Source organism: Gorilla gorilla, chromosome 21, assembly GCF_029281585.2.
Source record: "Gorilla gorilla gorilla isolate KB3781 chromosome 21, NHGRI_mGorGor1-v2.1_pri, whole genome shotgun sequence".
In the NCBI taxonomy this organism is placed as follows: domain Eukaryota; kingdom Metazoa; phylum Chordata; class Mammalia; order Primates; family Hominidae; genus Gorilla; species Gorilla gorilla.
The window spans coordinates 14,532,340-14,676,518 of NC_073245.2; the positions used below are offsets into that span (position 1 = coordinate 14,532,340).

General features: G+C 43.7%; 2 protein-coding genes, 1 long non-coding RNA gene and 2 pseudogenes across 5 annotated transcripts; 2 read left to right on the forward strand and 3 right to left on the reverse strand.

The window, feature by feature from the left end:
• Window positions 1-11,441: 11,441 nt before the first annotated feature.
• On the reverse strand, window positions 11,442-12,234 carry LOC101134940 (small ribosomal subunit protein eS4-like; annotated as a pseudogene).
• Window positions 12,235-67,821: 55,587 nt separating this feature from the next.
• PRNP (prion protein (Kanno blood group)) lies at window positions 67,822-83,173 on the forward strand. Of its 3 annotated transcripts, none has more exons than XM_055372511.2 (2): window positions 67,822-68,081; window positions 80,801-83,173. In XM_055372511.2, exon 2 carries the CDS (start codon window positions 80,806-80,808, stop codon window positions 81,565-81,567), a length of 762 nt encoding a protein of 253 aa, XP_055228486.1. In that variant the 5' UTR covers window positions 67,822-68,081; window positions 80,801-80,805; the 3' UTR covers window positions 81,568-83,173. The 3 variants fall into 3 exon arrangements, with proteins under 3 accessions (XP_055228486.1, XP_018872663.1, XP_018872664.1); XM_019017118.4 differs by having other exon boundaries at window positions 67,899-68,081; window positions 80,796-83,173; XM_019017119.4 differs by having other exon boundaries at window positions 67,937-68,077; window positions 80,796-83,173.
• Window positions 83,174-96,151: 12,978 nt separating this feature from the next.
• PRND (prion like protein doppel) lies at window positions 96,152-102,755 on the forward strand. The gene is made up of 2 exons (XM_004061771.5): window positions 96,152-96,253; window positions 98,833-102,755. Exon 2 carries the CDS (start codon window positions 98,844-98,846, stop codon window positions 99,372-99,374), a length of 531 nt encoding a protein of 176 aa, XP_004061819.2. The 5' UTR covers window positions 96,152-96,253; window positions 98,833-98,843; the 3' UTR covers window positions 99,375-102,755.
• Window positions 102,756-105,587: 2,832 nt separating this feature from the next.
• On the reverse strand, window positions 105,588-114,976 carry LOC134757810 (uncharacterized). Its single transcript, XR_010132308.1, has 2 exons — window positions 114,448-114,976; window positions 105,588-107,391 (listed from the first exon to the last, which is right to left on the reverse strand). It is a non-coding gene; the product is annotated as an uncharacterized lncRNA (long non-coding RNA).
• LOC109024297 (isopentenyl-diphosphate Delta-isomerase 1-like) lies at window positions 110,101-114,244 on the reverse strand (annotated as a pseudogene).
• Window positions 114,977-144,179: the final 29,203 nt, after the last annotated feature.

Consider the following 144,179-nt stretch of genomic DNA (forward strand, 5'->3'; position numbering starts at 1 on the left):
AGGCCGAGGTGGGTGGATCACCTGAGGTCAGGAGTTCGAGACCAGCCTGGGCAACATGGTGAAACCCCGTCTCTACTAAAAATACAAAATTAGCCGAGCATGGTGGCACCTGCCTGTAGTCTCAGCTATCTGGGAGGTTGAGTCAGGAGAATTGCTTGAACCTGGGAGGCGGAGGTTGCAGTGAGCTGAGATTATGCCATTGCACTCCAGCCTGGGCAACAAGAGCAAAAAACCCTGTCTCAAAAAACAAAAAAATTTAAAACAACAAAAAACAAAAAAAGAGTCTCCTGACAGAAGAATCAAAATGTCCAGGATGCAGTAAAAAACTGCACCGTATCCAGAACTCAGAATGTTTTTCCTACTCTCTACTCTCACACACTCCTCAACACAATGCTTCTGACACTAGATGTGTGAGGGTTTCTCCTCACACACCAAGCAAGCAATTCTCCACTGGACACCAGCTGGATGTCCCCTAATTTAATTCAATTCTGACACTTTCTACTTGGAGATAGCATCAGATCCCACAGGTTGGTAACTCTACCAGGTTCGTTGCCCGATGCACTGAGACACAGGGTTGCAGCAGAGAAAGAGGTTTAATCATAAGGCAGCCAAATGAGGGGGAGGAAACCTCAAATCCACCACCCAGAGGAGTTTGGGGCCAGAGGTTTTTAGGGGTTTGGAGTGGGCTGAGGTCTGGGGAATCACTGATTGGTCGAAGGGCGCAGGGTAAAGCCAGGAGACAGGGAGATGAAGAAACTGTATTCTCAAGCTGATCTGGTTCCTTGTTGTGGGGCGTCTTCAGACTGGTGGGTGTCAGCCGTTGCTGCTGGAATTCAGGATCTGAAAAACATCTTAAGCAATTCATAAAAGCCTTATGATTCTAACATCAGAAGTTCCGTCTATAGGAACAGTGGGGATGAAAATAGTCTAGTGCGCGACTTTCAGTTAGCAAGCAGCCCCAAGGGAGTGGGCCAGAGCGCAGCCTGACCAATGCTTACCTATAACTATATTTCTTTTTATTTATTTATTTGTTTGTTTTTTAATTATACCTTAAGTTCTAAGATACATGTGCAGAACGTGCAGGTTTGTTGTATATGTATACATGTGCCATGGTAGTTGGCTGCACTCATCAACCCACCATCTACATTAGGTATTTCTCCTGATGCTATCCTTCCCCTTGCCCCTCATCCCGACAGGCTGTGGTGTGTGATGTTCCCCTCCCCATTATCATGTGTTCTCATTGTTCAACTCCCACTTATAAGTGAGAACATGCAGTGTTTGCTTGTCTGTTCCTGTGTTAGTTTGCTGAGAATGATGGTTTCCAGCTTCATCCATGTCCCTGCAAAGGACATGAACTCATCCTTTTTCCTAGCTGCATAGTACTCCATGGTGTATATGTGCCACATTTTCTTTATCTAGTCTATCATTGATGGGCATTTGGGTTGGTTCCAAGTCTTTGCTATTGTGAACAGTGCCGCAGTAAACATACGTGTGCATGTGTCTTTATAGTAGAATGATTTATAATCCTTTGGATGTGTACCCAGTAATGGGAGGGTATTTCAGGATCTACAACCTTGGGGAATTGCCACACTGTCTTCCACAATGGTTGAACTACTTTACACTCCCACCAACGATGTAAAAGCGTTCTTATTTCTCCACATCCTCTCCAGCCTCTGTTGTTTCCTGACTTTTTAATGATCACCATTCTAACTGGTGTGCGATGGCATCTCATTGTGGTTTTGATTTGCATTACTTTAATGACCAGTGATGATGAGCTTTTTTTCATATATTTCCTGGCCACATAAATGACTTCTTTCGAGAAGTGTCTGTTCATATCCTTTGCCCACTTTTTGATGGCATTGTTTTTTCTTGTAAATTTGTTTAAGTTCTTTGTAGATTCTGGATATTAGCCCTTTGTCAGAAGGAGAGATTGCAAAAATTTTCTCCTATTCTGTAGGTTGCCTTTTCACCCTGATGATAGTTTCTTTTGCTGTGCAGAAGCTCTTTAGTTTAATTAGATCCCATTTGTCAATTTTGACTTTTGTTGCCATTGCTTTTGGTGTTTTAGTCATGAAGTCTTTGCCCATGCCTGTGTCCTGAATGGTATTGCCTAGGTTTTCTTCTAGGGTTTTTATGATTTTAGGTCTTACGTTTAAGTCTTTAATCCATCTTGAGTTAATTTTTGTATAAGGTGTAAGGAAGGGGTCTAGTTCCAGTTTTCTGCATATGGCTAGCCAGTTTTCCCAACACCATGTATTAAATAGGGAATTCTTTCCCCATGGCTTGTTTTTGTGAGGTTTGTCAAAGATCAGATGGTTGTAGATGTGTGGCATTATTTCTGAGGCCTCTGTTCTGTTCCATTGGTCTATATCTCTGTTTTGGTACCAGTACCGTGCTGTTTTGGTTACTGTAACCTTGTAGTATAGTTTGAAGTCAGGTAGTGTGGTGCCTCCAGCTTTGTCCTTTTTGCTTAGGATTGTCTTGGCTATACAGGCTCTTTTTTGGTTTCATATGAAATTTGAAGTAGTTTTTTCTAATTCTGTGAAGAAAGTCAGTGGTAGCTTATAGCATTACTTTGGGCAGTATGCCCATTTTCACAATATTGATTCTTCCTATCTATGAGCATGGAATGTTTTTCCATTTGTTTGTGTCCTGTCTTATTTCCTTGTGCAGTGGTTTGTAGTTCTACTTGAAGAGGTCCTTCACATCCCTTGTAAGTTATATTCCTAGGTATTTTATTCTTTTTGTAGCAATTCTGAATGGGAGTTCACTCATGATTTGGCTCTCTGTTTGTCTGTTATTGGTGTATAGGAATGCTTGTGACTTTTGCACATTGATTTTGTATCCTGAGACTTTGCTGAAGTTGCTTATCAGATTAAGGCGATTTTAGGCTGAGATGATGGGGTTTTCTAAATATACAGTCATGTCATCTGCAAACAGAGACAATTTGACTTCCTCTTTTCCTATTTGAATACCCTTTCTTTCTTTCTTTCTCTTGCCTGATTGCCCTGGTGAGAACTTCCAATACATGTTGAATAGGAGTGGTGAGAGAGGGCATCCTTGTCTTGTGCTGGTTTTCAAAGGGAGTGCTTCCAGCTTTTGCCCATTCAGTATGATATTGGCTATGGGTTTGTCATAAATAACGCTTATTATTTTGAGATATGTTCTATCAATATCTAGTTTATTGAGGGTTTTCAGCATGAAGGGGTGTTGAATTTTATCAAAGGCATTTTCTGCATCTATTGAGATACTCATGTGGTTTTTGTCTTTGGTTTTGTTTATGTGATGGATTATGTTTATTGATTTGCATGTGTTGAACCAGCCTTGCATCCCAGGGATAAAGCCGACTTGATCATGGTGGATAAGCTTTTTGATGTGCTGCTGAATTCAGTTTGCCAGTATTTTATTGAGGATTTTCACATCGGTGTTCATCAGGGATATTGGCCTGAAATTTTCTTTTTTTGTTGTGTCTCTGCCAAGTTTTGGTATCAGGATGATGCTGGCCTCATAAAATGAGTTAGGGAGGAGTCCCTCTTTTTCTATTGTTTGGAATAGTTTCAGAAGGAATGGTACCAGCTCTTCTTTCTACCTCTGGTAGAATTCGGCTGTGAATCTGTCTGGTCCTGGGCTTCTTTTGGTTGGTAAGCTATTAATTATTGCCTCAATTTCAGAACTTGTTATTGGTCTATTCAGCGATTCAACTTCTTCCTGGTTTAGTCTTGGGAGGGTGTATGTGTCCAGGAATATATCCATTTCTTCTAGATTTTCTAGTTTATTTGAGTGGAGGTGTTTATAGTATTCTCTGATGGTAGTTTGTATTTCTGTGGATCAATGGTGATATCCCCTTTATCATGTTTTATTGTGTCTGTTTGATTCTTCTCTCTTCTTTATTAGTCTGGCTAGCAGTCTATTTTGTTAATTTTTTCAAAAAACCAGCTCCTGGATTCATCGATTTTTTGAAGGGTTTTTTTGTGTCTCTATCTCCTCCAGTTCTGCTCTGATCTTAGTTATTTCTTGCCTTCTGCTAGCTTTTGAATTTGTTTGCTCTTGCTTCTCTAGTTCTTTTAATTGTGATGTTAGGGTGTCAATTTTAGATCTTTCCTGCTTTCTCCTGTGGGCATTTGGTGCTATAAATTTCCCTCTAAATACTGCTTTAGCTGTGTCCCAGAGATTCTGGTACATTGCGTCTTTGTTCCCATTGGTTTCAAAAAACTTATTATTTCTCCCTTAATTTTGTTATTTACCCAGTAGCAATTCAGGAGCAGGTTGTTCTGTTTCCATGTAGTTGCACAGTTTTGAGGGAGTTTCTTAATCCTGGGTTCTAATTTGATTGCATTGTGGGCTGAGACACTGTTTGTTATGATTTCTGTTCTTTTTTGTTTGCTGAGGAGTGTTTTACTTTCAATTATGTGGTCAATTCTAGAATAAGTGTGATGTGGTGCTGAGAAGAATGTATATTCTATTGATTTGGGGTGGAGAGTTCTGTAGATTTCTATTAGGTCTGCTTGGTCCAGGGTTGAGTTCAAGTCCTGAATATCCTTGCTAATTTTCTGTCTTGTTGATTTGTCTAATATTGAAAGTGGCATGTTAAAGTCTCCCACTATTATTGTATGGGAGTCTAGGTTTCTTTGTAGGTCTCTAAGAACTTGCTTTATGAATCTGGGTGCTCCTATATTGGGTGCATATATATTTAGGATAGTTAGCTCTTCTTGTTGCTTTGATCCCTTTACCATTATGTAATGGCCTTCTCTGTCTTTTTCAATCTTTGTTAAAGTCTGTTTTATCAGAGACTAGGATTGCAACCGCTGCTTTTTTATATTTATTTTTATTTTTTATTTTTTGCTTTCTATTTGCTTGGTAAATATTCCTCCATCCTTTTAGTTTGAGCCTATGTGTGTCTTTGCATGTGAGATGGGTCTCCTGAATACAGCACACTGATGGTCTTGACTCTCTATCCAATTTGCCAGTCTGTGTCTTTTCATTAGGGCATTTAGCCCATTTACATTTAAGGTTAATATTGTTATGTGTGAATTTGATCCTGTCATTGTGATGCTAGCTGGTTATTTTGCCTGTTAGTTGATGCAGTTTCTTTTTTTTTTCTTTTTTTTCTTTCTTTTTTTTTTTTTTTTTTTTTTTTTGAGATGGAGGCTCACTCTGTCACCCAGGCTGGAGTGCAGTGGCGTGATCTCTGCTCACTGCAAGCTCTGCCTCCCGGATTCAGGCCATTCTCCTGCCTCAGCCTCCCGAGTAGCTGGGACTACAGGCGCCTGCAACAATGCCCGGCTAAATTTATTTTGTATTTTTAGTAGAGACGGGGTTTCACCATGTTAGACAGGACGATCTCGATCTCCTGACCTCGTGATCTGCCCACCTCAGCCTCCCAAAGTGCTGGGATTACAGGCGTGAGCCACCGCGCCCAGCTGATGCAGTTTCTTCATAGTGTCAATGGTCTTTACAATTTAGTGTGTTTTTGTAAGGGCTGGTACCGGTTTTTCCTTTCCATACTTAGTGCTTCCTTCAGGAGCTCTTGTAAGGCAGGCCTGGTGGTGACAAAATCTCTCAGTATTTCTTGTCTGTAAAGGATTTTATTTCTCCTTTGCTTATGAAGCTTAGTTTGGTGGGATATGAAATTCTAGGTTGAAAATTGTTTTCTTTAAGAATGTTGAATATTGGCCACCACTCTCTTCTGGCTTGTAGGGTTTCTGCAGAATGATCCACTGTTAGTCTGATGGGCTTCCCTTTGGGGGTAACCCGACCTTTCTCTCTGGCTGCCCTTGACATTATTTCGTTTATTTCAACTTTGGTGAATCTGACGATTATGTGTCTTGGGGTTGCTCTTCTTGAGGATTATCTTTGTGGTGTTCTCTGTACTTCCTGAATTTGAATCTTGGCCTGTCTTGCTAGGTTGGGGAAATTCTCCTGGATAATATCCTGAAGAGTGTTTTCCAACTTGGTTCCATTCTCCCCATCACTTTCAGGCACACCAATCAAACATAGGTTTGGTTTTTTCCACATAGTCCCATGTTTCTTGGAGGTTTTGTTCATTCCTTTTCATTCTTTTTTCTCTAATCTTGTCTTAACACTTTATTCCATTAAGTTGATCTTCAATCTCTGATATCCTTTCTTCTGCTTGATCAATTCAGCTATTGATACTTCTGTATGCTTCAAGAAGTTCTTGTGCTATGTTTTTCAGCTCCATTAGGTCATTTGTGTTCTTCTCCAAACTGATTATTCTAGTTAGCAATTCCTCTAGCCTTTTTTCAAGGTTCTTAGCTTCCTTGCATTGGGTTATAACATGCTCCTTTAACTCAGAGGAGTTTGTTATTACCCACCTTCTGAAGCCTACTTCTGTCAATTCGTCAGACTCTTTCGCTGTCCAGTTTTGTTTTTTTTTTCCCTTGCTGGCGAGGAGTTGTGATCCTTTGGAGGAGAAGAGGCATTCTGGTTTTTGGAATTTTCAGCCTTTTTGCACTGGATTTTCCTCATCTTCATGGATTTATCTACCTTTGGTCTTTGATGTTGGTGACCTTCAGATGGGGTTTCTGTGTGGACATACTTTTTGTTGATATTGATGCTATTTCTTTCTGTTTGTTAGTTTTCCTTTTAACAGTCAGGCACCTCTGCTGCAGGTCTGCTGGAGTTTGCTGGAGGTTCACTCCAGACCCTGTTTGCCTGGGTATCACCAGCAAAGGCTGCAGAACAGCAAAGATTGTTGCCTGTTCCTTCCTCTGGAAGCTTTGTCCCAGAGGGGCACTCACCAGATGCCAGCCGGAGCTCTCCTGTATGAGCTGTCTGTCAACCCCTGCTGGGTGGTGTCTCCCAGTCAGGAGGCACGGGGGTCAGGGACCCACTTGAGGAGGCAGTCTGTCCCTCAGCAGAGCTCAAGTGCTGTGCTGGGAGATCCACTGCTCTCCTCAGAGCCAGCAGGCAGGAACGTTTAAGTCTGCTGAAGCTGCACCCACAGCCGCTCCTTCCCCCAGGTGCTCTGCCCCAGGGAGATGGGAGTTTTGTCTATAAGCCCCTGACTGGGGCTGCTACCTTTCTTTCAGAGATGTCCTGCCCAGAGAGGAGGAATCTAGAAAAGCAGTCTGGCTACAGCAGCTTTGATGAGCTGCAGTGGGCTCTGCCCAGTTCGAACTTCCCAGTGGCTTTGTTTACACTGTGAGGGAAAAACCCCTACTCAAGCCTCAGTAATGGCAGGCACCCCTCCCCCCACTAAGCTCCAGCATCCCAGGTCCACTTCAGACTGCTGTGCTGGCAGCAAGAATTTCAAGCCAGTGGATCTTAGCTTACTGGGCTCTGTGGGGGTGGGATCTGCTAATCTAGACCGCTTGGCTCTCTAGCTTCAGCCCCCTCTCCAGGGGAGTGAATGGTTCTATCTTGCTGGCATTCCAGGTGCCACTGGGGTATGAAAAAAAGCTCCTGCAGCTAGCTCGGTGTCTGCCCAAACAGCTGCCCAGTTTTGTCCTTGAAACCCAGGGCCCTGGTGGTGTAGGCACCTGAGGAATCTCCTGGTCTGCAGGTTGCGAAGACCATGGGAAAAGTGTAGTATCTGGGCTAGAGGGCACCATCCCTCACGGCACAGTCCTTCACGGCTTCCCTCGGCTAGGGAAGGGAGTTCCTTGACCCCTTGTGCTTCCTGGGTGAGGCGACACCCCAGCCTGCTTGGGCTCACTCCCCATGGGCTGCACCCATTGTCTAACCAGTCCCAGTGAGATGAGCCAGGTACCTCAGTTGGAAATGGAGAAATCACCCACCTGCGTTGATCTCGCTGGGAGCTGCAGACCGGAGCTGTTCCTTTTCAGCCATCTTGCCCACGACCCCAGAAACATTTTAATCATAACTATATTTCTATTCCAGAACCCAGCATGTAACTCTTGTTAGCCCTGTGAGGACAGTTTCAGGCTGAGGGCCCAATCCCATAGGACTGCCCCCTGCATTTCACATGCCAGTCACAAGTATTAATAGTATGTTGTCACTTATACTTCTGACCAACTGGCTCTTAGTCACGGATTCCCATGATCTCCGTCTGGAGTTTGATTAATTTGCTAGGGTGGCTCACAGAACTCAGGTAAACACTTTACTTATAGTTCCCCATTTATTATAAAGGATTTTACAAAGGATCCAGATGGACAGCCAGGTGGAAGGGGCATGTAGCTTCCACGTCCTTTCCTGGCGTGCCACTCACCAGGAACCTCCACGTGTTCAGCTTCTGTAAGCTCTCCAAACCCTGTCCTTTTGAGTTTTTACAGAGGTTTCATAATGTAGCCATAATTAAATCATTGGCCACTGGTGATCAACTCAAACTTCACGCCCTCTCCTGTCCCCCGAAGTGGAGGATGGGGCTGTGAGTGCCAACCCATTAATCACATGGTTGGGTCCCCTGGCAACCAGTCACCCATCCAGTGGTTATCTAGGGACTCTCCAAAAACCACCTCATTAACAAACTCAAGTGTGGTCAAAAGGGGATTGTTATAAATAACAAAAGACATGTTCACCTTACAACTCTGGAGCTATTCTAAAACTATTTCAGATCCGAGGACAAAAGGTCAAATATTTTAACAAAAGATAATCCTACTGCTCTAGTCACTCAGGAAATTACAAGAGTTATGAGCCAGGAACTGTGGACAAAATCAAAATATATATTCCATAATATTATACCTTGAAACAAATGAAAACATAGAGAATCTCAGCAAAAAATAGAACCAAACAGCAATTATAGAACTTAGAAATACTACAATCAAAATAAAAACTCACTGGATGGGTTCAACAGTAGAGTAGAGATGACAGGAATAGAATCTGTGAACTTGAGGGTAAGTCAGTAGCATATACACAATCTGAACAATGAAGAGAAAATAGACTGAAAAAAAAGAACAGAGCCTCAGATATCTCTGAGACAATCACAAAAGATCCAACATTCATATCATTAAAGTCCAGAAAATAAGGGAGAAAGAACATGGACAGAAAAAGTATGCAAAGAAATAATGCTGAAAATTTCCCATAGGCCAAGCATGGTGGCTCACGCCTATAATCCCAGCACGATGGGAGGCCAAGGCTGGCTGATCACTTAAGGCCAGGAGTTCAAGACCAGACTGAGCAACATGGCAAAACCTTATCTCTACAAAAACTCACCTGGCATGGTGGTGTGTGCATGTAGTCCTAGCTACTTGGGGGGCTGAGGCAGAAGGATTGCTTGAAACTGGTAGGTCAAGGCTCCAGTGAGCCAAGATCAAACCACTGCATTCCAGCCTGGGTGACAAAGTAAGACCCTGTCTCAAAAAACAAAAAAAAAAAAAAAAAAAAAAAAAAGAAAATTTTCAGCTGGGCACAGTGGCTCACGTCTGTAATCCCAGCACTTTGGGAGGCCGAGGGAGGTGGATCACCTGAGGTCAGGAGTTTGAGACCAGCCTGGCCAACATAGTGAAACCTGTCTCTACTGAAAATACATAAATTAGCCAGGCATGGTGGCATGTGCCTGCAGTCCCAGCTACTTGGGAGGCTGAGTCAGGAGAATCGCTTGAACCCAGGAGGCAGAGATTGCAGTGAGCCGAGATCGTACCACTGCACTCCAGCCTGGGCGACAGAGTGAGATTCCCTCTCAAAAAAAAAAAAAAAAAAGAAAAGAAAGAAAGAAAAAGAAAATTTTCCAAAGGTGTCAAAAAACATAAAATTGCAGATCCAAGCAGCTCAGCATACTTCAAATAAAATCCACCTAGCATAACCTACACCAAGACATATCATAATTAAATTTCTGAACACTGAAGACAGAGGTCACAGCTGGAGAGAAGCAACACATGGCCTGTAAAGGAACCCCAATGTGAAGAACAGGTTCCTCATCAGAAACTGTGGACTCCAGAAGGAAGTGGCATATCTTCCAAATGCTGCAAGAAAGACCTCCCAATCATAAATCTTATATAGATGGTGAAACTATTCTTCAGGAATGTAAGGGGAAAAAAGACAGTCTCAGGCATAGAGAAACTAAGAGAAGTTGTTGATAGCAGACCTACCTTTAAAGAATTGCTAACAAAATCCCTCAAAACAGAAAGACAATGATAATAAAAGGCTGGGATTTTCAGCCTTTTATTATTCCATTTCAGTAAAAATAGAAGTAAATATTCAACATCCATTCATTAGTTTCTTTGATCGTATTTATGGTTGAAGCAAAAGTTATACATTTTCTGATATGTATGTAGAGGTTATACCTAGGACAATTATATTTTTGTAGGTGTGGAGGATAAAGGAATTAAAAGGAAGTAAGCTTTCTACCCTTCAGTGGAAATGGTAAGACATTGACACCAGTAAGCTGTGATAACTTACATATGAATAGAATAGTAGCTAGAACGACCACTACAAAAACTATACAAAGTGGTATACTAAAAATATATATAAATAAATAAAAGTGGAACTCTAAAAAACATTCAAGTAACCCACAAGAAGGCAGAAGGAAGATAACCAGGTAACAAGAAACAGGGAACAAATGGTAAACAAATTAAACTCTAACATGTCAATAATTACTTTAAATGTAAATGGACTAAATACATTAATTAAGAGACAGGATTGCAATGGGTACAAAGTTATAATTAGAAAGGAAGAATAAGTTCTGATGTCCTATTGCACAGTAGAGTATCTCAAAATAGCTAGAAAAGAGGATTTTGTATGTGCCTGTAACAAATAAATAATAAATGAGGTGATAGATATGCTAATTACCCTGATTTGATCATCACACAATATATTTATGTATCAAAACATCACATTGTACTCCATAAATACATACAATTATTATGTGTAAAAATTTTTTAAATTAAAAATGAGACAAGATTAGCTGAGTAGATTTAAAAACATTACCCAATGATATGCTGTCTATAAAAAACTCAATTCAAACATAATGATATAGCTAAGTAAAAAGTAAAAGCATAGAAAAAGATGTATCACATAAGTATTAAATTTTAAAAAGGAAGAGTGGCTATATGAATATCAAGGTAGACTTCAGAGCAAATAAATTACCAGACACGGAGAGGAATTTTACATGATGATAAAAGACCAAGATCAATCTACCAACAAGAGATAGCAAACCTAAGTGTGTATGCACCAAAAACAGATCTTTCAAATACATGAAGCAAAAACTGATACAGCCAAAGGAAGAAATTGACAAATCTGCTATTACAGTTGGAGACTTCAACACTCTTTTCTCAGTAATTGATAGAACTACTAGATAGAAAATCCACAAGGAGCCAGGCGTGATAGCTCATGCCTGTAATCCCAGCACTTTGGGAGGCCAAGGCAGGAGAATTACCTGAGGCCTGGAGTCTGAGACCAGCCTGGGAAACTTAATGAGACCCTGTCTTTACAAAATAATAATAATTATTTTATTTTTGGCTATCAATCATGCCACATTATTTTTGATTACATACAAAGATCTAACATGCCATCCAGGGACCATTTTACCCACTGCTTTGATTGGTTGCCAATCTCTTGTCTCTCTCTTCAGCAATGGTGAGGCAGATACCTTTTCCTTGGGGAAGAGAAATCCATGGTATGTTGCCCTTGCAAACAACAAAAATGTTGGAAAGTCAAGTGGCAAAGCTGTTGCCATTGGCATCTTTCATGTGAACCACGTCAAGAGATCCAGGGTGCCTCTCTCTGTTGGTGATCACACCAATTCTTCCCAGGTTGGCACCTCCAGTCACCATACACAGGTTACCAGTGTCAAACTTGATGAAGTCAGTAATCTTGCCAGTCTCCAAATCAATCTGAATGGTGTCATTCACCTTGATGAGGGGATCAGGGTAGCAGATGGTACGAGCATCATGAGTCACCAGATGAGGGATTCCTTTTGTGCCCACAAATATTTTTTCTCACTTTTCACAACTTGTACTTGGCCTCCTCAGGTGTAATACGATGTACAGCAAAGTGACCCTTGGTGTCACAGATCAGACAGAAATTCTCTCCCATCTTGTCAATGCTGATGACATCCATGAATCCAGCAGGGTAGGTTATATCAGTTCGGACCTTGCCATTGATCTTAATGAACCGCTGCGTGCAAATCTTCTTTACTTCCTCTCCTGTCAGGGCATACTTAAGTCTGTTCCTTATGAAAGTGATGAGGGGGAGACACTCTCTCAACTTGTGGGGACTGGTGGATGGATGAGGAGCAAACACACCAGTCAATTTATCCAGCATCCAATGCTTTGGAGCTGCTACCTGCTTTAGATGCTTCTTGGGACCACGAGTCATGGCTACGTTAGGCACAGAAAGAGAAAAAATAATAATTTTAAAAATTAGCCAGGCATGGTGGCACAAGCCTGTAGTCCTAACTACTCAGGAGGCTGAGGCAGGAGGATTACTTGAACCCAGGAGTTTGAGGTTGTAGTGAGCTATGACTGCACCACTGCACTCCAGCCTGGACAACAGAGATAGACCCTGTCTCTAAAAAAATAAAAAAGAAAATAATGAGGATATAGAAGAATTGAACAACACCTTCAACCAACAGGATCTAACAGAACAAACAACCCTATAACAGCCGAATACATGTGCTTTTCAAGTGCCTAGGGAGCATTCACCAAGATTAACCATGTCCTGGATTTTAAACCAATCTCAACAAACGCTAAAAAAAAATAATAAAACTAGAAATCCCTAATCACTTCCCTCTTTTCCAAGCTGCCTGTGACTCTTACCCAGATGTTCTCAATACATAAGCTTTCAACAGGGGAGAATGATAGAAATTACTGGAGAACCCCCATTCCAGGTCACTGAGGCACATGACCTTCTACTAAAGAAATAATTTCCAGTAAAAGGATACAATAAAGGGAATAGATGTTCCCACTAGGCCTGGATTAATGAGTACTCTATCTTGGAGAAAAGTGATTATTTCCAGAGCTGCCTCTGGCATTCTTCCTCCACCCAGAAGTGATGCTGTGAGAAGTGAAATTACTTATAAATCAGTAGTGCCCAAAGCACTTTATAAAGGAGGTCCCACATGTAAGCTCCACTAAGTATAAATAATAACACTAATAACACCTCCCTCATCTTGTCTTTATATCTGGGTCTTGGAGGATCAAAGCCATCCGAGAGGTACAGCTTCAAAGGCGTCTCCTTCCCAGATCCAGGAGTGGGCGCACTCCAACAGGCCCCTACATCCTTGGCTTCCACATTTCACAACTGTTAGAGGCTCCAAAGCATTTACAGTGGTTGATAGAGTCTTTCTGAATATGATACCTCTTTTATAAAATTAATGGCACTATTTCCAGTGGTGGCATCAGCAAAGAAACTCCTTTTCAAGGGCAGCGTGTCCCTCCCATTGTTTGATTTTCTGCCATCCCTTTAAGTGCCTTAATGGAATGCTTGTACAAATTAAGTTGACTGCCAACAAATTTTGCTTTGAATATCTTTTACATTTCAAGGCACCCCTGGAAATAATCGGAGACTATGGGAGACATGGAATTAGGGAGCTGTGGGAAAGCAGGGTTGACAGTGTCATCTCAAGATTTGGTGGACTTCATTATTCAATGGCCAGAAGTAGGGAGGAGGGGAGTCTGGGGCCTGAGAAGAGGGTTGTCCTGATGGGCTGGACTGGCTCTGGAGTCACTGATTGTGCCAGGGACCAGATGCCTGCAGAAGCATGGTTCAGCGTTATACCTGCAGGGAGACGAATCACTCAAGAGTGTCTAAAACCATCCTCATAGGGATTTGTGGAACTTCAAACTTGAGAGAGATGATTTACGGTATCTGGTGGAAGAAATTTCTAAGCAGCAAAGCATTCAAGAGGAAGCAGAGCATGGAAATTTGGAAAATTTGCAGCCTGAACATGGAATAGAAAAGAAAAACCCATTTTCTGGGGAGAAATTTAAGCCTGCTGCAGAAATTTGCATAAGTAACGAGGAGCCAAATTTTAACCTCCAAAACAATGGGGTAAGGTCTCCACGGTATGTCAAAAACCTTCATGGCAGCCCCTCCCATCACAGGTCCAGAGGCCTAGGAGGGAGAAATGGTTTCCTGGGCTGGGCTCAGGGACCCCTGCTGTGTGCAAAATAGGGACTTGGTGCCCTGCATCCCAGCTGCTTCAGCTGTGGCTAAAAGGGGCCAGAGTACAGCTCAGGCTGTAGCTTTAGAGGGTGTAAGCCCAAGCCTTGGCAGCTTCCACATAGTGTTGAGCCTGCAGGTACACAGAAGTCAAGAATTGAGGTTTGGGAACCTCTGCCTAGATTTCAGAGGATGTATGGAAATGCCAGGATGTTCAGGCAGAAGTTTGCTGCAGTGGTGGAGTCCTCATGGAGAACCTCTGCTAGGGTAGTGAGGAAGGGAAATGTGGGGTCAGAGCCTCCACACGGAGTCCTTAATAGGGCACTGTCTAGTGGAGCTGTGAGAAGAGAACCACCATCATCCAGACTCCAGAATGGTAGATCCACCAACAGCTTGCACCATGTACCTGGAAAAGCCACAGACACGCAGCGCCAGTCTGTGAAAACAGCCAGGAGTAGGGGGCAGTACCCTGCAAAGCCACACAGGTGGAGCTGCCCAAGGCTGTGGGAACTTACCTCTTGCATCAGTGTGACCTGGATGTGAGACATGGAGTCAAAGGAGATCATTTGGGAACTTTAAGGTTTAATGACTGCCCTATTGGATTTCAGATTTGCATGGTGTCTGTAGCCCCTTTGTTTTGGCCAATTCCTCTCATTTGGAATAGGTATATTTACCCAGTGCCTGTACCCCCATTGTATCTAGGATGTAACTAACTTGTTTTGATTTTACAGGCTCATAGGAGGAAGAAACTTGCCTTGTCTCAGATGAGACTTTGGATTTGGACTTTTGGGTTAATTCTGGAAAAAGCTAAGACTTTAGGGTACTGTTGGAAAGGCATGATTGTGTTTTAAAATGTGAGGACATGAGGTTTGGGAGGGGCCAGGGGTGGAATGATATGGTTTGGCTTTGTCCCCACTCAAATCTCATCTTGAATTGTAGTTCCCATAATCCTCATGTGTTGTGGGAGGGATGCAGTGAGAGGTAATCGAATCATCGGGGTGGTTTCTCCCATGCTGTTCTTGTGATAGTAAGTGAGTTCTCACAAGATCTAGTGGTTTTATAAGGACCATCCCTTGTAAGGGTTTTCCCCCTTTGTTCAGCACTTCTCCTTCATGCCGCATGTGAAGAAGGATATGTTTGCTTCCCCATCCACCATGATCGTAAGCTTCCTGAGGTTTCCCCAGCCCTGCAGAGCCATGAGACAATTAAACCTCTTTCTTTTATAAAAATAATAATAATATTAATAATAAAACCATCCTCACAGGGTTAACAAGAATTTAGATGCCAGGTTTGGGGCAGAAATATAGTTATAATTAAGCATTAATCAGGCTGCCCTCTGGCCCACTTCCTTAAACTGAAAGTCGTGCAGCTCAAGATACTGACTGTTTAAATCCCCATTTTCCCCATAGATAGGACTTCTGATGTTAGAATCATTAGGCTTTTGTTTAAGAATTGCTCAAGATATTCTTCATATCCTGAATTCCAGCAGGAAAGGCTGATGCCAACGAGTTTGAAGACCCCACGAGGAACCAAATCAGCATGAGAATGCAGTTTCTTCATCTCCCTGTCCTATGACTTCACCCTGCACTCTTCCACCAATCAACAATCCCCACATCTCAGCCCTTTCCAAAGCCCTTAATATCTGTAGCTCCAAATTCCTTAGTTTGGTGGATTTGAGGTTTCTTCCCACCTCCTCATTTAGCTCTCCTATGATTATTACTTTTTCTCTGCAGCAATCCCCCTTGTCTTGTTATATTGACTTGCCAGGCATTGGGCAAACGATCCTGTTACATATCCACTGAGCCATATGTGGAAGCCTCGGCCAGTGCCAGTCAATATCAAGGAATTTGGTCCATTTCTAGATAAGAATTTGGGGTTGTTGATTAGTTGGGGTAAGGGGAAAGAAATCATTGGGATGTGAAAACTGCATTCTTTGGTGACTCAGCTCCTGTGAGGTCCTTAAGACCAGCTGGCATTAGTAGTTTCATTGGTATGCAGAAACTGAAAGAGTATCTCAAATGGAAAATTTAATGTTTTATAATGTTGAAGTTGTTATCTATAGAGCAGCTAAGGAGAAGGATCATCTCGTAACAGGGTTCATGTAATCCTGAGTCAATAGGCCCCAGACAGCTGTGAGGAAGTGGATCAGAGAGCAAGCGGACCTCATGGTCAATGCTGAGTGTGCTGCAAGCTTGGTTTATCTTCATTTCTCCCCCTTACTTCTTCCCTGATTAATTTTATAAAGTCTATAGGGACAGTTTCACCACTTAGATGTTCCCATCCCTCCTCTGCTGTCATCTCTCTAGGCTGGAACCCAAGTGTGCATGGGCTCAGCATTGGCCAGATAATGGGAATAGTGGTCTGTTCCCACCTGCTCCCACCTCTGTAGCGACTTTTCTCTAGCAATTAACCCCTCTCTTTCCTGTGCCATCAACTGTCCCCATAAACCAACTCCTCCCCAGCATTCAAACATCTCCCCCATCTTAAAAAAACAAAATTGATCTTGATTCCCATTCTGGAAGCGACCCCTTCCCCTCCTCCACAAATAACTAAACTTACTTAAGAGTGCCCTGCATCCAGCCTGCATTCCCTCCTCACCCAGCAGAGCTGCACCTGTGGAAAGCAGGCTGCAGCCCTCGTGTTCCACCGCACCCTGCTGCGGCCCTGTCCACAGACCATCTGATTGGCACCCGACAGTGGGCATACCCCAGGACTCATTACCCTCCTCCTTGAAACTTCCTCTGCTGCATTCATTGCTACCATGTTTTGTGTTCTTCCTGCCTCTCTGGTTTCTTCTTCAGATGCATGGCTGGTTTCCTCTCTGCGCATGAGCTTCAGTCCTGCTCTCTCTCTCTTTTCTTTTGCTCCTTAGCAGTACTTTATCCCTGGGTTCCAAGTGTCAGCAATGTGCTGACAACCACTGGGCTTAAATTTCCAGTGCAGCCAATCCCCTGAGCTCTGAACGCATCCTCCCGACTGCCTGCCCCTCATCTTCCACTGGAAAATGGCACTTCTCTCCACGTGAGTGTGAACCTACACTCCTACCTTCCCTCACCCCTGCACCCAAACCCTCAGCAACCCCTGCGCCTGCTCCCTCTGAAATCTCCTCTGCCAGCGGCTTCTCCTTACATCCACTGTCACTACTCATGTCCAGAGCACTGGCATCTCTCCCTCGACCTCCACAAGCCTCCCAGCTTCCACTCCTGCCTTCTCCAAACCCCACACAGCCCTTGAGCCACCCAAGGTCATGATGTCTCTTTCTTGCCCAAAGTCTTCAGTGGATTTCCACTGGCTTTCATTGAGAGCTGTAAGTCCTGAACATGACCTCCGAGGCCTGGCATCTGCTGCCATGGGCCCCCTTTCTTGCTGTTCTCATGTCCTTACCCCTCTGTCACTGTGTCCAGCCACACTGACCTCCTTTCAATTCCCTGAACTCACAGAGCCCTTTCTCCTTGTCAGGACGGTGCTCCCTCTGCTCCCTCTGCTTGGAGCAGCCTCCCTCCCATTCTCTGGCCAGCTCGCACCAACTCCTCTCTAGGTCAGTGCCATAAATACCCATCCCCAGGGAGGCCTTCCCTCCACCCCAGCATGCATCTCACCTTCCATTGTGATCTCTTGTCACACCTCAGCTTCTCCCTCTCAGCATGTATTACATTTTGCATTCTGAAATGTTCATCTGTGTGAATCATTGTTTAATATCTATTTCTTCCACTTAACAACAACCTAAGGGCAGGGTTGATCCCATCTGTTTTCACCATAACTATAACCCCCTAGCTTTCAGAATAGAAATAGGCACAGAGTAGGGGTTCAATAAATTTTTTTGAATGAGTACTAAGTATTCTGCAGTAACAGATAAACACACAGACACACAGATGCTTATTAAATACAAAAGCCCGATTGCCTGTTGTAGCTGTTGGTGACCCACCCAATCTCTTTCACTGTTCTGGAGTCCGCATCCTCCCAGCTGCTGTGTGTGTCGGCTTCGAATGTCTCACAGCTGCCCTGCTTCTTTGGGGAGCTGCCCTCAGCAGAGGAGAGCTGCCTGGCCGGCAACCCTCAGCGCCATGGATGGCAGGCCTGCCCCTTGCCTCCCGGTAGGGTCAGCAGGACAGGGAAGGGGAAGGCAATCCTGCAGTGCTGTTCATGCTCCAGGGTGCCCTATCAGTAGGCTGATGCTAGACATGCCTAAGCCCACTTCTCTCCCTCTCCTGCTCCCATAACCAGTATTTCTTGAGAGTTCTCCCACCGTAAGCCACTTGAACAAGAAACTCTGAAGCAGGGCATGGTGGCTCATGCCTGTAATCCCAGCAATTTGGGAGGCTGAGATCATCTGAGTGGATCGTTTGAGCCCAAGAGTTGGAGACCAGCCTAGGCAACATAGTGAGACCCCTGTCTCTACAAAAAAAATTTTAAAAATTAGCTGGGCATAGTGGCACATGCTTGTAGTCCCAGCTACTTGGGAGGTTGAGGTGGGGGATCACTTAAGCCCAGAAGGTCAAAGCTGCAGTGAACCATGATCATGCCACTGTACTTCAGCCTGCAACAGAGTGAGACTCTTTATTAAAAGAAAGAGAGAGAAGAGAGAGAGAGAGAGAATCAAGAAAGCAAGAGAGAAAGAAAGAAGAGAAGAGAAGAGAAAAGAAGGGATGGAGAGAGGGAGGAAGGAAGGAAGGAAAAAGAAACTATGTCCCAGGTTCTGCTTCTAGGAAGTCCAATAAAAAGCACTTATAATGGGGAAGAAAATATATGTGGCATCAGGGATGAGAGGGGGAAATTAAATGAAACAAAATGAGAGAAAAGTCTTGTACCAGTGCATGTGCCTAAGAATTGAGGTGAATGAGTCAAATCTCGAATCTTTTATCCTTCCTTGGAATTATTGAATTAATAAATGGGAGAAGAGAAAGAAGGAGTGGAAGAGAGGAGAGCAGAGTGGAGGACAGCAGAGGATTTCTCTTTTAGTGCCCCTAGGAGGTCGTGATGTGTCCCATGAAGCCAGAAGGGGTCTGCTGCTCCCCAATCCCTTAATGGAATCTCAGCCGCTTCTAAAGGAGGAAAAATGAACATTAGTTCCCTAAGCCTCCTTTGCCTTGGAGCCAACCAGCATGCCCTGTGTTCTACAACATAATCCTTTGTTAATCACTAGCTAGGGCACTAGGTAAAGCAGTTTTTCAAATCCTGGCTGGAGCTCATGGCATTTGAGATACACAAATATGTTGCCATGGTGACACACTGACAGATCAATTACTAAAACCTCCAGGAGTAAAGCTGCTTTAATGGTGTAACCTTAGTGGATAGGAGCTTTTGGGGGGGTGGGGGGGGTGTAGTGATTCACAGCCCTCTCAGCACAAAGTTGGGGCCAGCAGATCTGGGGCTAGAGGTAGGTGGAGCAGCCACAACCCTTACCTCACACCAACATTTCCTGGAGCCCTGGGCTTCCTGAGTCTGTCCTGCCTCTAGAAATGGAATCTCTAACCCCAAAGCTTGTCCTTGAAAAATACCTGCATCATCCTTTTATCCACACCTTTGCCAGTCATTATGCAGCCTGCATCTCTGCATGATTAATGAGCAAATCCTCACAGCCACTCCCCACTTCCCCCACCACTAAGCTCTTCTTAGCTGGAAAATCTCCTGAAGCTAGTGGCTAGCAGGGCTCTGCCCAACAAGAGTATTAATGTTAGGCATGTGATTCCTCAAAGGAAGAGAGAAGAAAAATATTCGGGGACAAACACAATGGATGCAGATCTCATCAGGGAACCCAAGGTAGAATCTAGCCCACATTTTTAAGTTAACAAGATTAGAAAGTTATGTAATTCTCACAAATAAGCTTATCCCTTAAAATCCACGATAGACTTTTACAAATTCAGGTGGGTTCTTTGGCCCAGGCTGGAGTGAAATGGCACAATCTTGGCTCACTGCAACCTCCACCCACTGGGTTCGAACGATTCTCCTGCCTCAGCCTCCTGAGTAGCTGTGATTACAGGCATGCACCACCATGCCCAGCTAATTTTTGTATTTTTAGTAGAGATGGGGTTTTGCCATGTTGGCCAGACTGGTCTCTAACACCTGACCTCAGGTGATCCGCCTGCCTTGGCCTCCTGAAGTGCTGGGATTACAGGCATGAGCCACCTTGCCTGGCCTCAGGTGGGTTCTTATATGAGCCTTGGTGGCTCTCATTTCTCCCAAATGATGAGCTGAGATGAAGGCTTACATATCTTTGACTGGTTATGGAGTTGAGATATTCACAGTAAGTTTGCAATAATAACAGAAGCGACTATTACCACACCTCAGTGGAAACGGAGTTTTCCAAAAAGCCACAATTTCAGATAAACCTGACTCTAAGTGGGAAAAGAAATAAGACATTAAAGGAGATATTTCGAAGCTTTAGAAAGGCATTCGAAAAGTTTTTGAGCCCATCTAACAACCATCTCTTTGTGTTTTGTCTCCTTTCTCTAATATTTAAATGTAATTTTGATGTCTGCCAGATTAAATTATCCATTGACCAATTTATGCCATTAAACTTAAATGCTATAATTATCCTTAGTAAGTATAACTACTAGCCTGTTTTTGCTTAATGGTTGTAAAGTTTTATGCCTTTTAATAATCCTCCTACAGGTTTGAAGTTTGTTTTTTTCAGATAGCTGAAATTCTGCTCTGCATAGTGTCAAACCAGATCAAAGAGTCTCGCTTTGTTCACTAGAACAATACAAGCTTGAAAATGCAGGGTTGGAAGAAAAAACACACCAGAAAATGATGTTCTTTCCAGAAAACTGGCAAACCAAGAAAATCCTACACAAATTTTGCAAAAAGAAGGCTAATCTAGAATACGTTTTTCTCTACATACACAGTTCAAGTGCAATTAAAAAAAGAATTTTTTTCAGCATTAAGTTTATATAAAATGGGCCCTCTTTTTATTCCATGTGCTTCATAATCTTCTTTCTCAGGGATATTTAGAGTTGGATTTTTGCAGATGATGCCCTGTTCTCTTTATGTCACAGCATGCGTTTTTTGCTTTTTGTTTTGAGAGCCGGGGTCTGGCCAGGCGCGGTGACTCATGTCTGTAATCCCAGCACTTTGGGAGTCCAAGGTGGGTGGATTGCTTAAGCTCAGGAGTTCAAGACCAGCCTGGGCAACATGGCAAAACCTCATCTCTACTAAAAATCCAAAAATTAGCCAGGCATGGTGGTGCACGCCTCCCAGCTACTCTGGTGGCTGAGGCAGGAGAATTGTTTGAATCCGGGAGGTGGAGGCTACAGTGAGCCAAGATCGTACCATTTCACCCCAGCCTGAGCAAAAGAGTGAGACCCTGTCTCAAAAAATAAATAAAATAAAATAGAGAGTTGGGGTCTGGCTCTGTCACCCAGGCCAGAGTACAGTAATGCAATCATAGCTCACAGCAGCCTCAAATTCCTGGGCTCAAGCAATGTTCCTGCCTCAGCCTCTCCTGTAGCTTGGATTACAGGCATGAGCCATCTCACCCAGAAAACAACATACACTTTTCATTCCAGATTTTACATCTCTCCACTCTGGGTTATTTTTTTTGCTTTGGTTCTATCTATTGAGGTGTCTTATTTTCAACTAAGTGTTGTGTTTAGGAACTTCTTTTTGTGGGTGAATGTTTATACTAACTCCCATCCTTAACCCAGAGTGGGATTAAGACTTTTTTCTTCTTTTTTTCCCCCCTTACTTATATGGCATCAAAAACAAAAGCAAAAATAAATCTTGGAGTAGTACAGAGAAACCTGATTCCAAAAGGTCATCATACCAGCCTGGGTAACACAGCAAAGCTCCGCCTCCATGACAAATACAAAAATTAGCTAGGTGTGGAGGTGCACACCTGTAGTCCTAGCTCTCTGGGAGGCTGAGGTGGGAGAATCGTTTGAGTCTAGGAGTTTGAGGGTGCAGTGAGCTATGATCAGACCACTGCACTCCAGCCTAGGCAACAGAGTAAGACCCTGTCTCATACAAAAACAAAAAAGATTATTGTAAAGGTGAAGGAAACTGGCTTATTACAATAGGGAGAACTCTCTAACCATAAGATCTGCAAATGTCTCAAGAGTTAAGCAAAAAGGGGTTTTCTTTTATAGGGAGGAGAAAATGAGGCTAGAAAGTGGGGTAAATGGAAGTGTCATGATCAGAAAACAGATCATCAGCTGGGCGCAGTGGGTGGCTCACGCTCATAACCCAGCACTTTGGGAGGCCAAGGCAGGCAGATCACTTGAGGCCAGGAGTTTGAGACTAGCCTGACCAACATGGTGAAACCCTGTCTCTACTAAGAATACAAAAAAATTAGCCAGGCATGGTGATGGGCCCCTGTAATCCCAGCTACTTCAGAGGCTGAGGCAGGAGAATCGCTTGAATCCGGGAAGTGGAGGCTGCAGTGAGCCAAGATCATGCCACTGCACTCCAGCCTGGGCAACACAGTGAGACTCCATCTCAAAAAAAAAAAAAAAAAAAAAGAGAAAAAGAAAAGAAAAAAGAGAGTAGATCAGAGAACGTTGCACCCTAGGTGGGCCTAGGCTCAGGAGGGGCTGCTGAGGAAGAGCTTGTTCTGGCCCAGGCTGAGAGTGGGCCAAGTTCAGGGCCCTGGGGAAAGGAGATTTTTATTAAGAAGGGTTTTGTTTTGTTTGATCAATAGGGACCTGCTGCTCAGCTAATCATTTATGAGGTAAAGAACAGGAATTTGGCAGGTTCGTATCTGGCTTTTTCTAGGTAAACGAGGGCAGGGGTCCCAAGCCCCTGGGCCACGGACCAGTACCGGTCTGTGGCCTGTTAGGAACTGGGCCACACAGCAGGAGGTGAGCAGCGGGCCAGCCAGCACTACCACCGAGCTCCACCTCCTGTCAGGACTTTAACTTCTCACAGGACCACGAGCCCTATTGTGAACTGTGCATGTGAGGGATCTAGATTGCACACTCCTTATGAGAATCTAACTAAAGCCTGATGACCTGAGGTAGAGCAGTTTCATCTCGGAACCACTGCCCCCACCTGTCTGTGGAAAAGTTTTCTTCCATGAAACTGGTCCCTGGTGCCAAAAAGGTTGAGAACTGTTGAACTAAGGGGCATCCATGACTCTTATCTATGTTCTATGTGGAAGGGGCGGGGAGCGTCTTTGCAGTACATGCCTTTTGTTTCCCAGAACACAAAAGTAGGGGGATTTCTTAACCCTCACTGTTTTCCAAGAGTTACAGGGTACTCTTAGGTAAGGTTTAGTGTTGTCAGTGACCACATTCAAGACCAGACTTCAAGAGGCCCAGAACACATTATGTGATGGTTTGCTGGTCTAGAAGCAAAAGAGAGCATCTATGTTGGCAGAAAGAGTGAACAGGGTTGTCCTATCTGGGATATCAGCCTTTACTCATGCCTCTTCTGCCTCCTCCGTAGTTCCACAGAAGCAGCAATGAGCTACCTGTGAACTGGAGAAAACTGACAATCTAGATTCTTTCCATTCTGCAGCCTACTTTCTATAACCTTATTAGTTCATAACACAATAATCTCATTTTAGAATTTCATTTATCTCTCACTAGTCACTGCTTTCAGAAAATAGCAATTTACCTGTCTATAAAAATAATGCATTTTTATCATTGACTATGTAGACATCATGGGAAGGACAACATCAGCAAGATGGCCAAGTAGGAAGCCCTGGACTCTCCTTCTCCCAGTGGACACAGCTCAACAATGGTGCATGGACAAATTCCCTTTGTGAGGAATTCAGAAACTAATCGAGAAGCTCCTGCGCCCTGCATGGACATGAAACCAGCCGCATTGAAGCCAGTAGGAAAACTGAAAACACACTCTCATTGTAATCCCTACCCCAACACATCACCATACCATCAGAAGGAAACCATCTGTTCCCAGCTTCTCCCTAGGAGAAGAGTTGAAGCAGGTACCCAGCCTTCCAACTTTTCCAGGGGCTGCTCAAGGGATTGATTTCTGTCTCTTCTGTCTGAGAGCACTGATGAGACCTAGTAAAATCAAGATGCCTTGGGGGCCTCTGAGAACAAAGCACAAAGGTTTGAGAGGCCCCCAAAATATCTGGGCAGACTGACTGATGAGGATTTCCTCCTGCATAAGTTCAGCCGTGAAGGTAGGGAAAGGTGGCTGCATTTTCTAATGCATAGACACTGACACAAAAACTCAAGGAAAATGAAGAAACAGGGAAATACATTCGGAACAAAGCAACAGGATAAATCTCCGGAAACAGTCTCAATACGATGGAGATTCAAGCACGCCTCATTTTATTGCACTTCATTGCATTTTGCAGACACTGTGTGTGTTTTTTGTTTGTTCGTTTGTTTATAAATTGAAAAAAAAAAGACTGCATTAAGCAAGTCTAGCAATGCCATTTTCCCAACAGCAGGTGCTCACATAAAGTCTCTGTGTCACATTTTGGTAATTCTTGCACTATTTCAAACATTGTCATTATTCTTGTGTTTTTCATGGTGATCTGTCAGTGATAATCTTTGATGTTACCGTTGTAATTGTTTTGGGGTACCACAAACCATACCCACATAAGATGGCAAGTTTAATTGATAAATATTGTGTGTGTTCTGACTGCTCCACTGACCAGCCATTCTCCCATCTATCTCCCTCTACTGGGGCATCCCTACTCCCTGAGACACAGCAATATTGAAATTAGGCCAATTAATAATCCTACAATGGCCTCTAAATGTCCAAGTGAAAGGAAGAGTCCCACATTTCTCACTTTAAGTCAAAAGCTGGAAATGATCAAGCTTAGTGAGGAAAGGATGACAAAAACCAAGACAGGCTGAAAGCTAGGCCTCTTGTGCCAAACAGTCAGCCAAGTTGTGAATGCACAGGAAAAGTTCTTAAAGCATATTAAAAGTGCTACTCCAGTAAATATATAAATGATAATAAAGCAAAGCAGCCTTATTGCTGATATGGAGAACGTTTGAGTGGTCCAGATAGAGGATCAAAGCAGGAAAAATATTCCCTTAAGCCACAGCCTAATCTAGAGCAAAATCCAAACTCTCTTGAATTCTTTGCAGGTTCAGAGAGGTAAGGAAATTGCAGAAGAAAAGTTGGAAGCTAACAGAGGTTGGTTAATGAGGTTTAAGTAGGAAAACTGTCTCTGTAACATAGAAGTGCAAGGTGAAACAGTAAGTGTTGATGTAGAAGCTGCCTCAAGTTATCCAGAAGATAATTAAGATAATTGATGAAGATGGCTACACTAAACAACAGATTTTCAATGTAGATGAAAAAGCTTTCTATTGGAAGAAGATACCATCTAGGACTTTAACAGCTAAAGAGGAGAAAGCCAATGCCTGGCTTCAAAGTTTCAAAGGATGGGCTGGACTCTTGTTATGGACTAATGCAGCTAGCGACTATAAGTTGAAAGCAATGCTTATTTACTATTCTGAAACTCCTAGAGCCCTTAAGAATTATGCCAAATCTACTCTGCCTGTGCTCTAAAAATGCAACAGCAAAGACTGGATGACAGCACGTCTGTTTACAGCATGGTTTACTGAATATTTAAGCCCACAGTTGAGACGTACTACTCAGAAAAAGAGATTGTTTTGTTTTAAGTATTACTCCTCAGTGGCAATGTTGCTGGTCAACCAAGAGCTCTGATACAGATGTACAAAGAAAGTAATGTTGTTTTCATCCTGCTAACACGACATTCATTCTTCAGCCCATGGATCAAGGAGCAATTTCAACTTCCAAGACTTATTATTTAAGAAACATATTTTGTAAGACCATAGCTGCCATAGATATTGATTCCTCTAATGGATCTGTGTGAACTAAATAGAAAATCTTCTGGAAAGAATTCACCATTCTAGATGCCATTAAGAAGACTTGTGATTTATGGGAGAAAATCAAAATAGCAACATTAACTGAAGTTTGGTAGGATTTGATTCCAACCCTCATGGATGACTTTGAGTGTATATCAGTCCTTTCCCACATTGCCGTAAAGAAATACCTGAGACTGGGTAGTTTATAAAGAGATTTAATTGGCTCATGATTCTAAAGGCTGTACAGGAAGCATAGTGGCTTCTGCTTCTTCAGGAGGACTCAGGAAGCTTCCAATCATGGTGGAAGGCAAAGGGAGAGTGAGGCAGTTCATATGGCTGGAGTAGGAGGAAGAGAGAAAGTGGGGAGGTGCCACATGCTTTTAAACAACCAGATCTCATGAGAACTCTATCATGAGGACAGTACTAGGGGGATGGTGCTAAACCATTAGAAACCATCCCCATGATTCAATCACCTCCCATGAGTCCCCACCTCCCATCAGGCCTCACCTCCAGCATTTGGAGATTATATTTCAATATGAAATTTGGGTGGGGACACAGATTCAAACTGTATCATTCTGCTCCTGGCCCCTCCCAAATCTTATGTCCTTTTCACATTTCAAAACACAATCATCTCTTCTCAACAGTCCCCTAAAGTCTTAACTCATTCCAGCATTAACTCAAAAGTCCATAGTCCAAAGTCTCGTCTGAGACAAGGCTAGCCTCTTCCACCTATGAGCCTGTAAAATAAAAACAAGTTAGTTACTTCCAAGATACAGTGGTGATATAGTCACTGGGTAAATACTCCATTCCAAAAGACTTGCCCCATGATTCAGTTACCTCCCACCAGGTCCCTCCCACAACATGTGGGAATTCAAGATGAGATTTGGGTAGGGACACAGCCAAACCATATTGTTCACCCCTGGCCCCTCCCAAATCTCATGCCCTCACATTTCAAAACTAATCATGCCTTCCCAACAGTCCCCCCAAATCTTAACTCATTTCAGCATTAACTCAAAAGTCCACAGACCAAAGTCTCATCCGAGACAAGGCAACTCCCTTCTGCCTATGAGCTTGTAAAATTGAAGCAAGTTAGTTACTTCCTAGATGCAATGAGGTTACAGGCATTGGGTAAATACAGCCATTCCAAATAAAAGAAAATGGCCCAAAGCCCCCATACAAGCCCAAAACCCAGCAGGGTAGTCATAAAATCTTAAAGCTCCAAAATAATCTCCTTTTACTCCATGTCTCATGTCCAGAGCACTCTGATGCAAGGGGTGGGTTCTCAAGGCCTTGGGAAGCTCCACCCCTCTGGATTTCTAGGGGTCAGCTCCTGTGACTGCTCTCATGGGCTGGCGTTGCATGCCTGTGGCTTTTTCAGGTGCAGGGTGTAAGCTAAGATTGGATCTACCATTCTGGGGTCTGGAGGATAGTGGCCCTCTTCTCACAGCTCCACTAGGCAGTGCCCCAGTGGGGACTTTGTGTGGAAGCTCCAACCCCACATTTCCCCTCTGCACTGCCCTAGCAGATGTTATCCATGAGGGCTCCACCCCTGCAGCAGGCTTCTGCTTGGACATCCAGGCTTTTCCATACATCCTCTGAAGTCTAGGTGGAGGCTCCCAAGCCTCAACTCTTGCACTCTGAGCACCCACAGGCTTAACACCACATGGAAGGTGCCAAGACTTATGGCTTGCACTCTCTGAAGCAGCAGCCCAAGCTGTACCTGGGCCGCTTTAAGCCATGGTTAGAGGTGGGGCAATTGGGACACAGGGAGCAGTGTCCCAAGGCTGCAAGGGGTGGCAGAGCCCAGGCTTGGCTCACAAAACCATTCTTCCCTTCTAGAACTCTGGGCCTGTGATGGGAGCAGCTGCACAAAGTTCTCTGAAATGCCTTGGAGGACTTTTTTTAATTGTGTTGGATATTAGCACTTGGATCCTCTTTACTTATGCAAATTTCTGCAGCCTGCTTGAATTCCTTCCCTGAAAAAAATGGGCTTTTCTTTTCTACCACACGGCCAGGCTGCAAATTTTCCAAATTTTTATGCTCTGGTTTCCCTTTTAAATACACACGTGGTCGCGCATGCCTGTAATCCCAGCTATGCAGGAGCCTAAGGCAGGAGAATCACGTGAACCCGGGAGGTGGTGGTTGCAGTGAACCGAGATCATGCCACTGCACTCCAGCCTGGCAACAGAATGAGACCCCATCTCAAAAAAAGACAAAAAAAAGAAGAAGAAGTGTAGCCTGAAAATGTGACTAAATTGCTGCAACCTCACGATCAAACTTGAATAGATGAGGAGTTGCTTCTTACAGATAAGCAAAGAAAGCAGTCAATCCACACTAAGACATATTATATAGATGCTCATTGAGTTATGATGGGGTTACATCCTGATAAATCCATCAGAAGTTGAAAATATCATCAGTCAAAAATGCATTTATTGCTGGAAACACTGCAGACAGTCTTTGATTATGATGGTTCAACTTATGATTTTTTGATGAGCCAGAGCAATTACTTAGTCAAGAAAAAGAAACAAAAGGCACCCAAAACTATCTCTGAAAATAATATGACCTTTTTTTTTCTTTAGATAGAGTCTTGCTCTGTCATCCAGGCTGGAGTGCAGTGGTGTGATCTTGGCTCATTGCAACCTCTGCCTCCCAGGTTCAAGCGATTCTGCTGCCTCAGCCTCCTGAGTAGCTGGGATTACTGGTGCATGCCACCAAGCTCAGATAATTTTTGTATTTCTAGTAGAGACAGGGTTTGGCCGAGTTGGCCAGTCTGGTCTTGAACTCCTGACTTCAGATGATTCGCCCACCTTGGCCTCCCAAAGTGCTGGGATTACAGGCATGAGCTACCACACCTGGCAACATGATCTTATATATAGAAAACTCTAATGCGTCCATGAAAAAAACTCTTAGAATAAACCAATTCAGTAAAGTTGCAGGGTATAAAATCAACATGTAAAAATCAATTGTATTTCTATACACTAACAATAAACTACCTGAAAAGGAAACCAAAAAAAATCCCATTTATAGTAGCATCAAAAAGATAAATTACTTATGAATAACCTTAAGAAAAGAGGTGAAAGACTTGTACACTGACTATTGCAATACACTGATGAAATAAATTAATGAAGACACAAATAGATGAAAAGACATTCTGTGTTTATAAAGTGAAAGAATTAATATTGTTCAGATTCCCGCAGTACACAAATGATCTACAGATTCAATGCATATTCTTTCAAAATCCCAATGGCATTTTTTATAGTTGAAGAAAAAAAAAATCCTGAAATTTGTATGGAACCACAAAGGACCGCAAATAGCCAGTACAATCTTGAGCAAAAAGAAAAGAGCTAGAGACATCACAGCCTCCTGGTTTCAAAATACATTACAAAGCTACAGTAATTAAAACAGTATGGTACTGGCATAAAGACAGACATATAGATCAATAGAACAGAATACAGAACCCAGAAATAAATGCAGGCATATATGGTCAACTGATCTTTGACAGGGTGCCAAGAATACACAGTAGAGAAAGAATAGTCAGTTCAACAAATGGTATTGTGAAAACCAGATATCCTTATGCAAAAAAAAAAAGAAACTGGACCCTTATCTTACACCACACACAAAATCAGCTAAAATGAATTAAATACCTGAAATTTTAAAATTTCTAGAATAAAACATATAGAAAAAGATTTATGATATAGTTCTGGCAATGATTTATTGGTTATGACATCAAAGGTGCAGGCAACAAAAGCAAAAATAGATAATTGGGACTATATCAAACTAAAAAGCTTTTGCGAAGCAAAGGAAATAACTGGGTGAAAAGACAACCTATGGGATAAGAGAAAATATTTGCAAACCATATCTGATAAGGAGTTTAAAACTATAATACAATTGGCCCTTGAAAAATATGGCTTTGAACTGTGTGGGTCCACTTATACGCAGATTTTTTTCAACCAAATGTGGATAAAAAATACAATATTTGGGGGAAGCAAAACCTGTGTATACAGACGGATGACTTTTCATATACATGGGTTCCACAGGGCCAAATGCAGAACTTGAGTATGCATGAATTTTAGTATACACAGGGGATCCTAGAGCCAGCTCCCTGCACATACCAATGACAACCATACATAAGGAATTTCTACAATTCAATAGCAAAAAAAAAAAAAAAGACATGATTTAAAAATGGGCAAAGGACTTGAATAGACATTTCTCCAAAGAAGACATAGAGATGCCAGGTATATGAAAAGATGCTCAACATTACTTTAGGGAATCTTTAGGAAAATGCAAATCAAAACCACAATGAGGTATCACCTCACACCTGTTAGAATGGCTACGATCAAAAAGTCAAAAGATCGCAAGTGTTGGTGAGGATGTAGAGAAATTGGAACCCTTGTACTCTGTTGACAGGAATGTAAATTGGTACAGTCATTATGGAAAACAGTTTGGAGATTCTTCAAAAAATTAAAAATAGAACTGCTTCTAAGTATACATCCAATCAATTGAAAACCGGATCGCAAAGAGATATCTGCACTCCCCTGTATTATTCATAATAGCCAAGAGAGAGAAACAATGTAAGTATCCATTAGCAGATGAATGGATAAAGAAAATGTGATATATACAGTACCTACAATGGAATATTATTCAGCCTTTAAAAAGGAGGAAATTGGGCCTGGCGCAGTGGCTCATGCCTGTAATCCCAGCACTTTGGGAGGCCAAGGTGGGTGGATCACTTGAGGTCAGGAGTTTGAGACCAGCCTGGCCAACACGGTGAAACCCCATCTCTACTAAAAATCCCCCCCAAAAAAAAAGAAAAAATTAGCTGTGCCTGGTGGTGGGCGCCTGTAATCCCAGCTACTCAGGGGTAATGTGGTGTTGCTATTCAACGGGTATAAAGTTCAGTTATGCAAGATGAATAAGTTTTAGAGATCTGCTGTACAACATTGTGCATATAGTTAACAATACTGTATTGTACACTAAGAATCTGTTAAGAGGGTAGACCTCATGTTAAACATTCTAACTACAATAAAAAGAAAAAAGAATTTAGAAGTTCAAAAAAGTAATCTAAGTTCCACAAAGTAGAAGGTAACCAAAGTTAACATTTAGATACCTTTTCTCTTAAGACTTTTTCAAATGCACAAATCTGTATGTGTACTTTTTTCATTGTATATTTCTTACTGGTTATCACAGTATATTTTATTGATGTTTTATTGTTGTTGCTACTGTTGCTACTATTTGCATATGTGGTTTTTGCTTCTGTTTTTGTTTTTTGAGACAAGATCTCACTCTGTCACCCAGGCTGAAGTGCAGTGGTGCCATCTCAGCTCACTGCAGCCTCGAGCTCCTGGGCTCAACTGGTTCTCCTGTTTCAACCCTCCGAGTAGCTGGGACTACAGGGACACACTACCATGCTCAGCTAATTTTTGTAGAGACAGGGTCTCACTATGTTGCCCAGGCTGGTCTCAAACTCCTGGGCTCAAGTGATCCACTTGCCTTGGCCTCCCAAAGTGTTGGGATTGGAGGCATGAGCCACTGTGCCCAGCTGCGAATGTGTTTCTTAATAGCCACCTGTCAATGCCTATCAGTTAAAGACCTCCAAGGAGTTGAACAAATTGGGTTTGCTGCTCATTGTAATCAAGAAAAATACACACCTCAGGGAACCCTAGGGTGTCTTAGTAGGAGGATGTTATAAAAGAATTAGAGGATTGGGGCTTGTATTAGCTGATTTTGAGAAGGGTTCCAGGGAGCAAGGCTGTGCTCTGAATTGGCTACTGTCTGGAAACAGGGGCAGCTCTATGATTGGGTATCTGAATCGCTGGTATTTAGAATTAGAAGGCAGGAAGAATAAAGTGAAGTAAAGAAGCAGAATCACAACTCAGCCTGGACAAGGCATGTTTGGTCATTTTTAATGTCTTCTTTTGGGTTCAGACATGATTACAGAGAAATTTGGGTTTTGTCTTGATCCATCAATGAGATAAAGTGGCCTTGATTGATGTTTGTGTTCTGCTTAAGTGTTTATGTTCAACAGGAGATGACAGCAGCCCGGTGGTAATGCCTGTTCTCAGCTGTCAGGGGCCACTTCTCATGCCTTACTGAACTCTCTTAGTTTGTAATTGATCCTCTTGGACTTCTAGTTATGATTTTTTAAAAATATGTCACAAATTTTATATAATTTCTCTCTTTTCTCTACTCCTTTTATTCTTTTATAATTTTATACTGGAATTTCTAGAACACTATCAAAGTATAAAAATGGTAGAAGGCCTTGATCCTATTTCTTACTTTAATTGGAATGCCTGTAGTATTTTTATCATTAAATATCAGATTGGCTGTTTGGGATGATAATGATGTCTGAAGAGGCTTTTCTTCAGTATACTAAATAAAGATCCTTCCTGTTAGTGTATTCAGAAATGACCGTTCAATTTTTTTCAAATGTTGTTTTGTATCTATGAAGATAATCATATGCTTTTCTCCTTTTCTATTCTGATGTGATGAACCATACTAATGGATTTCCTATTATTCAAATATCCTTGCACTTTCGGAATGCCAATTTGAATTTTTCCTGAATGAGCATCTGAGTCTGAAGTACTGCATCTATTCACAAGTGAGACTTGTTTCTAAATTTTGTGATGTCAACTTGGCTGTGTTTTAGCATCAGTGCACCTCTAGTTTCACAAAACAAATTGGGAGATTCACAGCATTTTTATGCACCTGGAAACAAGTTACACAGAATAAGAACTGCCTATCCCTTTAAAGCAACACTGACTCATAGAACTTTCTGAAGTGACAGAAATGCTCTATATCTCTCTTCTCCAATATGGCAACCACGAGCCATATGTGGTTACTGAGCACTTCAAAAGTGGCTAGTGAAACTGAAGAAGAGAATTTTCCATTTTATTTAATTTTAATTAATGCAATAACCTATGAAACCATGTGTCCAACACCTTTCTTGATGTAATTTCCTAACAACTGTTTCCATTTCTCCTATGGTTATTATTCTGACTTTCTTTTTCTTTTCTTTTCTTTTTCAGACAAGGTCTTGCTCTGTTGCCCAGGCTGGAGTGCAGTGGCATGATCTTGGATCACTGCAACCTCCACCTCCCAGGCTCAAGCAATCCTCCCACCTCAGCCTCCAGAGTAGCTGGGACTACAGGTGCGCACCACGCCGCTACTTTTTGTATTTTTAGTAAAATGAGGTTTCACTATGTTGCCCAGGCTGGTCTCAAACTCCTGGGCTCAAGTGATCTGCTCACCTTGGCCTCCCAAAGTGCTGAGATTACAGATGTGAGCCACCGTGACCGGCCTCTGTTTCTTTTGAAACAATTTTGGCAATTGATAATTGTCTTAGGGAAAAAATTTCCTCTGAATTTTCAAATTCTTAAGCTTAGAGTTGTGTATCATTTTTCTTACATGGTTTTAATCTCATTCTCCATAATATCCTCTTTCTTATTAATGTTACATAATTGCATTTTCTCAAGTAAGCTTATCAGAGGCTTGTCTCTCTTGAGGGATCTCAGACTTAAATGCCTACATTGCCAGGCAACTAAGCATTTGATTTTGAGACCCTCAAAAAGTTCCCCTGCTCCTTCTGAAGGCCAATCCCTATACCTACCTACCCCTGGATACCACCCCTACCCACCTTCTCAGGAGCCTCATGTGATTACATAGCCCCTTCTCCTTGCTGTACCTCCAACCTTTCTCTTTGTCTATTGAATTCTTCCACTAGCATTTAAACATGCCCTAATCTCTAGATTTCCCCTGTTTTTCCAGCTACTCCCTAATCTCCTTTCTAGTTCCTTCTACTTCATGACTGTATTAGTTATCTATTGCTCCATAACAAATTACCTCAAAATTCAGCACTTTAAAGCAACAAATATTGATGATCTCTCTAGGAATCCAGGAGTGGCTTAGCTGAATAGGTCTGGCTCAGGGCATCTCACTATGTCAGCTGAGGCTAGAGTCATATGAAGGCTTGCTGTGGTGGGAGGTCGGAGGGCTCAGTTCCTCCCCACATGGACCTCTCCAAAGAGCTACTCATGACATGGTGACTTCATTCCTCCAGAAAAAGTAATCCAAGAGAAAGAACCACCAAGACAGAGCTACAGCGTCTTTACAACCTAATCTCAAAAGTGATAGACTATTGCTTCTGCCATATGCTATTAGTCACACAGACCTACCCTAATCCAGTGTGAATACCTGCAAGTGGGGACCTTGGGAGCCATCTTGGAGGGTGGGCACATTTTAAAAATTATTTTTCCCTGGTGCTACGTTTTTCTTCAGGTCAAGAAAAGTTTCTTCTACTTTACCCCCCGATTTCTCTGAATGTTGCATCCCATCGCTATCACCAGTTATCTGATGTTGGGCCTCCTTCCTCTCTTCTCAATGTTTACTACTTTTTCCTGTCTTGCATTTCATCCTGTACCTTTTTCGCTCTATTCTGGGAAGCTTTCTCAAGTTTTCTCTCCACATCACTAATCTAATTTTAAACAGGTTTTATTCAGCTTCATTATTTTTTGAAGATTTAAATTCCATAACTAAACTCTGCCTATTTTTTAACCCCCATTTAAGATAGCTCATCAGCCACCTACCTTGTCACTTCTGCTGTATTATCATTCACCATTAGTCTCATTTCAAGATCATATCCTAAGAATATTGAGAACACTTCACAGGCACTTTCTAAAACTTCCTCCTTCTTTTAAAAAAATTTTTATATATCAATAGCTTTAGGGGTATAAGTGGTTTTGGTTACAAGGATGAATTGTATATAACGGTGAAGTCTAGAATTTTAGTGCGCTTGTCATCCGAGTAGTGTACAGTGTACCCAATAGGTAGTTTTTCATCCCTCACCCCCTTGACCCTCCCCACTTCTGAGTCTCCATTGTCCGTTATACTATTCTGCATGCCTTTGCATACCCATAGCTTAGCTTCCACTTATAAGTGAGAACATGCAGTATTTGGTTTTTGATTCCTGAGTTACTTCATTTAGAATAATGGCTTCCAGTTCCATCCAATTTGCTGCAAAAGACATTATTTTCTTCCTTTTTAAGGCTGAATTGTATTCCATGGTGCATATATAAACACACACACAAATATATATATAACATTTTCTTTATCCACTCATCAGTTGATGGGCACTTAGATTGATTCCATATCTTTACAATTGTGAATTGTGCTGCCATAAACACATGTGCAGATATCTTTTTGACATAAGGACTTATTTTCCTTGGGTAGATACCCAGTGGTGGGATGGCTGGATCAAATGGTAGATCTACTTTTAGTTGTTTGAGAAGTATCTGTACTGTTTTCCACAGAGGCTGTATTCATCTGCATTCCCACCAGCAGCGTATAAGTTTTCTTTTCTCCCCACATCCACACCAACATCTTTTTTTTTTTTTTTTAACTTTTTAATAATGACCATTCTGGCTGGGGTAAGGTAGTATCTCATCGTGGTCTTAATTTGCATTTCCAACATGATTAGTGATGTGGGGCATTTTTTCTTACATTTTTTGGCCATTTTTATATTTTCTTTTGAGAAATATCTATTCATGTCCTTTGCCCACCTTTTAATGGGATTATCTGGTGAGGTTTTTGCTGATTTGTTTGATTCCTTGTAGGCTTCGGATATTGGTCCTTTGTCAGATGCATAATTTGCAAATGTTGTCTCCCATTCTATAGGTTGTCTGTTTACTCTGATGATTATTTCTTTTGCTGTGCAGAAGCTTTTTAGTTTAATTAGGTCCCATTTATTTATTTTTGTTTTTGTTGTATTTGCTTTTGGGGTCTTAGCCATAAGTTCTTTACCTAGGCTAATCTCCTTCTTGAATAAATTTTTTTTCCAAATAATTCTCCCCTTCTATATCTCAATTCTCCATCTTTTAACTATAAATTATTTTCTTAGCTGCCATATTAGTATTTTCTTTTTACTAATTTTTGAACAAAGAAAAGTCAATCCAATCCAGGTGTTTAGGATGTGGTTAAGTAAAACGTTTTTCCTCACTGTGAGCCTCTCTGTTATTAGTATCCTCCTCTTACTTCTTAGGCTGGAGGCCCAGTTGATATAAACTTGCAGTTCTAGTTGTACAATCCAACAACCTGCCAAGGGAGAAGAGGGAAGAAGATTCATGCACTCCCCTGCAAGGGAGCTTTATTTTTGCTCTTCTCTGTTGGGCAAAACCACTATCCCATGAATTAACTCTGTTTCCAACTTACCGTGTAGCTGTGTAGTGAAGAGTTTGGTCCTGCCCCACTTGACATCTGGCCTTTGCCTTAGGCTTCTAGGAGGTAAGCTATGCCATATCTAATAGGAGAGCCTTGTTTAAGGATGGGGCTGGCCACACTGGGTTAAAGGCTTAGGATAGAAGCTGGCCATGACAGAAAGCCTAATCATGTGACTTAGCATGGGGGCTTTGGAGCATGAAGTATCAATTGACCTGAAGACTAAGTTCAGCAACAAGGCAATCAATTGATCAATCATGAGCACATAACAAAGCCCCAAATAAGAACTCTAGATACTGAAGCTTTGGTGAGCGTCTCTGATTAGCAATACTTTGTGAGTATTGTCACATATCTATACCAGGAGGGTGACATGTCCTGATTCCACGGGGAAGGAACAGAAGCCTCACGTTTGGAGCACTCCCAGACTCTGCCCTATGTATCTCTTCCTTTGGCTGATTTTATTATGTTATTAGTTACTTAGTTTAGTTAATTAGTTGAACAGCCTCCCTCTGTCACCCAAGCTGGAGTGCAGTAGCACAATCACAGCTCACTGTAGCCTCAAATTCCTGGGCTCAAGTGATCCTCCTGCCTCAGCCTCCCAAAACAATGGGATTACAGGTAACAGTCACTGTACCTAGTCTTTTGGCTGATTTTAATCTGTATCGTTTCCCTTAATAAACCATAACAGTGAGTATAATAGCTTTCAGTGAGTCCTGTGAGGTTTCTAGTGAATTATCAAAACTAAAAGCGTTTTGGGGAAGCCCTCAAACTTATAGTTGGCATCAGAACAGAGGGTGTTCTTGTGTGGAAACTGTGTCCTCAAAGTTTACAGTTTGGCTAATGCCAGGTACTGAACTATGCCAAGGTCCAGCCAAGACCGTACACTACCTCTTACCTAAGGCTGCTGTTTTATGTTGGCTGAAGCCAACCCTGTAAATGCTGGGCAAAAGGCAGTCCAAGTATTGAAAGTCTCCCACGTGTCCCTAGCTCCCTTACCTCCGTACCTCATCACTTAAGTTAGAGGGTCCCATCTGAGTCCCATCTACTTACTGAGAGAGAGACCAGAAAGCCTACTGTCAACCTCTTCTTCAGTGTTGTCCTGTATATGCCACATTCAGTACATACTCCTTGAAATCCCTGACATGGATTATTTTTCTCCACTTATCATATTCAGTTGGTCTTTTTTTTTTTTTTTTTGAGACGAAGTCTCATTCTATTGCCCAGGCTGGAGTGCAATGGCACAATCTTGGCTTGCTGCAACCTCCGCCTCCTGGGTTCAAGCGATTCTCCTGCCTCAGCCTCCCAAGTAGCTGGGATTACAGGTGCGCTCCCACGCCAAGCTAATTTTTGTATTTTTAGTAGAGATGGGGTTTTGCCATGTTGGCTAGGCTGGTCTTGAACTCCTGACCTCGGGTGATGATCCACCAGCCTCAGCCTCCCAAAGTGCTGGGATTATAGGCGTGAGCCACCGTGCCAGTGGTGAGTTGGTCATTTTAAGAGATACCGTGGATTGTGAGGTGGTGAGAAGGGAGTCAGTTGGTGGAGTGAGTTATATTGCTCTCTTAACAGGAAAAGATGAAATAGACCTAAAACAAGATTTGAGCTAACTTAACATGTAATATTTTGTTGGGGAGGGAAACCATTGGAAAAGTACGTATTTATTTTAATCTTTACCCCATCTATCTCTCCTTGCCATACCTGCCTGATATGGTTTGAGTATATCCCTCAAAAAGTTCATGTGTTGGGACCTTAATTCCTAAATGTAGCAGTGTTGGGAGGGGGTGCCTAATGGGAAGTGTTTGGGTCATGGGGCTCCACCCTCATGAAGGGATTAATGCAGTTCTTTATGTGTGTGTGTGTGTGTATATATATATATATATATATATATATATATATATATATATATATATTTGTTTTATTTATATTTATATTTATATTACATATATATTTGTTTTATTATACTTTAAGTTCTAGGGTACATGTGCACAACGTGCAGGTTTGTTACATATGTATACATGTGCCATGTTGGTGTGCTGCACCCATTAACTCGTCATTAGGTATATCTCCTAATGCTATCCCTCCCCCCTCCCCCTACCTCACAACAGGCCCCAGTGTGTGATGTTCCCCTTCCTGTGTCCAAGTGTTCTCATTGTTCAATTCCCAATGCAGTTCTTAAGAAACTGGGTTAGTTCTCCAGAGAGTAGGTTGTTATAAAGTGGGTCAGCCCACTTCATTTCTCTTCTTCTCACAGGCACTGGCTTCACCTTCCACTTTTCCACCATGCTGTGACACACCATGAGGTTCTCACCATATGTGGCCATCTGATCTTGGACTTCCTAGCCTCCAGAATTGTAAACGAAATAAATCTCTCTTCTTTATAAATTACGCAGTCTTGAGTATTCTGTTCTAGAAGCAGAAAACCAACGAAGACAGTGCCCTCCACCTTCATTGAAATATTAAGTAAGCCACTGCCAATCTTGTTTTTTGCCTTTATAAAGTTCTAGCTTTAATTGTGAGCTCACCATAGATACCAGAGTTATGAACAATAGAAAATATCATATCCATGACAACCAGGAAGCCCAAGGCAGTGGCTGATTTCAACCATCTGGTTCTAACCTCCTTCTTTATGTTTCTCTTTTCCTCGTGGGCTTCCCTTACTTACATAAAGGGCAGGCACTGCTACACAGACAGGCAGGAAAATGTCCACGGTGTCCGCTGGAGGACGTGATCCAAGTATCTGCATATGGTAGATACCATGTGAACAATTGAGAAGAGAGGAAACAACTACTGCTAAAGATATTAGAAAGGCTTCCTGGTTTCATCATTTGAGCTCAGCCTTCAGGATGGCAAGTGAGTTTTGCTGGAGGAGGTCATACAGGTGAGCATTCTAGGAAGAACATTACCAGCATGCAAAAGGTGCAGACAAGGGAAAAAGGAAAACTATGCTTATAAAATGATGATGGACTCACGATGGATTTGTTTAGGGAAGTAAGGGAGATAAGAACAAAAAATGGCTTAGCATCACATTGTGGAAAGTTTTGAGTGGTCAACTGAAGATACTAGACTCTTTTCAGAATCTTTTGCTTTTTAGTATAGTACTTGGAATACTTTGTCTCCTTGAACTGCATGCTTACCTCTCCTGAATGGCACAGATGGTCTTTTTTTGTGCTACATCATTTAACACAGTGCCTTGCCTAGTGATGGTCCCAAAACAGTTGTTGATTTCTATTGAAAGTGCTGACTAGGTAATAAGAGTCATTACTATCTAACTATATAAAAGAAACCAGAACCTACAACAGTTCCTATTGCCTTTTCACCGTCCCTCCTTTCTCTACTTTTCAGGCTTAAATTTTATGATTCACGTATATAATCACTCACTTAACATGCACCCTCAACTCTCTGGTCCTCACTCACCTGGCTAAACCCCAACCCTGGTTTAATGCAACTCTAAGCTGCTGATTAACATTTCAGTGCTTACATGAGAGGAGGCAGAAGACAGAGCCTTTGCCTAAAAAAATAGGTTAGGGCTTGGGCACTAACTCGTTCACCACCCACTGGGGTTCAACCTGAGGAGCAGACACACAGATTTCTCTAGTCTTACGGTAAACAGTTATTCATCCATTCAAGCACCTTTAAAAAAACACACAAACAAGCTCCTAGACGAAAAGAGCTACTAAGTCATCATACCTATGTATACCAGAAAAAGCTGGACAAATTGAAGATAATAGACTCTTCTTGGAACCATCAGAGACTGAGGTCACAGGGCAAACCACTACCCCGAGCTCTGGAGAGACAGATGCATCCACAGAGCTATTGCTCCTGAGATCTACTTACCTAGAATAAAAGCCATTAGAATCAGTAAGCTGGTGGGAACACTTAAATTATTACTTCGGTGAACTGCAGGAGGCTGAGTGCAGACTTGTATGAGAGTGAGAAACTCTGGTGAGGGCCTGCAGCCATGAGAGGGGCTTGACACTTACATGGACTGTCACTCCAGAAGCCCCACTAGGTTCCCATGGGGATAATCTGAGAAAGAGCCCCTTCTGGTCAAGATGGGAGAAGAGAAGAGTAGGCGTCTTAAAACCTGCCCAGACTATCATTCCTAGCAAAGGCTTAGTCCCCAGGTAGAAAGAACACCTGGCCTGCAGAGGAATAGAATTACAGTGAACTTCTCGTCAGAAACCATGCAAGCAAGAAGAAAGTGCAGCAAAACCCTTAAAGTGTTAAAAGAAATTGCCAATCTAAAATTTTATATCCAGAGAAATTATCCTTCAGAAAAGGAGGAGAAATAAACACTTTCTCAGACAAAAACTGAGGGAATTCATTATCAGCATGGAATGTTAAAGTTCTTCAGGCAGAAAGAAAATTATTTAGGTCAGAAACCTTGATCTACGTAAAGAAAGGAACACCATCAAAGGCTAAACAAAGATAATACACAATTGTTTAAAATTCTTAATTGTTCTAAAAGAAAACTTGAAAATGGTAATTAACAGTGTATTGTAAGCTTGGACTTCCCAGCCTCCAGAACTGCAAGCTATTAGATATTTAAAAATATCTAATATGGATAAGTGAAATAAATGATAGTAATGTCACAAGGGATGGGAAAAAGAAGTTGGGAATGCTGTATTATGAGGTACCTATACTAGATATGAAGTGGTATAGTATTATTTGAATGCGGGCTTAGGTTATTTTTAAGTGCAGATTGTAAAAACTCTAAAACAACCACTAAAAAGGTTTTAATAGTATAAATGATACTCCAGGATAAAAGATAAAACGGAATCATATGAAATAATTAAAACAAGAGAATGCAGAAGGAAGGAGTGAAAAGAAACAAAAAACAAATGAAAACAAAAATAGTTATGAAGATGGTGAAGATGGTAGTTTTTCATTCAACTATATCCATAATCACTTTAAATAAGATGTAAATACTCCAGTTAAAAGACAGAGATAATCAAGTTGAATGAAATTTAAAAAAGAAAAAAGCAAGACCTAACCATATTATAGAAACCACTTTAGATATAGAGGCCCAGGTAGAAAGTGAGGAAATGTACTGCTAACATAAGGATAAATACATAGGTCAATGGAATAGAATTGAGAGTCCAGAAATAAACCCTCACATTTATGGTCAATCGGTTTTCAAAAAGAGCGTAAGACAATTCAGTGGGGAAAACTGGCTTTTTAATAAGTGGTACGTACTTGGGCAACTGTATATACACACGCTAAAGAATGATTTGGACCCCTACTTCAAATTATACACACAAAAAAAACTGAAAATGGATCATAGACCTAACTTCAAGAGCTAAATTGCATAAAGTTTCTAGAAGAACATATTGGAGAAATCTTTGTGACATCGGGTTAGGCACTGGTTGTCTGGATACAACACAAAATACGCACACACAGAAAAAATAGGTAAGTTGACTTCATCAAAATTTAAAACTTTTGTGCTTTAAAGGACATCATCAAAAAAGTAAAAAGACAACCCACAGAGTGTGAGAAAATATTTGAAAATCATATATCTGATAAGGGGCTGGTATTCAGAATATATAAATAAATCTTACAATTCAACAACAAAAAGATAAATAACTCAATCAAAAGTGGGCAAAGCCTTTGAACAGACATTTCTCCAAAGAAGAAATACAAATGGCCAACAAACAAAGGAAAAGACGTTCAACATCATAAGTCACTAGGGAAATACAGATGAAAACTACAATGATTGCTGTCAGGCCTCTGAGCCCAAGCCAAGCCATCGCATCCCCTGTGACTTGCACGTATACATCCAGATGGCCTGAAGTAACTGAAGATCCACAAAAGAAGTAAAAATAGCCTTAACTGATGACATTCCACCATTGTGATTTGTTTCTGCCCCACCCTAACTGATCAATGTACTTTGTAATCTCCCCCACCCTTAAGAAGGTTCTTTGTAATTCTCCTCACCCTTGAGAATGTACTTTGTGAGATCCACCCCTGCCCGCAAAACGTTGCTCTTAACTTCACCGCCTATCCCAAAACCTATAAGAACTAATGATAATCCACCACCCTTCGCTGACTCTTTTTTCGGACTCAGCCCGCCTGCACCCAGGTGAAATAAACAGCCATGTTGCTCACACAAAGCCTGTTTGGTGGTCTCTTCACACAGACGCGCATGAAAATTGCCACTTCACATTCACTAGGAGGGCTGAAATTAAAAAGACAGACAATAACAAGTGCTTGCGAGGCCATGGATAAATTAGAATCCTCATACATTGCTGATCCTAATGTAAAATGGTACAATCACTTTGGAAAACAGTCCTGCAGTTCCTCAAAATGTTAAACATGGAGTTATCATGTGATTCAGCAATCGCACTTTTAAATGTAATGAAAGAGAAATAAAAACACATGCCTACACAAAAACTTGTACATGAATATTCATAACAGCATTATTAGTATTAGCCAAAAAGTGAAAACATGTCCATGAGCTGGTGAAGAAATAAGATGTGGGTATCCACACAATGGAATATTATCCAGCAATAATAAAGAACGAAGTGGGCCAGGCACAGTGGTTCATGCCTGTAATCACAGAACTTTGGGAGGCCGAGGGGGGCAGATTGGTTGAGCCCAGGAGTTTGAGACCAGCTGGGCAATATGGCAAAACCTTGTCTCTACAAAAATACACAGGTTAGCTGGGCATGGTGACGCATGCCTGTGGTCCCAGCTACTCAGGAGGCTGAGGCTGGAGGATCACCTGAGCCTGAGAGGCAGAGGCTGCAGTGAGCCCAGATCATGCCACTGTACTCCAAGCTAGGAGACAGAACAAGATCCTGTCTCAAAAAAAAAAAAGTGCTGAGACGTACCAACCGTGGACGAACCTTGACTTATTATGCTAAGTGAAAGAAGCTAGTGTCAACGAAGAGTCAAACTCTGTAAAATATTTGAAGGAATTTATTCTGAGCCAAATATGAGTGACTGTGGTCTGTGACAAAGCCCTCAGGAGGTCCTGAGCACGTGTGCACAAGGTGGTTGCGGTGCAGATTTGTTTTATACATTTTAGGGAGGCATGAGACATCAATCAAATACATTTAAGAAATACATTGGTTTGGTCCAGAAAGGTGAGACAACTCAGGGGGACTGGGGAGGGAGGGAGGGCAGGGGAGGGGGTTGCTTCCGGCTGAAAGTTTCTCTCCGGGGCCTGCAAGCTTAAGGGAATGAATAACTCCTCCCTCCTCAGGCCCAGTCCCAAGGTGCAAGGACACTTGCGCCAGCAACCTGCATCAGTAAGATAGCAGAGGCAGGAAGAGAGCTGGCCGGAAGACACGTACTCCCTGAAGACCGAGAGAGGCCACCGGGGTACCGCGTAGCCGTTACATCAGACTGAGACACTTGCTGTTTACAGGAGACTATAAAACCCCTGCCCCGTCCTCATTTGGTGCTGACACTATTTTAGGTCTCAGCCCACCTGCACCCAGGTGCTCATTAAAACAACGTGTTGCTCCAAACCACCTTGTGGTGTTTGTCGGCGCGCTCTCGGGTTTCGAACCAATACAAGAGCCTTGCACCTGCAGGCTGTAGGTAATATAGGTAAATTTATACATTTTCTGGTTGACAATTGGTTGAGTTTAAGACCTGGGATCTCTAGAAAGGAAAATGTTCAGGTTAGATCAAGTTTCTTTTTTGTTGTTATTTTTTATTTATTTATTTATTTATTTTTTGAGACGGAGTCTCCCTCTGTCGCCCAGGCTGGAGTGCAGTGGCGCGATCTCGGCTCACTGCAAGCTCCGCCTTCCGGGTTCACGCCATTCTCCTTCCTCAGCCTCCCGAGTAGCTGGGACTACAGGCGCCCACCACCAGGCCCAGCTAATTTTTTGTATCAGCTAATTTTTTGTATTTTTAGTAGAGACGGGGTTTCACCATGGTCTTGATCTCCTGACCTCTTGATCCGCCCACCTCCGCCTCCCAAAGTGCTGGGATTACAGGCGTGAGCCACCGCGGCTGGCCCAAGTTTCTTTTGAAGTCTTATAGTGACTACCCTTGGAGACAATAGATGAGAAATGTTTCCTATTCAGATCTTTAAAAGGCACTAGACTCTTAATTAATCTCTTTAGGATTGGGAGGGCCTGGAAGACAAAGATCTAGCTTTGCAAATAGAGATTCTTTACAGGTGCACATTTTCCCCCACAAAGGACAGCTTTGTAGGGCCGTTTCCAGAAACATGTTTTGGGATAAAATATTTTTATTTTCTTTCTTGCCTCATAATGTTTTCCAACTTGCCAGAGTCAGTTTGGAAAGTAAGTCACGATATATAGGGCTAAATAAAACCCATCTGATGAAAATTTATGGTTTGTAGGGCATGACTCCCCAGACCCCTTAGATAGGAATTTGGGCAAGATAAAAAATCAAAGCTTAGTCCTCACCAGTCGCAAAAGACTACGCACTGGATGATTTGATTTATATTAAATGTCTATAAAAGGCAAATCCACAGAGACAGAAGGCAGGTTAGCGGTTGCCTGGGGATGGGGTGGAGCAAGGGATAGCATGAATAAGGAATGGCTGCTCATGTGCAAGGGGTTTCTTCCTGGGGTGGTCAAGTGTTCTCAAATTAAATGTGGTGATAGCTTCACAACTCTATGAATATACTAAAACCACTAAGACAGACACTGTAAAGGGGTAAATCTTACAGTGCATGAAATATATACCTCAGTAAAACTATGTTTAAAAGTGAGGGGTAACTATATTAATAAAACCATGGGTGTCCAATCTTCTGGCTTCCCTGGGCCACATTGGAAGAAGAAGAATTGCCTTGAGCCACACATAAAATACACTAACACTAACAATAGCTGATGAGCTAAAACTACACACGAAAAAGAGTTTCATAATGTTTTAAGAAAGTTTATGAATTTGTGTTGAGCCTCATTCAAAGCCATCCTGGGCTGGTCTCAAACTCTTGAGCTCAAGCAGTCCTCCAGCTTCGTCCTCCCAAGGTGCTGGGATGACAGATGTGAGCCACTGCGTCTGGCCACCTGGACTTCTATGGAGTGCAGAAGTCCATGGTAATGACCTGAACTTAGCATTTCATCAGACTTGGTGATGAAGCCAGGAAACAGGGCAAGCACTGGGCCCTGACAGACAGCTTCCCATGGTAAGGGCAGAGGAGGAATATACTCAGCAGGACGGTGCATGCTGCAGGGAGCAGTGGCTCCTGTCACTGTGAGACTGTGCTGGGAAAGCCTCTGTAAATCAGCCCCATGGGGCATCACACACCCTGGGAGAGAGATCCATGTCGTAAAACCAAAGGGTTGTAGCCCCAAGGCCCAAACCTCACAGTGCTCCAGGAAGGCTGGCTAGTACAACCAAAATAATGGAATCATTAGAGGCCCAGGTGGCTCTGATGGGAGCCCAACTTTGGTGACAAAAAGAAAATAACATTTAAAAAAATATTTATAAATGTAGTGCATTTTTGTTACATGAATATGTTGCATAGCGATGAAGCCTGGACTTTTAGTGTAACCATCACCCGAATAATGTAAATGGTATCCAATAGGTACTTTTTCATCCCTCATCCCCCTTCCACCCTCCCACCTTGTGGAGTCTCCAGTGTCTATTATTCCACTCTGTATGTCCATGTGTACACATTGTTTAGCTCCCACTTATAAGTGAGAATGTGGTATTTGACTCTCTGTTTCTGAGTTATTTTAGGTAGGATCATGGCCTCCAGTTCCATCCATATTGGTGCAAAAGACATTCTTTCTTTCTTTTTTATGGTTGAGTAGTATTCCATGGTGTATGTATACCACATTTTCTTTACCCAATCATCTGTTGATGGACACTTAGGTTAATTCCATGACTTTGTTATTGTAAATAACGCTGCAATAAACATACGAGTGCAGGTATCTTTGTCATATAATGATTTATTTCCCTTTGGGTAGATACCCAGTAGTGGGAGTGCTAGGTCAAATGGTAACTCTAGTTTTAGTTCTTTCGGAAATCTCCATACTGTTTTCCATGGAGGTTGTACCAATTTACATTCCCACCAATAGCGTATGTGTTCCCTTTTCTCTGCATCCTCACCAACATCTGTTGCTTTTTGACTTTTTAATAATACATTGACCTAGGGAAATAATTTATGACAAAGACCTCAAAAGCAATGCAACAGACAGGGTGCAGTGGCTCATGCCTGTAGTCCCAGCACTTTGGGAGGCAGAGGCGGGTGGATCGCTTAAGGCCAGGAGTTCAAGACCAGCCTGGTCAATGTGGTGAAATCTTGTCTCTACTAAAAATACAAAAATTAGCCGGGCGTGGTGGCACACATCTGTAGTCCCAGCTACTCAGGAGGCTGAGGCACTGAGGTGAAATTTTTCCCTTGACCCCCTTCATGGGCAGGAACTGGAGTCACTCATCTCATTCACCCTGCAGTTCATGGATGGCTAAGTGTTAACAACTTGGTGAAGGGTCAGGGTGACAGCCTCCTGCACCTGCCCTTTCTGACACCCAAGTTCTTGTTTGGTGTCCAGGAAGAATCAGGTCATATGAACTATTTGAAGGGTAGTATGTGAAGGATTTTACTGGGCAGTAAAAGTGGCTCTCAGCGGGACAGGGAATTGGAAGGGAGATGGTGCGGGAAGGTGATCTTTCCCTGAAGCCACACCGTCTGAAGTTAACTATGTCTGTCCATAGTCACCGACGCTCAGCCGCATGTATCTCTGATACTCAGCAGCTTGCATCCCTGACCACTTGCATCAGCCGCTTGTGTTGTTCTTTCAGCTGAAGTCTTTTTATGGGCACAGCATAGGGGCGTGGCAGGCCAAAAAGGCAATCATTTGGGCAGAAAAATGGGGTCAGCTGTTTTCACTTAGGGCCGAGGTTCCAGGCTTGAGGGTGGAGTTTAGCTGGGAACCCAGACCTGCAGGGTCAGCTGCTTTCACTTAGGGCCAAGGTTCCAGGCTTGAGGGTAGGGTTTAGCTGGAACCCAGCCATTCTGTATCAGCAGGAGAATCACTTGAACCTAGGAGGTGGAGGTTGCAGTAAGCCAAGATGAAGCCACTGCACTCCAGCCTGGGCAACAGAGCAAGACTCTTTCTCAAAAAAGAGCTCCTCCTGGAGGGAGGAGCTGTGGTGCTGGAACTCTGGAAACAACTCTTTCTGTGTGTATTAGCATCTGTGTATCAGGGCTGGTCCCAGCAGATCCGTCCTGTGACTCTCTTTCCCCTGTGGCCTCCCCTCCCTAGGAGGGAGATGGGGTTCCCAGCTGGCTCCTGGGCCCTCGTGTTGGCCTGTCCTGCCACGATATCCTAACTGGTCAGGCCCATGGTTTGAGTTCAAGCAGCAATCCCAGACACATGCTCCCAGGGTTCTTGGATGTCACTAACAACCCTCACTTCTTTTACATCATTCAGTTGGGCTGCATTCACAGACTGTTTCTCAATTTCTCCTCTAAACAGGTATGAGTTTCTTATAATCCCATTTCCAGGATGAGGGAGGCTGTTCTTTGGGCACTGATGTGGAGGATAAACTTGCAAAGCTCTCCCAGATGAAGAGAAAAATGATAAAGTGATGAAAAATGAGAGAGAAGATGGTAGATATAAAAGTATAGAGACCAGAGATCAAACCGAAGAATAGAGGGTGTTCCTGAGTAAGAAGCAACAACCATTAGACTAGAACAAATAATCAAAGGCATAATTAAGAAAAACCGAAACTGCCATTGCAAAATTATAACTGAAACAGTGACAGAGTTCTGAGCTAACCCACTCCATCTTGCTTCTAACCTCCAAGTTGTCCTTGTTCATTCCTGGGTGTAGGCTGAGCTAACTTTGGGAGGAATTTAGTTTATAGTTTATTGTTTGAAACAAAGATAGCATCCCTTTCAAAACAAACCCCCTTCTTGCCTGGGGACTAGACTGCCTTTGTATTATAGGACTAACAAATTAGTCAAAAAATTAGAAATTATGGTTTAAGAGTCATGCAGCTGGAGACAGATTCTGACCCTCCCCAAATTGCTCCTGGGGATAATATCACTATTGTAAAACCTAAGATCAGTGCTTAGGATATTTCGCAGTTCCTGCACTTGGTGAATCAGCTGGCACCACCCAGATTGGTAACTGGCTCGTCTGATCTTGTGGCCCCCACTCAGGAACTGACTCAGCGCAAGAAGACATCTTCGACTTCCTATGATTTTATCTCTGACCCAACCAATGAGCACTCCTAACTCATTGCCCCCCACCACCAAATTATCCTTAAAAACTCTGACCCCAGAATACTTGAGGAGACTGATTTGAGAAATGATAAAACTCGGGTCTCCCGTACAGCCAGTTCTGCGTGAATTACTCTTTCTCTATTGCAATTCCCCTATCTTGACGAATCATCTCTGTCTAGGCAGTGGGCAAGGTGAACCCTATTGGGCAGTTACAAAACTGTCCCAAGAATGAAAAGATTAAATCTGAATATTTAAATTCAAAGAACTCTTTACATTGCAGGAAACATCTGTGAAAAGAAGAGCTCTGTACCCAGGACATCCTGGCAGAATTCGATTTACTTTATTAAAAAAGAGAATTAACTTGTCCATTATGAAAAGAATAAAGAATATACAAATATATTCTAAGAAAATACAGATTAGCAAAAGGAAGGAATAAAAATCATCCTTTGCACTACCACCCAGAAAAATACTCTGTTAATGTTTTGGCACATCTCTTTTAGTCCTATTAACATACATATTATTTTTTACATAATTGCAATTTACACAATATAAAAAATGTAAATTTTCTATCATTTAAAAACACTTTTAAAATTATAAAATTAATACATGCTAATGAAAAGGTTTAAAATTGGAGGGAAAATACGAAGAAAAAAGCTGCCCAGAACCCACTTACCCAGAATTAACCACAGTTAATACTGGGGTACATTTCTTCATAGCCTTATCTGCACTTTTGTACATAATCTAATCTAATTCTTTTTTTTTTTTTTTTTTTTTTTTGAGACAGAGTTTCACTCTTGTTGCGTAGGCTGGAGTGCAGTTGCACAATCTCGGCTCACTGCAACCTCTGCCTCCCTGGTTCAAGCAATTCTCCTGCCTCAGCCTGCCCACTAGCTGGGATTACAGGCGTGCACCAGCACGCCTGGCTAATTTTTGTATTTTTAGTAGAGACAGGGTTTTACCATGTTGGCCAGGCTGGTCTCGAACTCCTGACCTCAGGTGATCCACTGCCTCGGCCTCCCAAAGTGCTGGTATTACAGGCGTGGGCCAGCGTGCCCGACTAATCTAATCTAATTCTTAAACATTGTTAATATGGAGCATTTCAGAGACTCCAGACAGTAAATGATGTAAAGGCTTATGCAGGGGATAAAAGGTTAGCCACAAGGTGATTCAACAGTCTTTCATTTTAAATAAAGCCTAAATACTCAAGATAATTCAAAATGAGTTTCAAACATGCAAAAACCCATACAAAACATGTAGTAACTCTTCTATTAATCCCTGAGGTTTAAATGGCTTAGCCACGATAAGCAGCATTGGAATGTGACAGCACACACTTGTTTAAGTTCCGTGAAGTAGTGAAGCTTTCATGACAAGCCTGTTTTCTGGTTCTAGGAGAGCCATACAAGTAGCAAAGGAGGAAGCAGAAGGGCCAGGCCTCATTACTACCACAGACCCCACGTCATCCCATTAGAATTTGGACTTTGGGGTCCAAGCTGAATAAATTCTTTTGTACTGCAACAGTTTCATGGGGGAAGAGAGGCAAGAGCTGTGCTCAAAGGGAAACACATCTCCTTAAATGCTCTCATTGTGACATGAGGAGAAATGGAAAAATTAACCCAGCACTCAACACAGTAACATAAAGAAGACTGAAAGAAGAATGTAATAAAAATAGCAACTAATGAGGGGAAAATGAAAAATCTGTAAATTGATCAATCCACCCAAGAGCCGGTTTCTGGGCTGTGGGTCAATTCACCAGAAAACAATTTGCTGACAGTCAAATGCTCCCTCTCCCTCTGCCTTTGCACACTAGGGCCATCTTCTCATTGTGTCCTCACATGGCCTTTCCTGGGTGCACACATGTGGAAAGAGAGTCCTCTGTCTTCCTGCTCTTTTTTTTTTTTTGAGATGGAGTTTCCCTCTTGTTGCCCAGGCTGGAGTGCAGTGGCGCCATCTCAGCTCACTGTGACCTCCGCCTCCTGGGTTCAAGCGATTCTCCAGCCTCAGCCTCCCGAGTAGCTGGGATTACAAGCACCTGCCACCACACTCGGCCAATTTTTGTATTTTTAGTAGAGACGGGCTTTCGCCCTCTTGGCCAGGCTGGTCTCGAATTCCTGAGCTCGTGATCTGCCCACCTCAGCCTCCCAAAGTGCTGTGATTACAGCCATGAGCCACCGCACCCGGCCTGTCTTCCTCTTCTTATAAGGGCACTAGTCCCATCAGGGGTTCTAGTTACTTCCCAAAGTCCCCACCTCCAAATACCATCATATTGGGGGTTAGGGCTTCAACATATGAAGGGGCGGCAGTCAGGGGCAGTGGAGGGAGAACACAAACATTCAGTCCATAGAAGATACAATTCTAAAAGACTGAATTTATCATTTGATGAATTGACTGGGCCTGCATGGGTGCATTTTTAAAATAAGCTAGGAAGGGGGAAAGCCTTCTTAAGCATGAACATGAAACCTGGAAGCCACAAAGGACATGATAAATGAATGTGACTAACAATATTAAATTTATTAATTTTTTTTTCTTTGAGACAGTCTCACTCTGTCACCCAGGCTGGTGTGTAGCGGCACAATCTTGGCTCACTGCAACCTCTCCCTCTGGGGTTCAAGCGATTATCCCGCCTCAGCCTCCTGAGTAGCTGGTACTATGGGCATGTACCACCACACCTTCCTAATTTTTTTAATTTTTAGTAGAGAGGGGTTTTGCCATGTTGCCCAGGCTGGTCTGAAACTCCTGACCTCAAGTGATCTGCCCACCTTGGCCTCCCAAAGTGCTGGGATTTACAGGCATAAGCGCCTGGCCACAATTTTACATTTCTACACTGTAAAGGTATGTTTGTGCTTGTGTGTGTGTGTGTGTATGTGTCTTAAATGAAATCAAAAGAAAATATCTGTAACGAAAAAGACCAAAATTAATTTCCCACTTATCAAAAAGTTTGCATAAATCAGTAATGAGAAAAACCACCTTATTAAAAAAATTAGAGAAGTATGTGAACAGACTTATTACAGGGCAAAAAATACAAATGATCAATACACATGAAAAGATGTCCAACCTTCCAATAACGTAAATTTGAATCACTAAATATAACTTTTTAATGTATCCAAGTACCAAAATGTAAAAGATTGATAATAAGTTATGTTGGCAACAGCGTGGAGAACACATGTGTTCTGATACCAGGAATGCAAATGGGTGTCCTTTTTCATTGAGAAATCTGGCAATATCTATGAAAATTTTAAGTGTGCCCACTTATGGAATGTGTCTTACATAAATCACTTGCACAAGGAGGCAAAGATAATGTACAAAGATATTGTATATAGAAGCATAAATTCTTGGTGTTGGAAAGGAACCTGTGGGGTTCCCAGTCCAAGCTTTGAGGTCCACTCCAGTGCCAGGATGCCCTGGGCTACATCCCTGACTCTCTCTGCCTGGGTGTCCCTTAGATCTTATATGGTTGGTGACTGTATAATCTAGTAACATATAGGCCTTTCAAACCATGAGCAGAATATCTTCAGGAACTTGTGTGAGCATCAGACACCTGCTCTCCTCCGAGTGCCCAATGGTCCTTCACTAGGAACACTTAAGGCAGCGTTTCTCAAACTTCAAGGTACAAACAAATTATCTGAGGCTCTTGCCAAAATGCAAATACTGATTTGGTCTGGGATGGGCCTGAGATTCTGCCTTTCTAACCAGCTCCCAGGTGATGCGGATGCTGCTGGTCCAGGGACCACAGTCTGAGTAGCAAGGTCATAAGACGTACTCTATTTTCTACCTTTGGTCTTCTTGTTTTCACACCTGGCTTTTCCATCAAGTATGTAGGCATCAGTCCCGTGACTCTCACGTCCTACATAGGCCCCATGACTTGGTCATGCCCTCAGCATTGACCTCGTACACTCATGCTCCACTCCACTATTTTCACCATCTGTTCTCCTGTAGAGCAGGGTAGTAGGTGATGGCTGTGGCCACCGTGGACTCCTAACTCAGACACCAGACCATATGTCCTTCCTGCTCAAGGTCATCCCAGCTGCTCCTCAATATGCCAGGCAGACCGCATCTCTGGCACCAGCACTTGTTGCCCCCTGTGCCCAGAATTCCACTCTCCCAGACATCCACGGAGCTTGACTCTCATTTCCTTCTAGTATCTATTCAAATAGGAGAAAGCAGGGCTAGAGATGCAAATTTGGGTGTCACCAGCAAACAGATATTGTTTAAAACCATGAGACCAGATGAGATCACTCGGAGAGTACAGACAGAGGCAAATGGGAGCCTTGGCTGAAGTCCTGTGGCAGCACCCACGTACAGGATGAGGAGGAGGAAGAGGGGGAGGCAGCAACAAGAGGAGTGCCAGTGGGAGACAAGGGAACCAGGTACGGGGCACTCAAGAAGCCAAGAGAAGAGCATGGCTGGAGAAGGATGGCGTGATCAGCACTCCTGTGTAAAAGCAGCAGCTTGAACACTCATGAAAATACCGTGGGCGGTGAGCACAGGGAGAATGGGGGAGGAGACGCAGCAAGGGCACTTTGGAGAGGTCACTAAGGTCGCTGATCCCTGGAGTCGAATGCTGGGTTGGCAGTGAGGAAGCCAAAGGCCTGCCCTATTTTTACCATTGAATCCCCAAAAGGCTGATTAATTGGTGACACCTGGGCCCTCTGGGCATGAAGATGGAGGAAAAGGCTGAAGTAATGAGAATTGGAAAAAAGCTGTTTAAGGAATTGTCAGATCCCCAGATCTCCCCAACTCTGTTTAGCCAGATCACTGACTTTCTGCCCTCCCCTGCAGAAAGCCAGAGATTCATTTCAAGAGGGTGAATACAGGATCTGGTTAGGAGACACTGAACTCAGTGGAAAGCAAGGTGTCACACTGAGAACAGGAGAACTACATGAGTGTGGGCACTGTGGATGCTGGGGCAGCCCTATCCCCTCCCCCGGCCTCATTCCTCATGCAGTTCCCAGAACGCCAGCCACCATCCCAACAGGAAGCAGAGAGGTTTCCAGTCAAAGGGCCCAGACAGTTGAAGCTGCCAAGCCCCACCTGTGCACTCGGAGCATCCAATCAGCTGTGAAGGGCTCACCCTTCCACACGAGCAGATTGCCAGATGGCTGAGGAAGAAAGGTACAGGAAAGATAAATCCCAAACCAATACAAAATAATCAACTGGAAGACACTGAAACTATACAAGGAGAAGAAAACTTCAAAAAAAATCATGAACACTTTTAGAGCCAAGAAATACTATCCAGGAAATTAGATAATGGAGCAGTGCCTACTAACTCTGAGTTACATTGTATGACACTTAGTTGATGTCTACCAGAGAATTGGGGTTTTTTTTGGTGGGAAGAAATCCCCACACATGTCAGTGACCAGAGGTGAAGTATTGTATAGTGAGTGTGAGTAGAAAATTTGTTTAAAGTTTGGGTGTTTTTTAAAAAATATTTCTTACAACTATATTTAGATGGTAGAAGAAAACAAATCCAGGAAGATTGCACAGCAGATGTGATATTTGAATGTGGAGCTGGAAGTATACCAAGGATTTCACCCAGGTGGACAAAGATAGGGAGAATATTCAAAGCAGAGAGAACAATTTATACAAAAAAAAAGATCAAAGGGGCCAGGCGTGGTGGCCTGTAATCCCAGCACTTTGGGAGGCTGAGGTGGGCAGATCACCTGAGGTCAGGAGTTTGAGACCAGCCTGGCCAATGTGGTGAAACCCCATCTCTATTAAAAATACAAAAATTAGCCAGGTGTGGTGGTGGGCACCTGTAACCCTAGCTACTCCTCAGGAGGCTGAGGCCTGAGAATTGTTTGAACCCGGGAGGTGAAGTTTGCAGTTAGCTGAGATTGCACCACTGCACTCCATCCTGGGCCACAGAGCGAGACACTGTCTCAAAAAAAAAAAAGATGAAAGGGTAAGTGTGGTATGAGATAGCACATCAACCCAAAATGGATTGGCATTCAACACCAAATAATTGATTTTCACTCATGCATCCTCAGGTTGCCTGGGATTGGGCCAACATAGACTGAGTTTAGCAGGCTTGGATCTCAATTGCAGGTTGGATCCAGGAGTGTTTCATCCTTTTTGGACCAACAGCTGTCTAAGGCAGGCTCTTTTCATGATGGAGGCAGAAGAACAAGAAAACAAGCACATTTCAAGCCTCTGGACACACCGCGTCCACTAACATGCCATTGGCCAGCATAATTTACACGGACAAGCTCAACACTAATGGGTTGGAATAAGTATATTCCTCACTCACAAAAGCTTAAACTTTATTCCTGAACAATAAACTCTAGCCAGGTGGGGTGGGGAGCACCTGTAGTTCCAGCTAGTCAGGAAGCTGAGGCAGAAGGATTGCTGGACCCCAGGAGTTTGAGACCAGCTGGGCAACACAGTGAGACTATATCTCAATAAATAAATAAATAAATAAAGCAATAATAAAAGCCAACTCTTTAAAGTGTGTTTGGGGAATAACATGAACATATGTAACTTCTGTTTTTCAGTTACCTTTCTGTATGCATTTCCCTCATTTCCATCCTTCCTTCCTTCCTCCCTCTCTCTCCCTCTTTCTCTCTTTCTCCCTTTCTCTCTTTCTCTTTCTCTCCTTCCTTCCTTCTCTTTCTTTCTTTTGTTCTTTCTTTCTTTCTTGAGATGGAGTCTCACTCTGTTGCCCAGGCTGGAGTGCAATGGTGCGATCTTGGCTCACTGCAACTTCCGCCTCTCGGGTTCAAGCAATTCTCCCATCTCAGCCTCCCCAGTAGCTGGTATTACAGGCACTCACCACCATGACCAGCTAATTTTTGTATTTTTAGTAGAGACTGGGTTTCACCACACTGGCCAGGCTGGTCTTGAATTCCTCCCAAAGTGCTGGGATTACAAGCATGAGCCACCATGTCTGGCCCCCTTGTTTCTTTTATGAGATGAGCACGTGCAGCTACAAAAGGAAACACAGGAGAGGCTCAGGAAAAAACAAAGTCTCTTGTACTCACAGGTCCCAGAGACCGGAGGCATGGCAAGCCGTGAAGGGCCACATGGGAGAGACACCAGAGTGGTCAGGAAGCAAAAGACAGGAGGAGAAAGCCGAGGCTAGAGCCTTCATTGGGGCTTCAGTGGGAAAAGCAGAACAGGGCAGGGTAAACAGTTTAGGATTGGTTCGTTTGCATAATTTGGTTGATCTTTGGCCTATAGTAGTGATCTCTAGTTGCCCAGTACCTGGCCCTGGGATGATTAAGGCAGAGTAATATTGCTTCCTGAGCTGCATGGGCCAGATAGGGAAGGTCCGGTTTAGGACTGGTTTGTTTTCATATCAAAGGCAAGTTCCTGGCTGGGTCCTTCGTTATTTCTAAGAATTGGCTGGCCCAGGGAGGAACAGTCTCTCTCCAGCTAAAAAGGTTTTTCAGGATCAAAGTATACAGACAACTTAAAAAAAACAAGAGTAAAAGTTATTTGACCAACATCAGCCATGTGTGGCTAATGAACACTTAAAATGTGGCAGGTGTGACTGAGGAATTAAATTTTCGTTTTATTTAAATGTTTTAATGTAAATTTAAACAGCACATGTGGCTTATAGCTATGGAACATGCAGCTGTGAACACTATAGTTAAAACTGACATTTTGATCTGAGGATTCCTTTTATTTAATCAGTTCTGAAACTGTAGTTTTCTACATTTACATATTTGTTCTATTGTGAATTTTAGGATTTATTTTGATGATGTACTTTTTCTTTTTGAAGTTTAGAAATGGCCATGGGGGTCATGTGGGCCAAATTAACTCAATTCCTGGACAAAAACTATTTCCCCGACCACCCCAAGCTTCTTGCCAATGTGTGCCCTTGGGACAAGAAAGGCTAGGAGAAGCTGTGGACAAATTAAGATAAATCTGACAATATCATTAGAAAAATAACCCAAAGTGAATCCCTCTTCTGATGGTCAACATCAGATGGTCACACAGAATTGTTATTTTCCTATGAGTAATCTTGCATTATTGTTACATATGATTTCCACTTACAAATTCCACAAATATTATGCAAGTACCTCTCTACTGGGAAGGAATATAACAATTCTAACAAATAAACATAAAAGCAGTGTATACATAAGAATGCCTCTATACAATTTTTTGAGCACCAAAATCTTAGAAAGTTGAAAAATACCAACGAAATATAGCATTCTTATTCTTTCTCATTTCTTTTGTCTGTTCTTTAGAGAAAAAAAGATGGAGCAGAAAGCAAGAAAATTGTCCAACAGAATTATTGCAACTGACTTAGTTTCTTATAAACAAAGAATGCATTGAAAGAGAAAACCTTGCCTCAGCAAAGTATATTACACAATAAGAAAGAAGAATTTCAAAGATAATAAAGATAATTTCTCACAGATGTCTGACCAGAAAGAAATTCTCAACTTTCTAAACTTTTCTATCATAATTTCACATATTTCTCTGGTTCATTTATAAAGGGAAAATAACTTGAGAATATTCCAATATGAATACATCAGCATTCACATAGGTAACCAGAAACATGGGGTGTTAAATCAATTACAGGAGTAGCTGGGTTCCTTATCCAGATAAGACAGCGAAAAAAGACCAAGAAGCCAGTAGCCAGTGACTTTAAAAATTGTTCGAATATGCTTCCTCCTCACTTTGTCTCTTGAGGTTCTTTGTAAAAGCCAGGGTTTCACAATTAACTTTACAGCAATCAAAAAGCTTTAATCAGTCACTAAAACAAATGCTATTTTCACTTATCAAATTGGTAATAATCAGGAAAAAAGTGATAATATCATGCTGGGATATTCAGAGCACGCTTTTGTGGGAATCTAAATTGGTGCAACCACTTTGGCTGCATGCCTCAAAAGCTTAAAAATATGCCCATCTTTTCTGCACCTTCTACTCCTGACAACTTATTTAACTACAGGGATGTTCTTCCCAGCTACGTGATATACAGCCATTAAATAGCTGAATACTATGCAGCCATTAAAATATTGTTGCAGAATATATTGTGATATGGGATGGAGGCGGAGCCTAGCTCAAAAATTATGGTTGTATTTGGGTAAGGAAAAATTATATATATACATAAAAGTAATATGAAGGGGATAGACTTATGAATATTTTATAAATATTTTAGATATTTTCTTCATTTTCTTTTATTCTTTTCTTTAGTCTTCTCTATATTTTCTAATATGTCTATTTGATATGTATTGCTTTTACAAGAAAAAATAACTTCAATGATCCTATAAAAGGAGGAGAGAGTGGGGAGCAAGTGTTTTAAATACTGCGACATGAGGCTGTGAAAGCTCTCAGAATCAAAATGAAGTCACCTATGTTAAAAATCCCAACAAACAGAGCCAGACGAGACCTTGAAGAGAGGGTTGTCATGTACAAAAACTATCGCAAGACTGCAAAAATCACAACCTTGCACAAAGTCCATCTCAACCTTACTCAAAAAAATACCTCTACAAGGACATCTGCCCAGCAACTGCCTGTCCAACCTCAGACTGGTGCTACCCTCGTTATTGAAACTTGGAGTCAAGGATAATTATCCCAAAACAGTTATGTAACCCTCCTTATTTTTCCTCTAAAAACCCTTGTCTTCCTTTACCTCCCTGAATAGGCACATAGTGTATTATAGTACATGCATTTCCATCGCAATGCCTATTCCCAAATAAATGTCATTTTCTTTTCAAAATGTTTGTTATTTAGGTTGACAAGGCCTGGCTGCCCACTCCGTGGTGGTTGCCATCTGTTGCTTTATTATAACAAACTTCATTTAACTCAAGCCAGGCTGAGTGGCTTTCTTTATCTTGCCATCGATGCTCCCTAATACTCTAACCCCAACTTTGTATCATCTGGAATCTGGAGATATTTTTTAGCCAAACAAGAAACCCACATGTTGATTTGTAACATTTCAGCAGCACCACCTGCATCACCAAAGACTTTGAGACTTGTGGAAATAAATTCAAATCCTCAACATCTGGAATGGTTGAGACACATGTACAAAGAACAGAAATTTATTTCTCACAGTCCTGGAGGCTGGGAAGTCCAAAATCAAGACGCTGGCATGTTTGGTGTCTGGTGAGGGCTGCTCTTTGCTTCCAAGATGGCACCTTGATGCTGCATCCTCTAGCGGGGAGGAACAGTGTGTCCTCACATGGCACGAGGCAGAAGGGCAAGAGAGCCAGATGCTGCTGTGTGAAGCCTCTTTTAAAAGGGCCTGAATCCCATTCACAAGGAAAGAATCCTCGTGACTGAATCACCTCTTAAAGCCTCCATTTCCTAATACTGTCCCATGGGCCATTAAGTTTCAATGCCCGGGCCAGGTGCGGTGGCTCACACCTGTAATCCCAACACTTTGGGAGGCTGAGGCGGGTGGATCACCTGAGGTCAGGAGTTCGAAACCAGCCTGGCCAACATGGCAAAAACACGGTCTCTACTAAAAATACAAAAATTAGCCGGGTGTGTTGGCACGTGCCTATAATCCCAGCTACTTGGGGGGCCGAGGCAGGAGAGTCACTTGAACCTGGGAGGCAGAGGTTGCAGTGAGCCAAGATCATGCCACTGCACTCCAGCCTGGGGAACAGAGCGAAACTCCGTCTAAAAAAAGAAAAAGTTTCAATGCCTGGATCTTGGAGGGGACACATTCAAACGGTAGCACCATTTTATATTATTTGTGTATTAGGGTTAATACTTTGTCATCTCAGACAAACCATTTCTAAGAAGGTAGAGGTTTGCGTGTGAGGCTTGAGCCACAGGTATGACACTCCATTGTCATGCACAAATTGTTACTTCCTTAAGATATGATCCAACAGACCTGGAGACCTGAATGCATTTAACACAAATGAAAGTTTCTGCCTCCTCCCTCAGCCCATTTGAGCTTCCATTTCCCTCTGACCCAGTGCTCATTCTACCCTTTGCAGTCTCAAGATGCTTCTCCCTGGCAGAAAAATCAAAAGCAAAATATGAACAAGTATAAGCCAGAATTTTCAGAGTAACTTTCCAGATTGCTTCAAATGGCAGCATTTCCAATCCTGGTTTGTCTCATTTGCTTTATTCAATAAAAGAACAAGAACAAGAACAAGAAAAAAAGAACACTACTGTGTATGAGCTTTGACATCACCTCTGACCATTTTTACTTTCATGTTGTTAATTCTGCCATTTGATTTTGTTTCCATTACATGCTATTAACTTCTGTTCAGATGTCACTCATTTAAAAATGTGGGGGTATTTCCCATTGTTGTCCCAGTCAGGCAATTATAACTTAACCTAAAGACAGCCCTGCTCTCAGGTCAGCCTTGCCATAAAGTCCCATTCAAAGAAATAACAGTCCATCAGAAAAATGAAAACCATTAAAATCTTTGTGTGTCTCTCAAGAAAATACCACAGGATGAGTAAACAAAGCTGAAAACAAGATAGAGAATAGAGTCTCTCAAGAAAATACCACAGGATGAGTAAACAAAGCTGAAAACAAGACAGAGGATAGAAGTTGATAGAGAGTTAGAATTTTAACATGTGACACGCCAATAGTAAGTGTTTTGAACACCAAGGGTTTGGAGGGAAAGAACTGTGTGGTCAGGACAGCAAGCCTGGAAGCTGACCCTGGCTGGCAACACTTAAAGTAACAAGACAAAGATCTAGCTGAGGGAGGAGGCTCAGAGGGCCTCAGGATGCTGCCATCCTAATGAAGAACAATCACACGGAGGGTGAAGGCAGTGTTCACCCTCTGTGTGAACACATCCTCCTAAGAGAATGCACTGCCCTCCTCCTAGAACACTGTGTGAGGGATCCCAGCTACCCAAGGTCCAGGAGTCACATGAAAGCTGCTTGAAGATGTCCCTTGCAAACCTAGCATCTGAGAATATGGACCCACAAAATACATTCATTAAGGAGAGGCCCATTTTATATAATGTACATTTACAAAGTTAATACACTTTTGACATATTTTCACACTTTTATTTCAAAAACATCTTGAATTACCTGCAAACTTTCAGGAACTCATCACCAACAAGGTCCATTCATGATGTAGTGGGAAATAACCACTGTGTAATGATAGCATAAGCAAATTGAGTTTTAATGAGAGGAAATAGGGGAAGAAAGTTGAAGATAAAACATGCTTCCTTTATAAATCCTTCTTTATTTTATTGTCCCCACTCCCAACCAACCCCCAAGGCCAAGTAAAGAGCTGGGAGTAAAAAGTTAGAGCACTGAAGATAGATTCGGGAGACATCTGGGTTCCTCACCTGCTAATGCAGGACCCAGTTTCCTACAAAACAGCGTCTGCCTGTCCAAGGATTGTGGAAATACAGGTGTATGTTCCTGCATGTGTATCCAGGAAGAACAAGTCCCTTTCTCAGGCTCGAGCCCCTGGAGCCAGGCCCTCTTCATAGGCCACCACAGTCACCACCGTGGAGGTTCTGGAAGCCTCAGGATGCCCCAGGGACTTCCCACCCCCAAGCCAGGTAGTGCCCCAAGCATAAGTGAAAACACCCTTTTTTTCTCCTTTGTTTCCCTAGAAATCCAGCAGCTTCTAAGGTTCATGTGCTACAACTCTTTCCATTTTTAATATCCACACATGTGCAGGTGTGGTAATGGATCAATTACTGTGAGCAACTGGGGCTTCACCCCCCACAGAACATTCTACGAGATAGAGGGTGGTAGCACACTTCAGGTCATCCAGCTGCAAGAGTGAGGAGTTGGAGCATTTATCCACAGACTCCCATCTCCCACTGGGGAGAACTGCCCTGGGACCCCTGACACCACACACTTTGGGGGTGCTTCTAGGGGGAGTAGGGCAAGTTCAGATGATGCCAGAAAAAGTCCTCAGGCAGAGAAGAGAGAGGCAGGCATCAGGGTGGGAAGGCGTCAGCATTCTGGAAGCCTTAGTCACAGGTGAACTCAGATGGGCCAAGGGGACACAGGACAAGGTATCGACAGCATCTGCCACAACTCTCTTGGGAGGTACACAAAACCAACTGAGTAAACATTTGTATTATTTCTTGGATATAGGAGCAATACATTTTACATAAAGATGATGATTCTTCACAAATTTATTCTTAAGTGCAATGCCATTTCAATAAAAAAACCCAACCGTAGGTATCATGGAATTTGACAAGATTACAAAATTAATCTGGAAAGAGAAATAAGCAAGAATAACAGGCTGGGCACAGTGGCTCATGCCTGTAATCCCAGCACCTTGGGAGGCTGAGGCGGGCAGATCACTTGAGGTCAGGAGTTCGAGACCAGCCTGGGCAATATGGTGAAACCCAGTCTCTACTAAAAACACAAAAATTAGCTAGGCATAGTGGTGCATGCCTGTAATCCCAGCTACGTAGGAGGCTGAGGCAGGAGAATCGCTTGAACCCAGGAGGTGGAGGTTGCAGTGAGATTGTGCCACTGCACTCCAGCCTGGGTGACAGAGCGAGACTCCATCTAAGAAAAAAAAAAAAAATCAGAACATATTCTGAAACAAAGAGAAAGTAATGGGTGATATGAGTCCTACCAGGCATTGAAGTGCATTCTAAAGCCTTTACCTACCTCATGAGTCTAATAAAGCATGAAAGGAAAAGCCTCTAATCACGTGGCATCCCCTCCCTTGGTTGTGCCAATTTGAATCACACTGATATGCCTTATGCAGAATCTACATAAAAAGAAACCTTTTAGGCACACACCGAGGAATGGGCTGAATGAGGGTAGCTGCGGATCATTCACTGGTATCAGGGACAAGAAAATTACCATGGCCTCAGGAACTGCCAGTAAAGACACAGGAAGGTTCTGGTTCCCAGAAAAATAAAGTCAGAAGCCAAGCCCAGGGTGGGAACAAAGAAGATCAGAAAAAATCCGACCATTTCCTAAAAGCTGTGATGCAGAAGAAGTCTAGTGGAGGAGGGCCCAAGTGCAGCACAGGTTCCAGGTGACGCTGAAATTGTCTCGGGTAACTGAGACACCTCAGACCCGCCTAGACAGTTAGACATGGCTAGAAAGAGAAAAGGAAATTTTTTTCTAGACACCAAGGAGAAAACAGGAAGAAAAGCAACATGAGTGGATGGGAGAGGTTGCCCCATATTCAGGATACCATTTAACTGATTTTCCCGGGCAAAGCACTAGGAGTCATCTCCCAAGGAATTTATAGTCCAGTTAAAGACCAACAGGGCTTTAAATAATAATTTTTTTTTTTTTTTGAGATGGAGTCTTGCTCTGTCGCCCAGGCTGGAGTGCAGTGGCACAATCTTGGCTCACTGCAACCTCCGCCTCCTGGGTTCAAGCGATTCTCCTGCCTCAGCCTCCCTAGTAGCTGGGACTACAGGCATGCACCACCACGCCCAGCTAATTTTTGTATTTTTAGTAGAGACAGGGTTTCACCATGTTGGCCAGGCTGTTCTTGAACTCTTGACCTTAGGTGATCCACCCGCCTCGGCCTCCCAAAGTGCTGGGACTATAGGCGTGAGCCACTTCACCAGGCCAATAATAAATTTTTAAATAATAAAGCGGTTTAAAATGGGACTGGATGATACAAGCCAGTTGCTGCTGGAGCTAGAAGGAAGGAGGCTGACTTCTGATGGGAAGATATGGAAGGATTTCAGAGAAAAGGACGCATCAGAGCCAGAACTCCACAGAAGAGAAGCAGGGTCAAGAAATTCAGGGCTGAGAGAACTACTCAAGTGGACCTTCAGCAAGGCAATTAAAGGAGGACAAGTGGTCCTGCAGGGCTTCGCCCAGGGAAATGCAAAGAGAAAGAGAGAGAGAGAGAAAGAGGCATCACTGGAAAGGTTCCACAGAGACCTTGACTGTAAACATTAACTGCAGATACTGAAATCCAGCCATTAAGGAAGCATTGAATGCTTTTAAAGGGTGGGGAGACAGGAACCATTCTGCAGCAACTGTGCAATAGTTTCTCCTTAAATTCATGATTCACATCTTTAGAGAAAATGTTCCTCACGCCTAAGAGAAGACCATACAAACAGATTAGCTGTTTTCTTCCTCTGTCTGAAGTGCTATGCCATGTGATGCCTCAAATTGCTACAGCCGTCAACACCAGCTTGGGTAGGGCAGAGTGGAAACAGGGAAGAAACGAGGTCTGTGAGGATATAAATATACCATTGAATGTACCCTGACCCGAAGAGGATCCTCCAGTACTGCAGTTCAAAACACCCTTTCCAGCGCCCACCCTCTCCTCCAGCTCCTGCCCACTCCTCTGCTCCCTGCAGGGTAAAACTCAGAAGTGTTGTCGCTACTCCCTCACCTTCCATTCCCTCTTCAATTTGCTTCTGCCCCCATTAATCCATTGAAACTGCTCTCCTCAAGTCCCCAAAAACCTCCACGTCACCAAATCCATTGAGCACTACCCTGTCTTCACATGACTTGGCCTCTCAGTAGCTGGCTCTGCCTTCTTGAAACACCCTCCTCTCAGCTTCCAGAACCCTCCTATTTCACAGGCTGTCCCTTTTCAGTCTCTTCCTCTGGTTCAAAGTGTGGTCTCTGGCCCAGCAGCATCAGCATCACCTAGGCACTTGTTAGAAACGCAGGTTCTTGGACCCCATCCCAGACCTGCTGAATCAAATCTCTGGTCCGGGAGGGGCGAGGCAGCAATCTGTGTTTTAGCCAAGTCTTCCAGGTGATGCACACTAGAGACTGAGAAGGACTAATCCGAAACTGTGGGCATTCCTCATGACGAAATCCTGATTCCTTTCTCTTCTCTGGCTACATTTTCTCCCATGATGACGTCATCTAAGCCCGTGACTAGAAATCATCTATACGCTGACAGCTTCTAAATGTGTATCTTCAGCACCCATCTGGGGATTACACAGCCATCTCAAATTCAACATGTCCAAATGGAAGGAAGGAACTCCAGATGTTCCCTCTAAAATCTGGTCGCCATTCATTTTTTTCCATTTAAGAAAATAGCTCCACCATTCCCCCAGCTGTTTATTAAAAAAACTTAAGTCATCCACGAGTCCTCCTTTTCCCCAACTCCTTACCCTATTAGCAATAGTATATCTAGTGGGTCTATCTCTAAATTGTCATGAATCTGTCCTCTATTACCACCATAGGCCAAGCCACAATTTTCTCTCCCCAGCCCACTGCAAAAGCCTCCACCCAGGTACTGCTCATGCCCACAAAACAACCAGAGTGGACTTTTAAGAAGGTAAATCAGGCTAAGCATGGTGGCTCATGCTTGTGATCCCAGCAATTTGAGAGGCCGAGATAAGCAGATTGCTTGAGCTCAGGAGTTCAAAACCAACCTGGACAACATAGTGAGACCCCTGTCTCTAAAACAAGTACAAAAATCAGCCAGGCATGGTGGCTCACGCCTGTGGTCCCAGCTACTCAGAAGACTGAGGTAAGAGGATAGCTTAAGCCCAGGAGGCAGAGGTTGTAGTGAGCCGAGATCACCCCACGGCACTCCAGCCTGGGCAACAGAGTGAGACCCTACCTAAAAAAAAAGAAGGTAAAATCATGTCGCATCATTCCCCTTCTTAAATCTTCAAGGGCTTCCTATCATATTTAATTATTAAAACCCAAACATCTGTCATGGGCTGTCAGGCCCTATGGTCACTGTCTGTATGGCTTCCTGTATCCTCTTTGAGGTCTGAAGTCAGAGACTGTAACTATTTAATTCACACTAAGTGCTCAATAAAGTGGAGGAAATAATTCTCCTTTTGTGAGAAGATGAATTCAGAGTCTAACTTCTTTAGTTTCTCCTTACTTGCTGAGGAGGATCTATATGATGTGGACAAGTCACTTTCAGCCAGGACACAGGAGGTGGGAAGGGAGACTTCCAAAGAATGACTTGATGATGCTGTGAACCTCAGCACAATAGGGCTCTGTGGGCAAACACAGTAGGGTTTGACCTCCAAGGACAAACCCTACACCCCACTCCCCACCCAGTCCGGAAAACGACTTTCACTGTTTATAGTGAGGTATGGGTGGTTGTGGTCATGGGAGAGGCAATGGGAGTGAGTTTGGAATGAGGAATTATGCAGGGCCATTTGAATAGCCACTTCCTGTGGGTTGCCCACCCTTGGAGTGGTTCATAAGGTCAATAAAAACTCCTAAGAATCCATAGGCCAGACCATCAACCCCATTGTGGCAGCTTTTAAAAATGGCAACAAGGTCTTTGATACTCTTCCCATTGAGGAGTGGGCTCCATGTCCTCTGTCCTTGAATCTGGGGGCTATATGACTTTTTTTTTTTTTCTCTGAGACAGAGTCTCGCTCTGTCACCCAGGCTGAAGTGCAATGGTGCCATCTTGGCTCACTGCAACCTCTGCCTCCCGGGTTCAAGCGATTCCCCTGCCTCACCCTCCTGAGTAGCTGAGATTACAGGTGCGCATCACCATGCCTGGCTAATTTTTGTATTTTTAATGGAGACGGGGTTTCACCATGTTGCCCAGGCTGGTCTTGAACTCCTGACCTCAAGTAATCCATGGGCCTCGGCCTCCCAAAGTGCTGGGATTACAGGCATGAGCCACGGCGCCCAGCAATGGGGCTATATAACTGTTACGTCAACAGCATACAGTGGAAGTGATGCTACCTGACTACTGAGCCCAGGCAGGAAGTGGCATTGCAGCTTCTTGTTTGCTGAAACTCTCACACTTGGAGTCCTGAGCCAACATGTAAGAAGTTCATCCAAGCCGAGAACACCAGACCATGAGGAAACCAGGCCACACAGAGAAGCCGCAGCTAGGCACCGCAGTCAGCACATCTGATCTTAAAGTCCTCCTAGCCCAGGTGCCACTCAGGCAAGTGCATAGGCTTCAGATGACTGCAACCCCCGGCTATCAAGGTACCCGTAGACTTAGAGTCTTCTCAACTGACACCCCAAACATAATGGGGCAGAATCAAGTCCCCGCTGTGCCTGTCCAGCTCCCTGGCTTAAACAATCCTTTGGCATAATAAAATGGTAGTTGTTTTAAACCACCTAAGTTGTGGGGTATTTGCAGCACATCAGTAATAACCAGAATAGGTCATAAGTCAATCCCCTTTGGTTCCCTAATTCTTTCCCTCCAAGAAATCCCAGGCCATTTGAGCCCTTTCCTGATGGGAGGAAAGCAGTCGACCAGAACATACGATTCTTTTGAGGAAAAGATGGGTTTTAGCGTCTTGGAACCAAGCTTCACAGAGCGCCTTCTGCCAGTGGGCAGCCAGCCCCTTGCCTAGGCTGATCTGGTCACCCACTTCCAGCCCCACCCCAGCTCTGTCCTCCCACCCAGCTCTGTCCTCCCTGCAGGCCCTGAGCCTCTAGGAGACTCAAAGAGACACTGTGCTGCCCGCTGAGTTCATCTCCCAGTGAGCCATCTCTGAGGAAAGGAGGTAAGGCTCTGAATGCCATGTCAACCTAAGCATTACATAACACTGATAGGTTGTAAAATGGCCTCGCTGCCTAGTGCTCATTCTAACTGGCCACGATCCAGTCCTCCCTGTTGCACTGAGTCAGCTCCCTCCAAAGGCGGCGCTTTCCAGGCCTCCCGTTGCCCTTTCCCAGCAGACCTTTCAAGTGCTCACCCACACTCACATAAACATGGCCCAGGCACTGTTCACAGCAGCTCTCCTCTGTGCATTCTCCTGGCTTCTCCTGTCTCTCGCCATTTGTCCCCCTCCCCTGCAACTTGAGTGACAGTGATTGGTCCTGAGATGCAAATATTTAATGCACATATGTTTACAATGCAGCCTCAGCTTTTTTTTTTTTTTTTTTTTTTTTGGAGAGAGAGAAAGAGTGAGACGGGGTCTTGGCCTATAGCCCTGTGGCCCAGGCTGGAGTGCAGTGGCACAATTACAGCTCACTGCAGCCTCTACCTCCTGGGCTCAAGCAATCCTCCCATCTCAGCCTCCCCAGTAGCTGGGACTACAGACCTGTGCCACCGTTCCCAGCAATTTTTTTTATTTTTTTGTAGAAATGGGGTCTCCCTATGTTGCCCACTCTGGTCTCAAACTCCTGAGCTCAAGCAATCTTCCTGCCTTGGCCTCTGAAAGTGCTGGGATTACAGGCCTGAGCCACTGCACCTGGCTGTCAACATTCTTAAATCTCTTTCCTTACATGCTTCCTAAACCTCTCACCCAAAACTAGGAGACTAGATGTCCTATTTTCCCCAGGGCATGCCTGCTTTACGCCCATTTCACTTTAAAAGTGCCCAGTTTGGGTAATAATTTATAAGATCCCCCTCCCTCTAAATCCTGTCCTTCTATCACTTCATCCTTCGCTCTCCTTTAAAATGAGACAGTTGTCAGCAGGAATCCTGGGCAAGAACACACCACCCTGTTTCATAGAAGATATCTCAGGTAATGTGCAAACAGGGGTTTTTAAACGGAGCGCATTTTTCTCATTTGTTAATATCACCACCTAAATCATCTCTTGCCTAAAACAAGGAGTAGAAAGTGAATGAACGAAGGAACAGGTGATGGTCAGTGTCCTTTCTACGCCTCAAAATTTAAGAGTTTATGTGAAAATTCATAAATATTAATCTCAATCCAGGGTAAGCAAATTTTTTTGCTTTCCTCTTTAGAAATTTCTGGTTGCCAAAGTTCCAGAAATTGCTTCCTCATTCCCGAGCCTTTCATTTTCTCGATTTCTCCATTATGTAACGGAGAGCTGGAGCTTTGGGCCGAATTTCCAATTCAAGATGATTTTTACAGTCAATGAGCCACGTCAGGGAGCGATGGCACCCGCAGGCGGTACCAACTGATGCAAGTGTTCAAGCGAATCTCAACTCGTTTTTTCCGGTGACTCATTCCCGGCCCTGCTTGGCAGCGCTGCACCCTTTAACTTAAACCTCGGCCGGTCGCCCGCCGGGGGCACAGAGTGTGCGCCGGGCCGCGCGGCAATTGGTCCCCGCGCCGACCTCCGCCCGCGAGCGCCGCCGCTTCCCTTCCCCGCCCCGCGTCCCTCCCCCTCGGCCCCGCGCGTCGCCTGTCCTCCGAGCCAGTCGCTGACAGCCGCGGCGCCGCGAGCTTCTCCTCTCCTCACGACCGAGGCAGGTAAACGCCCGGGGTGGAAGGAACGCGGGCGGGGGCAGGGGAGCCGCGGGGGCCGAGTGAGGACCCCGGGCCTCGGGTCCCAGGCGCAAGGGTGCCCGGCCGGGCGGGGTCGGGACCCCAGTGAGGAGGGGCCGGGGGCTGCCCCGCGGGCGCGTGACGCGTCTCGGGCCTGCCCGGGTGCGCTGGTCTCCGCTCGGGTGAGGCGGCTTGGCTTCGCTTTTCAGGTTAGGAAAGCTCCCTTTACTCCGCGTTGGGGGGCTGGGGGAGCTGGCGGAGCCCCGTTAGGGAGGTCGGTGGCGCCGGGGTGTCTCAGCGCCCCCTGCACCCCGCGCGGGTCCGGCCCAGCGGGCGATCGCTGGCGCCCAGGGAACTCCAGGAGGGCCGCCAGCGGGCTCCGCAGGGCGCGGGGCGAGGAGGGGCGCCTGGGGGCCGCGGGGCTCGCGCTCCCCGCCCGTTGGCCGCCCCTCGGAGGCCGAGATCGGGACCCAGAACGCCCTTTGGCAAGGCCTGGCGCTTCCGCGATGCCCAGAGGGTGCTTGGGGGGATGGAGAGAGGGGCGCCCGCCGGGGGAGTTCCGGGAGCCTCGGTGCCTCCCGCCGCAGCTGCAGCGTTCCTCCCGGGAGGCGGCCCAGCCCTTCATCCTCGCCGCCTGAGCTTCTCCGAGGGGGGCCGCAGCCTTGCGGCCGTCGCCACCGCCTGGAGAAGCGGCCCACGCGGACTGACGGGCGGGGGCGGGGGCGGGGCCTCGGGCCTCGGCGGGGGTGGGGTCCGGGGAGGCCCCACCCTCTGTTCGCCAGGGGCGGGGAGAGAGGAGCTGCAGGTCTGCGGCCTGGCCCCAGGTGCGACGGCGGACCCCAGCTTGGCCAGTCACATTCCTCCCAGTCCCCCTGGAGGGAGAACACTGGCCATGGGGGGCTCCAAGGAACAACCAGCCTCGGATGACGACCCTTGGGTCACCGGTCTCCCCACCTGTGCGGCAGGCGCCTTCACGTTTCATTATTAAACAATGGGGAGAAATCCATGTTTACTGTCCTTTTTAAGGAATTTTTTGCTCTTCTCTTTGAGGTGGCTGTAGGAAATAGATTTTTTTTAACCTCGCAATTCCACCACGGTCACATCCTTCCTCGCCATCGCAAAGCCACAGCTCTCCGTTTTTGTTTCCTAGCCTCCAGATTCTCACACAACACAGTGCAGTTTCACTGCTGCAATGATGAGGATCTTCATGGCCGCGTTATTTTCTTGTTCTGAGAGCATCACGGTTTAATTAGCAGTTCCCCATATGATTTGAGGTGTTTCCCGTTTCCTTAGGGAAAACTCCTGGTAGAATAGGATTAAGGATTTTTACAAATATAATTATCAAAAACATAGGAACAGGGAATTGGATAAATATGTTAAACTTCTGGAAAAATCAACAACGCTCTTAGATTTGTAGAAGAGAGGAAAAAATCACCAGTGGAAAGGAGCAATTTTACTTACACAAACACAGAGAAGGTCTTACAGTGAAAAAAAGCTAACCAGTAAGGGGAAAAGCAGGCAGAGGGGTAGGATGTGATTTGTATGTTATTTTTATCTAACACAAGTCTTCCACACCGAAAGGAAAATATTAAGATTATAATAGATAAATGGCAAAATGATGAGTCATTTACACAATAAAATGCAAATTAGAGCATGTTTGGGTTATCATTTTACATCTATTAAAATAACCAAAATAATTAATAGTAACAGCAACCCTTGCTGGAAGGTTGCCCAAAACTTGGCATTTTCAAGTGTCTGGGGAGGTGGCAGGGCTTTGGGGTCACAAAGATGGTTCTGCAGTCAATTTTGTGACCTTGGGCAGGCTACCTAATTTCCTGATCCTCCTTTTGTCCGTTCATAGAATGGAGGAAATGATAGCTACTTTCTGCGTCTGTATGTATGAGTTATTGGGGGCATTTCGAACCAGTGACAAACATTTTGCTAAGCAATCTGGTGATGCATTAAGAAGTTGGAAGCTGTGACCCAGAAACCCCACTCCTGAGAATTTACCTGCAATGGAAGAAACAAACAAACAAACAAACAAAAACAGGCATGTATTCCTACCAGAATGATCTAAAATTAGAACACCTGGAAAAGAGCCTAAATGTATAACACCAGGGCAGTAGCTAAGAGAATTATGACACATTAACTGAAATGAACATTATGTAACCATCAAGAATCATGATTTTGGAGCCTGTGATATGTGGGGAAAAACTGACAAGTAAAAAAGTGGGTTATTAACTGCACCTGCTTACTCTAACGTGAACGCATATGTGAAAAATCTGAAAGGAAAAGCACAGAAAATGGACGTTTTCATTGAAATTGTCGGTGATCTTAATTTTCTTTTGGTGAATATATTGCTCTTACTAAGGACATTTAAAAAATAGTTCACAGGTTTTAATTTTTTAGATGAAATGGACCCACAGTTTTCTGTAAGAGAAAGGAGAGATTGTTATATTTGCTACTTAGAATAAAAGATTTTTAGCCAACCTTGTTTCCTTTTTCAAATATTTTTCCATTTTTTTAGTTGATTAATGATTTAGTAATTTGTGTATTGGGTTTTTTTAAGAATCAGTTCTTAGATTCATTTATCAATTCTAGTTTTTTGTTGTTGTTTTTAAGGACTCCTGAATATTTTTCAAAACTGAGTAATTTCAGCCATGTCTAAGCTTTCTGTCTTCCTGGAGGCACAAATCTAGTTTAGCTGAACCACAACAGATTGTACATATCCTGCAGAACCTCTGTGGTCTTAGGAAGGTTGAAAGTCACCAAATGTCACAGAAAATGAGGGTCAGGAAAGGCTGTGATCACAAGCTCTTGATCCAGAGGCCAGTTGGGTCCATCTGTGTGACTCACACCTCACTGCATCATCATTTCTTGTAAAATCAGCTTAATTTTGCAGAGAAATGGCCACAGATTTTTAGAATTATGCTGAATTATGTAAGGGAGCAGCCATTTTAAAAATAATGTAATCAAATAACAATAATAACATAACAGAAGTTTCTGCACCACACTGACACTGAACATGGCTCTCAACCAACTAGCCAAACCAAGGTGAAAGATTCTCTGAACTTCAGTTTTAACTTACTTCGTCCATTCTCCCTTTTCAGATCTTATTTCTTCTTCCAAGGCAACTATATCCACTGTGAACTGCTGCATATTAAACATTCAAAACATGTCTGTATCTAACCCAGTGATGGCTACAGCATTATAAAATAACTCCTAAGTGAATAGTGTGTGCAGCAATTCTCACAGCTAGGAGAATTTTTTTTCTCAATGTGTTAACCATTCCTTTTTCTCCAACTGCATTCTACTTAAACTGTTACAGTATTGTGTGATCACTTTAAGGGAGGTAATCCTTCAGTGAAAAGCATTATAAATGTTGAAGATTAGACCCCTGAGGACCTAGCACTGAAGCCTGATCACGGGTGCCAATTCCCTGAGAAGCTTTTATAGATTCCCAAATCCCATCGCTAGGCACTCTCTGACTGGCTTGTGATGGGTTCCAGCAATGTTGTTTTTTAAAAGCTCCTCAGGTAATTCTGATCATGGACCAGGTTGGGGACCCTTTGCTCTGTTCAGTTTGTGGTTTCTAGGTGCCAGTGAGAAACCCCTACCCCCAATTTTTGTGCAAAATTTTTTTCAGCTTACATCAAGTTCTTTATGGACCTTAGAAAATTAAAATATAACAAGGGAATTTACTTAGCTCAGAAGAGACAAGGGACACTATGGGGTGAAGGTCGGGGGCTGTTTGACATTTGCCCCTTCCCAATGTAACTAATTAAGCTTCAAGTTGTAATGTGTTTTATGGGCTAGAAGGCTTTAGTGCCTATATTTGGATCTCAGCTCCAACACCTTGGACTCTTACAACCTTGGGATAAGTTCTTACTAGCTCTAACTCTCACTTCCCATCTATAAATGGGAATAAGATGAACGGGGTAATTTATAGATTTTTTGGTACCCTCTCTCTAGTTCCACTGTTTTGCCATTCTGCTCATGCACCAGTGCCATGTGATCTTATTGTAGCTTTGCACTCTGACACCTGGCAGGTCAAGTGCACCCTGGATTATCTTCTCATTAAAAATTTTCTTCAGTCTTTTAAGTTTTGAGTATAATTTCATAATGTCTTTTACAATCTCTTTTGAATTCTTTTTCAAGTTTTTTTATTTTTTTCTTTGACAGATAAGATTATATGTATTGTGTACAAAATTAGAAAGAGAGCTTTTCCTCTAAGATCTGAAACAAGACAAGAATGCTCACACGCACTAGTTCTATTCAACATATGGTACAGCAAGTCCTAGCCAGGACAGTTAGACAAGAGAAAGAAATAAAGAGCATCCAAATTTGAAAGGAAAAAGTTAAATTGTTCCTATTTGGAGACGACATGATTTTACACTTATAAAACCCTAAAGACTCCACCAGAAAACCATTAGAACTAATAAATTCAGTAAAGTTGCAGGATACAAAATTAACATACAAAAATCAGTAGTGTTTCTATATGCCAACAGTGAACTATCTGGAAAGAAATAAAAAGAAAGTGCCATTTACAATAGCTACGAAATAAATATTTCAGAATAAATTTAGCCAAGAAGGTGAAAGATCTCTACACTGAAAACTATAAAACACGGATGAAAGAAATTCAAGGAGACACAAATAGAAAGATAGCCCGTGCTCATGGGGGAATAATTAATGTTGTTAAAATGTCCATACTACCCAAAGTGATCTACAGATTCAATAGAATCCCTATCAAAATACCAATGACATTCTTCACAGAAATAGAAAAAACAATCCTAAAATTGGGTGAAGGAGGCATCTTTGTCTCGTTTCAGATCTAAGAGGAAAAGCTCTCAATTTTTCACCATTAAGTATGATGTTAGCTGTGACCTTGTCATATGTGGCCTTTATTGTGTTGAGGTACAATGCTTCTATACCTAATTCATTGAGAGTTTTTATCATGAAAGAATGTTGAATTTTGTCAAACGCTTTTTCTGCATCTATTGAAATGATCGTATGGTTATTGTCTCACTCTGTTACTGTGATGTATCACACTTATTGATTTGTGTATGTTGAACCATCCTTGCATCCCTGGGATGAATCCCACTGTGTCATAGTAAATGATCTTTTTAATGAGCTGTTGAATTTGCTTTGCTAGAATTTTGTTAAGAATTTTTGCACCTATGTTCATCAGGGATATTGGCCTATACTGCCATTTTCTTGTATGTTTTTGTGGGACTTTGACATCAGGATAATGCTGGTTTCTCCTGTTATTAATTTCTAGTTTTATACCATCATGCTTAGAAAAAAAACTTGATATGATTTCAGTCTAATTAAGTTTGTTAAGACTTGTTTTATGGCCTAACATATGATCTACCTTGGAGAATGCTCCATGTGCTGTTGAGAAGAATGTGTATTCTGCAGCTGTTGAATGGAATGTCCTGTATTTGTCTGTTTGGATCCATTTGGTCTAAGTGAAGTGTAAGTCTGATGCCTCCTTATTTATTTTCTTTCTAAATCTCCTGTCCAAAAATCTAAGAGATCCAAAGCAAACAGGGGGTTATAAAATTACGTTTGAATTCTGACTGAAATTGTGTTTACTTTATAGATTATTTGCTGGTGACTTGGTATCTTTCAATATTGGTTTCCCGAACAAAAAACGTTGTATGTCTTTCTCTTTTTCTAGTCTTCTTTTATGTCTCAGTAAAATTTTGTAGCTTGCCTACTACTTATTTTCAGGTTAAATCCTAGATATTTTCAATTCTTACTGCCATTATGAATGAATGTTTTTCCCCATGAAATGTTTAACTACAGCTGATTTAGGGACTCACTGAGTTTTGATTTGTTGATTTGAAAAACTACCACCCTGTTGAGCTCACATATTTATTCTAAGACATTTTTTGAGATTTTCCAGGTAAAAAAATTATACCTAGATGAATTTATAGAACAACCTAATAGCATAAAAGCAATAGATTATTGTTCACCACATTAATGGGAATGCCTTTCCTCTTAAAATTATGATATCTTGGGCTTTGTGTTTGTGACAGCCTTTCTTTATGATGGAAAGAGACTATCCTTCCAGTTCTATAGAAACGTTTTAAAAATAGCTTACGTTTTTAAAAATTTAGGAATGATATTGATTTTCATTGAAAACTTTTCAACATCTGAAGAAAATCTTTTTTTCTTCCTAACCTATTAATAGAGCTCCTGATTTTCAACCATTCTTGTACTCCTAAAATAATCCATATTGGTCATAATGTATTCTTCTTTTACTAAACTGTTAAAATAAGTTGGGTGCTGTTTTTTTAGATTTTGGCACCTGTGTGAGAGGAGGGTGCCATGGCAGGGTGGCTAAGTGTGCCCACCTGTGTACTAGCATTTGAATTTTGGCCCTTTATCCCATTGGCTCTAAACACTACATCTCAGGTGAAGACGCCCAAATGTTTATCTCTACTGAGTTACAGATTCCTATGACAATTGCTTAAATTGATACTCCCACTTGAATGTCTCATAGGTGTGGCAAAGTTTACATGTCTATACTGAAACTCTTGGTTTTCTCTCCCAGGCATGACCCTCCACCAGTTTGTCCTATTTCAGTAGATGGCATCACCGCCATCTCCCTGGTTATGGAAGTCCCAGACCCGGGCAACTCTCACTCCTCCATCCACTCAACCAGCAGGTCTTATTGGCTCTTTCTGTAAAATATGTCTCATTTATTCACAGCCTGCTAGCTGCGTGGACTCCATCCCAGGCCACGCCACCATCTTCCTGCAGCAGTTTCTTAACTGGCCTCTCCATTCCCTTTCTTGTCCCACTAAATTTTCTTCTATTTAAGAAAAAATGTTTTGTAGACATGGGGTTTCACCATGTTGCCCAGGCTGGTCTCAAACTCCTGGGCTCAAGCAATCCTCCTGCCTGAGCTTCCCAAAGTGCTGGGATTATAGGCTTGAGCTGAGCTTTTGAAAAAACATTCTATGATGTTACTGTCCTACTAAGACCCTTTAATGGCTCCCCACTGCTTTCAGAGGAAAATAGAAATTTCTCTCTGTGGACCATGAGGCCCTCATGATCTGACCCTCACCACCTCCCTAGTCTTAGCAGTCCACCTGCCACTGTCTCATGGGGCTCCACAGATTTGATCTCCTTTTTGGTCCTTAAGCCCACCAAGCTAAGTATCTTATTCAAAACTGTGTCCTCAGCCCCTAGCACAATTCTTGACCCTTAGAATTCTGACACTTGAAATGTGTGTTAAGCTAATCAATAAATTATTCTGCCAGGCTTGGTGGCACGATAATGTGTTATGGGTCACCTATATATAGCTGTGGCTCACACCTATAATCCCAGCACTTTGGGAGGCTGAGGCCTGCAGATTGGTTGAGCCCAGGAATTTGAGACCAGCCTGGGCAACATGGCAAGACCCCATCACTATTAAAAATACAAAAAAAAAAACCAGGCGTGGTATTGCATACCTGTGGTCCCAGCTACTCAGGAGGATCACTTGAGCCTACTGGATGAAGGTTGCAGAGAGCTGAGATCATGCCACTACACTTTGGCCTGGGTAAGACCCTGTCTCAAAAAAAAAAAAAAAGGTTATGGTACTGTAAATATTATATTACAGTGTATAATTTTTGACAGCTTTTTTTTCCATTTCTTCTATGGTTATTGGTCAGTTCTAGCCTTCTATTTTTTTTTTAAGCTGACACATACTGGCTGGGCATGGTGGCTCACACCTGTAATCTCAGCACTTTGGGAGGCCAAGACAGGAAGATCTCTTGAGCCCAGAAGTTTGAGGTGAGCCTGGGCAACATAGCAAGACCCCATCTCTACCAGAAAAGAAACAACAACAAAAAGAAACTGGCACATACTAGTTATTCCATAAATATTTCTTAAATGAATTCTAAAGTAGATTTTTATAATTTATATCTTAATAGAAAGATAATCCATCTCAGAGATATTTTTATTCATTAAGGAAAGTTGCATATAGTAATTTATTATCCTTTTTAAGCATTCTCTAAGGCTATTTCCCCTTATAGAGATATGTTTTCTAGTGATGTGTGTATGTTACATTTTCAAATAGCTCTTAATTTTATTTAGAAATTCCACATTTTTGTGGGTTTTATTTATTAAATTCGATTTTCATCTCTATTATTAATTTATAACTATAACAGTTTATTTTGAAGTTTTCTGTTTTCTTCCTTTTGAGTTGAATAATCATTTACTTTATTTTACTTCTTCTATTCAGTTGTATTATCCATGTTCCTCTGATAGCCATGTAGCTTCCAAATCCTCACATTTTTCAACTTCTTTAAAAGATTTTTTTTGTGCTATCCTGATAAGCGTTAAGTGTTATATCATTTTTTTCATTTTTATTATATTCTTAATGATTTTGATTATCTTTTTCTATCCTTTTGGTTTTCTCTCTTAGGTAAATGATCAGTTATATCTTTTGGCCATTTTTTTCTGTTGGAATTACTGTCTCTTACTGCTCTGTAAGAATTCCTTGCAAGTTCTAGAAATGAATCCTCTGTTGATTTTAAGTACTAAAGTCCCCTTTACCATTGTGTACTCTTTCTATTAACTTTGTCCAGAGTCAGCTTTATCGTGCTGAACAAGAATCTTTAAATTTTAATTTTTTTTTTTAATTTTTAAGTTCAAGGGTACAAGTGCAGGTTTGTTCCATAGGTAAACTTGTGTCATGGGGGTTTGTCATACAGATTATTTGATCACTCAAGTACTAAGCCTAGTACCCATTAGTTATTTTTCCTGATCCTCTCCCTCCCTTAGCCCTCTGATAGGCCCTAGTATGTGTTGTTCCTCTGCATGCGTCCATGTGTTCTTATCATTTAGGTCCCACTTATAAATGAGAACATGTAGAATTTGGTTTTCTGTTCCTGTGTCAGTTTGCATATCCCTGCAAAGAACATGGTCTCGTTCTTTTCTGGGGCTGCATAGTATTCGATAGCATATATGTACCACACTTTCATTATCCCATCTATCACTGATGGGCATTTAGGTTGATTCCATGTCTTTGCTATTGTGGATAGTTTTGCAATGAACATACACGTGCATGTGTCTTTGTAATAGGATGATTTATATTCCTTTGGGTATATACCTAGTAATGGGATTGCTGGGTCGAATGATATTTCCATCATTAGGTTTTTGAGGATGTAATCAAATTCATCAATTATTTGCCTTATGGTTTGTGCTTTTTGTTTAAAAAGTTCTTCCCCCATTCCTCCTCCAGGTCACAAAGACATTTGCCAATATTTTCCTCTTCTAGCGCCAAACTTGTACCTTTCACATGTAAGTCTTGGATCCATCTAGAGTTCACTTTTGTATGTAGTTAGGGATCTAGTTTTCTTTTTCTTGTTTCCCAGAAGCATGAAACCTTCCTCCTTTATTGATTCGTGGTGCCCATGTCAGCACACATCAAGTCCCTGTTAAAGTGTATCTACGTGGGTTTCTCTCTCAACTTGCTTTTCTGTTTCCTTTGGTCTCTCCGTCTATTCCTGAGCTTTACCGTCCAGTCTTCGTCACTGTGGTTTTGTAGTGATTTCATGTCTGCTTTGGCAGATTCCCTCCTCTTTACACTTTTTTTTTTAAGGTTGACCTTATTATTCATGGACATTTTCTTCCCCATAGAAGTTTACTGAATTTCTCAAAAAATTGAGATTACCTGGAATTTTAAATGGCATTTTATTGAAACTACCAGTTCATTTAGGATAATGGACATCTTTATAAAACTGAGTTATCGCCATCAAGACCATGGAATGCCTCTCCATTTTTTTCAGACCATCTTCTGTGTTCTCTGTATTAGAGTTATAATGTGTCACCCATCAGAAGTCTTTTCTTAGTTAAGTCAATTCCTAGACGCTTTACAGTTTGGTTGTTACTTTGAATATATTTTCTTCTGGTCAGTTATTGCTACTGTAGAGGAATGCCGTTGGTTTTCGTAGGCTGACCTTCAGTCCCACAACCTTGCACTCTAGCGTTGGTTCTCATGTTATCCCTGTTATTCTGTTGGATTTTCTATGTGCATGATCACACTAATTGCAAATAGTGTCAGCTAGAGCACTTTCCTTGCCATTCTTACACCTGTTACTTCTTTGCATACGGCCTTGGACAGCACCTTGAGTCCCATGACAATGGATGTCCCTGTTGTATTTCTGAGTGTATTCTTAGCATTCTTCTTAGTAATAAACAGGTATTGACCATTACCATATACTTAATAGGGTATCTTGAAATATGCCAGAGGACTAGGCCACTACTTGACTGGTGACAGAGAGTATCTTAGATGTATAGGCCCCCAGACATGCCAGTGTCCTCTCTCACCACCCATCTCCACTCCAAAGTTGTCTGGCCTCACCCACCTTCTGTGCCTGCTTCTTCTCCTCTGTGCTTCTCTCACTATGCCATGTCCTCGCCTGTTCAGGTGTCTCTAAGAGCTCATAGATCCTTAACTCTTACAGCTTTAAATGACGCACATTCAAAGCCCGACTCAGTGTCATTCCCTGCAGTCTCCTCTTCCTCCCATCTTACCCATTTCAGGTAATATCTCCAGCCAGCCAGAGTCTACTGCAGTAGCTGGCACATGAAATAAATGTTTATTTGACTGAATTGAAAATGTTAGCTGGCCATTGTCAAAAATACTATTTTGTAAATTTATAAATATGGTTCTCTTTGTATATCCATTATAAATATTTAGTATTTAGTTTGATTATTCCTTATGCTTTATAACATGTGTTTTCCCATTCATTCATTTATCCAGCATTTATTTTGCATGTCTATGGGTCAAGCACTCTGTCTAGGAACCCTGCTGTGAACAAAACCAAACTCCCGCCCTAAAGGAGCTTGCACTCCCGTGGAGAACATGAATAATAAGCACAGAGGAAATAACATAATATCTCAAGTAGCTGTAACTGCTCCAGAGAATAATGAAGCCAGGAAAGGGGGTGGGCTAGGGGGTGCTATTTTAGGTAGAGTGATGGGAAGAGCCCCACTGAGCAAACTTTAGCCACATGAGTAGCTGGAAGAAAAGCCTTCTAGGACCAGGGAACAGCAAGTGCAACAGCCCTGAGACAGGATGGGCTTGTCAGTTTGAGGAGCAGTGGGAGGCCTGAACCAGGTCACATGGGCCCAGCCAGTATGGCCACGACTTTGTGTTTTATCCAGAGTACAAAGGAGCCTCACTGAGGGACAAGGGAAGTGGCATGACGTGACCCGCATATTAAGAGGAGAGCGCTCAATGGCAGCCAGGGGAGGAGCCAGGGAGGCTGGTTGGGAGGCTGTTGAAGGAATCAGGTGAGAAGTGATGGAAGCGCCGAATAAGATGGTCATGTTGGAAAATCTGAGAAGCTGAGGTGCTTAGCATTGATTTTCAAGGTAAAGCTACTGAGATTTGCTGATAGACCCAATGTATGCTGTGAGAGAAAATTCAGTCACTCTAGAGCATTGGCTGGATTTGTCACCCATTGCAGTGAATGGAGAAGGTGCTGACATAAAAGCCCTTTAGACTGAAAGCTACTGACTGAGGGGATGGTGCCCTAGTTTGATTTCCTGGGGTGTATGAGTATCAGGGAGGCCAAGAGCTGGGCCTCACGAGATCGTGGGGACTACATCAGGGAAGCAGGCCTGCAAAGAACCTGCCCCACAGACCCCCACCTAAAAGAGCCTCCAAAAACCCTAACTGGCATGACCTGAGTACTTTAACTCTGCTTGTATCTTTCAAATATATTTTGATTTGCTTATGACCACCAAGGCAAAACTTCCCATTTCAATAATGTTAGTAGAAACATAAGCAGGATGTTAATTTATTTATTTGACAATTTTTTTATGAATATTATCCAATTTAATCATTAGTCTGAAAGAGATGAAAAATAATTTTCTAATTTTTAGAAAAATTTGCAGCTAATTGGGTGATAAAGGTAAGGGGTTTCTGAGTTCACAAAAATGTTCTAAAATTGACAACAGTTATGGTTGCACGTTTCATTAAATGTACTAAAAACCATTGAACTGTATATGGTATATGGTGAATTATATGGTATGTGAATTATATCTCAACAAGCTAGGTATTGTTTTTTTAAAAAATAAAAATAACAAAGGAGAAAGAGAGAGAGAAAAACAATTGCAGATCATCCCAGCACTGAGGACAAGACTAACTTCAGTGTTCCAGTATATGCCATTTTAGGTTTTACGGCACACAGTGATGATTTGGAGCCTATGATTTGACCTAGGGTACAGCAGGTACTGTTTAGCAATCGTTTTACTATTGTCATAGGTCTCTGCTCTTGGAGCTAAGTGCCCAGGGTAAATGAGATCTTTAATTTGAAAAGAGATTTTTGATTTGATGAATGTACATTCTCCAAAGGGTCATAAATTGTTATTCTGGATGTTTGATCTGTTTGTTGTTTTGGTACAAAAATTAGAAGAAAATAATTCACTCATAAAATGTTAAATAATGAACTAAAATTCATTCATCCAGTCCATAACTTAGGGTCACATTTGTCCTTGGAGCAGGAGAAAGAGTTGTGTTCACCCTTTTCTTACTTTTGCTTTTGTCCTAAGTGCTTCAGAGAAGTACAGGGTGGCAACAGTGTTTCTACTGAGCAGCTGATACCGTTGCTATGCACTCATTCATTATGCAGCAAACATTTAGTAATTTCAACATAAATATGGGACTCTGACGTTCTCCTCTTCATTTTGCAGAGCAGTCATCATGGCGAACCTTGGCTGCTGGATGCTGGTTCTCTTTGTGGCCACATGGAGTGACCTGGGCCTCTGCAAGAAGCGCCCGAAGCCTGGAGGATGGAACACTGGGGGCAGCCGATACCCGGGGCAGGGCAGCCCTGGAGGCAACCGCTACCCACCTCAGGGCGGTGGTGGCTGGGGGCAGCCTCATGGTGGTGGCTGGGGGCAGCCTCATGGTGGTGGCTGGGGGCAGCCCCATGGTGGTGGCTGGGGACAGCCTCATGGTGGTGGCTGGGGTCAAGGAGGTGGCACCCACAGTCAGTGGAACAAGCCGAGTAAGCCAAAAACCAACATGAAGCACATGGCTGGTGCTGCAGCAGCTGGGGCAGTGGTGGGGGGCCTTGGCGGCTACATGCTGGGAAGTGCCATGAGCAGGCCCATCATACATTTTGGCAGTGACTATGAGGACCGTTACTATCGTGAAAACATGCACCGTTACCCCAACCAAGTGTACTACAGGCCCATGGATCAGTACAGCAACCAGAACAACTTTGTGCACGACTGCGTCAATATCACAATCAAGCAGCACACGGTCACCACAACCACCAAGGGGGAGAACTTCACCGAGACCGACGTTAAGATGATGGAGCGCGTGGTTGAGCAGATGTGTATCACCCAGTACGAGAGGGAATCTCAGGCCTATTACCAGAGAGGATCGAGCATGGTCCTCTTCTCCTCTCCACCTGTGATCCTCCTGATCTCTTTCCTCATCTTCCTGATAGTGGGATGAGGAAGGTCTTCCTGTTTTCACCATCTTTCTAATCTTTTTCCAGCTTGAGGGAGGCGGTATCCACCTGCGGCCCTTTTAGTGGTGGTGTCTCACTCTTTCTTCTCTCTTTGTCCCGGATAGGCTAATCAATACCCTTGGCACTGATGGGCACTGGAAAACATAGAGTAGACCTGAGATGCTAGTCAAGCCCCCTTTGATTGAGTTCATCATGAGCCGTTGCTAATGCCAGGCCAGTAAAAGTATAACAGCAAATAACCATTGGTTAATCTGGACTTATTTTTGGACTTAGTGCAACAGGTTGAGGCTAAAACAAATCTCAGAACAGTCTGAAATACCTTTGCCTGGATACCTCTGGCTCCTTCAGCAGCTAGAGCTCAGTATACTAATGCCCTATCTTAGTAGAGATTTCATAGCTATTTAGAGATATTTTCCGTTTTAAGAAAATCCGACAACATTTCTGCCAGGTTTGTTAGGAGGCCACATGATACTTATTCAAAAAATTCCTAGAAATTCTTAGCTCTTGGGATGCAGGCTCAGCCCGCTGGAGCATGAGCTCTGTGTCTACTGAGAACTGGGGTGATGTTTTACTTTTCACAGTATGGGCTACACAGCAGCTGTTCAACAAGAGTAAATATTGTCACAACACTGAACCTCTGGCTAGAGGACATATTCACAGTGAACATAACTGTAACATATATGAAAGGCTTCTGGGACTTGAAATCAAATGTTTGGGAATGGTGCCCTTGGAGGCAACCTCCCATTTTAGATGTTTAAAGGACGCTATATGTGGCATTCCTTTCTTTAAACTATAGGTAATTAAGGCAGCTGAAAAGTAAATTGCCTTCTAGACACTGAAGGCAAATCTCCTTTGTCCATTTACCTGGAAACCAGAATGATCTTGACATACAGGAGAGCTGCAGTTGTGAAAGCACCATCATCATAGAGGATGATGTAATTAAAAAATGGTCAGTGTGCAAAGAAAAGAACTGCTTGCATTTCTTTATTTCTGTCTCATAATTGTCAAAAACCAGAATTAGGTCAAGTTCATAGTTTCTGTAATTGGCTTTTGAATCAAAGAATAGGGAGACAATCTAAAAAATATCTTAGGTTGGAGATGACAGAAATATGATTGATTTGAAGTGGAAAAAGAAATTCTGTTAATGTTAATTAAAGTAAAATTATTCCCTGAATTGTTTGATATTGTCACCTAGCAGATATGTATTACTTTTCTGCAATGTTATTATTGGCTTGCACTTTGTGAGTATTCTGTGTAAAAATATATATGTATATAAAATATATATTGCATAGGACAGACTTAGGAGTTTTGTTTAGAGCAGTTAACGTCTGAAGTGTCTAATGCATTAACTTTTGTAAGGTACTGAATACTTAATATGTGGGAAACCCTTTTGCGTGGTCCTTAGGCTTACAATGTGCACTGAATCGTTTCATATAAGAATCCAAAGTGGACACCATTAACAGGTCTTTGAAATATGCATGTACTTTATATTTTCTATATTTGTAACTTTGCATGTTCTTGTTTTGTTATATAAAAAAATTGTAAATGTTTAATATCTGACTGAAATTAAACGAGCGAAGATGAGCACCACCTCCCGTGTCTGCAGTTGTATTTCCTGGTGCTTGCCCTGTGTTGGGGACTGTTTTGGGGGTTAATCTGAGCCAAGTGGCGCTTTCTGTCCTCCCTTCTCAAGTGATGGCCGATGGTTCACGCACTTCCCCTTGTTCCTGCCCTTGTCCTCACTTCCCAGTCACCCACTAGTTCATCTCTGCGGCTTTTGCATTTTCTCCACAAGTATCTAAGTGGGCTTAGCACTGGTAAACTGCAAAGGCACTATTGCAGCAGGAGGAACAGTCTGGGAGCTTTTTATCAGTCCTGGATTTAGAAATAGATTTTCTTGATTAAAATGAAAATTAACAAGCTCTAAAGAACTGTTGACCCTTGAACTACACAGGGATTAGAGGCACTGACCTGCTGCACAGTCGAAAATCTGCAGAGAAGTTTTTGTTTTTTGTTTTTTGTTTTTTTTTTTGAGAGGAGTCTTGCTCTGTCATCCAGGCTGGAGTACAGTGGCGTGATCTCGGCTCACTGCAACCTCCGCCTCCCGGGTTCAGGCGATTCTCCTGCCTCAGCCTCCTGAGTAGCTGGGACTACAGGCATATGCCACCATGCCCGGCTAATTTTTGTATTGTTAGTAGAGATGGAGTTTCACCATATTGGCCAGGCTGTTCTCAAACTCGGCCTCAAGTGATCTGCTCGCCTCAGCCACCCAAAGTGCTAGGATTACAAGCGTGAGCCACCGCACCCGGCCTGCATAGAACTTTTAACTCCCCCAAAACTTAATTGCTAATAGATTAATTGCCTGCTGTTGGCTGGAAGCCTTACCAATAACGTAAACAGTTGGTTAACACATATTTCGCATGTCATATATACTATATACTGTATTCTTACCATAAAGTAAGTTAGAGAAAATGTTGTTAAAACAATGAGGAAGGAAAAGTATATTTACTATTCACTGACTGGAAGTGGATCATCATAAAGATCTTCATCTCATCATCCTCACATTGAGGAAGGCTGAGGAGGAAGGGGAGGGGTTGGTCTTGCTGTCTCCTGGGTGGCAGAGGCAGAAGAAAATTTGTGTCTCGTGGACTCAGTTCCAACCCGTGGTGTTCAAGGGTCACCTGTACCTGCTTTATGCACCCCAAATCAGGCTCTAAAATAGTCTCAGGTCCTGTGAGCCTTAGTGACACACTCTTCTCAGATTCAATACCTTTGATCTGAAAGGTGACTTTGATTTGTCATAATCTTCCAACTCATTCTCTACATGTTTCGACGCACCAGCACTGTGATGCTCTCGGTTATTCTTGGCAGAAGTTTTCTCCTGCAACTAATTTGCTAAAGGCAGGGGGTAATCAGAAGTGACAGTGGTTGAAATCACAGGCCAATATCTTAGCAAACGTCTGTGTTGTAAATGGGGGAGTGCCTCTGGTGGGGTCTTCAAGGATCACTCCAGCCTGGCTAGGGAAACTCTAGGGGAGAGGCACTTGAAATTATTGTACTCATAGGTCCTAGAGAGGGAGGCATGTCATGCCAAGCAGGGGGCTGGATTGGAGGCGTGCCCAGGGATTGGGTGCAACTCAGCATGTATGAGACAGAAAGAGAGAGAACCCCTGGGCAAGTGCCTTTACTGGGAGCCAGGATGAAGGACACAAGCACAAGGTGTAAGGGGATCTCACTGGTGTGTTTGAATGTCACTAAGTCACAGTCAGGGGAAGACAAGAAGTGGAACTTGTGGCAGGGACCAGCCTTATTACACTGGCACCTGGTTACCTGGACAGGGTGCCCACTGCCTATTTGTAGGATGTCAAGGTATCAGGAAAATATGAAGTTTTTAAAAATTTACAATATAATGCTAACCTCCTACAGTGATCAGAGGATCAGCTTTGTATTAAAGATGGAAAGATATCAATCAACTCCTTGAAACCTCATCACCCACAAAACTACTAAAACAGAAAGAATGACAAATACAATTCTCGGCCAGGCACAGTTGCTCATGCCTGTAATCCCTGCACTTTGGGAGGCCGCGGCAGGCAGATCACTTGAGGTCAGGAGTTCAAGACCAGCCTGGCCAACATGGTGAAACCTCCATCCCTACTAAAAACACAAAAAATTAGCTGGGTGTGGTGGCACATGCCTGTAATCCCAGCTACTCAGGAGGCTGAGGCAGGAGAATCACTTATAACCGGGAGGCAGAGGCTGCAGTGAGCCGAGATCCCGCCATTGCACTCCAGCCTGGCAGTAAGAGCGAAACCCCGTCTCAAAAAAATAAAATAAAATAAACTTTTCATTACCTGCCTATAGTAATTTCTCAAAAAGAGTCAACTGAGGAGACTTAAAGTGTTCGAAGCATAGCTACTTGTAGGACCAGAGTGAATAATATCCACCTGTATCTTTCCCAGGCCTCATGTTTCCTTTGTTATTTCAAACGTGTGAGTCATGCAAAAGGAATTTTTACTAAAAAGGAAAAGAAAAAAAGTTTAAAATGACCAGCATAAACATAATTGAGTTCAATCCCCCAGAAAGGGTTATTCGGAGAACAGCCAGGCGCTGCCCTTGTTTTTCCCCCTCCCCATCTGGGGCTAAGACCAAAGGGGGTCTGTCTTTGGAGGGAAATCTGGGTCTGTACAGCTTCCCACCCTAAGGGAAGCCTTAATCCCAGCCAGAACCTGAGCTTCTCCAGGCAAGGCCTGACCTTGCCGACTGATCTAAGCATTCTGCGCTTCATTTTCACCTAAGAAAGGTGACTTCCTCCTGGCTGGGGGACTCCTCCCCTAGGACTCAGCTCATCCTGAACTAATAACCGCGTATGTCCATCCTTTGTTCCGTTCTTTGAGTCCCACCCATGTTCTTCAGGAAAGCTGCAGCTGGTCCATGTGCCTTGCCTGTGCTTCTGTGGAACTACCCCTCCCTTCTCTGCCTGCAGCAGGGCTCCTGGAACTTGAATGTGCACTTGAATCTGCAGGTCCTGACTGTAGGTCTGTGTTTCTAACATGCTGCTGGGTGACGCTGTGCCCGTCCCGTGGTCGGCATTGTAACAAGGCTCCGGGGGTTCCCACGCCAGAGTCTGCGTCAGAAACCTCTGGAGGGCTTGTTAAACACAGATGGCTGAACCCCATCCCCAGAGTTTCTGATTCCCTAGTACCAGGGTGGGGTCTGAGAATTTGCATTTCTAACAAATTCCCAGGTGATACTGATGCTGCTGGTGCGGAGAGGACACATGGAAACCACTGCTTGGCAGATGCAAAAGAAGCAGAAGCCGCCCCAACCCTGAAATACTCACAAAGCTGCTGTGGAGACTAGACACCTGCCGGGGGAATAAGAGCCTGGGGATCCTGCCTGGGAGGAAGAGAGAGCTGGGAGCTCTAGGGGTGAATGCCAATGGAGGTGCAAGGAGGTGACTAACTCCTGCCGTCTGAAAATAGTGAGGCACAGCCGAGGCCTGAAGCCCACCCTTAGTGAGAGATATAGTTAAACTTGGAAATGGTGCCCAGTCACTTGAGAAGAGCACTTCTCAGATTCAGATGTACACATGAACCACCTGAGGATCTTATTAAAATGTGGGTTCTGAGGCTGTAGCTCTGAGGTGAGCTCGGAGATTCTGCAGTTCTAGAAGCTTCCAGGTGATGCAATGCTGTTGGTGCAAGGACCACTCTCTGAGAAACAAGGACCTAGAGGTCCAGGTCATCTTGGAGAGCTGTTCTAACCCTGGCCGAGAGCTTCGGGAGGCACTGGGGCTCAGGCACCCGGCAGTGGAGTCTTCACTTTCCTTGTTTGAACTCTAAGTGCTGCCTCTCACACACAATTCCCTTGTCTGGACCCAGACAGCAGAATCAGTGCAGCGGCTTATCTCAGAACTAAAGACAGTTGACTGTCCCTGGGGAAGGGAGGGCTCTCTCTGAGGAAGTCTCAAACACCCTGCTGCAAAATTTTCACCCTCAGGATCCCCAATTTCCCTGAACCTTAACAGACTTGCTTGTTCTGTAGAAATTGCCTGTAATTTCCAAGATAAAAGGACTAGAAAGGTGGCCTTTTCACCTATGTGGCTTCTCTTTTTTTTTTTTCTTTTGAGATAGGATCTCGCTATATTGCCCAGGCTGGTCTCAAATTCCTGGGCTCAAGCGATCCTCCCATCTCAGCCTCCCAAGTGGCTGAGACGACAGGCACGTGCCACTATGTCTGGCCCTATGTGGCTTCTCCAAGGTGAATATGGGCCTTGTGGGGCTCCAGGTGGCACATGTAAGGTGTGTATAGTAGTTTTGTGTTCAGACTTAAATGAGACTCAAAATTATACTGGGGAATTCTCAGGGGCAGCCCCCTCCAAAATCAAAGACCTGTGGGGCAAAGCCCCAGCATCCTGCCCCAGTGAGCTGGGGCTGACTCCGACAGCTGCTGCTCCTGGGTCTATCATCTCCTGATGCTTTGACAGGCCAAAGCGTTAGCCTCAGGTTAGCCTCTGAGGCCTGTCCTGTGCTATGCAGTCCCAGGCAGTACTGCTCCCTGTGCCTGAGACACTGGCTTCTCCACATAGACCTCAGACACAGAACTGGGGCCACTGCCCTCACTGTGCACTTTAAAGGGTCCTCCTCCAGGCCTCCACTCAGAGCCTACTGTCCCGCTATTCCTAAACCACATTCCAGGTGCCCAGGGTGTTGGAATTATCTGCCTCAGGGCCCCTGTTGTCCTCCTATCTGTCCTCCTACGAGTGGACCACACCACCAGTATACACAGCTCAATGTCCAAGAGGCAGCCATGACATCACTGTTTGGGTCTGGTGGCTAAGAAGAAACTTGGACATGTAGGCTGGGAGTCCACATCCATGAACTCGAGGCCCCCAGGAGGCACACAATGAATTCGAGTGGGAAGAGAAGGGGGTGGGCCACGGGACAGAGGCCTCCCTCTGGAGTCTTCCTCTAAGCCCTGCAAATGTTAGAGGCAGTTCTGCCCCCAAAGCTTCTAGGGGAAAGGAGTGAAGGAGTTGGCAATAAAGTCCTTAGTTTTTGCAAATGTCTGCAAGTCATAAAAGTGCTTTTAAGTTCTCCACAGGTCAGGACTGGTCATGTTAGGTTCTTACTCCTCTCCCATAGTCCCTCCACCCCTAGATATTGGGAGACTCCCAGTCAATTCACCACCCAGGATGGCTGCCCCTCACCTTCTTCCCAGGGCCCCACATCCAACTAATCCAAATATACCCATGTATTCAAGCACCTTTCTGATGAACCTCTAGAAAGTAGCCAGTGCTGCAGAAATTTCTTGTAGCACGTGCTCAAATTTCTAGGATCCTACCAGTCAAAGAACAACAGTCTCCTTGCTTCCACCAGGGAATTTACTAACACTTGCTTCTAAGATCTGACCTCTCAGAGCCACTGTGGTCCATCAGTCAATTCAAAAATTACAGTGGCCTGGGGCTGCGTGGGTGAGGTGGCTGCTTGGGAGGCTAAGGTGGGAGGATGGCTTAAGCCCAGGAGTGCAAGGCTGTTGCAAGCTGCGACCGCACCACTGCACTCCTGCCTGTGCAACAGAGCAAGACACCATCTTTATAAAAACAAACCAGCGGCCAGCCGCGGTGGCTGACACCTGTAATCCCAACACTTTGGGAGGCCGAGGTGGGCGATCGTGAGGTGAGGAGTTTGAGACCAGCCTGGCCAACATGGTGAAACCCTGTCTCTACTAAAAATAGAAAAATTAGCCAGGTGTGGTGGCACATGCCTGTAATCCCAGCTACTTGGGAGGTTGAGACAGGAGAATCGCTGGAACCAGGGAGACGGAGGTAGCAGTGAGCCAAGATCGTGCCACTGCACTCCAGCCTAGGCGACAGAGAGAGATTCCATCTCAAAAAAAAAAAAAAAAAAAAAGACCCAACTGAAATCTGAAATGTCAGTCTGATGAAGCCTATGAATCCTTCTCAGTATAATGTTTTAAAATAAGATACATGGGTTATAAAATAAACTGATTAAACTAAAATATAGTTATCAAAATATGTGAATACTCATTAAACTTAAATATCTAAAAACTCACTGAATAAGATCTAGTGGCGAGCCTAATAACAAACATAATTTAACAGTGATATGTGTAAAGGATATTTTTAGATTTGTTACACCTGGAATTAGGTTGGCCAACTTGTCCTGGCTTGTACCATACTTTCCCAGTTTAGCACTGAAAATCCTGTGTCCCGGAAATTCCCTCCGTCCCTGGCAAACTGGCACTTGAGAACCCTGTGTCCTGGAGAACCCCTCAGTCCCTGGCAAACTGGGACAGTTGGTCACCCTACCTGTAATGTGGCATGAAAGCATCTGTGATTGTTAGTGGTGTTATAATCACAGGTACAGCTAACGCTACTGTGAGTTGCTACCTGCATTCTTCATGGAGGATAAAGCTCTATTTCAGGTAGAGGTGAGTGAAAATAAAGATGTGTTGGTTTTTCCCATCCAAGTTCATGTATTTGCCAATCTCTATCCATGGACAGCCCCCTTCCAGTTAAGAACCCCTGCAATTGGTAGGACAGAGTTAGGTCTACTCTCCCCTAATATTCATACTTTGTTCTTAGCTCTACAATAATTTACCAAATGCTGTAATTGTTTGTTTAAACAACACAACAAAAATTCTCCATTAAGCACCTTTCTTACAGGGTTGTGGGAGAATTAGAAATGTATACAGGAGAGCTGGCATGAAGCAGGTCATTGTGATACAACCAGAGCCCTCTTGCATGGTTGAATCTAAATTGGTTGAAAAATTTTGGAAAACTGGCAGGTTCTACTAAAGCTGAACATGCCCCTATCCTATCACCCAGCATTTTGACTACTGAGTATTTCCCCAACAAAAATGAGAGCTTATAGTCATCAAGAGACATGCCTAAGAATTTTCCTAGCAACTGTATTCCAATAGCCCCAAACAAAGGATAATCCCAGTGTCCATAAGAGAAGAACAGATCAAGAAGTTGTGATCTATTTAAACAACCATATACCATACAGGAATGAGAATTCACAAATAATATCTCAGCCAGGTTTGGTGGCACACACTTGTAATCTAGCATTTTGGGAGGCTGAGGCTGGAGGATCTCTTGAGGCTAGAAGTTCAAGACTAGCCTAGGCAGCATGAAAAGACCTTGCTTCTACCAAATGAAAAAAAAAATTAGCCACCTTGGTGGTGTGCGCCTGTAGTCATAGCTACTTGGGAGGCTGAGGCAGGAGGATCACTCGAGCCCAGGAATTTGAGGCTGCAGTGAGCCATGATGGCACCACTGCACTCCAGTCTGGGTAAGAGAGCGAGACCCTGTCTCTAAAAATTAAAAAGCAATTTAAAAAACAATAATAACATCTCTAGGGAACAATATTAATAAATCTCACAAGCATAATTTTGAACAAAAGAAACCAGTTACAAAACAATGCATATTGCATGATTCCATTTGTATAAAAGAAGGGTGAAACACCAGCCTGGAAGCTAGAAGTCAAGGCAGTGGTTACCGTTGAGGGGGGTGGGAATATTCTGCTGGTTACCTAAGGGTATTGAGTTCGTGAAATCTACTGAATGTTGTACTTATGGCACGTGCATTTTTCTATATTATGTTATACTTCAACAAAAGCATTCAATATATTGGGTCCTCATTCCCACCTCTTGCCAGATCCCACCTGCAGCCACCACCACCTAGAAGTGACCTCTCCCTGCATTTTCCACTTGGGTTGGCTCTGAGACTTGGCAAAGACTTTTCCCTGCTGAATCCATCCCTCTCTCCACAGTGCTTTGAACTTCCTCCTGGACAAGGGCAACCACAGTCTCTGGCATGAACCTCTTAAGTTGCCTTCACAACCATCAGTGCTTCATTAGTATTTCTGGCAGGCTGGTAATTAACATGTTAGCACATACCTGTGTATTCAAAGCAGCTTTTGGGCCTGAGCTTACTATCCTTTACACTATTTCAGGGAAGGATTTGTATTGAATTCTGTGGTTTCAACTGTGCCAAGCAGCAATTGATAATCTTTCATCCGCAGCAGCTGTGACAATGATGGGAGCAGCAGGCATGATACCCCTGCACAGATGAGAAAACTCATCCTCAGCGTGAACTTATGTCACCCCAAAGATGCCCAGCAAATATACCATTTATTGTCTGAGGTGGAAACCACCTTCCATGAGAGAGAAGGCCAAAGCTCCCCTGTAACCGATGATGACTAAGCCCTGCAAAGCCGAGAATGGCAGGCTGGGGATTAGAACTCATGTCCTTGGCTCATGTCCACTCTCTGTGCAGCGCCCTGCCCTCACCCCCCTCCCCCAAGAATGAACACCACCCCTGGGCAACCCAGGTGTCCCGACTCTGACACAGTAAAAGCTGGACCGTCATCTGGTCCAGGTAGCCCAATCCTGGGGGAGGCCTTTCTCCATTTGGACATTTTCCTGTGTATTTAGGGAGAGTGACAAACTGCAGACCAACTTATCAGGTTAATTATGCTTTTAAAAACATCACAGACGAGGAGCAAAGTGGTGGGGAGGCTAAATGAGGAACTTGGTGGTGGCTGAGTCTGGCATTCTTTGCCCTTCTTCGGGTCTGCAGGTGGGAGTTTCTGCCCTTTCCTGGGCCTCTCCTTTCTGGACAGCCTGAGAGACAAATCACCTTAAAACACAGCCTTCATCCTGTACCTGCCCTAAGCCTTCAGTGGCTCCCCATCTTCTACCTTCTCACCTACAAACATCCTGTCCCACATACACTGGGTGATTTCTGCACGAGAGGAAGAACTGCTTCAGTGGTCCCGGCTGAGCCAGAAGGACCACTGCTCTTCCTCATCTCCCACCCTTCCTCACCTCCCTCCCATCCTCCCCATACTCCACCCCGATCCCTGCCCTGAGTCAATTGCTCACAGCCAAGTTCGAAACACTAACTGCACTCTGACCGGGAAGGGCAGAGAACCGCAGGGGAAATGATCCATGGATTAGCACGGCATTTGCTTCTCCAAGCCGTGGCCACCCTCTGGGCTCATTTTCTGCTTCTAAACAACTCTATATCACAGAATCTCAACTACCACCATGACGGGTCTTCAACATGCTGCCCTTGATTAAAAAAACAACCGCAACAACTGTAAAACTGTCTCCCTTATCCCTGTAAAATTTTCTCTTGCTGCTTTTGTGTATTCCAACCAACTGCGATTTGGACCGTCACCGATCAACAAGGGATAAAGGGAATCTAGATGCATCTAGATTCCAGGCACTGCGCTAGGTGCCAGGCAAACACATGTGAATGAAACACAGTCCTTCAACTTCTATGAGCTCAGCAGAATGTGTGAATGGGAGGCTCCACGGACTACAGTAATAGGCTCTGTGCCAAGTGGCAAGGGAACCACATGGAGACTCCTGGCTGGGTTTGGGAGCAGAAGAGTGGGCAAACCATAAAGGAGGGTGAATTTAAGATTTTAAAAAAGCCATAGTCCAAATTCTAAAACAGTAAAAGCTGAAAAATAGGCATATTCTATGACCCAGCAAATCTACTCCTGAGTATATATTCAACAGAAATATGGGCACCAAGAAGAACATGCAGGAATATTCATGACAACACTATTCATAAGATCCCAAATGAGAAACCGCCCAAATGTCCATCAACAGGGAAATGGATAAGTAGGTTGTGGAATATTCTTACAATGGAATGAATGATCTATAACTACACACAATGTGGGTGAACCTCAAATACGTAATTCGAGCAAAAGACAGACACAGAAGATTATATTCTATATAATTCTATGTATATGAAATGCAAAACCAGGCAAAACTAATCTATGGCATGGGACTCAGAAAAGTGGTCAGTATAGGGGAGGGAATTGTGGCGTGAAGAGGCCATGAGGAGCTTGGAGCGTGCTGTCATGCTCAGTTTCCTAATCTAGGTGCAGATTACAATGGTGTATTTGGTTTGTAAAAATACATAATGCTGGGCCGGGCGTGGTGGCTCACGCCTGTAATCCCAGCACTTTGGGAGGCTGAGGCGGGTGGATCACGAGATCAGGAGATCCAGACCATCTTGGCTAACACGGTGAAACCCCATCTCTACTAAAAATACAAAAAATTGGCCGAGTGTGGTAGCCCACGCCTGTGGTCTCAGCTACTCGGGAGGCTGAGGCAGGAGAATCGCTTGAACCTGGAAGGCGGGGCCTTGCAGTGAGCCGAGATGGCGCCACCGCACTCCAGCCTGGGTGACAGAGTGAGACTCCATCTAAAAAAAAAAAACCATAATGCTGGACATTGCAAATATGTGCACCTTTGTGTGGATCTCAGACTTGAATAAAAAGAAAAAATTAAGTATGTCTATTGTCTTAGTCCATTCAGGTTGCTATAATAAAATATCATAAACTGGGTGGCTTATAAACACCACACATTTATTTCTCACTGTTCTGGAGGCTGGCAAGTCCAAGATCAAGGTGCCAGCAGATTGGGTGTCTGGTGAGAACCCACTTTGTGGTTCATAGATGGCTGTCTTTCACTGTGTGCCCACATGGCAGAAGGGACAAGGGAGTACTCTCAGGCCTCTATTATAAGGGCACTAATCCCAATCATAAGGGCTTCACCCATATGACCTAATCACCTCCCAAAGATCCACCTCCATTACCATTACCTCGGGGGTGAGAATTTCAACGTATGAGTTGTTGAGGGACACAAGCATTCAGACTATAACAGCTGTTTAGGTAGCTACACAGCTAAATAAGTATTATTTTCCAAATCACATTTCAGCGATTTCTCTACCATTAGGCCATGGGCCAGCAATGGAACCTGGCTTATCATTCTTGTGTTCTTCCTTTCCTGGCACAAATATGGTCGGTAATCTTGCCAAACAGTAACCTCCCTGGTATAGTTAATTTGGCCTGCTAGGTTATATCCAAACGATCACTGTATTCACCTATAAATGCTCTCAAACTGGTCCAAGGTCTAATCAAAGCTGGAAATTGATCAAATAATGACCCATTCATGCATTCTAGAATTCAGCCATTCCCTGTTGCGTTTTTAGAAACTGGCATAATTTTCTATTATTTACGCGATCTAGAGAACTATGTCATAGACCCCTGCATCATAGAACACCCAGATCTGTGGTCTCCATCTCATTCTTCCTGCTTTCTCAAAGATGATCTACACACAGTTCTATTTCCCAGACTATATAATATAATCTACTTTATGTAACATAGTATAATTCACTTGGCCCTAGTCTCTCAGTTCTTTTGAAGAAATGAATGTTCTCACACTAATTCCTTGGTCTGTTTGTCGATCTTTACAGGCAGGGAGGGAGGATGCGAGGCAGGATTGGGTTGGCTCCACATTCTCCACATCTGCTTATTGTTTTCTTGCCTTGTTTGCAGCTTCCAGAGCTCCTCCCTGCTTCTGTAGCAATTTCAGTCTTCCCCATTCCTCTGTGCCTTTGTAAACAGCCTTTTGTTCACTAACAAGAGGAATCTGCTGCCACGTCAGCTCTAAACCAACCTCCCACCATTCTCTGGGTAAAGTCCTGCTTAGAAAGGGAATAGGAGGAAGAGGGGTGGAGGGGGTTGGAGATGATCGTGTCTAGTGGGAACAGGCAGGGGGACAGTGCACAGAGTTCAGAATGGGACAACGAGCCCACCGAGGCTGCACTGCCGGCCTGGCTGGGTGACCTTGAGCCTATCTGGGCCTGTGAGCTCACCATGCAAAGGAGCTGGACCAGAGAATTCTGAGTCTAGCTCTAAACACTCTGGCCCTAAGCATCTATATCTTAAACAAAATTGTCCTGACATTTGTCACTGTGTACTGAACTATTAGGAGATTTTTATTTTTTTCATCTCCATTTTGCAAACAGTCTGTACTAAGATTACACTACTGTGTTTCTGTTTTGTGTGTATTCAGAAGCACAAAAAGTCTGTGGTTCTAGAAAGGAAATAGAAAAGTTCTTAAAAAAAAAAAGTGGGGAAGTGAAACAAATGTTAAAGTCAGAGGAGAAAGAAAGGCCCAACCGGAGGCCCCAAATCCACCCAGAGCCCAGAAGCCCGGGTTTCCCACCGACCGGCTGCAGTCTTTGTCAGCTCTCTGGCGCTATCTGCTGTCCTTCTCGATAACAACCGTTTAATTTGGTTTGCAAAATTGCTCTGACGCAAATCCACCGTGAACACTGACGGGGTCACATTCAGCATAAAAATCGCATTCTGTTTACAGGAAAATCTGGCCCCATACTTGCTCCCATATTCACTTTTGACTTTGCCTTGCAGTACTAATTGTAACAGGGACACCTGAGCAAGTCCCTTCTGCATAAGGCCCAAAATGGTCACCCAATACCGATGAGTCTCTTGCTTTGGAAAGCCCAGGAATGCACCTCCAGCCCCTTCTGCGCAGCGCTCGGACACCATGTAGAGGAGAAGGCACTCTGCAGAACTCGCCCTCAGCCCGCACCACCTGTCCAGGGGACTGGTTGCGTGTCAATGTGTCTCTGCTCCCGGGGTTCCCACAGATCTTTAACTTATTGGCCTTTGGGCTAATTCAGTCCTTCAAGCATTCCCCGCCCAACATGCCAGGAAGTCTTCTCACGTGTCTTCCACCCCATACCTACCAGTTCTGTTTTCCCACTACCCGATGAAAGTGTAACCGCCCCCCGGCCCCCCCCCTCCCCCACACACACACCCTGTTGGTCCCACCCTCAGGGCGTGGTGGTCCAGGTGAACGCTTGCCCTCTTTTTGAGCTGAACCTCCCCACAGAGGCTGTCAGCAAAGACTGCTTTGCTGTCCAAGGCTGCCTTTAGGTACAGGACACTATGCATGTCCAGCGAGGCTTGTTGAAGCCACATCTGTCATAGGTATTGATGGGAAAAGCATTTCCTTCTAACACATCTAATTCCAATTCTAAAAGGCAACCTCTCAAGCCTTGCTGAACTTCATCAAGATTTTCACGTGGTTTCCTTAGTAAAGTGTGATGAGAAGGTCCATCCTTCTCAGGATGAAGGAGTGGTCCAGGAAACCCTGATTGGTCTGCCGGGGAGGGAAGGGCTGCCTTATTTGGAGACCTGCAGGAATGCCACCTCCCCCGGCAGCTCCTATATAGCTGGGCGGACCTGGCTGCCAAGAGGGTGTGCTGGGGGACTGTGCAGCTCGAGGCTCCAGAGGCACACTCCAGAGAGAGCCAAGGTACGTGGGGGGCCACTTCTGTGGTCAGGACTGCTGGTTTCTTATCAAGGCTCTATCCCAGATTGAAAATCATGCAATGATTTCTTTACTCCCACACCTGGGGATGGGTCCCAAGTTCAGGGGAGACTTGCGAGGACACTCAGTCATCACTGGGCTTGCCTTTCTATAAGTTGGTGCTATAATAAAATCCTACTTTAGGGTTTGTGAGTAGGGATTTTGTTTTGCCTTTAAGCTTCTGCCTATGAAAACTAATCTCTTTCTCAAGAATGTTGTGCTTTTATTTTTTTTATTTGACTCACCTGAAATGATCTATTATGCCATTATTCTTATTTAAGATTTCTCCTTAAAAAAGGAATGATGTGGAGTATGGCCTGCTATTTAGGAGACTAATGAATGTTTGCTTCATGCTTGGATCTCTTTGGAGAAAGTCAGTCTGAGTTCACTGTGCTCAGGGGGCAGAGAGAGTGGGGTGAGGGGGTCCAGATGCTCATAGCCACCCTGGGACAGAGACGAGGCGATGTCTACAAGCAAGGAAAGGTCAGTGAGGCCTCTTTGCAGGCGTCTAGAGATGACTGGATGTGCTTCTAGAGATCACTTCAGCTGTGTTTTGCCTTTTTTTTTTTTTTAATGTAAGGAGCAACGTGGCATCAGAGTTGAACATTTTATCAGAGGAACATTAGCCACTTTTAGGGATGCTGCAGCAGGGTGGTGGAGGGTGTGTGAGGGGCGAAACAAGCTCCCTGTCAGCCTCCTCTGGCTCTGGGGCCCCATGGCCTCACAGTAAGTCTTTGCCTAGGAGACAGCTTAGGCAAGCTCTGCTATGGGAACTCCTTCCATTTCCCTGATCCACACAGGCAAAGACCCAGGTGCTAGAATGCCCTGACAGTTGGCCTTGGGAAGTGGATTTCCTCGATGGCTATTGTAGATTCAGGAGCCGAATGTGACAGGCAACCTTAAGGGGGGGGGGGGGGTGAGGGGCTTTTCCATGACATCAGTGGCAGCCCTTCGGATGTCCCAGGGCCACCTTGACCCGGGACCCTCCTGGTGTTCCCCCAGGCCCTCCTGTCTTCCCTTTCATCTCATTTTCTCCGAAATTCCTCAAGGGCCCTGCCCTTTGCCCTTTGTCCAGCTCAGGGGGCATCATACCCAGTGAGTGAAAAGCACAGTCTGTGAGCACTGTCTTCTCCTGAAACCCAGATGGGCAGCGGGGCATGGCTAGTGGACACATGCAGTGCAGCATTAGACAGAGCCCAGTGCAGGTCTGCCACCTCCCTGCTGTGTAGCCTTGGGCAAATTACTTAACTTCTCTGAATCCCAGGACAACATTTATAACATGGGGATAATAATGTACCTACCCTATGTGAGAATTAAGTTAGGCAGTGTCAGAGAAGAGCTTAACACGGTGGCAGGCATGAAGAAAGTATGCAATAAAAAGCCAGTAGGATAAGCAGATGGTCACACTGTCCCCCAGGGGTGAGATTGGAAAGGATGCCTGGAGCACACTTGACCCCTGGACATAGGGGAGGCAGGGGTCCCTTCACTACGTTTCCATCTTTCCCTCTCCCCCACCTTCCTCCTCCTCTCTCTCTCATTACTGCAAAGCCCTTTAGGATCAGCAGCCAGTGAATTCCTCAGAATGGATGGCAGAATGCCCCCAAGACAGTGCCAGCTCAGAGCAATAAAGAACAAAGAGGGGAGATTGAAAGTACAATCTAAAGTCGGCACAGTGGCTCGTGCCTGTAATCTCAGCACTTTGGGAGGCTGAGGTGGGAGGATCACTTGAGCCTGGGCAACATAGTGAGACCCCGTTTCTACAAAATGTATTTAAAAATTAGCTGGGTGTGGTAGTGTGCACCTGTAGTCCCAGCTACTCCGGAGGCTGAGGCAAGAGGATTGCTTGAGCCCAGGAGTTCAGGGCTGCAATGAGCTATGATCATGCCACTGCACTCCAGCCTGGGCAACAGAGTGAGATCCTGTCTCTAAAATATGTGTGTGTGCGTGTATATATATGTGTGTGTGTGTACATATACGTATATATATGTGTGTATATATACATATATGTGTGTATATATACGTGTATATATATGTGTGTGTTTATATATGTGTGTATATATACATGTATATATATGTGTATATATATACATGTATATACACACACATACACACATATAGTCCATGCCCACCAGCACTTGATTCCAACTCTTCTATTGTATTTTCCTTCCAGGGATTTCTTGATTTGAAAGACTTGGGAGTATCAAAGAAAACCTACATGTATTAAGTCACCACTCCTTTATTTTCCCATGCGTATTCAAAGCCACTATAATTGCCCTTTGCCATTCTTACCTGTCTAGGAAACCGGGACCAGAGCCCTGAGTGAATGTAATCCTAGCAATAGCAAAGGAGCTCGGTGTTTGAGTTAACCCTGCACAACCCAAACATGGGGAAACAATTATGCTTTTGAGACCATACAAATAGCACAAGGATGCGATTCCTTCCTTAAAATCTCCTGCACTTGGGAGGGGGCAGGGGAGCCCGGGCAGGCCTGGTGGGGAGCTGACCCACCGCCGTTTCTCTGGCAGGTTCTGACGCGATGAGGAAGCACCTGAGCTGGTGGTGGCTGGCCACTGTCTGCATGCTGCTCTTCAGCCACCTCTCTGCGGTCCAGGCGAGGGGCATCAAGCACAGAATCAAGTGGAACCGGAAGGCCCTGCCCAGCACTGCCCAGATCACTGAGGCCCAGGTGGCTGAGAACCGCCCGGGAGCCTTCATCAAGCAAGGCCGCAAGCTCGACATTGACTTCGGAGCCGAGGGCAACAGGTACTACGAGGCCAACTACTGGCAGTTCCCCGATGGCATCCACTACAACGGCTGCTCTGAGGCTAATGTGACCAAGGAGGTATTTGTCACCGGCTGCATCAATGCCACCCAGGCGGCGAACCAGGGGGAGTTCCACAAGCCAGACAACAAGCTCCACCAGCAGGTGCTCTGGCGGCTGGTCCGGGAGCTCTGCTCCCTCAAGCATTGCGAGTTTTGGTTGGAGAGGGGCGCGGGACTTCGGGTCACCATGCACCAGCCAGTGCTCCTCTGCCTTCTGGCTTTCATCTGGCTCATGGTGAAATAAGCTTGCCAGGAGGCTGGCAGTACAGAGCGCAGCAGCGAGCAAATCCTGGCAAGTGACCCAGCTCTTCTCCCCCAAACCCACGCGTGTTCTGAAGGTGTCCAGGAGCGGCGATGCACTCGCACTGCAAATGCCGCTCCCACGTATGCGCCCTGGTATGTGCCTGTGTTCTGATAGATGGGGGACTGTGGCTTCTCCGTCACTCCATTCTCAGCCCCTAGCAGAGCGTCTGGCACGCTAGATTAGTAGTAAATGCTTGATGAGAAGAACACATCAGGCACTGCGCCACCTGCTTCACAGTACTTCCCAACAACTCTTAGAGGTAGGTGTATTCCCGTTTTACGGATAAGGAAACTGAGGCTCAGAGAGCTGAAGTACTGCACCCAGCATCACCAGCTAGAAAATGGCAGAGCCAGGATTCAACCCTGGCTTGTCTAACCCCAGGTTTTCTGCTCTGTCCAATTCCAGAGCTGTCTGGTGATCACTTTACGTCTCACAGGGACCCACATCCAAACACGTATCTCTAATGAAATTGTGAAAGATCCATGTTTAGAAATAAATGAAAACACCTGAGCTGGTGGCTGTGTACTTTGACTGGTACATGGAGGCTATTTTAATCCTTCTAACTAAACTAAAATAGAATAAAGGAATTAAACTAAAATAGAAGTAAAGCTAGACAAAGGCCCAGAAATCATATTGTAAGGAAATGTTATTGGAAGCTGATTCCCAGAGCAGACCACATATACAGCAGGATGTGCCTGTGGCATGAAGATTTTCTTTCTCTCTTTTTTTTTTAGATGGAGTTTTACTCTTGTTGCCCAGGCTGGAGTGCAACGGCATGATTTTGGCTCACTGCAGCCTCTGCCTCCCAGGCTCAAGCACTTTTCCTGTCTCAGCCTCCCGAGTAGCTGGGATTACAGGTGTGTGCCATCATGCCTGACTAATTTTGTATTTTTAGTAGAGACAGGGTTTCACCATGTTGGCCAGGCTGGTCTTGAACTCCTGACCTCAGGTGATCCACCCACCTGGGCCTCCCATAGTGCTGGGATTCGATTTTTTAAAATTTTTTTTCAAAAGAAGGGTAAGTGCTTGCTGTTCCCATCCCTGAAACATTGCATGTATTTAAGAAAAACAAAATGTTAATGGCATATTTGCTTCTAATGTTCCCCTAACCCTACATGCATGTTTTATGTGCACCCATATGAGTATCTTTAAATATAATCCCTTTATATCTGTGTTCTACGCAAAGTCTCTCATTTCTTTCAAGACAGCCTGGTGAAGGCCATCATCTCTGTAAACCATTTGTCACTACAAAAACACAATTACTCACCAAAAAGCTTTAAAAAATAAAGCTGTGTCTTTAGGGAGACCCAATAAAGAATTCAATCCATGCCACAAGCAGGAGTTGATACACCACCTTATTAGCTAAAAATATATATAACACAATATGAATAATGTTTAAAATCTGTTTTAAATTTAAAACTATGAATTGAATGCTTTAAGAGGCTCCTGCAGGTGCTCCAGGCCACTCTCAGAGACTCCCAGGAGTTGTTGAACTATATTTGGAGAAAACAGCCACTGAATATTATCATTTCTCCTTTAAAGAGAGTTTGTAAGGGGGGAACATGCATTTTATCAGACAATTTATCCAAAGCATTCCACAACATGAGTGCTGATGAGGGCACCTCTTGTGCTGAGTCCTCTCAGCTATCAGTGTTCTTCTCAAGGACACATTTGGAAGGTTTTAACATTGCAAGTGAGCGGAGGACTTGGGGGCAGAGCAGCACAAAGAAACAGCCTTACACTGGGCACATGGAGGAGACGTCCACCCTGCAGCCAGGACTGGGGTTCACGTCGCTGCCAGAGCTACACTCGCCTTCTGCTTCCACAGTCCTGTTAATTCTAGATCAGAGAGCAAGAAAAAAGTACAGAACGTATCCTCTACGGTTATTTCCTGCTTTCTAATTAAAAAAATAATAACCATGGCAAGAGAGAAAGAAAGAGAAAGTACTCAGAGGCTGACACTGACATTTCACTTCCTCGCTCTCCTAAGTTTAATTACAACAGCACGTGCAGCCACGTCAGCCAAATGACTTCACTTCTGATGTGAAAACGCTTAGGCCATGATGTCGTTCATTTTCTGTAATTGCTGCCTTTTCTCATTCTGTTAATAGTCCCGGCAACCAGATTTCAGTGGGGTATGACGTGAATGTGTACATGGTGATTCAAAGGCAAAATTTGTTTATGGGGCTTTTAATCGAACGCGTGTGTGCCTGAACATTCTTGCTCAAGCTGATGAATCATGGGGTGGAATAAAGGCTGAGTCTAGTTTTTCACTTTAGCAAAGGGGCATGGGGTGCCTACTATGTGTGAGACATTGGGAGGGGCTTCTGAATTATTCTGGATATCATCATTTTGCAGTGTGCATAATTTTGCCAACCATTGCTTTCGTAGCCCCTGCTAAGTGTTGACTTTTTAAAATATAAGTTATTGTAAAAGTGACATGAAAATTACAACAGATATTCCAGACCAAAATAATACAACAATCCCAGCATCTGATTGAGTCAGTGTTTGCTGTTTCCCCTGTACTTTCCTAGTTCTTAAGCATTTGCGTATATAAACATTCATATTTGCAATAAAAACGTGAGCTTTTATATTCTAAATTTTTACTTAACTTAATTCAATGCTTTCTACTCGTTTTTCTATACTTTCTTTTTTTTTTTTTTTGAGGCAGAGTCTCATTCTGTTGCCCAGGCTGGAGTGCAGTGGCGTGATCTTGGCTCACTACAACCTCCACCTCCCAGGCTTAAGCGATTCTCATGCCTCATCCTCCCAAGTAGGTGGGATTACAGGTGCCCACCACCAAGCCCTGCAAATTTTTTTGTATTTTTAGTAGAGACAGTGTTTTGCCATGTTGGCCAGGCTGGTCTCGAACTCCTGACATCAGGTGATCCACCTGCCTCGGCCTCCCAAAGTGCTGGGATTACAGGTGTGAGCCACCACGCCCTGCCTACTCTTTGTTTTCTTTCCTCCCCACCCATTTTCCCCAGTCCTGCCCCCTCCTTCCAGCCTGAGATGTAGGCTCCATCTTAACTGTGCTCAGATACATAAGTGAGGGCTTTTTAACTTGATTATGCATTTTAAAAATACTATGTATGTAAAACATTTATTCATCTGCAATTTGGCTTCCCTAACTTAACATTGCATCATGAAACTCTTTGGAACAACAGCTATCTAGATAGCTGGCTCATTCTTTTGGATTGCTACGTAATCTCACTTAATACAGATGTATCGTGATTGATTGAATCATTGCCTTGTTGATGGGCCTTCAGATTATTTCCAGTTTTTTGCCACTGCAAACAATAAACATCCTTGTACATACTACATTGCAGTCTGGTACTTTTGTTTCTGTGAAATAGATTCACACGTGCAAAATTTCTGGAACAAAGCCTGTGTGTAATTTAAATTTTACCTGCCATGACCGGGTTATGCTCGCATATAGCTGGAGCAAATCCTATTCCCACCAGCTGTTTATGGCATTAATTTGGAAGAGTTTCTGTCATTTAACTATGAGAAGCCACCTTTTCTACAAATGTTGCCTACACATCTTCTCTCTTTTGCAAATGGCACACCTAAAGCTCTCTAAAACTTTTGGCCATGAGGACCATTTGAAAATCCTCCTAAAACTGTTAGCAATTCTCTTTCTAAACCTGGTCCTTGGCCCAAAACATCTGCATGAGAAGCCTGGAAAACAGGCAGTGAGTGTGCAGGCTTCCAACTCAGAGGGTGGTGTGTCTGCACAGCTCCACACACCCCAGCAACTGGGAAGGCTTGAGGTGAGGTTATGCCCTGGTCTTTTTACTGACTTTTACTAAAATTACACATGCAAGTATTTGCATTCCAGCCAGAATACCCTCTAGATCCAAAAGCTCAAAAGGAGCAGAGAATTAAGAACACTATTAAAGTAGCCCATGCTGTTCCTCCCCTCCAGGCTCTGGCAGACAACCAGCATTTCCCTGGAGCCCCTCACACCCTACCTTGCTTAGGATATGCCTGCCAATGTCTAGAAACTTCACCCTCTGGTCCTAATAGGGTGTCCCAGGCAGTGGCCTTAAGTTTGTCTTGAGCCGCCCACACTCTCTACCTCAAGCTTTCTGACAACAAGTGACTGGATTGGGGTGGTGGCTGATTGGGTCAAGGACCCCAGGCCCTACATCGTACCTATGGTGTGGTCACATCTTGTTCCCGCACCCAAGACTTTTTCATCATGGCTGTAGACGGATGGACACGTGCACCCTAAGCTGTCTCTGTGTTGCTGCATGACGTATCCTGAGTCTACCAGAGTCTCTACTGAAATGTGACAGCAGGGCCCATGTGCCTTCATGTAACCAGCACTGTCACAGACCACACCTGCCAGGCGAGTGATAAAGACAGACATGGCATCATGACCAGTTTCAGTTTTTCTGGCTCAGACACCACTCTGTTGAGGAACAGACTTCTTGGTGAGCCTGGCTCAGGCCAGAGGCTAAGAGTTTGCTGTCTCCCCAGAGGCCACGAGTCAGAGATGAGCGAGGGCTTCCTCTTCCCTTATCCTCAGTGCTGGCAGAAGACCCCATTTCAGTGGGCACCCAGCTTCCCCAGTGGAAGAAAAAGGAGCCCAACCCTCATGCCTCTGGGAATGCATCCCTACAAAATGGGAATAACTCAAGATATTCCCTGCAAAATGAGACTAAAATACTATGCCTTTGAGAAATCTCAAAGCACATTCCAGATCATCCAAAGACTGCCCCGGAAAAACAGACTCAGCTTTGGCAAATGGGAGCCTTTCCCTGGGCCTGTGGCTTTAGGGAGCCTCACTTTGGAGCAGGAGCATGCACGGGGAAGCGACCGAGATTCCACCCCCAGAGCACTAAAGCCCTGAGGCCTCCCTCCCACAGTGAGCCCCAGACCCCAAACAGAGGGTGGAGAATCTGCTCCTCTGGCATTGGATGAGAGGCCTCAGACCAAAATGAGCCCCATGCACTGACCATGCCCCTTCTAAAGGGATCTTCCTGGTCAGCACAAAGCTGACCCCCCAAAAGAGCTCATCCTCTAATACTCAAGTGTCATCCCTGTACCCTGGACTGAACTGTAATGGGCACACAAATTCCCTGGAATCTTGGTGAAATGCACCTTCTGCTTCAGCAGGTTTGGGGTGGACCAGATTCTACATTCCTTTTCTTTTCTTTTTTCTTTTCTTTTCTTTTTTTTTTTTTTTTTTTTTGAGTCAGAGTTTCACTCTTGTTGCCCAGGCTGGAGTGCAATGGTGTGATCTCGGCTCACCACAACCTCTGCCTCCCAGGTTCAAGCGATTCTACTGCCCCAGCCTCCTGAGTAGCTGGGATTATAGGCATGCACCACCACGCCAGGCTAATTTTGTATTTTTAGTAGAGACGGGGGTCTGTCCATGTTGGTCAGCCTAGTCTCGAACTCCGGACCTCAGGTGACCCACCTGCCTCGGCCTCCCAAAGGCTGGGATTACAGGCATGAGCCACCGTGCTGAGTCCCAGATTCTACATTTCTAACAAGTGTCACTCCCTCCTCCAAGATGCCCTGTACCCTAAACTGAACTTCATCCCTCCATCCGCCCCTCCCACCCTCCCATCCGTCCTGGGGATTCCCAGATCTTATTTTAATGCAAACCCTTTTGTGAGAAAGCATTGCTTTCTTAAACAATGCAAATTGTTTTGACTCCAACAGGTTTGGCTATAATCTGTCGAAGGAAATTGGCAGAAGGCCAGAGAGGAACTAGAGGAAGCTGGAAGCAGGCAGTTCAAGGCCAGATGAACTCACACAGCTGGCCTCCCTGGATGGTGGGAGGTGGGTGGTGGGGAGGGAGAGGGGAGGTACTGGTTGGGGGGAGGAGACCTTCCATACACCCCGTGTCCAAGGGAGAATTACATGCACAGGCTTATCAGAGGTGACACCAGCATCCAGCAGGGAAAGGTGTTTTGCAACCAGGGGCTCCATGCTCAAAAAAATAACATTCAGCACCAAGGAGAGGGATTTTCAAGAACGAAGCAGAGGGTAAGGTGCAGGCAGGGTCCTGGCTAGGTGCAAGCCATGTCGGTTGTGGTGTGCTGGAATTTCAAAATCTGTAATTAAGATTCTAATTTTTTTAATTGGCTGTTCTGGTTCGGGGCTACTTAGCAATCAAGAACAAAATGGAGGCGCTTATGACGTCTCTTAAATATCGTTTATTCCTGTCGTGCCCAAGCCAAATCATGTCATCACCTCTGATTTCCTGGGGCAAACAAATAGAGGAAGCAGGAAGCAAAGGGCTGGTGGGTTTTCCTTAGCTTTGGGCCCACTTGGGATAGCCAAATGGTGGAAGCCTCCACCCAAAGTTAACGGGCTTTCTAGGCTCATTTGCACAAGAGCAGACTCCAAGAAGTTTCTTCTGGAATTTCAAATGTGATGTGGTCTGCAAATCTGCTCCCTGTCAGCTAAGAAGATGTTGACCTGTGCAGATGGCTGTTTCCAGAAGTCGAGCTGTCAGACTCTTTCCAAGGGCAGGACCCAGGCCTCCCCCATCTGTCTGTGGAGCCCTCATAAGCAGCATCCTGCCTTAGAGATGGGTTTTACTTAGAATTACAGAACATTTTTCCTCTGGGCATTATCTCAGCTCCTAACTTACGTTTAACATTTGAGCTAATGTCCTTCTTTGCCTCATCTTGGGCATTTTGTGGATTTGTTCATGCTTCCACTCGACAAACATGCATTCAATTCCTGCCATGAGTCTGTCTGCTCCGTGCGGGAGCTGTAATGGTGGGCAACAGAGGCAACGTGCCTGCTGTTAGGTGTTTTGATCTGGTGGCACACGTATGCATGTATAACCAGAGGTGTGCTAGTGTACCAGCTCTATGCCCGAGTAGGGGTGAGGGAGCCCTAATTTGTACTATTTGCCAATTTCTATGATGTAAATGGTGACCCAGCCAATTTCAACTTACCCACACTCACTGAATGTGGAGTTAATAGAGATGTGTATGTTCATCTCTCAGAAGCCTGTTTGACCTGCTCCAGCACAGTTAATTTAATTTAACTGTTTACTTTGTAGCCTTTACACATAATAATTCACTTCTATAAGAAATGTCATAGTTCTTCCAAATCAGAGCTAAAGTCATCTCAACCGGGAGGCTATTGATGCATTGGCGATGGTCCTCCAGGTTGCTCTCCCTTCCATGCAGACACCTAAGTGAAAGCCCAGCCCCAGGTAGGCACAGGAAGAGCCGAGGCCAGAGCAGAAGAGAAATGGCACATGGAGCTGCCACTGGAGTTGAGGATTATTTAGCAGTAAATCTTTTTTGATTTTCTATTGCATGCCTGGCAGTCCACTGGAATCTGCAGATGCCACAATGAATGAGTCACTGCCACTGCCTTCAAGGTGCTCACAGTCTGATGCAGAAAGGATAATGGCCATGCAGTGTGGGGAAGTGTTGTGTTAGACATGGGAATTAGCAAGAAAGGTTTGCTAGAGAAGGGAAGTCTGAAAGGATGGATGGAGGCATCCAGGTGGAAAAGATGGGAAAGATGTAGAATCACTGCAAAAAAGAAAACAAGACTATGCTGCATTCAAGGAGCTGCAAGTGGTCCAGTACAGTGGGGATGTGGGCACAGATGGAGGAGAGTGACAAGATGAGGCCAGAGAATGAAAGGAGCAAGATCTGCAAAGATCCCTCCGGCTTGCCGTATGTTCTCTTGGGAAGCACTTCTCAAACCATAACGGGCACACAAATTCCCTGGGATCTTGGCAAAATGCGGCTTCTGCTTCAGCAGGTTTGGGATGGACCAGATTCTACATTTCTAACAAGCTCCCTGGTTATGTTGATGGTGCTGGTCCATGGACTGTCCTTTGTATAGCAAGGGTGTAACGAAGAGGAGAGCACTGAAGGGTGTTAGGAAGGTGGATTCCACGATCAGGCTTGCATTTCTAAAGATGACTCTAGGTGCTGGGGGCAGGATGGGCTGCAGGCAGCCACAGCTGCAGGAGCAATGGAAGAGAAAAAGAAGGTTAAGAGTTAAGTCTAGGTTAGGTGCAGTGGCTCATGCCTCTTATCCAAACACTTTGGGAGGCTAAGACGGAAGGACCACTTGACCCAGGAGTTCGAGACCAGCCTGGGCAACATGGCGAGACCCCGTCTCTACAAGAAATAAAAACTCAGCCAGGCGTGGTGATATGCACCTGTAGTCCCAGCTACTTGGGAAGCTGAAATGGGAGGATCGCTTGAGCCCAGGAGGTCAAGGCTGCAGTGAGCCATGATCCTGCTGTTGCACTCCAGCCTGGGCAACAGAGCAAGACCCTTCTCAAAAAAAAAAGAATGAGTTAAATCTGGCACGTTGATGAGCTTGAGGGATCCCATTTGGATTCTGCTTTTTGTCAGGCTTCTTGTCCTCACCACCTGTCTCACTTGTTTCTCCTCCCAAGGTGGATGTGGAGCCCCCAGGATTCTTCCTACTCCAGGACATCTTCTCAGGCCTCTGTGTGCCAGCTTGTGCAGCATGACTTGGCTTTACAGAATTGGGCAAAGTCATGCTTAATGTCACTCAGTCCTGTTCCAGAGTGAAGTCATTTATTTTAGGGGAAGATCTATTTCAGTAGCTTTATTTTTTTATGTAGTAATTTTTATTGTTTTTCCTTTTCAATAAAATAAATACTTGCTATGCAGTTTCTCCTGAAATTATAAATTAACTGTTCAGGGTTAGCAAAGCATGAGTTATTCTATTGAATCTATAAAACATTCAGCTTTAAAAGAAACAGAGTTTTATTTTTTTCTCATTACACATTATTATATAACCTTTAAGGATAATAAAGCTGTGTTAAGATTTAAAATTTGAGAAATCTAGCTATACCAAGCTTTTAAAGGTGCATTAATCAAGGCTAAATTTTAAATATTGATATATATATATATTTCATAATCTGAATCTGTTTAACATGAACACTAGCCTTTCTTTCTGTTATTTTTTTTTTCCCCTACAAGATGGCTTGACTTTGCAGAACAGTGGTTCTCAACTACTGGTGACTTTGCCTCCCTGGGAACATTTGGAAATATCTGATGTAATTTTTGTTGTCATCGGGGCAGAGGAGATAATGGCATTCAGTGAGTAGAACCCAAGGATGCTGCTAAACATCCTACAATGCATAGGATGGAACCCCATAACAAAGGAATATGCAGCCCAAATGTCAACCATGCCCAGGTTAAGAAACCCTGTTGTAAAGTGCAACTCAATTCCCATTTTATGAATAGCCTCTCTGTTCAATGTAATTCTGAAAACACAGACTTGACTAATTTGCATATACTACTTAAAAGAATATTTAACCTAACCAATGTCATTATCAAAAGCAATGCTTGACTTTAAGTATCAAGTGATACTTCCAGAATGATTAAACCACAAACTCAGCTTAGAAAGATAGAAATTGGGACATATTATTTATATACCATTTAATTGTTCTTGAATCTGCTCTACCAGTCTAATCTATTAATATGGAAAGTTAATTAGAACTGTTTTGAGTTAGCTAAGCACATAGTTTCCTTTGAACACTTTTCTGGACTATGACAAAAATTAAATTATATATAAAGCACCTGGGAAATAGAAAAGCACTCTACAAATGTTCTCAAAATGTTTGTTGCAACATGTGAAAAGTGAAGAGCTTTACCTACTTGTCCAAACTTGTCATTAACATGTGTTTGGACAGTTAAATTAATTTTTATTTGTTGTCTCTTTTTTACAATGATCTCTTATACATGACTTTTACAAATATCAGTGCATATATATAGTATGTGTGATACAAGAGAAAGAAAATGTGTTTTTCACACATGTAAAGTATCAAGGTGGCATATGAGTATTCTAATTGGGAGCCAACTTTTTTTCAAATTATTCTAAGTTTTGGGGGTTTTATGGTTTTTTGTTTGTTTGTTTTTTATTTTTTGAGACGGAGTCTCACTCTGTCGCCCAGGCTGGAGTTGCAGCGGCACAACCTTGGCTCATAGCAACCTCCGTCTCTCGGGTTCAAGCAATTCTCCTGCCTCAGCCTCCCAAGTAGCTGGGATTACAGGCACCCGCCACCATGCCTGGCTAATTTTTTTTATTTTTAGAGAGACAAGGTTTCACCATGTTGGCCAGGTTGGTCTCGATCTCCTGACCTCAGGTGATCCACCCACCTCGGCCTCCCAAAGTGCTGGGATTATAGTCATGAGCCGCCATGCCCAGTCTTTTTTTTTTTTTTTTTTTTTTTTGACAGGATCTCATTCTATCATCCAGGCTGGAGTGCAGTGGCATGATCATGGTTCAATGTAGCCTAGACCTCCCAGGATCAAGCGATCTTCCCGCGTCAGCCTCCTGACTAACTGGGACCACAGACATGCACCACCATGCCCAGCTAATTTTTTGTATTTTTAGTAAAGACAGGGTTTCACCATGTTGCCCAGGTTGGTCTTGACCTCCTGGGCTCAAGCGATCCGCCTGCCCCAGCCTTCCAAATTACTGGGATTACAAGGCGTGAGCCACTGTGCCCAGCCTATTCTAAGTTTAAGTAGAGAAAGTTTTCAGTACTTTATTAATCATTTATCTCCACATCCACATCCTATATATTTTTTCATGGTCAATAAACTGATTCAAATGACTTAAGTTATCCCACCATTTAAAGAGAAAAGTCTCCATAATAACTTGAAATCATGGTGTTATTTTAATTTCACCAATGACTACTTTTCTCAGAAGTTCTAGCTCTTCCTTTGACATACAGAAAATAGCTTTTTATCTCACTGGGATCTGAATTCGAAGTTATGTTCTTCCTCACAAACAAAATATAATCAGTTTTATGTTCTCCCCAGATGCCATCAGATTGGACTTCGCTGCAAGTTGATATTAGATAATAGGTTTCTTCTGGAGGAGCCTCTTCCATGGGAATTCCTAATTCAGCTTTTAGATGCCTCTGTGCTACTCAACTTATGCCAATGACATCATTTCTCTCAAGCTTGTCTGGATTACTTAATGGATGACTACAAACAAGTATTGGTGAAACTGGCTCAAAAAGTAATTTCAGCATCTGATCTCTGCTGTCACAGTAGCTCATTTTGGTGTTGAGTAAGAAGACACTAAGAGCTTGATGCAATAATCCATTCCCAATGTTTTCATTCACGTGACAATTCTTCTTGGTCTCAGTTCCAATATTACTGTCATTTTCATCAATAAGAATACACTTCTCTGTGGTGCACAATGGTTCACACCTGTCATCCCAACATTTTGAGAGGCCAAAGTGGGAGGATCGTTTGAGGCCAGGAGTTCGTGACCAGCCTGGGCAACATAGCGAGATCCTGTCTCTGCAAAAATTTTAAAAATTCATTGAGTGTGGTGGTGCATGCCTGTAATCTCAGCTAATCAGGAAGCTGAGGCAGAAGGATCACTTGAGCCCAGGAGGTCAAGGCTGCAGTGAACCATGATCACACCACTGCACTCTGGCCTGGGTCACAGGGCAAGACCCTGACTCTAAAAAATAAATAAATAATGAATTTGTAAAAAGAATACACTTGTCTATGAGGAGTTGAACTTGTTGCTCTTGGAGATGTCCAATGCCTGTCTGAGGCATGGTCACAGGATGTCTGATCTGCCCTAAAAGACAGGCCTGGCACAAGGGTGGCATCAGTGCTGGACTCAGGTGTGCCTTGGGAGCTTTATAAATGGCTGTCCCTGGAGTATATGGTCAAGACTTAAAGAGTGGCCATTTGTGTTTTCTAATCAAGCTTTACTGAGTTTTAGAGGGGAATCATGTATAATGAGATTGGCAAAAATCCTACAATGTCCTGCTCTGGAAAGTCCACAGTCTACTGTGATAGGGAAACATCAGAGGCGCAAAGGGAACTTGGGGATTTGCTGTGGGAGCTCAAAGGCAGACACATAGCTGGTCCTAGGACATTAGAAGTGAGACTTGGGCAGAGTCCAGGAAAAAGTGAGAGAATGGAGCAGAAAAAGGTGCCCTGATAAACCTGTACTGGGCTGTGTGGCATGGGCAGAACTTGTTATCTCTTTCTAGCTCTGTAAGCCCAAGGCTTTCTATTAGCTTTTAGGCCTTGATATTTGTATCATTTTATGAGTCTATTAGGCTCAAAAACGTCTTTGTTAAGCATTTACAAAACATTTGTTTGAAAACTATTCTGCGTGAAAACATGTTGAATTCAGCGAAAGAAAACAGTACGTCATCAAGTGTTTTGGCACAAACCTTACTTTTAGCTTTTAGGGCTGGATATTTGTATCTTTCTGTGAGTGCCCACTGGGCCCAAAAATGTCTTTTCTGAGCTTCTATGAAACGTGTGTTTGAAACTGTTCTACGTGAAAACATGTTGAATTCGGTGAAAGAAAACAGAACATCATCAAGGTTTTTGGCAGAAACCAGGATTTTATCTTTTAGGGCTGGATATTTGGGCAACCTAGTGGGACCTCATCTCTACAAAAAATAAAAATACATTAGCTGGGTGTGGTGGCATATGCCTGTAGTCCCAGCTAATCAGAAGGCTGAGGCAGGAGGATTGCTTGAGCCCAGGAATTTGAGGCTGCAGTGAGCTATGATTGCACCACTGCAGTCCACACTGGGTTACAGAGCAGAAGAAAATAAGTGAAGTCTAACATCGAGATTGTAGGCCGGGCATGGTGGCTCACACCTGTAATCCCAGCACTTTGGGAGGCCAAGGTTGGTGGATCACTTGAGGGCAGGAGTTCAAGACAAGCCTGTCCAACATGGTGAAACCCCATAAAAATACAAAAATACAAAAAATTAGCCGGGTGTAGTGGCACACACCTGTAATTTCAGCTACTCCGGAGGCTGAGGCAGGAGAATCACTTGAATCTGGGAGGTGGAGGTTGCAGTGAGCCGAGAACACAACTGCACTCCAGCCTGGGCAACAGAGCAAGTCTCAGTCTCGATTAAATAAATAAATAAATAAATAAATAAATAAATAAATAAATAATAAATTAATAATAATAATAAAATCAAGATTGTAAATAAACTTGATCAGGTCCAAAGAAAATAGAGTCTTCCTTCATCTTCGCTTATACTTAGATAGCAGGCCGTCTCTATGTGAGTTACTCATTGCCTGAGGCTGGATTCACCAAGAAGTAGATGCGAAGTCAAGGATTCATGTACAAGTGGTTTATTTGGGAGGTGATCCCTGCAAATGCTGCAAGTGGGGAATGGAAAAAGGGAAGGGAAGGTAGCCCAAAAAGGCTGTGTTAGCATGTTTATTGCATGGGCAACCAGAGCTTCACTCTGCTTGGGTGGCCCCTGGATGCCAGAGTAGAACATATTCCTCAGGGTTATGCTGCCTGCAGGGTGAGGGAGCTGGGGAATTTATACACCAAGATCTGTCCATCATTGGTTAAGGACAGCTCCCAAAGGCTGTACTTCCCTAATAGTTCCAACCTGCTGAGTGCATAGGCTGAGTGGGCTTCCGAGCATGCTGGTCCCATCTCCTAATGATGAGAGGTGGAGGCACAGGAGAAGGTAAACAAATGGCAAAGACACTTAAATACATGAGAAAATGAGTCCAACCTGAACTTTGACTTTTCTGGGTGGCCCACTCATCCCACTAACTACCATATCTTCATTTTGTCTGCTTTTTGCAAAGAACAGACAATTCCAAACAGCCAAGCCTAACAAGTAGCTCATCTTAGCTTGTGGATTCAGAGCACTGGTGGCCTCTCCACATCCAATTGACACCAGAAAAGATATAAATACCTCTAAACATGCTTTGGGTATTTGTTTTTCTAATTGTAAATATTATACCATAACTTAGTTTGAAGGCTTTGTAAAGAATATGCCAGAAACATCTAATATTAGCCCTAAAAACTAGGGCAATCTTTTTTTTAACGGAAGAGTGTTCATATAAACATCAAAAGATGTGATGAGAGTAGTTTCAACTTCTAATTATAGAAATTATAGAGCTATTTCATGAAAGAGGTGCTTTATCAGCTCATCCTGAGTGAATGTTAAAGATGAAGATATGGCTAGTATCTCCAGAGTCTACTGTCTCAGAGATGTAGCCCAAAGTTGTAAGACTGAGTGCCTTGAGGTAGGAAACAGGAAGCAACAGGGTCTCCAGGTTCACTGAGGAGTACTGACCTGCAATGCGATTCCTACATCAGCAAAGGTCTTCTTTCCATCGCTAGAGGACTCCTGGATTTGCTATGCCCATCCTGATGGCTTCCTACATGAGACCATCCATTCACACTTGGCCCTTACCCAGGCCTGAAATTCTCCCCAGTTGCACTCCACCCACTTATGTCTATCACCTAGCTCAAAGCCAGTAAAGCTCATCTCTGAACCAGCAAAGATTCCCTTTATCCCATCAAAATGTCCTTAACATCTATCCTGAGGTCATGCAGCATGATCTTACTTTGCTGACATTCTTTCCTTCTTCTGTGGATTCCCAAGCAGAGTACAGATGTACAGATTCCTTGGGGGATAAGAGCTGGAATTTCAGCTTCTTCTTTTTTTTTTTTTTTTTTTTTTGAGACGGAGTCTCGCTCTGTTGCCAGGCTGGAATGCGGTGGTGCAATCTCTGCTCACTGCAACCTCTGACTCCCTGGTTCAAGCTATTCTCCTGCCTCAGCCTCCCAGGCAGCTGAATTACAGGCACACACCACCATGCCCAGCTAATTTTTGTATTTTTAGTAGAGACGGGGTTTCACCATGTTGGCCAGGATGGTCTCGATCTCCTGACCTCATGATTTACCTGCCTTGGCCTCCCAAAGTGCTGGGATTACAGGCATGAGCCACCGCATCCGGCCTCACCTTCTTTTATATCCCACACAGCACCCAGCACAGAGCACAAAGCTAAGCGCATCGATCCAGCGACTGACGGACTGAATAAATGAATACATGCTATCTTGCTTGTAGAAGCCCAGATTCCTCCTTCTTACGATTCCCACACCCACTTAGGAGATTCTATTATGTCTTAAGAGAAGTTACATCTCCATTAGTGTCAAAGCAACATTATATAAGTGGCTCAACGTGATCAGGCATGAATTTCTTTGTTTTCCCACTCACCTGAAAGCCCAAAAACAATCCAGGTGGTGGTAAACACTTCTGATTCTTCAAAGAAAACGGAAGAAAGTGATCCCTACCGTCTATTTTGAATCTACCGTTTTTTGTTTCTGAGTGTCTTTTAAATCTATTCAAAATCCTTTAAGGGCATTTCACCATGCATGGGAGAAGGTCATGGCTCCTCAACAAATTGCAAGAGGCCTTTTACAGGCTAGACTCTGCCTTGTTCTCCAAGCTCACCTTCCATAATCCTGATGTGCTCCATATTGCCAGACTCTTTCAAGTCCTTCCCCGCCCTGCGGAGAATCCCTACTCACACCTCAGGACCAGCTCAGACATGGTCTCCAGGAGACCTTTTCTAAGATCCTATGTGAGGTAACTAGCCCCCTTGGCACCTTGTGACATAATTATTCACTTTCATGTACATGTCCCGTAGTGAACTATGAGCACCTCCAGACCTTACCCTGCGTTTGGTCGCCTTGCTCTCCTCTCTGCAGCTGGCACCCAATCTTTCCAGGCTGTCTCTAGGGACTCGAGCCCTTGGGATGGGGTCCTCGATGCTTTTCCACCTGCCTGGCTTCTAAATTCCACTAAGATCCTGTCCCATTCTCTTGGAAACATTAGAACTTACTCTGACATGCCCTATGGAAGTTATTTCTCCACTGCTGTTCAAACCCACTCCCAGACCTGGCCTTCCCTGAGGAGAGCTTCTCAGCCAAATCCAACTGCCTCTAGCTCAAGTTTCCTTGCGGGGGGCCGCTGGCCTCATCCTGTTAGGTCGTCCTAGAGCCACAGGAAGAATCAATGTTCCAGTGTCAGCAGGAAGAATCAATGTTCCAGTGTCAGGCAGCAGGGGGCAGTGTGAAAATACACACACCAGGCCCTTTTTTCAAAGGGTCTCGGCTTCCCTGAGGGTGTCTATCTGTGCCTCTATGAAGCATGGCTTGGGTCATTCCTCCAGTCCCATGGCCAGGTGGATCCTTCGTTTACCTTTCATTTCTATTAAATGAGAACATTCTCAATTCACTAACTGGATTGTTGGAAAGGCAGCAAGCTCTGCTAGATAGTTCTAAATATTTGCATCAAATGTGGACCAGAAATTGTGAATCTGTCTTTCAACGCCCTCAGATCTGAGTCAGCAAGCCTGCCACATGGAAAAGTAGGAACGTTAAATACTTGAAGCTGGGAGAGAATAAGTGGGTTTCTAATCCTCTCTGGTGCATTCAGTTCTAGAAAGTGGTTCTTTGTATTCTACTGGAACATTTCTATGTATGGTTTTTTTGTTGTTTGTTTGTTTTTTGAGACAGAGTCTCCCTCTGTTGCTCAGGCTGGAGCACAGTGGCACAATTTCAGCTCACCACAACCTCTGTCTCCCGGGTTCAAGGAATTCTCCTGCCTCAGCCTCCCGAGTAGCTGAGATTACAGGCACGTGCCACCACGCCCAGCTAATTTTTGTATTTTTGGTAGAGGCAGGGTTTCGCTATGTTGGCCAGGCTGGTGTATGTATGTTTTAAACATGCTTTAAAACAAAATTTCTTTTTTAGAGATGGGATCTTGCTATGTTGCCCAGGCTGGAGTGCAGTGGCTATTCGCAGGTGTGATCATGGCGCACTGCAGCCTAGAACTACTAGGCTCAAGCAATCCTCCCACCCCAGCCTCCCACGTAATTGAGACTACAGGTATACACCACCATGCCCGGCCTTAAACATGCTTTTAAATGTGTCATAAATCACATTTCTCTGATGAATAAAAAGAATTATCTAATGTTGAGAAAGAGTCAGTGTTTAATCATTTACCTCACAGTGCAGATTTCTTAATGAATTCTGTTATTGAATCCACAGAATTTAACATTATGTTATTTTGGCCCTGAAGGCGTAACTTCAAGCCATTCTGGATACTAAATGTGTTGCTGACATACACATTAGCAAATCACTCAGAAGCATATACACTTTATTGCATTATCAGTAACATGAAGAAATATTTCCACATCATGAGAAAGAGCACTTTCTTCTTGATATGTGTGTAATCCCTTGGTCTTGGGAAGCTAAAGCACAGCTTACAAAGGGGTTTTGTATACCCCACTAATTACATAGCTTAAATCAGGCTGGGTAAACATGTAAACCAAATGCAAATCATCAATCTACATATGTTTAAGAAATAATATAGACATACTGCTGCAGCATGCCTCCCAGGGAGTTCTGGACTTTAAACAGCATCTTATAAATCACCAGCAAGAACAATCAATTAGTATTTTGGCTGAGGGTCTTTACCGGACTCCCAAATACCACTGAAGTTAAGCACTGAACCAACACAGGCCAGCTGCAAATAAGATTCATTGCTATGGTTTGGATATTTGGCCTCCCCTCCAAAAACAATATCATGTTAAAATTTCATCCCCAATGTCAGAGGTAGGGCCCACTGGGAGGTTTGGGTCATGGGAGTATATCTCTCATGAATGGCTTGCAGCCATCCTCACGGGAGTGAGTTCTCACTCTTAGTTCCCTCAAGAGCTAGTTGTTGAAGAGTGTAGAACCTCCTCCTCCCTCCTCTTGCCTCCTCTCTCCCCATGTGATCTGCCCACAGTGGTTCACCTTTCCCTTCCACCATGAGTAGAAGCAGCCGGAGGCCCTCATCAGAAGCAGGTATTGGTGCTATGCTTTTTGTACAGTCTGCAGAACCATGAACCAAGTAAACCTATTTTCTTTATACATTACCAAGCCTTAAGTATTCTTTTATAACAACACAAGCAGGCTAAGATAATCCCATCTATGGTCAGTCACCAAGGCCTCTTCTCTCATATGAGTTTTGTACCTTACTCTATTTAATAAAGTTTGTTCTCATGGGGATATGCATTAACAATTCTGATACGTGCATACTGAAATTGAAAATTAATTAAACAAATGGTGGATGGTAGGAGCCAGGTTGCTCACTGTTGGAATGCAAATTTACAGATAAGCCAGGGGAGGAGGCTAGAATGATCCACTTGGTAACAGAGCGGAGTTGGAGGCATCAGTATGAACTCATGTCTAGCTTAATACAGGGGCAGAAGATTCCATATAGAAATATGTATAGATATGTGATATTCACAGGTTAGTATACACATGAATATTTCCTTGCTCTGTCATCTGAGAAGGACTAAAAGAAACAGCACCCCAGTAGCAAAAAACATACCTAGCACCCAGACCTTGGTTTCTAATAACACTCTCCAATGAAAGGTACCAGGGCTCCTTGGAGAAATGGCCAATTCTATGCCTCTGACAGAAATATGCAAGAGGAGCCTGGAGTATTTTGTAGTGCCAGAAAATAAGGAGGCACTCAAAAACAATCAAAAAACAAATGCATATTAATGGAGCTACATCAAAGAAACACAGGAGCCAACTGAGAGTGCTCCCAACGGCCAAAGCTGGAACAATTTGAGCAACAAAACAAAGCAGTGCTGGATTATCATTCAAAGTATAAAATAAATACCCCTGAGTCCTCACTATTGCAAATAAATGATTGAATAAATTAATAAATGGGGGAGGAGGGACAAGTCCCTTGGACTGATAAATTTCAAATAATTTATGCAGATACTCTGCCTCAAGGGGGTGAGGCATAACTCCTGACTCATTAAATGTGGAGTAAGCATAGTGACTTCCTTCCTAAGAGGACAGTATGGAATGGGGGAGAAGAGTAACCTTAGAGTGGAGGACCCTGACACATACGACCTCAGCCAGCTGATGAAGGTCAGTATCAGTGGTGATCAATCATGTTGATCATATGTACTTCTGATGTGATGTGAGAAAAGCAGCACTTTACTTCTGTGGACTTCCTCTCAAAAACTCATAACCCCAGTCAAGTCAAGAGAAAAACATTAGACAAATTTAATAAATAGGCATTTGGGAAAATATCTGAGCAGTACTTCTCAAAACTATCAAGGTCACCAAAAACAAGGAAAGTCTAAGAAACTGTCACAGCTAGAGGAGCCCAAAGAGACACGATGATCATGTATCAGTGCTGGTTCATTCCTTCTAACAAATGTGCCCTACTCATGCAAGATGTTAACAAAGGGAACATTGGCCATGGGTATATGGGAACACTCTGTACTATCTTCTCAATTTTTCTGTAAGTTTGAAACAGTTCTAAACAAAAAAAAGTCTTTTAAAAATACAATCAAGGCCAGGTGCAGTGACTCAGGCCTGTAATCCCAACACTGTGGGAGGACCACTTGAGCCCAAGGAGTTTTAGGCCAGCCTGGGCAATGGGGGGAGACCCTGTCTCTACAAAAAATTTTAAAAATTAACCAGGTATTGTGGTGCACATCTGTGGTCCCAACTACTCAGGAGGCTGAGGTGGGAGGATTGCTGGGGTCCAGGAGGCCAAAGCTGCAGTGAGCCATGATCGTACTACTGCACTCCAGCCTGCGTAACAGAGCAAGACCCTGTCTCAAAAACAAAAACAAAGAATCTATAAATAAATGAAAAGATTAATATCCACAAAAGGACAAATATTGTATGATTCCATTTATATGAGGTAGCTCGAATAGGCAAATTCTTAAAGACAGTAAATAGAATAGAAGTTACAAGGGGCTGGGAGGGGGAGGAATTAGAGGTTATTGTTTAATGCACTGCACTCCAGCCTGAGCCAAAAAGTGAGACCCTATGTGAAAAAAATAAATAAATACATAAAAATACAATCAACAGAAGAAAAGAAAGTATTTACAATATATAAGAGATAACAGATTCTTATATAGACTGTATAAAAAACTTCCAGAATCAATGAGGAAGAGAAATAATCTGATTTTAAAAATTGGCAAAGGATGTGAAAAGGCAATACATGGAAGAAATACAAGTGTCCAAAAAACATAAGAAAAAATACTTAATCTCACTAATAATTAGAGAAATGCACATTCCATTAAAATACCAGTAAGACTGATTTCTCTTCTCACTTTAAAGGTCTGGTGATATCCAATGTTAGCAAGGGTGTGAAGAGACAATGAAAATGTATCCATACAATACTTGTGCAATTAAGTATAAATTGACAAGGGTGAATTTTTAAGGAAACTAAGAGAAAAAGAAAGGCATGATCCCTTTGCCCCATTGTAAAGGAAACTATGACTCGAAAGTAACGGGTGGCTATCTAAATGCCAATAAGCACATAAGAAGGTGCCTAATCTCACTCATCATCAGTTAAATGCAAATTAAAACTATACCCAGATGCTACTATGTACCAGGATGACTGACACCAACATTGATGAGGATGTAGCACAACTACAGCTCCCATGCACTATTGGTGGGATTGGCACAGCTCACTTTGGAAAACAACTGGGCAGTATCTATTCAAACTAAACGTGCTTATTTTATGGCCCACCAATTCTACTTCTCAGTAAATACTCAATAGAAGTGAGAGCTTATGGCTCCCAAATGTTACATGCAAAAATGTTCATATCCACCTTATTCACAATAGCTACAAGTAACTCAAATGTCCATGGATAGAAGAGTAGCTAAATGGTGGCATAGCCATACAATGGACTACTACACAGCAACCAAAAAGAAGAGACTATTACCACACACAGCATGAGTGAATCTCATGGGTTGATTGCTAAGCAAAAATGTCATGCAAAAAATGATATATTGTACAGCTCCGTGTCTATGAGGTTTAAGGGTAGGCAGAGCTAATCTAAGGTGATAGAAACTAGAATAGTGGTTTCCTTGGGAAGGAGGTACAGGCAGATGATATGGCCTGGGAGGAGGCTTGAGAGCCCAGTGGGAAGATGAAATATTCTATGTCTGCATCTGGCTGGTGGTCATTCAGGTATAGACATGTGTCAAAACTTAGCTACCTTCTCACTTGAGATGTGTGCACTTTATATCTGCTCTGTATCAGTTATCACATACGTTAAAAAGAGGAAATAGGTGAGTCTTTGAAGATGGAATAATTACTACAAAATGAGAGTCATTGATTGTACCTGCTGCATGTGTGGAGATCAGATTTCAAAGGGGAACATTAAAACAGGAGGATGATAAACAAAATGTGGTCTATCTATACAATGGAATGTTATTCAGGCATAAAGGGAAATGAAAAATGGGTAAATCTTGAAAGCATTAAGACAAGTGAAAAAAACAGACACAAAGAACCGTATACTGGATGATTCCATTTATATAAAATGTCCAGAATAAGCAAATCCATAGAGACAGAAAGTAGCTTAGTGGTTTCCAATCTACTTCCCAGAGGGAAGAGAGGAATTGGAGAGGGACTGTTAATAGATATGGGATTTATTTCCAGGGTGATGAAAAAGGTCTGGAATCAGAGAGTGATGATTGTACAACTCTGTGAATATACCAAAAACCACTGAACTGCACACTTTAAAAGGGTGAATTTTATAGCATATGCATTTTATTTTATTTTATTTTATTTTATTGAGACAGGGCCCCACTCTGTCACCCAGACTGGAGTCTGCAATCATGTTTTCTACTTATTGGTCAAGACGCCAGTCCCACTGACTGCTCAGTCCCCAAGTTGTTCTATTTACCACATCCTTTTAGGAAGAGAACTTCTAGGGCACCTTCTCCTCTCAATGAGGCACTGCAGGTTCCCATAAGACCTCAGCCACGCCTGGCTAAGGAGAGGACCCAGTTGCCCCTGCTGAAAAGGGCTCACTGCAGCTCTGGGGGAGGCTCCTTCTCTGGGCGTCTTCCTCAGACGCTGAACGATCAAGTGGGATCTGGAGCTGCCCGGAGTCCCCTCCCCTGACCTTCACCAGTCAGGAGTCTGGCAGGAACAGCTCATTCAGATATGCACCCAACATGGATTCTCCCTCCACCCACTGACAGAAATGGCTAATGGAGCCCAAAAATCCTGCAGAGTTTAATTACCAACCTTCAAAGACAGGCTGTCAACTCCAGTCCTAGGTAAAGACCTATGGGAAAGGGTGTTAGGTCAACCCAAAGACAGACAACAATGTCCACAGCAGGTCTGTCATCATAGCCGTGTATTGGAAACAAGGTGAAGTCCATCAACAGCAGACTAAATGCATAATTTGTGGCATAGACACTCAATGGAACACTCCACAGGAAGAAAAGGAGTGAACAGCTGCCCCGTGCAATAGCATGGATGAGCCCACACATGATGCCAAAGAAGCCAGACACAAGGGCATGTGCTGTGTCATTTCCATAGGGTGTTGAATAGCATCTCCCCAAAACTCACATCCACCTAGAATCTCAGATTGGGACTGTACTTGGAAGTGGGGTCTTTGCAGATGTAACTAAATTAAGATGAGGCCACCCTGAATTAGGATGTGTCCTGAATCTAATGAATGGGGTTCTTATAACAAGAGGAGAGGACACAGAGAATGAGGCCATGTGATAATGGAGACAGATATTGGAGAATGATTTCACTACAAGTCAAGGTACACCCAGGACTGCCAGGAGCCACCAGGAGCTAGGAAGAGGCAGGAAAGGATCCTCCCCTAGACCCTTCAGAGGAAGCACAGCCCTGCTGACCCCTTGATTTCAGACTTCCAAACTCCAGAATTCTGAAAGCATCAGTTTCGGTTGTTTTAAGCCACATGCTTTGTGGTTATGTGTTACAGTGGCCCCAGAAAACCAAAATTTCATTGAATGAAATTCAAGAGAAGGCAAAGCTAATCCATAGAGATGGAAGCTCAAATACTGGTAGAGGATGGTCCTCATCTCGGAAGAGAAACAAGGAAGACTTCAAGGGTGTTCAAAATGCATCCTGTTCCAGGTGGTAGCTACCTAGTCATAGACACATGGAAAATTTCACTGAATTATACAGTTAAAATGTGTGCACTTCCTTGCATGGAAGTGATACTTCAATAAAAATTTAAAAAGCAAGAAGCAGGCTGTTCCACTGGAGCTACAAACTACTTTGCTCTTTTTTCTTTCTTTCCTTGTCTTTTGTAGAAATGGGGTCTCACTATGTTGCCCAGGGTGGTCTCAAACTCCTGGGTTCAAGAGACTCGCCCGCCTCAGCCTCCCAGTCAGTGCTGGGATTATAGGCGTGAGCCACTGTCCCCAGCCACGCTTTGTTCATTCTTGAAGGAAATCTCTATGATGTTCAACTTGTTCTTGTCACTCAAAATGACCATCCCCTGTCCTCTATAACTACCAGTAGAAACAAGATCTCTAGCAGCACTTTTCCAAGATTGGGTTTTCCCCAGAAGCACAGCCTGAGACAAGGATTTGAATGCAAGTGCTTTGCATGGGAGCACATGGGGAAGGGAGAAGGGAGATGGGAAGTGTGGGGAGGAGCACTGTGCCACCCACCCTGGGGACCCACTGAGACACCACAGGACACACCTCAGAATCTGCCCACCAAGTAGCAAGGGAGCTGGAGCCTTTATTGACCAACAGCCCTGCCTCACAGGGTAAGGGTGGCTCCAGGCACACCAGAGAAAGAACTCAGGCAGAGAGAGGCAGGAGCCTCTGCACTGGCCTCCAGCCTGGGCTGAGGCCATATGGGCCGGGACCTTCGTCTCTAGGTACAGGCCAGGGAAAGGCAAGACCTGGCTGGCCTTGAGCTCTGCCCTCTTGTTTGGGTGATCGAAGAACCAGGGATGCAGTATACTGAGAATTTCAAGTTCACGAACTTTCCTCCCCTTTCTTAGCACACAGGGTCCCTCTCCATATGGACACAGGGAAACCTCAACCCCCAAGGCACAACTGCCAACACCTTTCCATGAGAGCAAAGTGACTTCAGCAGAAACATCAGGTGAGGATGAAGATTGTCCAGAGGAAGCCGGCCCCAGGCTCTCCAGGGCTCCATTGTTCTCTGCATGTCTCAGAGCTGTCCAGGGCATGGTGCGGGCCAGCTGAAGGAAGCTTTGGCTCCGGGTTTTGTCCTCTCTTCCTGCTGGTGGGAAGAATGGGAGCTGGCAGGAAAGGAAACTGACGGAACAAAGAGAAGGAGGAAAACCAGAGGACCCCTGGAGAGATGTTACAGCTGGCCTGAGAGCTCATTGTGTTGGAGTAGGGGAAGAAAGCCATTCCCGGGAATATGCCTAAAAAATGCGAGAGACTCCCATGCCCGTCACCATCAAACCAGGCATTAGCCCGAGAATTTGACTTCCCAGATCTCAAAGGGGACTTAAAACTTTGGGTCCAAAAGACAAGATTTTTTTTCCATTTGCTTTAAAACTCTTGTTGAAAAGCAGATGTTAAGTCTGGGGAATCATGTGTTAACCAAGAAAGAGGTTTCTTAAGTGCATCATCCACCATCCATAGCTGGGAGCAAAGCTAAGCTTGCAAGCTGGGGCCAGGAATATGTAGACAAGGACTCCGAAAGGTTTATGCCATGAGCCTACACATGAGAGGGACTCAGGGGCCTTGAGCATCCAGGTATCCAAGCTCTGGTGCCACAGTATTGGGGGCCATTGCTCAGAACTGAAAGCCTTGCAACGGCAAACTGCAACACCATTCAGATACCTGAGGCACTCCTCTGGGGCATGGCCATGACAGAGACTGTGCCAGGCCCCAGAACACTTTGCTTCTCTTACCAGCTGTGTGTGACCTTGAGAAAGTCACTTATCCTCATGGTCTCTCTGTTTCCTGATCTGTAAGGTAGAGATCTTGACCTGCTTCATGGAGTTGGTGTGAGAATGCCCAGTGTTGAGTGCAGTGCTTAGAACATAGTAAGTGCTCCACAATATGAGTTACTGCACTGATGCAGTATGTGTGCTCACAGTCGAATGCCACATGCCCACCCACCATCTACCTTCCTTTCTCTCCATTAGATTTCCAGGGATGGCTTTTTGGGGGAAAGGAATTGGTAACTGACGCTAGTTTTCCATCACGCTCCAAGCCAGAAATCTTGAGATCCTATGATACCCACTCAAAAATGCATTATTAATCCAGTTCTCAGCAACCTCTACTCACTACCATCATCTTTCATCTGGATGTCTACAGCAGCTTCCTAACTGATGTTCCTGCTTCCATTCACAGAAGCAGAAATAATCTATTAAAAGTCTAAAATCTGACTCACCCTCTCTCCTTAAAACTTTTCAAAAACTTCCCATTGTACCTAAATAGAATCCAAACTCTTGCACTGGCTTCAAAAGCCCTGTGCCTTTCTACAAGGTCACTAGACCCCTATTTCCTTGACAAACTCTGTTTCAGCCATGCAGTTTCTCTGTCAGTTCCTGAAACACAAGTTCCTTCTAGCCTCAGGACTTTGTTTCCACTCCCTTCCCTGCATTATGTGACAAGCTCCTTCTCAAACTTCAGATCTCAGCCTAAATGTCAGCTCCTCACCAGGCTTCTCCAGGCCATTCTCTCTAAAGTAGGTTTCTTCTGCTACTGCATCATTATCTGTTTCCACTTCGCCATTCTCTTCTTGTATCAGTCAGCTATCGCTGTGTAACAAGCCACCTCAAAACTCCATGGTTAAAAACAACAGGCATTTATTATCACTCACAACTGCAGGTTGGCTGGGGTTCAGCTGGGCACCTGTGCTCCTCATGGAAGGGCTGTGGGTCAGGGGAGGCAGTTCTGTTCCACATGTCTCTCAACCTCCTGCTGGGATGAGACTAGGCCCGTTTTTCTCATGGTAATAGCAGAGGAACAATAGAGCAAGCAGAAAGACGTGAACTCTCTCAAGGCCTAGGCTCTCTCAAGGCCTAGGCTCAAAACAGACACAACATCCTTTCTACCACATTTTATGGGCCAAAGCATATCCTTGTGATCAAGCCCAAACTCAAAGAGTGGGGAAATGCCCTCCATCCATAGTGAGGCCAGGCAGGCCTGTGTCCACAGGGAGGATGGATAAAAAAATGTGGGCAGTCATTCAACTGCCACGATTTGTGATTCATGATGAATATTTTTGTTTCTCCACTCTCCACTAGAATGAGCAAGCAGGACCCTGGTATCCACAGCACCTAGAACAGTACCTGACACGTGACAGATGCTCAACAAGTCCCTTATTATACTTTCGTTTTGTTGTGGTTTATTTTAGAGACAGGGTCTCACTCTTTTACTCAGGCTGGAGTGCACTGCCGCAAACACTGCTTACTGCAACCTTGAACTCCTGGGCTCAAGCAATCCTCCTACCTCCACCTCTCAAACTGCTGGCATTACAGGCATGAGCCAACATGGTTGGGGCCCTTTATTATACATTGAATGAACTCCTAGACTGGAAGCCCATGTGTTACCTCTAGATGACAATTGTCCTATAAAACCATCATGACAGTAATTGGCTTTTCAGATACGGCTTTTTAATTTTTTTATTATTATTATTATTTTAGCTTTGTTGCCCAAGCTGGAGTGCGGTGGTGTGATCTCGGCTCACTGCAACATCTGCCTCCTGAGCTCAAGTGATTCCCCTGCCTCAGCCTCCCAAGTAGCTGGGATTACAGGCGCCCACCACCACACACAGCTAATTTTTGTATTTTTAGTAGAGATGGGGTTTCACCATGTTGGCCAGGCTGGTCTCAAATTTCTGAACTTAGGTGATCTGCCCACTTCGGCCTCCCAAAGTACTGGGATTACAGGCATGAACCACTGCACCTGGACTCAGATATGGCTTTTGCTGAATATGGACTCAGATATAGACAAACTTTTGCTTAACGATGGAGTCTTTTATTAATCAACGGGCAACTTCATACCTACTTGTTAGCAATTGTTTGGACATGGCCCTAAGGACTACGACAGCCACCTCCTGATCCAGGGCAGAAGAAAACGCCCATGAACATGGCCCTGACTGGGACGAGGACCATGTGAGGCATTCTCTACTATGGACACAACAGAACTGATGAAATTCAGAGCAGGACCCAGCTCCAAATCCCCCTTGTCCAAAACCTGCTTATTCTTTGAGGGGGTGGGGGCTGCAGAAGGTAACCAGTGGACAAGGTGCAAAGGTTGTTGGGGTCCCTCTTCGTACCTCCAAGAAGAATGGGGCAGACAGGAAAGCAGCTGGGAGCTGCCTTTGGAGTGAAGAATCCTGGCTTGGCCAATGAGCACCAGTGTAACTTTGGACAAGGCTGTTGACCTCTGAGGTCTTTACCAACCCAAAGGGCAGTAGAGTAAATCAAAGGAGAGGAGCAAAAGGAAGCCCACACCTGTGCTGAGGCTCGCTGGTCCTCATCCAGGTTCAGAAGCAGTGTTCTCCAAACTTTTCAGGTTGGACACCCACTCAGTGAGCATTCTCAATATGTGCTGATGCTTATGTATAACATTACATACATGTACTTTTAAATATCATTCATTTTAATGGTTCATCTTCTCACCCTCTTGCACTTGTGTTACAGGATTATCTTCATCTATTTTTTTTTTTTTTTTTTTTTTTGCACTCACGCTTAAGCCTCTTAGGATTTTTGTGACAGTTTTAGTCTAAGTAAAACTGAAAAAAATAATCATTTCTACCACTTGCATGGTCCCCACAAAGGCACTTCTCTAAATTATTTTAGATGCATTTAGATCAGGGGCAATGGCTCACACCTGCAATCCCAGCACTTTGGGACACTGAGGCAGGAGGATCACCTGATCCCAGGAGTTCAAGGCTGAGCCTAGGACTTCAAGGCTGAGCCCAGGAGTTCAAGGCTAAGCCTAGGAGTCCAAGGCTGCAGTAAACTATGATCACTCCACTGCACTCCATCCTGAGTGACAGAGAGAGACCATGTCTCTCAAAATAAAAATAAAAATAAAAATAAAAATAAAAATACATGCATTTTTTAAATTTTCATTTTTCCATAAGTTATTGGGGTATTGGGGTACAGGTGGTGTTTGGTTACATGAGGAAGTTTTTTTGTTTTTTTTTTTTTGAGACGGAGTCTCACTCTGTCACCCAGGCTGGAGTGCAGTGGTGCGATCTTGGCTCATTGCAACCTCTGCCTCCTGGGTTCATGCCGTTCTCCTGCCTCAGCCTCCTGAGTAGCTGGGACTACAGGCACCTGCCACCACGCCCAGCTAATTTTTGTATCTTTAGTAGAGATGGGGTTTCTCCATGTTGGTCAGGCTGGTCTCGAACCCTGACCTCGTGATCCACCCTCCTTGGCTTCCCAAAGTGCTGGGATTACAGGTGTGAGCCACCACACCCGGCCATTACATGATTAAGTTCTTTAGTGGTGATTTGTGAGCGGTGCACCCATCACGTGAGCAGTATACACTGCACCATATTTGTAGCCTTTTATCCCTCACCCACCTCCCACTCTTCCACCCAAGTCCTCAAAGTCCATTATATCATTCTTTTGCCTTTTCGTCCTCACAGCTTGGCTCCCACATATCAGTGAGAACATACGATGTTTGATTTTCCATTCCTGAGTTACATCACTTAGAATAATAGTCTCCAGTCTCATCCAGGTCACTGCAAATGCTGTTAATTCATTCCTTCTTATGGCTGTGTAGTATTCCATCATATATATGTACTACGGTTTCTTTATCCACTCATTGATTAATAGGCATTTGGGTTGGTTCCACAATTTTGCAATTGTGAATTGTGCTGCTTTAAAAATACGTGTACAAGTATCTTTTTCGAATAATGACTTCTTTTCCTCTGGGTAGATACCCAGTAGTGGGATTGCTGGATCAAATGATAGTTCTACTTTTAGCTCTTTAAGGAATGTCCACACTGTTTTCCATAGTGGCTGTACTAGTTTACATTCCCACCAGCAGTGTAGAAGTGTTCCCTGATCGCTGCACTCACACCAACACTACTGTTTTTTTGATTTTTTTATTATGGCCATTCTTGCAGGAGTAAGGTGGTATTGCTCTGTGGTTTTTATTTGCATTTCCCTGATCATTAGTGATATTGAGCATTTTTTCATATGTTTGCTGGCCAGTTGTATATCTTCTTTTGAGAATTGTCTATTCATGTCCTTGGCCATGTTTTTTTCTTACTGATTTGTTTGAGTTCATTGTAGATTCTGGATATTAGTCCTTTGTCAGATGTACAGATTGTTTTTTCCCACTCTGTGGGTTGTCTGTTTACTCTGCTGACTGTTCCTTTTGCTGTGCAAAAGCTGTTTAGTTTAGTTAGGTCCCAGCTATTTATCTTTGTTTTTATTGCATTTGCTTTTGGGTTCTTGGTCATGAAATACTTGCCTAAGCCAGTGTCTAGAAGGGTTTTTCCAATGTTATCTTCTAGAATTTTTATAGTTTCAGATCTTAGGTTTAAGTCCTTAATCCATCTTGAGTTGATTTTTGTATAAAGTGAGAGATAAGGATCCAGTTTCATTCTCCTACAAATGGCTTGCCAATTATCCCAACACCCTTTGTTGAAAAGGGTGTCCTTTCCCCACTGCATGTTTTTGTTTGCTTTGTCGACAATCAGTTGGTGTAAGTATTTGGGTTTATTTCTGGGTTCTTTATTCTATTCTATTGGTCTATGTGCCTATTTTTATACCAGTGCCATGCTGTTTTGGTGATTATGGCCTTAGAGTATAGTTTGAAATCAGGTAGTGTGATGCCTCCAGATTTGTTCTTTTTGCTTAGCCTTACTTTGGCTATGCGTGCTCTTTTTTGGTTCCATATGAATTTTAGAATTGTTTTTTCTAATTCTGTGAAGAATGATGGTGGTATTTGATGGGGATTGAGTTGAATTTGTAGATTACTTCTGGTAGTATGGTCATTTTCACAATATTGATTCTACCCATCTATGAGCATGGAATGTGTTTCCATTTGTTTGTGTCATCTATGATTTCTCTCAGCAGTGTTTTGTAGTTTTCCTTGTAGAGGTCTTTTGAGTCCTTTATTAGGTATATTCCTAAGTATTTTTTTTTTTTTTTTGCAGCTATTGTAAAAGGGGTCAAGTTCTTGATTTGATTATCTGCTTGGTCCCTGTTGATGTATAGAAGGGCTACTGATTTGTATACATTAATCTTGTATCTGGAAACGTTGCTAAATTATTTTATCAGTTCTAAGAGCTTTCTAGAGGAGTCCTTAGGGTTTTCAAGATAAACAATCATATCATTGGCAAATAGTGACAGTTTGACTTCCTCTTTACCAGTCTGGATGCCCTTTATTTCTTTTCTTTCTTTCTTTCTTTCTTTTTTTTTTTCCTCTGAGATGCAGTTTTCACTCTTGTTGCCCAGGCTGGAGTGCAGTGGCATAATCTCGGCTCACTGCAACCTCCACCTCCTGGGTTCAAGTGATTCTCCTGCCTCAGCCCCCCAAGTAGCTGCGATTACAGGGGCCTGCCACCATGCCCAGCTAATTTTTGTATTTTTAGTAGAGATGGGGTTTTGCTATGTTGGCCAGGCTGGTCTCAAACTCCTGACCTCAGGTGAATTGCCCACCTCAGCCTCCCAAAGTTCTGGGATTACAGGTGTGAGACACCACGCCTGGCCTGGATGCCCTTTGTTTCTTTCTCTTGTCCGATTGCTCCGGCTAGGATTTCCAGTACTCTTGAAGAGGAGTGGTGAGAGTGGGCATCCTTGTCTTGTTCCAGTTCTCAAAGGGAATGCTTTCAACTTTTCCCCATTCAGTATTATGTTGGTTGTGGGTTTGTCATAGATGGCTTTATTACATTAATGTATGTCCCTTGTATGCCAATTTTCCTGAGAGTTTTAATCATAAAGGGATGCTGGATTTTGTAGAATGCTTTGTCTGCATCTATCGAGATGATCATGTGATTTTTGTTTTTAATTCTGTTTATATGGTTATCACATGTATTGACTTGCATATGTTAAACCATTTCTGCATCCCTGGTATGAAACCCCCTTAATTAGGGTGGATTATCTTTTTGATATGTTGTTGGATTCGACTAGCTAGTTCTTTGTTAAGGATTTTAGCATCTATGTTCATCAAGGATATCGGTCTGTAGTTTTCTTTTTTGGTTATATCCTTTCCTGGTTTTGGTATTGGGTGATGCTGGCCTCATAGAATGAATTAGGGAGGGTTCCTTCTTTCTCTATCTTGTGGAATCCTTTGAATGTCTGGTAGAATTCTGCCATAAATCTGTCTGGTCCTGGACTTTTCTGTTGTCGGTAATTTTTAAATTACCATTTCAATCTCACTGCGTGTTATTCGTCTATTCAGGGTATCTAACTCTTCCTGATTTGAGCTAGGAGGGTTGTATTCTTCCGGGAATTTATCCATCTTTTCTAGGTTTTCTAGTTTATGTGCATAAAGGTGTTCATAGTAGCCTTGAATGATCTTTTGTATTTCAGTGGTGTCAGTTGTAACATCTCCTGTTTTGTTTCTTAGTGAGCTTGTCTGGATTTTCTCTCTTCTTTTCTTGGTTAATCTTGTTAATGGTCTATCAGTTTTATTTATCTTTTCAAAGAACCAGCTTTTTGTTTCATTTATCTTTTGTATTTTTTGTTTGTTTGTTTGTTTCAATTTCATTTAGTTCTGCTCTGATCTTGGTTATTTTCTTTCTTCTGCTGGGTTTGGGTTTGGTTTGTTCTTGTTTCTCTAGTTCCTTGAGATGTGACCTTAGATTATCTGTTTGTGCTCTTTCAGACTTTTTGATTTAGGCATTTAGGACTATGAATGTTCCTCTTAGCACCATCTTTGCTGTATCCCAGAGGTTTTGATAGGTTGTGTCGTTAGTCATTCAGTTTGATGAATTTTTAAATTTCCATCTTGATTTTGCTTTTGATCCAATGCTCATTCAGGAGCAGGTTATTTAATTTCCATGTATTTGCATGGTTTTGAAGGTTCCTTTTGGAGTTGATTTCCAGTTTTATTCCACTGTGGTCTGACAGAGTGCTTGATATAATTTCAATTTTCTTAAATGTATTGAGGCTCATTTTATGGCCTATCATATGGTCTATCTTGGAGAAAGTTCCATGCACTGTTGAATAGAATGTGTATTCTGTGGTTGTTGGATGAAATGTTCTGTATATATCTGTTAAGTCCATTTGTTCCAAGGTATAGTTTAAATCCATTGTTTATTTGTTGACTTTCTGTCTTGATGACCTGTCTAGTGCTGTCAGTGGAGTATTGAAGTCCCTCACTGCTATTATGTTGCTGTCTATCTCATTTCTTAAGTCTATTAGTAATTGTTTTATAAATTTGGGACCTCCAGTGTTAGGTGCATATATGTTTAGGACTATGATATTTTCCTGTTGAACAAGGCCTTTTACCATTATATACTGTTCCTCTTTGTCTCTTTTAATCACTGTTTCTTTAAAGTTTGTTTTGTCTGACATAAGAATAGCTACCCCTGTTTGCTTTTGGTGTCCATTTGCAGGAAATGTCTTTTTCCACCCCTTTACTTTAAGTTCATGTAAGTCCTTACGTGTTAGGTAAGTCTCCTGAAAGCAGCAGATGTTTGGTGAGTTCTTTTTTTTTTTTTGAGACAGAGTCACACTCTGTTGCCCAGGCTGGAGTGCAGTGGTGCAATCTCGGCTCACTGCAACCTCCACCTCCTGGGTTCAAGCAGTTCTTGTGTCTCAGCCTCCCAAGAAGCTGGGACTACAGGTGCATGCCACCATGCCCGGCTAATTTTTTTTTTTTTTTTGTATTTTTAGTAGAAATAGGGTTACATCATATTGGTCAGACTGGTCTTAAACTCCTAACCTCGGTGATCCACCCTCCTCAGCCTCCCAAAGTGCTGTGATTACAGGCATGGGCCACCGCGCCCAGCCAGTTGGTGAGTTCTTATCCATTCTGCGGTTCTGTATCTTTTAAGTGGAGCATTTAGGCTGTTTACATTAAATGTTAGTATTGAAATGTGAGTGACCATTGCTTTCATTGTGCTCTTTGTTGCCTGTGTACTTTGGTTTTTGCTTTTTAACTTGTATTTTTGTTTTATAGGTCCTATGTGATTTATGCTTTAAACAGGTTCTGTTTTGATGTGTTTCCAGGATTTTTTTCAAGATTTAGAGCACCTTTTAGCAGTTCTTATAGTGGTGGTTTGGTAATGGCGAATTCTCTCAGCATTTGTTTGTCTGAAAACAACTGTATCTTTCCTTCATATATGATGCTTAGTTTCGCTGGATACAAAATTCTTGGCTGATAATTGTTTTGTCTGAGGAGGCTGAAGATAGGGCCCCAATCCCTTCTAGCTTGTAGGGTTTCTGCTGAGAAATCTGCTGTTAATCTGATAGGTTTTCCTTTATAAGTTACCTGGTGCTTCTGTCTCACAGCTCTTAAGATTCTTTCCTTCCTCTTGACTTTGGATAACCTGATGACAATGTGCCTAGGCAAAGATCTTTTTGCGATGAATTTCCCAGGTGTTCTTTGTGCTTCTTGTATTGGGATATCTAGGTCCCTCACAAGGCTGGGGAATTGTTCCTCGATTATTCCCCCAAATATGTTTTCCAGGCTTTTAGAATTCTCTTCTTAGGTACACCAATTATTCTTAGGTTTGATTGTTTAACATAATCCCAGACTTCTTGGAGGCTTTGTTCATATTTTCTTGTTCTTTTTTCTTTGTCTTTGTTAGATTGGATTAATTCAAAGACTTGTCCTTGAGCTCTGAATTTCTTTCTTCTATTTGTTCAATTCTATTGCTGAGAATTTACAGAGCATTTCACATTTCTAAAAGTGTGTCCAAAGTTTGCTAAATTTTTATTGTTTTTTTCTTTTAGCTATCTATTTCCATGAATATGTCTCCCTTCACTTCTTGTATCATTTTTTGGATTTCCTCGCATTGGGTCTCGCCTTTCTCTGGTCCCTCCCCAATTAGCTTGATAACTAACCTCCTGAATTATTTTTCAGGTAAATCAGGGGTTTCTTCTTGGTTTGGATCTATTGCTGGTGAACTAGTGTGATTTTCGGGAGGTGTTGATGAGCCTTGTTTTGTCATATTACCAGAGTTGGTTTTCTGGTTCCGTCTCATTTGGGTAGGCTCTGTCATAGGGAAGGTCTAGGGCTGAAGACTGTTGTTCCGATTCTTTCATCCCACGGGGTGTTTCTTTAATGTAGTTCTCTATCCCTTTTCCTATGGATGTGGCTTCCTGTGAGCCGAACTGCAGTGATTGTTGTCTCTTTTCTGGGCCTAGCCACTCAGCGAGTCTATCCAGCTCTGGGCTGGTACTGGGGGTTGTCTGCACAGAGTCCTGTGATGTGAACTGTCTATGGGTCTCTCAGCCGTGGATACCAGCACCTGTTCCGGTGGAGGTGGCGGAGGGTGCACTGGACTTCGTGAGGGTCCTTAGCTTTGGTGGCTTAATGCTCTATGTTTGTGCTGGTTGGCCTCCTGCCAGGAGGTGGCGCTTTCCAGAAAGCATCAGCTGTAGTAGCGTGGAGAGGTACCGGTGTTGGGTGAGTCCCTAGAACTCCCAAGATTATATGCCCTTTGTCTTACACCCAGGGTAGATAGGGAAGGACCATCTGGTGGGGGTGGGGCTAGGCGTGTCTGAGCTCAGACTCTCCTAGGGCGGGTCTTGCTGTGGCTGCTGTGGGGGATGGAGGTGAGATTCCCAGGTCACTGGAGTTGTGTACCTGGGAGGATTATGGCTGCCTCTGCTGAATCCTGCAGGTTGTCAGGGAAGTGGGGGAAAGCCAGCAGTCACAGGCCTCACCCAGCTCCCACGCAAACTAAAGGGCCCGTCTCACTCCCACTGTGCCCCCACCAACAGCCCAGTCTGTTTTCAGGCTGCAGGTGACAGGCTTGAAAACTTGCCCGAGGCTATCCGCCTCCCAGCTGGGAGAGAAAAGGGCTTTAGTTCTTCCCCTGCTTGTGAAGTCTGCCCGCTGGATTCGCACCCTCCCCAAAGTTCTGGCCAGGAGGTTTCTTGCCCCGTTCAAACTGTTACAAAATTCAGCTGGGGAATTCCTTCTCCCTGTGGAGTTTTATCCCCTGCTCCTCTAGCCACCCTCCTGATGGATCCCTGTTATGCCAGGCAGGAATGGGATGCTTGGGGACCCAGCGAGCTCCCAGGGCCTTTCTGCTACTTCCTGTACCCCTGTCTTTCGGTCGGCTCTCTAACTTGACTCAGCTCCAGGTAAAGTCAGAAACTTCCCCCACAAACAGAACTTCAGCTTCTCCACTGAGGGTGTGTGTTCACTTCCTCAGTTGGGGCACTGACAGTATTTGGGGTGTCTCCCGGGCCCTGCAGGAGCGCTCTGCTTCCTTCAGAGGATCTGTGCATCCTCTTGGGAGTGCTGGTTTGTTCTTGTAGTGGATCTGGAGCTAAAATTCACAGTGTAAGCCCCCACATGCTGCTCTGTCCAGAGCTGCAATCTAGTCCTGCCTCCAGTCCGCCATGATCCCTTCTAATCTGCACTTAAATATTTTAAAGATGTTTAATCCCTGAAGCAGTCCCATGAGATGGATACTAATATTATGTCCATAAAGTAGATGAAGAAATGGAGGCAGGCAGACAGTATCCAAGGTCTCACTGCAGGGGAGACAGGATTTGAACCTGGAAGTCTGGTTCAGAAGGCATCAAAACACACCAGGGATGTGTCAAAAGCTTTAGGTCCCAAACTACTGAGCCCAGGGAAGGTGTCTCGTGATGCGGGGCTGACACACAAACCAAGTAAAGACACCAAGACCAAATGTCACTATTTTTGAGATTTAAAAATGTTAATTATATCAAGATAGAAGTTATAGTCTTTTTCCTCCTCACTTTGGCGCCACTGCTAGGAAGAGCGGGGGAGCGGGCGTTGCACCGCGTCCGGGCCACGAGGGGGCGCGCGGACACCACCCACCCCGCCGGGCAAGGCCACCCTCCCAGACGCCTGGCAGCCGGAAGAACCGCACGAACGCCTTCTGCAGAGCTGGTCCTCGGGGGCCCTCCAGCCCGCCCAGGTCTTTCCTAGCCCCAAATCCTTCCCAGGGACGTCCTCGGGACAGGCAAACCTGCTGTAACATTCAGCTGATATAGGAGGTGGAACCCTCCTATAGTCACAGAGACAGAAAGTGCCCCGAGGGCGTCGCTCTGGTCCTGGCGGAGATGGTCTCTGATGGTCTGCCTTGATGACTTATGGGGACACCTGTCGGGGGTTCTGCTAGACAGAAAGATGCAGGGCGCCCCGCACGCACGCAAACTCTAGCTCTCACACCCAGAAGTGCTCCAAACATTCCAAAGGAGCCAAAAACGACGTCTGGCTTTTCCGCGGCGCCTCCTGGCCCTGGCGGTGACTCCGAGGTGGCGCTTTCAGGGTGGGCGCGAGGGAGAGGAAAGCCTCTGGCATCCTCACCCCCAGGGCCAGAGGGACAACGGGTGCCCTCCACCCCGAGTCACCTGCGTCTTGAATTCTGTCCCTCCAAGGAGAGGGCAATGCCTGAGCCCACGGAAGCTGGGTCAGGGGCAGCATTGGAAGTCAGAGGCTGCAATGCTCACGTAAATGCAAAAGATGGTTCCTTCAGTGCCAGTAAGAAGGGTGTCTTGAACATGAGGAATACAGCAGCAAGCAAGACAGAGAGGTGCCTGCTTTCTGGGGAGACAACAAACAGATAAATAAGCACGACACTGTCCTGCCAAGCTAAGTGACATCAATGAAACAAGGCAAGGTAATAAGAAGAGGCTGGGAAAAGGCTTAGCTGTGATTTTGCTTTCTGCAGTTTGAGTTGCTTATGTTCAACCGAGGTTCAAAAATATTAAATGGAACATTTCAGAAATAAACAATCCTAAGTTTAAATTGCATGCCATTCTGAGCAGCGTGATATCTTGTGCCATCTCTCCCAGTCCTGCCCCGGGGATGAATCATCGCTTTGTCCAGCGTGTCCACACGGTACATGCTCCAGGCCCGTTAGTTACTTAGTAGCCATCTCAGTTTTTCGGATGACATCGAGGTATGGCAGGGTTTGTGTTCAAAGTCACTCTTATTTTACTTAACAATAGCTTCAAAGCACGAGCATAGTGATGCTGGCAATTTGGATATGCCAAAGAGAAGCTACAAGGTGCTTTAAGGGGAAAAGTGAAAGTTGTGGACTTAATCAGCAACCTTAGCTGAGGTTGCTAAGATCTGTGATAACAAGGAAGCTTTGATTCATGAAATTCTGAAGATGGAAAAAAGAAATATATGCTAGTTTTGCTGTCACACCTCGGACTGTAAAGTAATGGCCATGGTGCATGATAAGAGCTTAGTTAAGATGGAAAAGGCGTTAATTCTGTGGATAAAAACATGAAGAGAAATGTGTTCTGATTGATGGCAATAAGGTTCAGTATTATCCGTGGTCGCAGGCATGCACTGAAGGTGTTGGAATGTATCCCCCATGGATAAGGGGAGACTATTGTATCCTTGATTGGGGCATTGCTACATGGATGTATACATTTGGCCAAACTCTCCAAACTGAACACTTAAGATAGGTGTGTTTCATTGTACGCACATTTTTCGACAAAAATCTTTTCTATATAAGAAGAAGAATAGCTGGGAAAGGAAGACATTAACTAGGGTGATCAGGATGATCTCTTTGCAAAGGGGACATTTGAGCTGAGACCTGAAAAGTGAGAATGAACTAGAAGGAGTTAGCCATGCCAGGATCTTGTCTCTTCCTGCCAAGATGCTGCAGGCAGAGGAAACGCTGCATTGGAAGGGCCCCCGGTGAGAACGCAATGAGGGCATGGGGAGACCGTTGTGAGCAAAGGGAGCAGGAGGGCAGGTACGCAAGAGGAGGTTGAGGCTGTAGCCAGGGGCTGCTGATGAGGTACTTGAAGTCTGTCTAGGTCTAAGTTCATTCTAAGTGCAATTGGAAGTCACTGGGGGACCACATGGAGGAAAGATACAGGTCCCCAACCCAATCAGCCTTGGGACCACCTCCAGGCAGAGTCTAAAGAAGGATAGCCAGGCACGGTGGATCACGCCTATAATCCCAGCATTTTGGGAGGCTGAGGCAGGCAGATTGCTTGAGCTCAGGAGTTCGAGACCAGCCTGGGCAACATGGTGAAGCCCCATATCTACAAAAAATACAAAAATTAGCTGGGCATAGATATGCCTGTAGTCCCAACTACTCAGGTGGCTGAGGCAGGAGGATAGCCTGAGCCCAGGAGATTAAGTCTGCAGTGAACCGACATTCTGCCACTCCACTCCAGCCTATATGACAGAGCAAGACCCTGTCTCAAAAAGGAGAAAAAATAAATAAATAAATAAATAAAATATAGCCTAAATTCCAAATACCAAATACCAGAGACCAAAATTATCGGCCTTGTTAAGGGAACATCTCAATGTTTGAAATGTCATTGCATTTTTCTTTGTTTGTAGAGACGGGGTCTCGCTATGTTGCCCAAGCTGGCCTCGAACTCCCAGGCTCAAGCAATACTCCCACCCCAGCCTCTTGAGTAGCTGATACTACAGGCAGGCGCTATCGCTCCCAGCTTACTAGACTGTGTAATGGGTCATTTTCTGTACTAGCTTGTTGTGGTTACAAACTAGCTAAATGGCTTACATTTGTATTTATTTTCTATTCCATACTTCTCTGCCCAATGCTTTTCCTCTCAAAATCCCTTCCTTTAAAAAATAAATCTGTTGCAGATGTGGGGAAAAAAAAAAAGAGCCAGAAGAAAAGGGACAAAGCCGAGTGCTATCAGCAGGAAGCGCATTGCCCAGCCACTGGCCTGAATTCTGTGAATACCCCCGCCTCGGGGTCCACAGGATGGGCCTAAGGAGGTCTGGCATTCCAGGGAACAGACACCTGGTTGGTCCACACAGGGAAAACTAGGGGTTTCTGTAATGTCAGCAGGTGGCTGAAAACTCCAAAGAGTGCCTGCAAAATGCTTTCCCTCATACTTTCTATCTGGCAGGTACCTTGGAGTTGACAGCCATGTGCTCAGAGGAGAATGAAGCAAACCAACCAAAAGCCAACCCCAAACACCCAATGGCCTGAGCTCCTCAGAGCAAGAAAAGTCAAGTTGAATATCTCAGATGGGGCCATCAGAGAATGGAGATGACCTCATCCACAGTGGGACAAGTTGGAGCAAATCACTTGGGTGGAAAGCAAGGAAATAGAGGGGCAATTTCAGCATGTCCCTCAGGCTTCCACAGAGGAAGGTTTGGCCTTCCAAATTCCCAAAGGGCTCCTCTCCTGGGACGCACTGTCTCTGCAGAGGTGAAAACACTCTTTCTTGTCTCTCTCTGCCTGGGATCTTAATTGTTTCCAGTGTCAAATGAAGGACTGAGGAAAGAACCAAAGCTTCCCCAGTTCACTAACTGCTCTGGGATTTACCCAGAATTTTGATAGCATTGAGATTTGGAGTTGGCTTAGAAGAAGAGAAGAAGGGAAGTTGAGGTGCTGAGAGCTGGTCTGGAGTTAGCCCTGCTTCAGCCACATTCACTTCCCTTTGTCTCTCATGACCGGGCAATGCAGTAGACTTCCCATGTTGTGTATCTTCTTGTCTATTAAACAGGGTTATCCAACTGATTGAGAGCATTTCTTTTTTTTTTTTTTTCCAACCTCACTTTTTCCAAACTAGTTTAGATCTTCCAGAGTGTGGTAGGCTGAAAAATGTCCCCCAAAAATATCAGGTCCTAATCCCTGAAACCTATGAATATTGTCTTATATGGGAAAAGGGTCTTTGCAAATTGGGTTAAGTCAAGGATCTTGAGAGAGGGAGATTATTTTGGATTATTAATATTTAGGTGGACCTTAAATAAATTCCAAGAATGTCATCTGGAGTGGAGGAAAAAGGTATTTCTTTTTAGGATGTCCAGGAAATTAAAAGATGATGAAATGCCAAAACGAGTTCACAAAAGTGTAGAATAGTTTAAATATTGACATCTAATATCCACTCGCCATGTCTGTGCACATATGCCTCTAATGGCCATCAACCGTGTCCCTTGGCCTTCATGCTTTTTTGGTCACCAGAGCCTGCTCTGCTTGTGTACACTGCAGATGTCTCAGGGAATTAATGCCTCTCTGGCCCCCAAGAGCAGACTTCAACCAATGCCTAATGGAAGTTGGTATATAAATACCCCAGCTCCCTCACCCCTAGGTGGAGAAACTCTGGGGTACCTTCTACACTGGCGCATAGAGGTCTCCACTGGGACTGAACTCCAGTTGCCCACCATCAGAACTTATTTAATGACACACCCAAATAAGCTTCCTTCCCCTCCTATTGGACTTCCCCACTCCACTTCCATTGTTTTCTAGAATCAAGTCCCAAATAAACTACTAGCCCTCAAATCCTATTTTTGTTTGTTTGTTTTGTTTTTTGTTTTTTGAGATGGAGTCTTGCTCTCTTGCTCAGGCTGGAGTGCAATGGCACCATCTCAGCTCACTGCAACCTCCGCCTCCCAGGTTCAAGCGATTCTCCTGCCTCAGCCTCCTGAGTAGCTGGGACTACAGGCGCGCACCACCGCTCCCGGCTAATTTTTATATTTTTAGTAGAGACGGTGTTTCATCATATTGGCCAGGCTGGTGTCAAACTCCTGACCTTGTGATCCACCCGCCTCAGCCTCCCAAAGTTTTGGGATTACAGGCGTGAGCCACCGCGCCTGGCCCAATTCCTGGCCTTAATGTCTGCTTCTGAAGGAGCCCAAGCTAAGACCCTATTGCATCTCATTTAGTGAGAATGTCAAAAGCATATATTAAAGGCCCTTCATGAATTTGAACCTGAGTCAAATGGCCCTCCTGGCCCTCTCATATCAGGAGGCAACTGGGACAGAGTTGGAAAGCTGACCCAAGCCATGGTGTAGTTTCAGTGGCTTGAAGGTGATGGAATGCATAGCCGTGTGTGCGAAAATGACCACATGGGCCTGTGGGACAATTGTGCAGCCAAATGCCTGACAGATCTTGAGGCAGGTGTGCTCCCCTGCTGGGACTTCAGGAGAGAGGCCCTGCTGCCTCCGCACCTTGCAGGCCCCAGGGACATCCAGGGTGTTCTGCTGAGGTGGAAGGGTTGTGCCCTATCAGCCAAGGGCATGCACCTCACCTGCAGTGGCTGGAATGATGGAGATGCAGGAGTAATGAACTTTATCTCAGGGAGGGGGCAAACCTAGGTTCCACAACTAGTATCTGCCCCAAATGTCTAGCCCCAAGCCAAACCCTTGTGACTAAAGAAACCTTCAACAAATCTTGTAAGGCCAGCAGCTCCCCTCCATTTGTTTTTGGATGGGGAAACACATGTGTTTTCTTCTGTAATCTTCTAAACATATAGACTTCTAAAGTCTTAATAATTTTTTTTTTTGAGACAGAGTCTCACTCTGTTGCCCAGGCTGGAGTGCAGTGGCACAGTCTTGGGTCACTGCAACCTCTTCCTCCTGGGTTCAAGCGATTCCCCTGCCTCAGCCTCCTGAGTAGCTGGGACTACAGGCATGTGCCACCGTGCCTGGCTAATTTTTATATTTTTAGTAAAGACGGGGTTTTGCTGTGTTGGCCAGGCTGGTCTCAAACTCCTAACCTCAAGGGATCCACCTGCCTCAGCCTCCCAAGGTGCTGGGATTACGGGCGTGAGCCACCGCGCCTGGCCTAAAGTCTTAATAATCTCGAACTATAGAGCAAAAGGATATAGGCATGGCCTGGGAGACCAGTTTAACTTTAGTTAGATTGAGTTAACTAGAGTAGAGATAACCAAGTGGTGGCCTACAAGCCAATCCAAGTGACAGTCTTTTCCTGTCTACTACAGTTTTTAAAAACCAGAGATTCTGATAATAATCTGGGTTTCTGGGTTTCTGGATTTTCTTGAAAAATCAGGAATTCCTGAATCCCATGGAGCTTTCACTTCTACAGGGCAGCATTGCCTGAGAAGTCAGAATTTGCAATCCTGCTAGTAGCAGAAAGTCAATCCAAAAGAGGAAGGTGTGGTTTGCAGGAAAGAGGAAATAAAGATGGGGAGAGAGAGTGTGTGTGTGTGCTACACGAACCCCAGGAGATGACGAAGACAGTCCTGCTGACAAGCAGCACCAGGCTGAGAGTCACCCCGGAGACAGGTCCTCAAGGAGATACAATGGATAGAATGCTGGGGGAGACTGAACATATGAAAGGCTTAGAGAATTTGGGACAAATATGGGCTGAATTCATGAAAAATACATTGAAAACCTAAGCAAACAGAAGGACAATTTTTAACTTCAAAGAAAACAAAAAGTTGTGCTAAAAATGGAAAAATAAGCCCAATACAGTACACATTCAGCTTTAGAGAGCATGTTTATACAATTATACAACATAAAGGCAGATGTGCGCTAACCAAAAATTATGATTGGCGGGATGGAGACCCAAGAATTGGGGAGGGAGGTAGAGAAAGATAAGGCCCCAGATGAGCAAATCAGGAAGAGAAACACCAACATGCTGCTTACAGATAAGATGGCAAGTACCAAAGAATCAGCTAGAAGAATTGAAGGCCATGGGAAGGAAGGGGAGGTAGAGTGTGGTAGGAGCAAAAGAGAGCTGGTTTTGTTTGACTTTCTTAACCATGTGCATGTCTATCACTGAAGAAAAGACAAACTGTGTTTTGAAAAAAGTTGATTGATCACAGGTAAAGCCGCCACCCCCAGCCCCCATCCTTGCCTCACGATAACCCTTAACAATTATAGCCTTCCAATCTTTATATATATATATATATATGTAAAGAAAAATATATATATTTATATATATATATATATATATAAAGACCGTTGGGGTTTAGAGTCATTTAAAGCAAATCTGAAGTTTTAAGGGTCCTTAAGGTGGTATAAGGCTTAAGATCTGGCCGGGTGCAGTGGTTTACGCCTGTAATCCCAGCACTTTGGGAGGCCAAGGTGGGTGGATCACCTGAGGTCAGGAGTTCAAGACCAGCCTGGCCAACATGGTGAAACCCCATCTGTACTAAAAACACAAAAAATTAGCCAAGCATGGTGGCAGACAACTGTAATCCCAGCTACTCAGGAGGCTGAGGCAGGAGAATCATTTGAACCTGGGAGGCAGACATTGCAGTAAGCTGAGATCACACCATTGTACTCCAGCCTGGGCAATAAGAGCGAAACTCCGTCTTAAAAAAAAAAAAAAAAAAAAAAAAAAGGCTTAAGATCTCTTAGACTCTATTGAGATCTATGTATCTATTAATATAATGTAAGGATTTTATATATATATATATATAAAGATCAACTTTTGCGTGTATGTGATACATAAATAGTATCATCATGTATGTATCTTTCACCAACTATTTTCACTTAACATTATGTCTTGGCATCTACTTTCAGCTAGTAGAATTGGTGGGGTGACAGGTCTGTAGGCTTTAATATCCTTCCTCTACAAATTCTGAATGAAGAAATTATTACACAGACCCATCTTTATTACCAGGACTTGAATCTCATTTATGTAGTCCATTGAAACTAAAATGTTATCTTTCAATATGTCCCCCCCAAAAAAGACAGTATTCTGGATCTTGAATTTTCTGGGAGATGCATTTTTGGAGCATCCTCCTTGAGGGGATAAAGCAGTTTAAGTCATTATCCCTGAGCATAATTCATTTATAATATCCCACATGAATTCTTGTCCTTTAACTAGCTACTCCTGGGACTTTGCCCCCCTCTTTTTCAACATGCTGAATGTCACACTGGCCTGAAGAGCAACTTTACTGCTGCAGGGGTAACTTATATTTCATCTCATAAAGCCCCAAATCTGCATTATTTTTTACCTCAATTCAGGATGAATTTTGGTGATTAAAATGAGAAAAACATGGCTCGTGGTCCTCAAGTGGATTTTTGGATCCCAGTTCAAAAGTGGAATAAATCTATTTTAGAAATGTGAGTTAATATTACTTTATAATAACATCCTCAGGTGATGGGCATGCACGTGGGCCCAGGGTAGGGAGTGCCGTGGTGCAGAGTCTGATGATGTTTATCAGGAGTTTCAGAGTTAGCCTCACAGTTGAGTATCTTTTTTTTTTTTTTGAGGTGGGGTCTTGCTCTGTCGCCCAGGCTGGAGTGCAGTGGCACAATCTCAGCTCACTGCAAGCTCCGCCTCCCGGGTTCACGCCATTCTCCTGCCTCAGCCTCCCGAGTAGCTGGGACCACAGGCGCCCACCACCATGCCCGGCTAATTTTTTGTATTTTTAGTAGAGACGGGGTTTCACTGCGTTAGCCAGGATGGTCTTGATCTCCTGACCTTGTGATCCGCCCGCTTCAGCCTCCCAAAGTGCTAGGATTACAGGCATGAGCCACCGCACCCAGTCACAGTTGAGTATCTTAATAATGCTTTATCATTATTTAGGGTTTAGGGTTTAAGATTGGAGTTATTAGAGTTTAGAGCCCTTGGGATCAGGGTCAAAGTTACATTTGGGAACAAGAAAGTCTCAACGTAGTCTCTGTCACTCTTCTTGTATCATTGGGATTATTAGGGTGAAGGTATCTGATCATTAAGAAGAGAGATGTAGGGTTCGGATTCTGGTCACAACGTATGTGGGTCTGCTCCAACTTCTTCACAGAGTTCAGAGCTCAGGATCATTTGTTTGTGGTAATTAGGCCTTTAGGGTTGTCATTGTCAAGGGGTTCAGGGTCAAACATCCATTAATTTATCATCATTTGGAATTTGGGGTCTTCTGTTGCAACACCAACAGGATCCCTAAATCAAGGTTAAAGTCCAAGTATACAAACAGAGCTCTGGTATTTGGGTAACAGATGAGTCATTGAGGTATGGAATAATGAGGGTCAGGACAGGTCACTGACGAGGTGTCTGCTCCATTGCCTGTTAGGGTTTAGGATTGTTGAGTCATTAATGTCCAGGGCGTTGGAGTTAGCATTAATGTTGTTGAGGCTGAGAAGGTTGGGTTCATTAGACTTGGGTTCCTTTGCAACTATTTAAGGCCACTTTGGGTTTAGGATAATTTTGGATCAATTAGAATAGTTTAGAATAATTTGGGTATTTTAGGTGCAATTATGATTTCTTGGATCTTTTAGAGTCTTTTGGACTGTTAGGGTGTAGAGTCATTTCCAGCAAGTTTAAATTTTTAAGGGCCCTTAGGGAGGTATAAGGCTTAAGATCTCTTAGAGTCT

Excerpts from the sequence above, each read along its gene's own strand:
- PRNP (XM_055372511.2), top strand. The coding sequence starts at position 80,806 with ATGGCGAACCTTGGCTGCTGGATGCTGGTTCTCTTTGTGGCCACATGG.
- PRND (XM_004061771.5), top strand. The coding sequence starts at position 98,844 with ATGAGGAAGCACCTGAGCTGGTGGTGGCTGGCCACTGTCTGCATGCTG.